The sequence below is a fragment of the Myodes glareolus genome, chromosome 26, assembly GCF_982192425.1.
Source record: "Myodes glareolus chromosome 26, mMyoGla1.1, whole genome shotgun sequence".
Classification (NCBI taxonomy): Eukaryota; Metazoa; Chordata; class Mammalia; order Rodentia; family Cricetidae; genus Myodes; species Myodes glareolus.
In genome coordinates, this window is record NC_142051.1 from 15263675 (window position 1) to 15385570 (window position 121896).

Consider the following 121896-nt stretch of genomic DNA (forward strand, 5'->3'; position numbering starts at 1 on the left):
ATGAGTTGATGTTTATCCATCCGCTACTTTCTATTTGTTATTTTACTTTGGCTTGCTAAATGTTCAACAAACTTACTCATCTGAATCCCAAAGTACAACTCTTATACTTTCTCCGAATTCTTGTCTGGACAGAACACTACTTGGGCCTAGAGTCCCAAGGCTGTAACCCCAGTTCTTGAACTGAAGCTAGATCATCATAAATTAAAGACCTACCTGGCCTATAGAGTGAACTTAAGGTTAACTCGAGCAACTTAGCAAGCCCTATCTCAAAAATAAATCAAAAAAGTAAAAAGAGGGTTTGGGGTATAGCTCAGTGTTAGCACATAGCATGTGCAAGGCCCTAGGTCCAACCTGGGGTACAGAGAAGGAAAAGAAGCAAAAAACAACAACAAAAAAAACAAAAAAAACATATAATTTCCCTTTCTCTATCATTTTGCATTATTTATATCTTTTATATATTTTATATATTTTGTATCCATCAATAAATTAGTTCTGGTTTAGTTCTTGTTTCTTTTGAGATAAGATATCACTGTGTAGTCTGAGCTAGCTTTGCAATAATTGGTCCTTCTCCCTCAACTTCTCAAGCACTGAGATAATAGATATGCACCACCATATACATGCTCCTGGTAATAGTCATTTTGACTTCTAAAATATTTATATTTTGATTCTTTTTGAGACAAAGTCTCACTATGATGTCCAGGATGGTCTTGAACTTGTCAGTTCAAATGACCCCTTTGCCTCAGGCTTCAGAATAGCTGGGCTTATAGTAATGAATGTTCATTTTAAATCCTGTTCTGGAGTTAAAAATATTCATGCACACAATAATAGTCTTGGTGCCATGAATCTTACTTTTTTAGAAATGAGGACCAGAACTGGCGCCTTATGAATGATAGGCAAGCCCTCTAGCAATAAACTACGTCTCCAACATCTGCATTGTACATAGCCTTATTTTTTGCGGTAATTTCATCCTTTCAAATGTTTCGGTGTTAGTTTTGTCTTTTTGTTTCAACTTGAAGAGCTTCCTCCCTGGCTCACCTAAGGCAGGGCTAGCAAGTAAGGAACTTCCAGAGCTTTTATTGAGAGTGTCTTTATCTCGTCATTTCTGAATGGCAGTTTTTTCAGGCACTGTATTAATTGGTTGACTTTTTTTTATTTCAGCATTTTGACTACATCATCCACCATTACCCAGCCTGCATCTCTCCTAAGTCATCGACTGGTCAGCTTTTTGGGTTCCACAATACATAACAAATCTTTTTATTGTTTTAAAAACCATCTAGTTGACGTCTTACAATTTGACTCTAAGGCATTTTGTTGAGGGTGTTTCTGCATTTTACTTAGGGATCTTTGGACTTTATTGACTTGGGTGTTTGTTTTCTTTTACAGACTTGGAAATTTTTGGTCATTTGTTACTGGCATTCTTCACTCTTTGCATTTTGACTTTCCTTTGAGTAATTTCATGTGACTAGCCTTCAACCTCAACGGTCACTTGTGCTGCTTATCAAGTGTGCTATTGAAACTATTTATGGATTTTTTTGTTTTTCAACCACAGGAAAAAAAATATATGGTTTCTATCATTGAACTAATTTTGTTCATGTACTGCTTTTCTGTTTTTAGTTTTCTGTGTTCTCTTGTAGTTCACTGATCTCAAAGAAGGTTTGTTTGTTTTTGTTGTTGTTGCTCTTTTGTTCTGTTTGTTTTTAGAGACGGGGCTTCTCTGCCAAACAGTCCTGGTCCTGGCTGTACTGGAGCTTGCTTTGTAGACCAGGCTGGCCTCGAACTCAGAGATTCACCTGCCTCTGTCTCCTGAGTGCTGGGATTGGTTTGGATTTTTTATCAGCAAGTTTATTGGTATCCATTTTCTACATTGTTTCTTACTTATTTCCTTGGTTCTTTTGATGGAATCATGTTTCCCTGATTATTAACGTTCTTTGTGACCCTGTGTTAGTATCTACCCCTGTCTAACAGACTGACTCTGGGAAGGCAAATCTCTCACTAGTTAGACTGTCCAGAGATTCTTAGGTCATCTAGAAAAGTCTGCTGGCAATTATGGTTTTGGAATCCTCAGGGGGATTGGCCCAAGAGACTACTAGGTCAACTTGCATTGATCTGGCATGAAACCATGGGGGCAGCCTGGTGCAGAAGTTCACTGGCATGGGCCTGGTGATAGAGAATACATTAGGACGCCTTGAGATTGTATCTATAGGGACCAGTTTGAAGCCTCTGTCTACTAAGACAAATCCAGAACGGTGGAAGGACTATTGTTTAGAATTTTAGTTAGGGTTACTATTGCTGTGATGGAACACCATGGTCAAAAGTAATTTGGGGAGGAAAGGCTTTATTTCCTTCACAATTTCATATAGCAGTTATCATCGTAAGCAGTGAGGACAGGAACTCAAGCATGACAGGAATCTGGAGGCAGGAGCTGATGCAGAGATCAAGCAGGAGTGCTGCTATTGGCTTGTTCAGCCTGTTTTCTTATAGACTCCAGGACCGCTACCCCATTTATTTTCTCACATTTCCTAGTGGATGGCAAGCCAAGATTATGGAAGAATCGAGCTCAGTTGTCTGGTAATGTTTAGTGTTGTCCTTCGCTTCTAAGGAAGCATGCTATTACTGAACTCTCTGAAAACAAGGAAAGGTATTGATCACAAGGAAGAAAGCAGAAGGGCAAACGAGATGAGCATTGCATGAAACCTCTAAGAGCCTTACTATCAGTCATAAAGAGCGTTTGTGACCCAATCGCTTCATAAATGCCCTTGTCTTTGTTTGTTTATGTTCTTGTGTATGTACCTGTCTGTGGGTGCACATGCATACGAATGCATGGGAAAAGCTAGAGGATAACCTTCAATGCCATTCCTCAGGTACCACTCACCTTTTGTTTGAGATAGAGTCTCTCACTGGCTTGGAACTCACCAGGCAACTTAGGCTGGCTGGTCAACGATCCCTAGGCTCCTAGCTATGTCTGCCTTCCTAGTGCTGGGATTACAAGTGTACACCACCACACTTGGTATTTTCCACATGGGTTCTGAGACTCAAATTTGGGTCCTCATGCTTGTAAGAAAAGCACTTTGCCAACTAAGCTATTCTTACTCCAGACTCTACTTAATACTATTACATAAGCAATTAAATTCCAACACTCAACTTGTGTATGTACACAACCAAGTCATAGACCATGAGTAATGTAAATTGTCCTTCCTATCCTTCTCAGTCCATCTCTTGCCCTGTGCTGCATCCATTCTTGAACCCTCGTGAAAGCAGTTTGGAATATGAATAGTTGATTAAACTAATGTTTCTGCGAGGAGACAAGAGCTGTAAACTCTTATTGTACCAACCTGCTGTCAATCTCCCATGATTTAAAAATTCCAATATCTCGCAACATAATTTTTATTTCATTTGTCAAATATTTGATTTTATTTACCGTAGGTGGCACTCCAAAGTAAAGATGACCATAATATTACTACCTGTCTCCAACCTCCTGCCACCAGGTTATAGGTTGGTTAGTAAGAAATGGTTCATCTTGCTGTTTTTTCAGAGAACCCACATTTAATTCCCCGTACCCACATGATGCTCACAACCATCTGTAACTACTAAAAGTGTGAGAAAATAAATGTTTGTTAAAGAATACTCAGACTCGGGGCTGGAGAGATGGCTCAGCGGTTAAGAGAATTGCCTGCTCTTCCAAAGGTCCTGAGTTCAATTCCCAGCAACCACATGGTGGCTCACAACCACCTGTATTAAGGTCTGGTGCCCTCTTCTGGCCTGCAGGCATACATGCAGCCAGAATATTGTATACATAATAAATAAATAAATATTTAAAAACAAAACAAAAAAAGAATACTCAGACTCAGATATTTTGTTACAGGGCATCCAACGCCTTCTTCTGGCCTTATATATATGAGCCTTTATATAAAATATATACATAGCTTTATTTTATATTTGATCTTGACACGAATCATGTCAGGCATGTCAAATATTTTCATCTCTATATTAAGTTGATTCAGAAAGCTTAGGGAATTTAAATGAAGCTTACAGACTTGCAGATTTTGAGACAGTAAACTTCAATGCTCATTTTTCTCTATCAAATGGATCACATAAAAACCAGATTTCATATTTACTCTGTAGTATCTTTAATTATAGATAAAATGTTTATAACACACAATTATTGCTTAGGTTTGAATGTTGTGTTTACTCCAAAATTCATGATGAAATTCAATTCCTAATGCCACAGCTTTAAGAGGAGAATAAGAGAGGTGATTCAGTCCTGAGGGATCTGCCCTTATGAATGAATGGGATTAGCACTTGTGAAAGTTCCGTCACTTTAGTAGGATTAAATAACACCTCAGGTTAGAAAAGCACACCTATGAATGTGTTCGTGACATTTCAAGAGACAATTGAATCATGAGGTCTCTGACCTGAGGAATGGATTAATCCCCTAATGGATGTATGGTATGATATAATCAAAAGGTAGGACAGACAGGAAAATGTAGCTAGTTAGAAGTATGTCACTGGTGGCATGCAATACACCTTGACCTAGCACAAATAAAAACTACATTTGAAAAGGGGGATGTGTGGTCAGGTGTGGTGGCAGTCCCTGTAATTCAGCACTAGGGATAGGGGGACAGAGGCAGCTGGATCTCTGAGTTCAAGGCTAGCTTGGTCTACAGAGGGCATTCTAGGACAGCAAGGACTACACACAAAGAAAGCCTGTCTCCAACCCACTCCCCTGAAAAGGTGTGTGTGTTCCATTAGATTCCAAAGAAATCCAAAATATCACTAGAAAATACTTTTTATATTAAAAAAGGTTGAGAGAATTGAGATAGTTTGTAGACCAATAAAACAAGAAAAAGAAAATGGCACAAATAGGAAAGGAAGAAGTTTATTTAAAGCATACTTATTTTCAGATGATATAATCCTGTATTTAAAAGACCTTAAAGGGCTAAAGAGATGGTTCACTTGCTGCTCTTCTAGAGGACTTGGGTTCAATTCCTAGTCCCCAGTGGTGATCACAGTTGTCTGTAACCTCAGTTGTAGGAGACTGATACCATCTTCCGGTCTCCATGAGCCCCAGGCATGCACATGGTACACAGACATACATGCAGGCAAAAATGCCTGTACAGATGACAAAATATAAATACATAGTGTAGGATCCAGTCATGACAAGCTCAATAGAGGCCCAAGTCTCAGTAGTTTACCGTAAGACAACACTTGGTTCCAAGAAAGACCACAAAATGAGACCACCCAGGCACCACCCAGGAACAGACCATCCAAAGGAAATTCCTAAAGTTCCAACCACTGCAGAAAGGATCACCTACCAGGACACACCCATTGCTTTTCACCAGGACACCCCTAGACAAATGTCAGCCAAACACGGGTCCTGAACCTTAGAAATCCCTCACCCCTACCATTGCTATTATAAAAACCCAACCCCAACTGAGCTCAGGGCTCTCTGATCACACCAATACACTGGACACACAGACAGTCCGAGTTTGCAAACTTGTATAAGAATAAAGGCTCTTTGTGTTTATATAAAGGACTCCTAGTTAGTTTTGGGGGGGCTCTGTGATCTGAGCACAGGAACAGAAGACCTCAGTCTTCACTAGAAAACTTCTTAGGTCTGATAAACACTTTCGGGAAAGTAGCAAGACTCAAAGCAACATTTAATGTGCACAGTAGCCTTTTTATACAACAATAATGAACTTGCTGAGAAAGAAATTAGAAAAAATTCCACTCTGAATAGCTTTAAAAAATACAGATTACCCAGGAATAACCACACCAGAGAGCGAAATACCTTTACAACGAAAACCTGAAGCCACTAGAAAGTAGAAAGAAATTACGACACTAAAAGATGGAAAGAAATCTCACACTCATGTATGAGCAGAATTAACAGAATGGTTACACTGGGCTGCTGAGATGTAAAAGATGAAAAGACACCTCACATTCATGTATTAGCAGAATTAACAGAATGGTTGGTTACACTCTGCTGAGATGTAAAGGTGTTTGCCATAGAAGCCTGGCAACCAAGTTTGGTCTGGAAACCCTTCTAAAGATGGAAGGAAAAAATGACTCCACAAAGTTCTCATCTGACTGCTATTTGTGCACAGTGACATGTGCATCCCACCAACAAGTTACAGTCAAGAAAAATAAGACTTTAAAAAGCCAATGGTGATTTTTACTAAAAGTGATCTATAGATTAAAGGCAATCCCTCATCAAAATTCCAATGACATTTTATACAGCTAGAAAATACAATTCTAAAGATCGTATGGAAGTAAAAAACTCAAATAGATAAGAGTAATTCTAAGCAGAAAGGATGATGCTGGAGGTACCACCATGTCTGACTTCAAACTAGCACAGAGTCAAAGTGACAGAGGTAGTGTGACACCGTCAGAAAGACACGCAGCGCGGTGGGATAGAACAAAAGACCCCAATGTGAACACACACTGCGACAGCCACCTAGATTTTGAGAAAGGTACCCAAAAGAAGCATAGAAAAAAGGCATTTCAACAAATGGTTCGGGGGAAATTGGGTATTCACATGTAGAAGAATGAAAATAGATTTATCTCTTGCAATTTACACAAAAAAATCAATTGAAAATGGATCAAAAACTGAAATACAAATGGAACCCTTGAGACGGGTAGAGAAAATATAGAAAAAAAACCCCCACCTCACTTCATGATAGAGACATACAGAAGGGCTTTCTACAAGAACACTAATGGTATATGGACTGACACTCAGAATTGATAGATGGGATTACATTATATCAAAGGTTCCTAAGGAAACAATCACCAGAGTGAAGAGAGACTACAGAAAGAAAAAATGTCTTTGCCAACTATGCAGCAGGAAGTTAGTATCTAGAATATATAAATAACTGAAAAAATAAATACACATAGAAATTCATCTTCCAGTCGATAATGCAAATTAAAAGTAATGTTAAAATTCTGTCTCAGTGAAGTCAGGTTGGCAAGAGGACTTCTGTTAATTCAAGATCAGCCTGGTTTATACCTACCCACAATAGTCCAGGAATAAACCTAACGAATATATCATAGAAACACAATATATTTATTCTCCATTCAGAGCAATGGTGGAAGAGTGGGTAACGGAATTCATGACAGTGAAAACAGAAAGGAGGACAATTTGGGGAGAGAAAGGGGGGCAGCAAGAGGGAATAGAGGATTAAGGGGAGGGTATGGAGGGGGAATGACCACAGACAAAGTATTAATGATATACTTATGAAAGTGTCATAAAGAAATTATTTTATGTCAACAGAAACTGAAAAGGGGATTAAGAACCATGTTTAACATTTATTTTCCCTCCAAAAATAACTCAAGCTGCTAAAATCAATAGAGTAGTTACTTTTTCTAGAATTCATATAAATTATAAAATAAGTTTTCTTTTGGAAAAAAAGATCATTTTACATACTAATCTTTTAGTAAAAATTAGTTTATTGTATTAGCATAGTTATTTAGCAGAAGGTCAGCAGTTATTTAGTAAAGAGTAGGACTAGAGCTTGGCAGTTCTATTGGAAGAATCATTGATCAGTAACAGTGAAAGCTTTGAAAAGGAAACAAGACACAAGGACATACGCTGCATGATTCTGTCATTCACAAGTAAGCAGAGCTGCCCGTGGTGGAAGGTTCATGGGGCAGGGCACTTTTACTTTCAGAGGATTATAAACTGGGAGGACACATGAGTAACATTTCCACTTGAGAATGCTCTGATTATTACACAAGTGTAAAATATATCAGAATTTACTGAACTAGGGTTGTACACTTCATATGTGACTTCCTCAAAGCAGCTTGGGCTACAGAATGGGACTTTGTGCCAACAAAACCAAACCCTCCCCCAAAACAAGAAGCAGGAGATGGTTCAGTGGGTGAGAGTACTGTCTGGGGACCTGAGCGGGGATCCTTTGTGCTCACTTAGAAAGCCAACTGCCGGCAACTCCAGCACTGGGGAGGGTTTGGGGGAGGAATAACTGGATCTAGTGCTGGCTCCCAAGAGCTGGAAACACACACACACACACACGCGCACACACACACACACACACACACACACACACACACAGAGAGAGAGAGAGAGAGAGAGAGAGAGAGAGAGAGAGAGAGAGAAAGGAGAGGAGAGTGGGAGGAAGAGAGAACTTCTTTAGAAAGTGAAAGTTTCAAGTCAGACAGATCTGATCAACTCAAGTTCCATCACCTTTAAGCCTTATATACTGGAAACCAAATCTACTCCATGGGGTTGTTGCTTAGATCAAGAGTTGGCACATGTAGTGCTTGAAAATTCAGCAGCGATTACCATTATCAGTGCTACTATTGGCAGAAAGGAGATGACAGGCATGGATAAAGGAGAAGAACTATATTTTAAATATAGGACTGGAAGTTTGTGGGCACTATGAACACATACTATTCTTGGTTTGTTGGCTAACAGTACATTGTCCTAACGAGCATTGCAGCTCCCACCCGTAATCCTAGCTCTAGGGAGGCTGAGATAGGAGGATCAGGATTTGAAGACCAGCCTGAACTTTCAAGTGAAACTGTCTTAAGATGAGAAAAAATATCATAGGTTCTTAAATCTAAGTTGTCTAAATCTGAATATAGTTGTCTAAATCTGAATCATAGGTTCTTGAATCTAAGTTGTCTAAATCTGAATATAAGTCACTAGGCATGTGACACTGCCCAATTTCTTTAATATTTAATATTTACTTCATATTAAGTTTTGCAAAAGGCTTGGAGAAAGAGGAAATATTGTGACTTTAGAACTAGTGCATTACTTTTCTATCTCTGTGATAAAACACTATGACCAAGGCATCTTACAGAAGAGAGAATTCCTTTTGGCTTACTGTTCCAGAGGGTCAGAATCTTTAATGGCAGGGTGAAGGCAGCAGGCAAGCATGTCAACTGGAGCGGATGCTGAGATCTCACATCTCTTTTTACTTTTATTTTTTTGAGATATGGTCTCACTGTATAGTTCTGGATGGCCTGGAACTGATAGAAATTTTGTCTCCTAAGTGCTAAGAGCAAAGGCTTGGATCATAATGCTCAGCAACAGTTCACATCTTGAAAGAGAGAGCAAATTGAAAGTTGCAGGAAAACTTTACTCTCAAAGCCCACCCCAGTGACATACTTCCTCTAGCAAGGCTGCAACTCCTAAACAGCACCAACAACTAGGGGACCAAATGCTCAAATGTCCAAGAGTATGGGGACATTTCTTATTCAAATCACTACAATCTGTCAGTTAAATAATTGTCTATTCACCAATGAGCTTAAATACCACCAATGAGTTTGCTCTCTGGTGAGACTTGCATCTTAGATAAGTTATTGTTATTATTTATGTCTTGATTTTAAAGTCATCTACTAGGGCCAGTGATGGAACTCAGTGAGAGTGTGCTTGCTTAGACCCTAGTCAGAGCTCTGGGTTACATCCCAGCACTATCAAAACAAGTAAAAGAATAGATGAACAAACGAATAATCTGGGGCTGAATGGAGCTAGTTAGGGTGCCCGGTCAGCATGCACAATGCTCTGCTTTTGTTCACCAGCACCAACCACACAAACCAGACCAGGCATGGTGGTATGTAGTGAGGAGCTGTGGGCAGGCCTGCTTTTCGCCTCACCCGGCTCCTGCACGGCTAGCTTAGTCCCAGAAATAACAACACACAAATTGTATTCATTTAAGCACTGCCTGGCCCATTATCTCTAGAGAGTTAGTTACTGGCTAACTCTCACATCTTGATTAACCCATTTCTAATAATCTGTATTGCATCACGAGGTCGTGGCTTACCGGGAGAGATTCAGCATGTCTGACCTGGCGGCTGGTTCCATGGCGTCTGGCTCATAGCCCTCTTCCCAGCATTTTTGTCTGTTTACTCTGCCTACCTAATTTTCTGTCCTATCAAAGGGCCAAGGCAGTCTCTTTATTGACCAATGAAACTAACACAATAGACAGATAACCCTCCTCCATCAGTGGTACATGCTGGGAATTTTAGCACTAGGGAGAGGGTGGCTGGAGGACCAGAAGTGCAAGATTATTCTTGGCTGCAGAAAAAATTCATGGGTATCCTGAAATACATGAGGTTCTGCCTCAAACAAACAAACCAAAGCATCACCTTGGAGAGAAAGGCCTTCCTAACCTACCTGAAGCAGATGGGTCCTGCAGCACATGTGATCTGGAGCTGGTGTGACAAATTAACACACAAGTGGTGGTTTCAATCAAATACTCTCTCACAGGTGTGTAGGCCACAACTCAAAACCGATGTATTAGCAGAGCCACACTCCCTTCAAAAGTTCTATGGAAGAATGCTCTCTTGCCTCTTCTGGCTTTGGGTGGTTGCTGGCAATTCTTGCTGATCCCTGGCTTAGGGATCATCCACCTAGTTTATGCCTCCATTTCCACAGTTTCTCCACTGTGGAACTATGCCTCTCCATTTTCATAATGATACCAGTTACCTTATTAGGACTACCTAGCCAATGACCTTGTTGTGATTTATTACATCTACAAAGAACTCATTTCCAGTATAGCCACATTACAAGGTTCTAGATGGACATGATTTAGGAATAGGAGGCAGAGGCAGGTGGAGCCCTGTGAGTTTCAGGTCAGTTCCAGGAAAGCTGACACTGTCACATAGAGAAACACTATCTCAAAAAGCGGGGGGACGGGGAGCTTTCGCCAATACGTTTAGAGTATTCCCTAAACATGTAATCTTATAATCATTCTAATCAAATATTAAGAAAATAAGTTTTCTTGGTAACACATGGATAGTTTTCATTTGCTTGTCTGTCTCTATCAACTAGATTTGAGAGTTCTTGAAGGTACAAAGCTACAGCATCTGCTATTTACCTAAGATGTAAAAATATATGAGAGACCCAATTCATTACTTTTAGATGGAAGAAACACGAATAGAAAATTCAATATAAACTGACAAAGGAGCCCACGGCTCCAAAACTTTTTGCTCCATTTTTAAGCCAATTTTTATTATGACCAGCAGCTGAGCAAAACAGATCAATTATAATATTTGAAAGTATCAACCAAGTATTCCAGCTATAATATAGGCTCTTAAAACCACATTTTAGGTCCTGTGATTTGTAAGTATTCCTTCAAAGATCAAATGGACAATTGGGTATGGAATTGGGGCAAGAAGCAAAGCAGGTACCATTCCCCACGCCTCACACCAAACATTCTCATTTGTTTTATGTAGTTGTCTGGGAAAAAGTAAACCATAAAACCAAGTAAACAATTTTTTTCTTAAAAATTTCATACAGGTATACAACAAAACATGGTCCTGTTTATCTCCACTTCATCTCCCGCTCCAACTCCAGGCCCCTTGTCTGTTTTCTGACAACCTACTCAGCCTAGTTGATGCTACCTGTTAAGTACACGGGTGAGGGGCTGTCCACTGCAGAATGGCAATCTTCTGGCTTTTGAAAATTTAAATTTCTACAAACCATGTCATTCACTGTTACAAATATATCAATTTGTCCTCGTGTTTGAATTCCAGCTACTTAAGTGGAATGATAGTGTTAAAACAGCACAGACTTCAAGTGACGCTGGCTATTGTGTATATGAGATGCTAGTAAGTGATTTTTCTTATTATCTCTTAGCAAAGCATGGTATATATTTTTTACTATTGTGAAAACTACATGTACAAATCGTGTAAAAGTATTTCATTCTCAGTAGGTGTCAAATACCACTTTCTCCCCCTCAAATAACGTATTATTTTAAAGGATGTTTTATATATAGTACCTTTTCCCTAAATTTGACAGCTTGTTGAACAAATTAAATCTTAGTAAACTTAAGGAGTTTGCTGGCATTTTGCTTTCTATACACACATAACAGAAGTTACTTTAACAAAGGTCTTTCTACAAATATAATTCAAAGAAATTATAAAATATATTTATACCGCAAAGAATATATATTGCCCATTTTGATTTACATATGACCTTTTAGAATTGGCACAGATTAAACAATGGGCAAGATGCCTGATAAACAGATGGGTATGAACACTCAGGTGCCAGAAGCCCATGACCATGGGCAACGCAGAATGTGAAAATAGCAAGATTTTGTTACTGGTCATCTGTTCCTACTAAAAGTTTATTAAAAATAGAAAACAGATTCTGAAATACATGATTATTCGTCTTCACCAAGGGTTTACAGATGTTCTATGTTCAGAGTCTGGGTAGCCTTTAAAGTCAGTCGCTACGCACTGGGTGCAGAGCATCCCCTTCCACCGGCTCGGCAAAGGGGTGTGGATGGAGCTCAGCGACAGAACACTTGTCCAGCATGCACAAGCCGGGAGCTTTCTCCCTTTGTCCTCAGCACTGAAAAAGTTACTCTAAGGAGTTGGATTACAGTAACTGTTCTGTCTTCTAGTTTCTTCTCTCTAGTTCAGTTCACAACTAAAACAGGCAGGGGTTTCCAAATAATGTCCTTGGTGCCAGGTTCCAAGCATATAGGGCTAGTTTTTGCCTCCTGGAAGGCTCTTCAACAGATTCTCAACGACTTAGTCTTTTTTCCTTCAGAGTAATCAATCACCCTATCACAGAGGATTTTCCTCTCCTTGTCTTTAGTGTTACAACATACCACATTCTCATTTCTACCTAGACACTGCATACGCTCTCTGCCTTACCATTTTCCTGGTAAGCAGGCACATCTAATGCACCCAAACTGTACTTACCACTCTTTTTCTGTTGCCTTAGCGTCTCCAGAACCTTTTCTGCTGCAATAGCTGCATGTGTTTGTTACACAGTACATTGCTAGAATGAAGATCATGGAAGTTCATTCAGTGACCTAATTTCTCAAGGTCAACAATACATTTCTAAGTACAAGAGAAGAACTTAGCTGTGTTGAAAACCGTCTTAGTCACTGCCCTCGTTGCTTTGAAGAGACATCAATACCAAGGCAGCTCTTACAAAGCAGAGCATTTAATCGGGAGCTTGTTTACACTTCCACAGATCTAGTCCATTTCACAATGTCGAGAGCACATATGCATGGCTCTGGAGCAGCAGCTGTGCGACACCAATGAGAGACAGAGAGAAAGGGGGAGGGGGAGAAAAAGAGAGAGGGAGAGAAAGAGGGAAGGAGGGAGGAGGGAGAAACTGGGTCTGACTTGGGCTTTGGAAAATCTCAAAGCCCACCCCCAGTGACACACATCCTTCAACAAGGTCACATTTAATCCTTTGTAATCTTTTGGAACAGTTCTCTCATGGATGACTAAGCATTCAAACAGATGAGTCTATGGGGGCATTTTTATTCAAACCACCCCAAAATATAAATTCTATATAATATAGAGATGCTTTACTACCTGTTTATTAATGTTATCTATTAGACTAAAAATTTATTTTACATCATTAGCTTAGTGTAAAACTTAGTCTAAAAGTTAATTCAGTTCTCTTCCTCCCCCAAGTTTTTAAAGTTTATCTGTGCTTCATAATATAAGTCCCACCACTGACTTCTCAGGAATCCACTGTGGGAGACGCTTCTTGAGGTTCAGTACCTGCTTCTCCTTTGCCTTCTAATAAACAATATCTGGATCTCATAACTGTGGTCAGCTTTCTGAACTGTTGCAAGTTATTTTAAAGAGGGAAGGGCTATAATTTGTCACAACAGATTAGATTGAAAGGTTTTTACTCAAATTGCACTTTTCATATTATAAAAATATGTTAATTATACAAGCTTGGTTAAGCACATTGCAATTTAACTGCCGAACTTATTAGTTCTAAAGTCATAAGCTTGTATGACAAATGTAAATTGTGTTTTTTAGTTACCTAATGATTTCTAACGCTAACAAAGCAATTCTTTGATATAACACTAGAATTCCTTCATTAAAACATAATTTCTTGTTAATGAGGCCAAAAGACTGTTCTTTCAAAACCATGAAAAGTTCAAGCCCTTAGACCAGCTATTTAAATCTTATTCCTTAAATAGAACCGATTAACTCACAGAGCTATGAGTTTTAAGGATATCACATAATAACTATAGCTGAATTCTACATGATTAGTGTGTAGTTTATGGATTGGGTAGACCCAGGGAAAATTATGGCATTCAAAATTTTAATCTATCAAATAGTGCAGTCATGGCTGATTTTAAAGTATTGCAGTAATATTTTAAAGTTTCTATTGTTCATCTTACATTGTGTAGATTATAGGTTAAAACTAAAAGGAAGCCCATAAGCTTTTCTTTTGGATCATTAAACTTAGTAGGTGTAAAAGCAAAATAATTTTGGTGTTATTGTAAAAACAAAACAACTTGGCCTTGAACCTTATCAAGGTTGATCCTACCTGACCAACTTTGTATCTAAAAACTGGTGGCTGCTACTTTGGCTACAGGGTTTTCCAAGTAATAGACTCCTAACCACCACAGACAAAGAAAGAATAGTAGAAAGACACTTATTTTCTTCAACAAGAAGGCCTACTAAATACATTTCAAACACAAAAATACTTTGAGTAGAGCATACTTTTGTGTGCTAAACTGTACACACACACACACACACACACACACACACACACACAGAGGGGGGGGACAGATGTGGTTTTGTGAACAGAGTGCAATAATGACTTTTTGTGAAAAGTCATTGGGCTAATTGATAAGGCCTGTTTCTTTGTCTTAGAAAATATGTGGTCAAATCTGAAAACAAGGTACGTGGAACTGTCAAATAATACAAAAAATACATTTCAGACAGTGTTGACTGGGTTTGAAAGGACTTCAAGGGGAATAACAGGCCATTTTTTTCATTTTTAAAAAGAAAATCAAACACATTAATTTCATATTAGTAAAGAAAATACGTAAAATACTTAAGCGACTAAAACAGTTATGGTCCTTTGCAGTAAAAGATGTTGTACCTACAGCTGGTGAGATGGATTAGCAGGTGAAGGCTCTTGCTGCCAGGCCCGAGGAACAGACTTTGATCCCTGGGACCCATATGATGAGAGAGTCAACTTCAGAAAGTTGTTCTGACCTTCACTGATATGCACAGCCTGTGTTTGCATGGTGTGTGTGCCCGCGTGCACACGTGCACACACACACACACACACACACACAGTAAATGCAAAAAAATTATACTTTACAAAAATTTACCTATTATTCAAAATGGTTTCAAAACTTAGAAAGTTAAGTAGAAATGAAAAGAAAATATAGCTGTATATTTATATTTATATGTATAAATATATTTATATTTATATGTATATTTATAGAAAATATAGTTGTAATTTTATGTGTGACTATTTCAAAACGTCATTCTTTTCAAAGATTAGTATTTGGGGACTGGAGAGATGGCTCAGTGTTGAAATCACTGGCTGTTCTTGAACAGTTTCCAGCACCCAAATAGTGGCTCACAACCAAAGCTCCAGTTCCTGGGAACCCAGTGCCTTCTTCTGGCTGCCATGGTACCCAAGGAAGGTGGTGCACATATAGATCCAGGCACTCACACACACATAAATAAAAATTAACATTTAAAAAAATTAAAAATTAGAACACTTTTAGTTAACTCTGCAGAACAAATAGGATATGCATATTAATAAGGGTTGTCTACATACAAATTGATAAAGTTAGCAATATCTGGAAGACAAAAAATAAAGAATAATTCTAATTTTATCAAATTTATAAAAGTTCATTTGAATCGATAAATCACTTTTGTTAACCTTACAATTTATAGCATGAAATAATGTGCCCCCAACCAATCTCAATTTACTATTTAACGCAACTTTAAGAATAGCTTTACTGTCTTGTATGGGGTCTCATGGCCATAATGGAGTTCTTAGGAAGCGGAGGCAGAAGACAATGTTTGAGACAGCAGGGACATGTAGTAGGCTCCAAGCTAGCCTGTGCAAGAGGAGAGATTTTGTCTCAAGCAACAATAACGATGACAATGATCATCACTTAAAAACCTATTTTTGTGTTGTGTGCCTGTAGTTTGTGTTCACTGTCCGCATGCAGGAACCTGGAGAGGTTACAAGAGAGTAGTAGATCCCTTGAAACAGGTATTAAATACTTCTGAGCTGCCATGTGGGAGCTGGGAACAGAACCGGGTCCTCTATATACGCAGCAATCTCACTTAACCACTGAGGCATCCCTCCTACTCCCATGTCTTTATTTTTTAATAAACATACAGTATATTTGCTGTGACTTAAACAGTCAAGTATAGTAAATATTGCTAACAATGTTAATTCCAGAAGCACTGTCTAATTTCCTTACTGCTCATGTAGTTCTTAGTAGTTATAATCTCTTTGTGTTTGTGTGCTGGCTAGTTTTTAAGTCAACTTGACATAAACTAGAAGAGGAAACACAATAGAGAAAATACCTCCATCACCTTGGACAGCAGGTTAGTTGATGATTGATGTGTGAGGGGTGGTAAGCCCCTGTGGATGATAACACCCCTGGGCAGAAGATCCTGGATTACAAGAGATAGAAGAGAAGCAGGTAGAGTATGCCATGAAGGACAAACCAGTAAAAAGCATTTTGTGCTCTCCCCTTCAGTTCCTGCCTCCAGGTTCCTGCCCTGACTTTCCTTCATGACGGGCCTCAATTGTAAGTTGAAATAAATCCTCTCTCTCCAAGTAGCCTTTGGCTATAATATTTATTACAGTAATAGAAACCCAACTAGGATAGTTTTGTGGTCTACTTTTACCTCTATAAAACAAGTCACAGCATAATACAGTTTATACAGGAAAATAAACTCTATTTTCCTGCTAGAGTGTAATCTCTGCATGGTCAAAGACCTGTGTGTTTTATTCAGTATTATATGGCAAGAGCCTAAAATAAAGCCTGTATTATAGGAATCTGTTGAATGAACAAGACTAAGAACTACCAAACAACTTCAATGAAGATATTAATGTTACACTATAATGTGCTATTTTTTGTAGAGTCAAATTTAACTGTAGTAATGTTCTTTAAGAGATACCAGATGACTCACCTGACATCTAAGCGTCATACGTATCAACATGCACTTGATTCTCTTAGACATTTAGCTCAAATGCTAACTCCTCAGAGTTTTCATTATCATTGTAAGATATACAAAATACAAAATCCTGAACACTCCCTAGCTCATTTCTTGCTTCTTTTGGTGAATACTATGTTAAAAATTTGTTTATTGTTTATATTCTTCTCAAAACAGGACTTTTACTCGCCTTCCTTATTGCCCCATTTCCTGTGCTTGTGTAAGTGCCTGGCACACAGTACAGATGTGTCAGCATGCATGCACTGGGAATTTGGACACACTCATGTTGTTCATCATACAACAGAATGGTCCAATTGTCTGTGTCCAGATCTGGAGCTGGAAAGCAATGACTTGCTTTATTCATTAACCAATAATACAAACGGGATAGTTCTTTATGTTACTGTAAGGTTGGTTTGATTTCACATGAACTAGATTTTATTGTACCAAATCAAAAAGATTAAATCCTAAATAATTCTCAAGTTTATTTGTGTGCCAGCACCTGCATGTTAGAGGAGGACCTTGGAAAAGTGGATTCTCTTTCCATGTGTTCAGGAGATCATGTTCAGGACACGCGGCTTGGTGGCAAGCCCCTTTACCAGCTGAGCCATCTCACTAGCCCTTACATTATACTCACACAGACTTTGGGTCAGCAAGAGGGTAAAGGTACTTCCTGCCACTGCCAAGCCTGGTGACCTGAGTTTTATCCCTAGGAGCCACATGATGAAAGGAGAGCATCAATTTCTGCATGCACATCATGGCACACACCCTTCTACATACACAATAAATCAGTACAATGTAACAAAACACAAGTTTTATATTTACTCATTGTTCTTTTCTGAGTGAAAATGTATTACTTTTATTTAACAAAAGTAAACTGATATAAATTCTGTTAAAAATTTAGCTAATGCTAAAACACAAATAGGGGATATTTTCAAATTTCACAACTTTGTGTATGTGAACTAAAAAACTTAGTTTTGAAAGCATATTCCAAATGAAATATATAACTCCAGTATACATATACATACTTGCCTGTTTACTCAAAAATTTTTACCTGTTGAGAATTTAAACAAAGACTTTCCTTCCACTTTCTATAATTGAAACTGAATTGAAATTTAAGTCCTGGCAATGCTGAAGCATGCACGGGCAGCCTATAGATGGCGGTTCTGTTAAACTTGTTCATATTGGGTTTCATGGTCTAAGTGGATAAGCATGACTAACCAGGTCTCTTCATCATTTTCCATAATACCAGGATATTATTATACCAAGCATCAATCAAACTGAATATTCACTTTTTTCATTGATGGTTCTTTAACTGATTTTTACGTAGATCCTAAGATTTTCAGTAAGTTAAGTTCTTAGAGAAGACATAAAGCTCCAGTCTTGTTCGCTTTAAAGCTTCACTCTCAGCTGACGTGCAAGCTCTTCTGACCCTCTACTTCCACCTACTCAGCCAGGGAGCATCCGAGTGACTTGGCAGCTGTGTGGGAGAAATCTGGCTTTCAGATATCTAATTCTTTAAGTCTAGTGCCCTTGGTGTTTGTGGTAGAAGGGAGAGAAAGTAGGCAAACATTTGCCCTTAACTAGGTGAGCATGCTATATTTACCAACTCTATATACTGATACTCTCTGAGTGTCAGCAGCTCTGTCTCTGAGGAGGTTTCTTTGATGGAGGCAGCATGGGCTTTGATTATGTAGTCTCATCCTATCGCAGCGACAATACATTCTGCTGAAAAGCAACCTGGGGAGGAAGTCTTATTTGGCTTACGTTTCCAGATCTTACTCAGTTCACCACTGAAGGAAGTCAGGGCACGATCTGAAGCTAAAACTATGACAAAATGCTGCTTACTGGCTCATACTCTTTTCTTACGCAGCCCAGGACCACCTGTCTAGGGATGGTACTGCCCACAGTGGGCAGGGCCCTCCTGCAAAATTAGTGACACAAGACAACTCTTCACAGATATACCCACAGATAAAGTCACAGGCCAGTTGGGTTTAGACAATATTTCAACCAAAGCTTTCCTCTCAGGTGACTGTAGGTGACATCAAGTTGACAAAGTTACGTAGGACAACTACTTTTTTAATGGTGTGATTCTGGAAGTTTACCTTTTGCAGTCTTATTGTATCAGCCTTCATACTGACAAAGCTCACCTGACCTGGAGTTCACACTACCCATGGCATGGTATGACAATCTCCATCATTGTTCTAGAGACAGATAGAGAGGCCACTTTCCTGTTGTCCTGGCTTCTTTGAAATTAATTTCCTTTTATTCACCTCCAGTTGTTCAACAAGTCCCTTCCCAAGGCAGTATCTAACAGAGAAATGTGTCTGTCTTTCCTACATTTAGGAAGGATCTTTACAAGCCTTTCAAACACCCTCTCCCACTTCAGCTGCATACTGGCAGAGGCTGGCCACCAAGCAGTACTGCTTCTCTCTTCTCCCTATGGTCTGTCACTTTTGACTAGACGTGGAGAGAGGTACATGTTTGGAGGTGGTGCTAGGGCTGGCTAACTTTACCTAATATTTAAATTTAGGATGTAACATGTCTGATACACTTTATACTCAGCTTAATGGTGCAATCGCAACTCTAAGGAAATGGGGAAACTTCCAGTCAGTATTATGGCATCCATTTATAAACAAATATTCAGCTCTAACTATACCATGGTGTTAATGCTAGCTTATTATCGTTCTTGGGGTTAAGAAAAAATAAACCCAAAAAACAAAATTCAACCCCTAAAGGATTAGAGAAATATCTCATCTAATCCTGTTCAAAATGTCTTTTGTGATACAATTCATACCCTGTATTATCATTAATCATAGAAAATCCTTAATCTTCATGTACAGGAACCCAGAACTTTCAAGTATACTGTTTTCATCAAATACAGATGGCTTATAGTTTTCAATAAAAATTAATACACTAAAGAATACACATATATATTAAAAATAAGAAACAGCTTTGCAACAAGACTAAACTAGTAGCTTATGAACCAGTGTACTGAGGGAGGGACTGAGGAACAGTTTAAGTCCTTCCTTTCCCTTCTCTACTGTAACCTCTGTTTCTACAGGGAACCAGACACTCACAAGTTCTTCAGGATAGAGTGGAATACGTATGCTATTCATTCACTGCAGAACAGAACCAACTCTCCCCTCTGTACCATACTACAGTTAAGAAGGCACTTTTGTTCTTCAAGTTTTTGCTTTTAGCAGGAAGAAGTGAGATTCCACCACACGGCTGCCCATTAGGTCCTCCAGTTGGTAGTCCTATGTTTTATGATCTCTTCTTATGTTTATTGAATAACAGGAACAGCTGCCAAGCTTGTGATTGATTAACCACCTCTCTGGGTTTTACACCCATCTCTTCCATAGGCTCTCTTTTGGTAATGCAACTGGACACGGTCTGAGTATCCCTCTCAAAGGTTCATGTGCTGGAAAATTCATTCTCCATATGGTGATGCTGGGAGGCTGGGAGGTCACTGCGAATGCTGCCCTCTATACTGCTATTTATACTACCACGATGTTAGCTGTCATAAAGTTCACCCTAGAGCTAGGCAAAGGCCTGTGCAATGCTCTTGGACATCCAGAACTGTGAGCTGAATAAACTAAGTATTACCCCGATTCAGGGACTCTTTGTCATAGCAACAGAAAACAGACCAGCACATGGATGCTTACAAAGAACCACTTCCCTGTTGTAAGCTGCTTTATTAAAGAGAAAAGGTTTGAGGATGTTTAAGGACCACCTTTGCCAGTCAACTGTGGCAGCTACAGAAAAATTTGTAACAGACGTTAACAGAAACTAATCCTTTACTAATACAGTGTTTTGTGAAATCCACTGGTTAATTCTAAGCAGTGCTTTTTAAAACACCTTAATTGTGGCCACAGGCTTTACTGCATATGAGCAGAGCTACCATAATGAAAATACAGAGTTATTTGGGTGTTGCTGCTAATATTCTAACTGTGATGTCTTTCAAAAGTGACAGGCTGGGAACTGGGCTCAGTGAGGAAGGGTGCTTGCTGTGAAAGCTTGAGGACCTCCATAAAAAGCCGGGTGTGGCCAGACATGAGAGCCTGTAGTCCCAGTGCTGGGGCTTGCTGACCAGACACCTTGGTCAAAGATGGTGAGCTCCAGGTTCAGGCAGGGACTCCATCTCCAGAGAATAAGGCAGACGGTGGCAGAATAGGACATTTGCCTCTTTCTCTGGCCTCTGCACACACACGTGAGCTCACAGATGAAAATGCACACACCATTCACCACCCAGTCCACTTTCCCCACAGTGATAGGTCTTTTAAAACCGTTAGGAGCTGTGGGTGAGATGTCAGCTCACAATCTGACACAAATATTAGGAAATCACAGGAGCAAAATCACATGACCACTAGCTGACACTGTAAGATCTAACCATTCAAGAATACACTTCACTTTCCTACTTGATATTTATTGTGCCAGTAGAAAATATAAAGCTAGCACACTTACATTTCTGTTGTTTATTTAATGACTATTTTTAGGGGTATTAACTTCATTGCACTTACCTTTCCTGATGTCTCATTACTGTTGTTTCTCTGTTTATAGTTAAGATTATATGTGACCTTTTACATAAAACCATTATACTGCCATTTTAACTATTATTTGTTGAATATTAGGTTATTTCCAAATCTATATATCCATGAAACATTTTCACAACTCAGATTCAGCCGTATTTTTGTTCCATTTTCACATAGCACAATGGAATCTGTGGAGGTTGACAATTTGCCCGAAAGTTATCAGTGAGCATGCTTCAGCTCAGGTTTTTAATATTTGCTTCCTAAATCTCTGGTGATATGCTAATGTATTCTTTAATATCTGTAATTTTTCACAAAACTTTATTTTTTGTATTTAAAGCCAGTAAGAGGCCAATTATGGATCACAAGGGAACCAACTATGTAAGTTAATAATTTCTATTGACTTTAATGCTCATGGTTCTGTGTTTCGAACTGGACAAAGCTACATGATGAAACTGATGTTGAATGATGGGTAATGGGTAAGTATTGTCACTCCTTGTGTCTGGATCAAAGGCTTAAAAAATGGGAAAACTGAGCAATCGCAGTAATATGGATATTCCAAATTTAAGTGACCCTTGCTGACTTAGTCCCCCTCACTTTTGTTTTCTTGAGATGGGGTCTCTACATAGCCCTGGCTGTCCTGGAGATCTCTGGGGAGATCAGGTTGTCCTGGAACTCACAGATCCATGTGCCTCTGCATCTGTATGCTGAGATTAAAGGTGTGCACCACCATGTCTAGTTGCTGTCTTAATTTTAATGATTAGGGTTCAGAAAATAATAAAAATTATTATGAACATAAAACATCCTTCCTTCTGCTTTGCCCAGCTCTGACTTAACATAAAATTAGCATGCACAGGAAGTGCTTGCATTATGGCATTTTACACCTCTTCATTGCTTTCTTTTCTGTGCAGCTTTTAATTTCCTGCAATTCAATTTTTCAATTCTTGCTGGTTTCTTCCTGTGTCATTGCAGTCCTTTTCAGAAAGCCCCTGCCTCTACATTCAAGTGTTTCCTCTAGCGGTTGAGGTCTTTGATCCACTTTGATTTTTGTACGGGTGAGAAATAGGAATCGAGTTTCCTTCTGTAATACATTGTCCCGCGCTACTGTCTCGCCAGCAAGAATGACGCAGGGCACGTAGGATCTTTCTGCAGAACAGCTTTTTAATGCATCTTGAGAGCGAGAGCATAAGCCAACATGGCGGAGACCCAGAGTGAGGCGAACCCAGCCCTTATATAGGAAACAGTCCCCGCCTCGGACGTGTCACTCTCAGATTGGTCAGCTGCCCATCATCCCAGATGACGCCTCGGGAGAGGCAGGGACTACAGCGTTGGAAATTTACCAACACATGCGCGTTATCCTGTTCACTGGGAACCGGATGTCAGCGCCATCTTGGAATGGCGAATGTGGTTGCGGTCCTCTACAATACATGAATATCCAGTTTTCAGCACCATTTTTTGAAGTAGCTACATCTTTTGCAATGAGTATTTTTGGTATCTCTGTTGAAAATCATGTGGTAGTTGCATTAATAGCAGAAGCTCAGAAAAACACATCTCTCTATCTTATAAATTACACAATGTCATTTATACACCTATGTGCAACAAATGTAATGTGCACATGTATGTTGTTCGGTCCGGGTCTCATGCCCATGGCACAGAGATCCGTACAATTTTCTGGGAGATAGGACAATGTTTTGTTCTAAGGAGGTGACTCTTGGTGGGTTTCTCAATAGCTTCAGAAGAGATGCTGCTGCTTCTGGGGAGGAGATAGACTAAAAAGGTTGTACTGGTTAATTATCAATAATGTTATCAATCATGTTCATATTTTGAAGCTTTCATAAAAATCCCTAAGGATTGGGTTCAGAGAGCTTCCAGATAGCTGAACATATGCAGGTTCCTAGAGTGTGGCACACCTGAAGAGGGTATAAATCTCCAGGTCTTTCCCTGCATCTCACCCTATGTATCTCTTCCATTTGATTATCTTAGGATCTTCCTTTATAAATTCATGAGTACAGGTAAAGTGTTTCCCTGAAGTCTGTGATAAACAGGAAATTAACTGAAGCTAAGGAAGGGGTTATGGAATCTTGACTTACAGCGTTTTAGTCAGGAAAGGAGGTGACAACTCCTGACTTGCAACTGGCATCTCAAGTGAAGAGCAGTCTGTGGAACAGGTCCTGACACATGGGATGTGATGCTCTCTTCAGGTACGTAAAGTCAAAACTGAACTAAGTTCATCAAAATAGAATGTCCTCACCACCCTTTTGGTGTTAACTACACAATGGGAGAGCAGTGATTATTTAAAACATTTGTATTGACTCTTGTCTGGCATTTACAGCAGTTCAAACTTCCACGGGCTCAGTCTGATTCCAGTTGCTAACAGCCATTTCTGCCCTCCTGTGTGCTATGGGCTGAACTGTACTACTACTCCTGACCACTCTAATCTCCCATACCTCAGAATATGGCTGTGGTGGAAATCAGTTTGTAAAGACGTAATTAAGGCCAAGTGAGGTCACATGGGTGGACATAATGCTCAGCACCTGGAGTCTTTGTAAGCGTTAGGACACAGCTAAGCAGAGGAAACCCATGTGCAGACACTGGAAGCATACAGGTACTTCCCAGTTGAGAGGACAGGTCCTCAACAGAAACCAACACTGTCAACATCATCTTTAATGGCTGACTACTTTTCATTCCATGGTGGTTGCTTAGTCAACAACGCAATACATACTGCAGCAATTGTACTGTTATACACATCCTTGTTTCCTTACGATGTTCTTTTAGAGGAGGACCTGAGTGAGGGCTCTGGGCTTTAATAGTCCACTCTAGAAACGTGCTGCCGGTTTATACTCTCAGCAGGGTAAGAAGCTGCTTCTCTGAACTGTCCTCTGCACGCCCATAAGGAATCTTTTAACAGCTAAAGACTAATGAGCTGCACATGTTGTCACGAGGCGGGACTTACCCTTAACCTTTTGTCATGTGACCACTCCTAGCTCACGATACTTCTGTGTATTTGAGATGAAGAAACTAAGTTCGGTAATATGTAAAAACCAAACAGACGACTAGTTACAATCTCTGCTTTAGACACAATACATAGTGTTCTGATTTGATGTGCAGTATGCTGCATCATTCATCCTGCTCCCCTTCCTTTCTGTAACGCAGGTTTCCTGGAGATGGAGGGCGGGTGATCTATCTTCATTACCAAGGTCCGGCTATCTCATTAGTTTAGTGCTGTATTTTCCTAGCTTGGATTTTACGAATTTTGCAATTACTCCTGTAGAAGGTAGTATTAGAGAATAAACTACCTTAGGGAGGGTTGCCAAGGGAAGTCTGCCAGAGACAGTGTAAAAAGGCTGACATTTTCTTCCATAGTCTAGGTTACCTTAAAACCTGTGGTAGTCATTCGGACTCAATGTCAAGCTCCAAATAGTGGTTTTAATAATAAAAAAATAAAGGTAACCAATCTTTCTTCACATAAAAAATGGAAAGGAATGCAGTGCAGATACCATGTTCTGACCCACAAAGTCCTGAGAGATCTTAGTTTCTACCTGTTTAAAGTTTTGCCAATTCTTAAAATGAAGGAACCTATATATGTCCTACCTTGGCAAGGAGAGTCCCAGGCTATCACTATTTCAGAGCAGAAACCACCGACAGGAGTACAGGGATGAAGAGAGGGCTGTTCTGGACGAGCATATGACAAGGACTACAGAGGGAATGGAGCACACTAACTGGTCAGTGAGTGCGGTCACGTGGCTACAAAGCAGGCTAGAAAAGTGCAGTCTCTACACCAGGCAACCTCGTGTCCACAGTTGTTACTCTGAAAAAGCGAAATTTGGGGGGTGGCAACTAACAGTCTGTGCTGAAGAGTGTGGTGTATGACAGAAAGGGGAGGCAAAACAAGTGAAAGGCCTTTTAGGTTTCATTCCACACACATACATACATACATACATACACATACACACATGCATATGAAAGCTATGGGGGGTTTTAAAACACAACTGAACAAAAAAAATTCAAACGTGGTTCTGCTGGTATCCAAGGACGGCTGACAGAGGTGTGCATACAGAGTAGGTACTGCTGTATTCTAGAAAGACCTGGCAGCTGACAAGGGCAGGAGTGAGCTGATGGGGAGTGAATTCAGAATGCATCTGTAGCGAGTTCACGGCACAGGCTGCTAAGGTGATTAGATTGAGGAGAATTTCCCATTCTCTGCCTAAGTAGGTACCAGTGGCAGGAACTTACAGAACTCAAGAGAGGAGCAAGCTGGGGAGTAAGAGGGGAGCCAGCCATTCTTTCTCAGACAGTTATATCTGAGATGTCCTCTTCATTCCTTGTCATGGCAAACACACCAGCATCGTATCTACTGCTTTTTTTTAAAGGAAGGCCTTTCCCTTCTACAAATATATACAAACTTATTCTTTCCTTAATAAAGCATTTTCCCCAAATCCAAGGGAAAACGTCTGTAAAAAAAATTGAACATATATTTTAAAAACACACAAACATATGCAGTGTGAGCTGTTTTCAAGTAAAAGTAACAATATTTTTAAACACCTTCACTACCAAAATTTAAAAAAGATCAGTAAATGGGTAAATATGATCATTATCAGCAATTACTACGAATCTTTTTTGTTGTTTTTGAGACAGGTGTTACAAGTATGTTGTCCAGGCTAGCTTCAAACTGAGGCTGACTCTCTTGTCTCAGTCTGCATAGTAATAGGATCACAGAGACATGTCATCAGGTCCGGTTTTGGTGATAACGCAGTTTGTTTGACAAGGTCTCACTTTATATATAGCCCTGGCTGGCCTGCAACTAGTTATATAGATCAGAGGTCAGCCTTTCTGTTTCCAAAGTGCTAGGCATAAAGAACTGTAAAAATTATGCCCATGGAAGAAGGTTTTGAAGCAACAGGACGATTTAAAATTTTTAATGCGTGCTTACATCATTATGTTGAGCCACCAACACAAACCTTTAATAAAATGCTAGGCCAATCAATACCTATCAAATAGATCTTACCAAGTTATAGATTCGACACATAGTATAGAAGTTAAAAGCATGGGCATTAGTCCTAAGCAAGTAGTGCTCTCAGGAGTAATAGGATCACCAAATTTCTTTCTAGCATCCCTATTCCGTGTACTTATTAATAAAATGTTCTTATCTTGCCCAGTGGAAAACTAATCATAATAAAACTCTCAGACCTTCCCCACTGTGTTTTTAAAGTTAATACAGGTAAGAAATGTGATGAATTAAAACATTTAATGTTACTTTATGTGACGATGCTATACTATATACTATATAGCCAGGTTATGGTGCTCTGTATCACATGCAATCTCACACACTCACACACACACACACACACACACACATACTACATATGCCTAGAGGTACAGTCAGTCCAGTCCGAGAACACACTACCTTATGGCAGTAGATGTTAACTTGAGAGGAAGAGAAAGGCAGGAAGGAACTGTTGGGGGAAGGGCCATACAGGACTGTGTCCTTCCTTCTTGAATTTTCTGAAGTAACAAAACAAAACACGAAATGGTGGAGTATTTAGTAAAATGAACAACCCAGCAAAATAACTCCCTTTTTCCTGATTACACCAGTACCTGTTGGCATAAAAAAATTTATATATCTGCAGATATATCAAAATACTTTACCTTCAAAACCATGACAAAGTTATACTTTATTTCACAGTAGGCTTTTATTTCTTCTTGTTCCTTGCCTCTAGCTTTCTAGGATAAATCGAAACTGGAGTGATTGATTGGGGGCAGGAAGAAGGAAATGTTATAAAACAAAAGCAGATATTTTATTTACTTCAAATAGTAATCCACATTCATAAAATCAATTACTCAAACAGGAATAACAATACATTTTGAAACTGAGAACTTCAAATCCCACAGAGGTGTTCAGCAAGTTTTAGTAACTATAAAACACGAAGTTTACGAATGTTCACAGCAATAAAGGAAGAGTACTATACGGCAAAGAAAACGAATTTCAGTTTCAGGGCAGTCCTGTTTTGAGGAGCAAAACGTTCTTTTCTCCAAGTTTTCACTACAGCCATAGTATTTCCAAGCAGTCTGGGCCAACTGGTCACTACGGTTGACCAAGGGCGTGCCGGGCGGGAACTAAATTAAGTACTATAAACATCGCTCGGTTAGATTAAGTACACCCGGCAGTGCTTTAAAAACATGCTTCCCTTACTTCCTCTCACCAGGTTTAGACCGAAACACGTCAAAACCAAAACAAAACAAAAAGCAAGCAGCAGAAAAAGGGGGGGGGGGGGGGGACGGACGAGTAGACGTCCGGGTTTCGGCGTCGGGGAACTCACTTCTCAGTAGGTGACGGCGACGTGCGGCGGGGGCACCGCAGGCTGCGGGAGGAGCCGAGCCCCGCGAACACCGTGCAGGCAAGGTAGTAACGTCCCCGGGGACTGACCGCAGGAGGTGCTCGGGGGCGGGGTGTCCGACAAAAACACAAACACAAACACGCTGCGCGTCCCCGGGTGGGCGGACCCACGCCGCCTCACCATTCCCCGCCCCTGCACCCGAGGCCGCGCTCGGACCCCAGGCCGCGGCTCCGGGCCGGCGTGGCGGCGGTGTGTCTCCGGGAGACGGTCGAGACCGCAGAGCTCCTCCCCCTCCCCCGCTCTCCGGAACCGGCGCCTGGCAGCGCCGCACCTCGGCCGGAGCCGGCGGAACCCTAGGGAAGGCTCCCGGGGAGCGCCGAGCTTCTCACCGTCGCCCGGAGTGCCGAGAAGCACCCCATCCATCCGGCGAGCATTGCTCGCCACCTTCTGCCGCCGCCTAGAGCGAAGTCGCAGCGACGGGGGTCACGGCGGGGGTCAGAGGGTAAAGGTCTTGCTCCCAGCAGCCTCCGCGGTGGATACGTCGCCATCTTGGATCCGCGGGACAAGAAAATTCATGCGGTGAGTTTTTGGCAAATTTTCGGAAGTCTGGCAGCGGGGCGCGCGGCGGGGGAGGCGGATTGAGGGCCCCCGCAAGGCGGGGGAAGGCCTCGGGGCTAGTCCGGTCGCGCCCGGGGTCCGCGGATAGCGTCCCGGCCCGCCGCTTCCCGTTGCTTTTGTCTCGGCTCCAATCGAGAGAGGGAGAGCGGAGCGGGCGGGGAGGGGGGTGGCGGCGCTGGAGGAGGGAGGGGGTGTGTGGCGGGGTGGACAGGACGTAAAGCGTCGCCGTGCTCGGGCCGCCACCGCCGCAGCAGCAGCTCCGGAGCCTCTAGGCCCGGTCCCGGTCGCCCGCCCTCCCGCCCGCCCGCGGCGGGGCTTTCCCCGCACTCGGCTCTCCCGGCTCCCGCCGGCGCGGAGCGGAGCGGTCCCCACCACCCTGCTGCTTCCTGGGGTGAACGAGAAGGCGGCAGCGCCGGGCAGCATCCGAGGAGCCCCGGCCGCCTTCGACGGCTCTGCCACGTTCCCAGCAGCTGCCGGTCCTTGACTCTTCCCCGTTCTTGCAGTACACGCGCAGCATCCGCCACTTGTGTGTTTTTGTTTGGGAACGATGGGGACATCGGACCGGCTAACGGGTCTCAGGAGCCTCCAGGCCCTGAGACACCGAAGGCCCCTGCAAGGTGGAGGGAGGAGGAGGAGAGCAACTCCGGTGCTGCTTCTGCCACCGTTCGCGGAGAAGGAAGCTTCCCTGGTGGTATAGAGACTTGAGTTCGGATGGTCCTGGGGCGGCGGAGGAACCCCGAGACACTTCTGTCTGTGAAGTTGCAAGCCCTGGTTTCTACTTCCGCCGGGGCCTCTCCTCTCTACCTTTTGCTGTCTTAGGTCTTAACATCAAAGTTTCATAAAAGAAATAAGTCGGGTTAAAAGAAACCTGGTAGTTCTTAATTGAGGTACTGTTTGTCTAGGAGAGTTTAGAACTCTTGTTATCTGTAGGCCCGTAGAAAAAGCTACTTGTAATTTTCTTTTGTAAAATGATTTCGAAGGTTTTGTCATTTGCATTTACTTTGAGCCCTTGTTAGTACGTTATTACTGCCAAAGAATTTCTCTGTACGGGTACCACTTTCTTGGAAATCCTAGGAGACATCTCCACTTTTCAACATCTGGAAAACCAAGTGCTTACAGTGTTTTTGCTTCATTTTCATAAAATTCTTGATCCAAGAATTCTCTTTCATCATCTGGACAGCTCCTAATAAAATACAGCAATACGATCCTTAGATTCTTGGCAAATGGTAGTAAGTATGATACTGACTTAACCAAATCTGTTCACAAGGGAAGGCAGGCATATTTAGTGTTCAAAACTGAATACATTTTCAATTCTTCTCCATAGTGAGAAATTTTAGAGCTAGGGAATTGTGTCCCTACTGATTTCTCTTCCCAAGGAAATAAGTGGGGGTAATTTATATGGAGAGAGTGGGATAGACATTTAAAAAAAAAAAGTGTATACTTTCATAAGAAGTTTATTTTGGGAATGCTTGATATATTTGACAACAAACTCTTTCCAAACATCACTGGATTTCTCTTTTGCAATTTTTTAAGATAATTTTATGCCAGATTGGAAGTGTTGTTTAAAAATCCAATACACTGAAATGACTGTCTACACCAAAATATTTGCTTGTGTTCAGATCTTATGTCGTTGATATGTTTCTTAATGGTTCAAAATCATTAATAAGGACTGTGTGCTGCACTCTCTTACTTAGTTTTTGTTGTTATCTTAAATCCAAAGGAAAAGTTCAAAATGCACAGAAGAGACAGTTTCTTCCACTTTTTACTTTGGCTGACTTTGCAAGATCCTTAATTAAAGTGGAACCTTTTCATATTTTTAAAGTGATTTTTTTTGTAAGTAGACCAGAAATAAAAAAAAATTTCACTTTTTTTTGCATTCCTGTTAATGCTTTATTAATACAGTCATTAAGGTGGTGAGTGTATTGTCAGAGCACTGTGGTTCTAATGATACAGTCTAGAGATATCTGTAACCTTATCAGATCCTAGAGACTGAGAGTCATGTGCACATTAACATAACAGTAAATATAACCTTTAAAAATTTAGTTCTCGAATGCTTGTGTGATGAAAAGTGAAGGAAATGGTGCCTGTGTGAGAGGTTTGTGTCCCGTTTATTTGAGAACTGTCTGATATGGAAAATGAAATAAACTCCAAATGTTATGCTCCCTAAAAGAAATAATTACTTCTATTTTCCCTATATAAGGGTAGGTACTTAATTTACTTTTTGGCTTCTCAGATATGCCCCAGGTTTATTTAAAACTTCAGAAGTAAATGTACTCTATTATTGGCAAATTAAGTACACTGGTAACCCTGCTCTGTATTTCTTAAGTAGATGCTGCTGATATTAGCGATACTTTAATGGACCATTATAGAAGTTTTTTCCCACTCCATGGGATAGTACAGTTATTTCCTTTTTTTATTGACAAATTTGCTTCATTAGAAAATTTGGCCTTTGTATGTAAGTAAACCTGATAGATAGTAATAATCAGCATAAGTAACTATAATTTTGTGCTCTTTTGAAGTGATAAGTTAGTAGTAGTATCTTTTGATTAAAATTTTAATTGTGAAATGAATGACGTAGTTCACTGGGTAAAGGCATTTGTCACCAAGCCTGATGACCTGAGTTTGATACCAGGGATCTGACGGTGGAACAAGAGAATCAACTCCCCCAAGTTGGCTTCAGTAGGTATCCACACAAATAACTACATATAATAAGAAACTTGAAAATTTTACTGTAGAGAGTTCATTTTGAGAGCACACATTTAAAAGCAGACTGTAGATCCTATGTGCTTGTTTGAGTGGATATTAGAGGAAAACTTACACGAACAGTGATAGTTTTAGGAAATAATACTTTCTTTTTAACTGTATACAGTGTCTGCCTGAGTATATACCTGCAGGCCTGAAGAGGGCACTAGATCTCATTATAGATGGTTGTGAGCAACCATTGTGGTTGCTGGGAATTGAACTCAGGACCTCTGGGACAGCAACCAGTGCTCTTAATCTGAACCATCGCTCCAGCCCCGGAAATGATACTCTTAAGTATGATTTTCTTACCTGGACGTCAAATAGTTTAAATTTTGTGTAGGTGTGTGAACTTGCATGTGTATAGTGTGCGTGTGAGTGCGAGTGTCTGCAGAGACTGCAGACTTCAGACCCCTGGAGCCTGAGATAGCTGTGACCCTCCTGACATGGAGCCTAGGAACTGAACTCAGGTTCTCCGGAAGGAGCAGCAAGTGCTCCTGCCTGCTGAGCCATTTCTGCAGCCCCTCTAGTGGATTTTGTAACCACAAAACAATAAGTCAAGGTCCCAGGCGCGCAGTTTCAGGGGCAGTTTCAGAATTAATAAGCTGTACTGTAGTTTGAGTGGTATTGTATATAGCAGTGGATCAGAAGACCTAGGTTATGATAGAAGTAGCTCTTGTTGATTCAGGTGACTGTCCTTCCTGACCAAGAATGATTTCTACCTTTGATATTTGGAAGAATTGACTTTATTGTAACATTTTCAACGTGGGAAAAAGCTGTGCTCAAGTTGATATTTATTGTAAAATAATTTACATTTGAAAAGAACTATAAGGGAAATTGGGGCTTAAGGATATAAAAATATTTTATAATTTTTACCTTGGATCAGTTTATTGAACTTTAAGTGGTATAGTATCTTTGTTTCTGTGTGGCGTTCTTTGATTTCTACTTTAAAATTTCAACTCTTAGGACAAATCATGCTAGTATAGCTTATTCATCACTATCAGGGATTTTTTTTTTTGTTTTAGAAATGGAATTCTTTATTTTTTTTGTTTGTTTTGTTTTGGGTTTTTGAGACAGGGTTTCTCTGTGTAGCCCAGACTATCTCTGTAGACCAGGCTGGCCTTGAACTCACAGAGATCTGCCAGCCTCTGTCTCCCGAGTGAGTGCCTGGCTTAGAAATAGAATTCTTACTCTGTTTTCTGACAGCTCTTTCTCTAAAATGAAGATGCAGATGCCTTGTGTGTAACTTATAAGGGAGGGATGCTGCTCCATTATGAAGTGATAAAACGGTTTACATCATCTGAACCTTGATATGGGTGCATGACTAATACAGTATGCAAATGGAGAACCAAACTGTTTAGAAAAGAACAGAACATTTTTTCTTTGCTAGACACTTAAATATTTTGTGTATGATTAAACTCAGGGTCTGGGTTCATTTAGATTGCGTGTTTTTGCCCCACTTCTGATGAAAATTTTACTTTTCATAAGCATGTGTTTGCGTGTTGGAAGGGTTAAGTGTCACTTCTCTGTTGCTTGGTAAACTTAGAACTCGTGTCATTTTCCTCATGAACTCCTTCTTGACTCCACAAGTCTTACCATTACTGAGTATGAGTATGCCACCATGAATCTTCATTTACCTTTCTTCTCTCTCCCACCGTAACGTCCACAGGTCTGAGTCCTAGCAGTATAGGACTCTTGTCTTGATTACATTTACATACCTGGTACTTTTCTGTATGTAGTATTTATCAGATTCTCAAGGAACATGCTTCAGGAAAAACAGTGGCTGGATTAGCGGTTGTCAGTGATTTGTTTACCAGGCTACAGGGCAAGAGCAACAACACTTTGGAAAGATGGGTAGATATCTCCTGTTTCCTCATTTCTTGCTTCTCTCTTTTGAGCCTTCCTTTTTATTCTTAATTTACTGCTTTACCTGTTAGAAAGTAGGTAACTAACTTCTTGAGAACTATCTGTAGGGTTTGTGTGGAATTTTGGAAAAAATGTTAGTACAATATTGATACTGTTGTATTGGTACAGTATTGATACTGAGCCGGTATTTGGTATTTCTAGCTGTACTTTGCATGGCCACAGGCATTTGTGGAAGGTATTATGTAGTATCCAGAAGGTAACTGTCTTTATAATACTTAGCCATGACCTACTAGATTTAAGCTGTTTGATGTTGGATTCTTTTTGTTTGTTTTTCTCCTACCTTTTCCTCTCTAATGCCTGACCCAAAGTTCCCTACAAAGGCAGAATTCTCTAGTCTTTGTTTAGATTTTGATATGCTGAGAATCAAACCCATAACCTTGGCATATACCGGTGAGCTACATTGATCATATAATTATTTAGTTTGAATATCATAGTTCTTAGAGAGGTTAGGTGAGATGCTTTAGTATATCTTTAAATCTGATTTTAAAAATAAATCTAGCAAATTTCAGCTACAATTGTTCCTCTTGACGAAATTACTGGTCACTCAAATTTTTAATATTTTATGTAGAAACAAATGTTAACATGCTGTATAGTTATTTTACTTTTCTAAAATCTGTAAAGGTATTTGTTTTACTTTTTTGATACTGGGTCTCACTGTGTAACCATGGTTGTTCTGCAGCTTGCTATGGGATTATAGGTGGGTACCCCTGTGCATTTCTGAGAGGCTAAAATTTGAGAACTAATTTAGCCTCTCAGGGTTTGAATGAGAGACCTTTAAAGATGAGAGCCAGCTTTTTTGTCCAATTTACAAATACTGAGAACAAGCAGGATAAACGATTCCTGGGCTGCATTTAATGGAAATGCTCATGCTTGACTTACAGAAATCTTTTCTTCCATTGTACTTAAGTATATGTCTTCAGAGACTTGAACTACTAAAGCTCCAAAGGGTGCATATTTTTAAAAAGAATTTGTTCTAGTATTGAGGATGCTCTCTCTTGTTTTTGCTTGATTGAAGCATATTAATGTGAAAATAGGTTTTCACTTGACTAGGTGTAGTGGTACACACCTTTAATCCCAGGAGAGGTAGGCAGATGTCCTGAGGCCAGCCTGGTTTGTGTAGCAAGTTCCAAATCAGCCAGGGTTATACATTGAGACCCTCACTCAAAGAGAAAAGAAAGAAAAAGAAAATAAGCCCCTACTCAATAAATTTCAGTGTGCCAAGGAATGATAAACAAGCTTGGTTGTATATTTGGGTGGTTTGGGTAGCATTGAATAGGCTCGCCATTTCCTCACCAAACATACTGGGAAGCCATTTTTCATTTATACATCAGATTTAGAAATACAGCTCCATTGTGTATAAGCATCTGGACAAAATGTAGTGACCGATTATGCAATAGTGTTTTGGGAGAGAAGCATTTGGTTTTGTGTCATAACTGCCACATGAGCTTTTATGTCTTTTTGCTTTGTTAATTATGATTTTCCTGCATACAGATTTTAGGTTTTTTTACTTTCATAGATCAGTAAAATTGTATGAAGTTTACCATGTCATTAAAAAGATCTAGTTTGTTTGGCATTATTGCCTTGTACTTTAAAAATACTTGTACAGTACATTCCCAGTGCTGTAGTTTTGTCACATTGATGTTAAAGTTAAAAATAGTTAAAATTTTAACATTGGCATTTATAGAAACAGAATAGTCAGCCTGTTTAGGTTAGTAGTAGAAATAGGGAATTACGAAGGTCTTTTTTTTTTTTATCAGTCTAGACTCAGTCTCATCTTTTATTTATTATTAGTATTACTCTAGAAAAAATATGGTTTAACAAGTTAAGAAGGTATAAGTGGATGGTTTGTTTCGTTTTTTTCTGGCCACCTTGTAAATGTAGGATATTTTATTCACTTGAGAGAGAAGTTTGAGAGAGTCAGCAGATTTCTGTTTCAAGCTGGATGCCCTGACAATATTCAGCAGCTACTTATGTTTTTAAAAATCATAAACATGCTTTGAGAAACACTGAACACCTATAAGTAATAATATTAAAATGAGAATAGGCAGAAATCAGTCTTTGATGACACATTTTATACATTTCCCTAATGCATAATCCCTAGAGATGATTTGCTGAGTAGAGGGGCCTTGAGCTCTGCCTTAACTTTGTAATCACAGAGTAGTGCTTTGAGGGTGTAGCTTTTACCAGTTTTTGTGTGAGTGAGCATATCTAGTGAGAAACTAAATAAGCTATAACCATTCTGATTTGCATTGTCTTAGGAGAAGTTCAAGGTGTATTCTTAGGCATGCCAGATAAAACCTTGAGGTCTACAGTAACCGGCTAACCATGCAGTTGAGTTAGCAGCCTCCAAAGTGTTCAGATTCAATATGAGATGGCCAGTGAGTGCGTGCGTGCGTGCGTGCGTTGCGGGGGGGGGGGAGTCATGTTTTCAAATAGATGCATATGTGTAAAGAATGGTGACTCATGTTTCAGGGGTTCTGTGAAATGCTCAAAGTGTTTGAGCATAGTTGAGAAGCACTGAACTTCATAATCACCTTGATTACTGCCAGTCCTTAGGTTTTGTGTTTTGAAGGAGTTAAGACTTTACCTTTGTTTCTGTAGATATAAAACTCATAGATTTTTTTTCCTTTTTAAAAGAAATAGTTTAGATAGAAATTGTTAAAATTTAAATTTTTTTTTCTGGATTGTCATTCCAGGTGTTCTCAACCAATTCTTAGTGATTTATTTGAGTGTTTGCTCAATGTTAGACATTATCAGTGCTGGGTGTATGTTAGGGATCTATGTAAGTATCTACCTATAAACTAATGTCCTGATTAATATCAGGAGAAATAAAATAAGTCATTTTAGGATGTTGAACTTGTGAAGGGAGCAGCACTTGACTGGCGTTGACTAAAATGAGATTACATAGCGTTGAGAGAGGGCCTTGGTTTGTGGGGTATCATTTGAACAGGAAGTATAAGAGGAGAAAGCTATGCAAGAATATGGGGGAAAGATAATACAAGAGGGAAGAGTAGAATGCCTTGAGGTGGATCAAGTTTTACATGCTTTGAAGAAAACAACATATTTCATGATCAATACTAGCTTTTTGCATAAACAAGGTGCACTCTAACCAGTAAAGAGTGGTTAAGATATGATCCTGTCTCTTAATGGATGTAAGAGTAAATCCTGTAAGCTTTAGTAAGTTTTAGCAGGCCATGTGGTGATTGGATTGTTTTTCATTAAGAGGCTTTGAAAATGTTTTCTAGATCTGACAGAATTGGGGTCTGTCTGTATTGTAGAAAGTTATATTGGAGAACAAATATAAAATGACCTGATTTGCATCTCCTTAGAATAATGAAAGCATGCATAGGATTTTGGTTTTGTGGTAAGTGGTCATTGGCATTCCTAAGAATTTGGTGGTGTTTTCGTTAATCAGGCCCTCTTGTGTAGTGTAGTTCAGTAACTGTTACAGTGTGGCCCATACTATTATGTTTGTACCGAGTCATTTTTCATGATTTAAGTTTTTGTGGTGCATTCTTCAGTAACATTGTAGGGTAGAGAGAACAGCCTTGTTAATTAAGTTGTTTCAGAAAAATGATGTTTGTCTAGGGTGAGTTGGCCTTCAGAAAATGGAAGAGAATGACAAGGTGATCATAGGGCTTAAAGGTTTCTGGGATCACATACAGGTTAATTAAGGAGGTGATGTAGCCATCACATAAGAGGTCTTTTCTTTTTTTAAATCTTTAATATTGGAACTGTGGAGTCACTAGCCAAATTTTTAATATCTTTCCCCATCCCTTCTAAAATAGCCAGATATCTGTTTCTGGCAGTTTTAGATTCTACATTTGACAATTAAAATCTCAAAGTCCATGGTGTAATTGTCAGTATTGAAGGATTAGATTATCTCTGTTGGACAAATTAAGCATTTTGTGTTAATGTTAGCAAGGTTTTGTTAAAGATTTTTAAACTTGGTAGTTTTTATCTTTTGGAGAATTTGCTTATGATACATTTAAGCCAAAGCTTTAATTCAAATTTTTTATGTAAATGGAGAGAACATACTAAGTTTGGGGGAACAAAATTTGAATGTTCTTATTTGACAGCATTTTAAGTGGGTTTTCAAAAATCTTTAGGACAACTCATCCTGAGTTAAAGTCACTACTCTGACTCAAGTATTGTATTGCTCAGACTCTTCAAATTTCACTTTTGTAATTTTTTAAGTGAATTACCTCATAGAATGAGAAAAGGACTGGAAGGTCTTGTGCTATGGTTGTCTATTTTTGAAAATACTTGTTACATTGAAGATATTTCTGAAGCAGGTAAGAACTAGCTACAATTCAGAATGTAACTCTGTATCAAGTCCTGAAGTGTAAACAAATAGAATACAGTCTTACTTTTATGGTTTTTACATGTTGTTTTCCTACTAAGAATTTTGTTTTGGTGAAGCTGGCTGAAGTAGGATGTGTAGCTTGTGAGGAAACATCATTAACTTCAGTATTGTTCTCTCAGAGGCACTGCACAGTGCACAGCATGTAGTAGACCTGGAAACATGTCTTGTCGGAGGGCAGTGGACGAGCCATGGGGGAAGGCTCTGAATGAGAATAAAGTACAACAGTTATGTATGAAAATCCCACAATGAAATTCATCACTAAAAAATAATAATGAAGAACAACAACAAAGGAATATTAGCGCACCGAGAAAGGGTTCCCTGATTATTGTTGGTATGGATAGATCTAAGGGGTCAGGAGACAATACATACATATCCATTTTAAGTGAAGAAATAAAATTTGGAAAGATTCCACACTTAGAAGACAGGAATCTAGCCTTGGCTCTGTGAGTTTTGTTAACTATGTGCTGGGCAGATCAGTTTGTATTAGGAAGCCTCAGTTTGACAGTAGTGTATTGCTGGTGGCTGCTGTGAAAGGAAGGGAATTTGGTTAGCGTAAGCATTTTGAGAGTAAGGTGATAAGGATGAGTTGTACTGAGAGTTTTCTTTAAAGATGTGTGAGTGATGTGATGCTGTTGTATTCACTTGCAGCTTTGCTGTTTATGAACTTTATCTAAATGTCTGGCCTATGGACTTTGGGAGGGAATTTGAAGATTAGCAAGGCCCAGCTATTTAGCAGTGACTATCTTAGTAAGCCACTTAACTGTGTTGTGTGTTTCTGCATGCTAAAGTACTGGTACTTCGTATGTAATGGTGTTTGACGTAAGCCTTCTTTCATCTTGAGAAGTACACATTCTGAGTATTCTTTGGGTTATTCCATTTTTTTGTAACTGTATTTGTGTACCTTATTATTGGCCATGGATGTTTTCTTGTGCTCGCTTTTTTTTTCCTTTAAAAAGTTTTCAGTGGTTTGAAAGCATTATATACAGCACTGTATACATTTCTTGTCTGAATAACTTCATCTGAATAACTGATACTGAGTTTTATTTTTCAATCTTGAGAATTTCTTTTGGGTGCTGAGAGCTTTGGAGTATTAAAAATAAATACCATATAAGGAAAAGAGAATAGTACCAAATAGCTTCAGTGGAGAGTGAATCACAGAATCTGGAGAATGGTGGCTGTGAGTTGAAAAAAAGGGCAATGAATCCTTTTATGTTGTTTGTCCTGATGAAATCTAGTTATTTTACATGCTTGTTAGGGTTTCTGATTTTTTCATATTACATTGTTATAAAAAGAAATACTAAAACTTTAGAAACTGGAATCTCAGCAGATTTTTTTTTTTGCCTAAAAAGACAGAATTTAAAATAAAAGACATCTAAAAGTTATTTATAAGCTATATTTGTAAAACATAAAAAGTATACTTTTACCTGTAAATCCTGGTCAAGATGGACCTTTTGATAATTTTGATAGTTTCACTAAGGAAAACCAGGAACTACAGGGTGCCTTAGCATCATGTATTTGTTTATATCTGCCCAGTTTAGTCTAAGATTACTGAGTGCATTTTTTAAAAAAAAAAAAAAAGCTGAAAAGATTTTTTGTTTAATTCATGGGCATTAACTAGAGAATTAATTTTTTGGATATTTTTTTGTCCCACAGTATATTATTAAGGCATTTATTTTTAATTGTATATGCCAGCCTAGGACAAGTAATGTCTATGTTAAAATGTCAAGGCACTATAGAAAGTGGAGTGACTATACTAGTATGTTTGCTTTTCTGGCTACCTTCAGTGCTGTTTTAAAAATTGTATCTTTCCTGATAAATTTAAGATGATTCAGGAAAATAACAAATCTCTTAACTTCTAGCTTTCATGTTAATCATTTGAACTGTTTTATGCCAATTTAGAGTTCTCTGGTTTACTTTTAAGGATAAGTCGGTAAGATATATATCTCCTAAGTTTAGATTTTGTGGGCAAATGTGTATCATTGCAGCAATGTGAATTGATACTATTATGTATTGTTTCTTAAAATTTTTACATGCTATAAATAAACTGAGGTCTATGCTAAAGAAGGCACACTGTAAAAGATAATCCTGGCAATATTAGGAAAAGAGGAAAATTGAAATCACTGCAAGTGTACAATGTAGATGAGTGTGCTGTGTTGTGGGACAAGCATTGTTTGTTACCACCAAATGTGAATGGGTACTACAGTCTTTTTTCCTGCCTGGTTAAGTAATACAGGGTTATGTAGGCAATTTGGAGGATTAAGGAATGTATTTCAGAAGAAGGGGAAACACCTTCCAGAGATACCCAGTGCTGCCCTTTTTTGAAAGATACATTTTTTTTTGAAATGGTGTTAGAAATTACCAGAAAAGCAAAAATGCAAATACATCATTTTTGTAGAGAAATTTGGATCTTCGAAACTTAATAAACACAGCAAAAACTCTTTAAGATCATGAGCGCTTTCTAATGTTGTGTAATACTTCGCCTAATCATGAGTCCTTTTTGGGTGGGGGACCGGGTTTAGAGACGGGGTTTCTCTGTGTAACTCTCCTGGCTGGCCTGGAACTCACTCTGTAGACCAGCTTGACCTCAAACTCACTGTGATCTGCCTGCCTCTTCCTCCCGAGTGCTGGGATTGAAGACATGCAGAGGCACCACCCACCCAATCTTGATTCTTAATGGGCAAAACACAACTGACTTGATGGGTTTTTAAATTACCTAACATTTAGTTTTACTTTTCACTTTTATAACTGGTGAAAATTCCGTTTCAGTCTTCCTTGAGTATTTGAGCATTTATTTAGAAAGCCTTCCTGTAATGTATATGTGAGCATGAACTGGAGAGCTAGAGTAGCTCTAATTCTTAAGTACAACTGACTTTAGTCTACTTAATTTTCAAATTCTAAAGATCCTTCCCGTAGAATTCAGAGGAATAAAGTATGTGTAACATTTAGCATGCATACCCTGTAGTGTGTGAGTGTGTGCTTTAAACCTTAAGAATAGATTATAACTAGCGAACAGTTCTCTTAAATAAATCTCTTTTCCCCTTAGCTCTCACTTGTTCAGTGCATATACTTTCATCTTTCTGCTGGGATTTGGAAGTGCTTGCTATTTTATAGTTTGGAATACTTAAACATAGACTTGAGCAATTAAGCCTCTTGTATTGGAAAAACCTAAAATCAAAATATTCTCTAAAATTTGAAAAAAAACTTTTTTTTAGCATTATGTAAGCATTCAAAAATTTTCAGATTTTAGAGAATTTCAGGTTTTGGATTTCTTTTCATTAGAGATTTTTAACATGCAATTAGTCATTGCTTTCACATTTTTGCTTCTCCGTGTACCTCTGCGTCATGGGTTTAGGGACCAAGTCTGCTTAGCCTAGTGTAGGTGTTTGCACTGCTGGGGTCAAATCGAGGGCTTTCCACATGCTAGCAGGCACTCTGCTGTGGAGCCGCACACCACAGCCCACATCAGTCTTGTGTGCTAATGTGTGTTTGAAACCTCAGAAGGGCCCAAAAGGAGTTTGTTGACTGTATGAAAGATGTTTTAACAAAGCTTTTAATATCTTCCTTAAGATTTTTTCCCTTTACATCAGTTTTATCAATTTATATCATACTGTGTGTGAATTGTCTACTGAATATGGTTGTATAAAATTGCTCTAAATTTAAATTGTGAATGATAATTTTTAGATTCATATTTTTTAATTTTCTGAAAAATTTTAAAATTTTATAGTCTGTTAAGAAAACTATTTCTTTTTCTGTTTGGGTTCTTCATTCTCATCGATAAGAATAAAGACAAAGCTATAATACTAGGCTATAGTCGTAGCCCTGGTACCCTGCTGAGCATCATTCAGTGGTTCAGGAGAGGGAGCTAAATATTTAATATCGCACAATGTATGTGTGAAGTTTTATGCAGTAATACTGTTCAAGATTGGTCAGGTGATTTTAACTGGGCAAACAGTGTTGAAGTTTCAAGAGAACTTTCCTTTTTTAAAAAAAATATTTATTTATTTATTTATTATGTATACAATATTCTGTCTACATGTATGCTTACAGGCCAGAAGAGGGCATCAGACCTCATTACAGATGGTTGTGAGTCACCATGTGGTTGCTGGGAATTGAACTCAGGACCTTTGGAAGAGCAGGCTATGCTCTTAACCTCTGAGCCATCTCTCCAGCCCTCAAGAGAACTTTCAAATAATGTGCTTTATCAACGATTAATGCAAAATGTTGGGAAGATACTAGACACTAAAATCAGAACCTGTTTGGTTACTAAGCTTAGAGTGTTTGGAAGGCGTAAAAGTAGTTTGATATCTGGTTGTATTTGAGTTGAGTGGCTTGCTTTGTAAGGGTAGGTCAAAATAAGTGAGTTTTAATTACTATTGCGTAGTTTATGCTTTTAGTTCATTTGATAAATATCACTAACTTAAGTGTCAGGCACTGTTCCAAGAGAATATACATGTGATAGCATATACTGTAACAGTTGGTGATCAGGTGATAGAGACAAAAAAGTCAGAGGTGTAAGTGTGCGGGGGGGGGGGGGGGGACGGGACATATGGATAATAGAAAGACCTGTTGGTGTGTCTCTCCTTAGAGTGAGTGAATGGGTAAACAAGCTTGTGTTTGTCCAAGGGAAAGGTCTTTTGGGAAGGTGCAGCAACACAGAACAGATAACCCGGCTACAGGAGTATACTAGATGTCTTATTTAAAAAATTGCAAGACTGTTCCTGAAATGTAGTGGGAAAGGAAGGCAGTGATGAAGTAGTACTGGGAAAAGAAAGGACTAGTGCATTGAGGACGGGCTTGTAAATGCTCTAAGGACTATCTGTCTGTTTTATTGTTGTAGTCTTAGGCTAGTATGTTTTGATTACATGCTACAAGCTTGAAACAGGAAATGAAACTTCCAACTTTGCTCTTTTTCGAATTGTTTTGATCAATATATGTCCCTTGAGTTTTCATTTGACTCTTACTTAGGATTAACTTGTTTAGTTTTGCCAAGAAGCCAACAGGAATTTTTAATAATGAATTTGTTTAATTTGTAGATCATTAAAATATATTGCCACTTTTCTTCAGATCTTTGAACATGAGTGACTTTATTTATATAGTTCTTTAAATTTTTTTCCATAAGTTTTTTGCAGCTTTCAGAGTACAAATTTTGTGCATTAAACTTAAGTTCTTTAATCTCTTTGCTTGGGAAATGGAATTGCTTTCTTAACATCTTTTTTGGGTTTTTCATTATTACTGCATGGAAATACAATTCTTACATATTGATTTATATACCTTGTACTGTGTCATTGAACTTTCTCATTTAACCATTTGATAAGATACAGTAAAGATTATTAAAATCCAAACTACTGTGAAACTGCTGTAAAATCATTAATCTAGTGACTGACTGCCTTAGGATTTTCCCTAGAGCCAGTAATGTGGTCTGCAGCTAGAGGCAATATCACCTCCTCTCCTGTCTGAACACTTGCTATTTCATTGTTGCCTAGTGGTTCTGTCTAGTGGCAAGAGTAGACAACCTTGTTTTGGTCCTGATCTTAGAAGGAAATACTGACTATTTCACCGTTCATTATGCTTCTGACAGTGCTCTTTTGTAAAACCACAACTTGGAAGACTTGCATTATGTTTGTTTGTTTGTTTGTGTGGGCACACGTGTACCTTGGGGCCCAAATGCAGATTAGAGAACAGTTTACAGGAGTCTGTTCTCCTACCACGGAGGTCCTAGGGATCAAATTTTTTATGTTGCTGGATTTCCTTTCCTCATTTTGTTAGTTACATTAGTTGCATTTCTTATGATGTTTTTGGTGGTCTTAACTGGTTACTACTGACCACAGGAATGATTTAAGAAGTATTCTGGGTGGTTATTTGTTTTGGATTAGTTTGTGAAGTGATACTGATTTTTTTTTTCTTCTAAATATTTGAGAATTTCATCACTCAAGTCTCCTGGTCATGCACCTTTTTTCCCTGTTGAAACTTTTCTATTCATGCAGTCTCTTTGCTTGTTATGGGTCTTGTTTCAATTGTTTTATTTCTCCTGTCAATTTTGATAGCCTGATGTCTTAGGAATTTGTTCATTTTCTCTAGTTTCATAGTTTGCTACATGAACCTGTTATTTTTTATCCTTCTCTTAATGTAATTATATTATTATTATGATCTATCTCTTTATGCCAGTTTCATTTTTCCTTTTTTTTGTTAGCTTAAAGTTTGTTAGTTTAGGTTATTTCCCCCATATCCAACCTTAAGATTTCTTTGTTTCTTATTCTATCATTTTTATTTTTCTCTGTTTGGTATAGTTTTTTTTTCTAGTTTCTTGAGGTAGAAATTTAGGTAGTTAATTGATTGGAAATTGATGCCCCCTTTTTCTCTCACCTTCTTCTTTCCTAACCCCCTTCTTTCTCCCTCCCTTTGTTTCCTGCCTTTCTTTTCCTCTTCCACATGTCCATGCTAGTCGAATTCTGTACCACTGAACTATATACGGCCCTAGCCTTCGGATATCTTTTCAAAAATATAGGCATTTACAACCAAAAAATTTCCTTCAAACGTCACTTTATTTATATCATCTAAATTTTGGAATCTTGTGCTTTTTATTCCTTCAAAAAAATGTTGAGTTTTGTTTTCTGCCCTCTTGTCCTTTTACAAGTTAGTATTTTGAAGGGTGTTGTTTAACTTGCACAGATTTGTGGAATTTTTGCAAATTTCCTGTTATTTTAATTTCATTCCACTACTCTTGTGTAGCCTATTTTATGATTTTATTCTTTTTCAATTTAAGACTTATTTATGATCCAGTCTGAAATTGTCCTGAAGAGCGCATGTTTTGCCGTTTGTTGGTTGTTTTATAGATGTTTGTCAGCTCTAGCTGTTTCGTGTCATTGTTAGTCTCTGGTTGGCTTGGTAATTTTGTTGTCTAAGTTATTGTATACATTTTTTGAAATGGATTATTAATATTGCCCGGATTCTGTTGTTGAGTTGGCTGTTTCTTGTTTTTTTGTTTGGTCATGTTTTATTTAATTTATTTTGAGGGTTTTATCTTAGGTTTGCTTATCTTAGTCATATGCACACATAACTATTGCAATGAACAGATTTTTCAAGATTAGCCCAATCTTTTAACTTTAATTATATTTTTGTTTTGTTTTTTGAGATAGAGTTTTTCTGTGTAGCAACCCTGACTGTCCTGGAACTTGCTTTGTAGACCATGTTGACCTCAAACTCACAGAGATCCACCACACTTGACAATACTATATATTTTTTAAAAGGTTGTTTTTTCTGGTAATAAATAGTCCAGCCCCCCCAACTTTCTTAAAGTTGCCATTAATATATGTATTTTTCTTCTCTGTTTCTCAGGGTGGAGTGAGATGGAATGGGATAGAGTATTGTTATGATATGGGACCTTCAGATTCAGAATCTACCCAGTTGCTGGGATTACAGAAATGCACCTACTTAATTTCTTTAGTAACTATCACGGTATTCGTTGCCTAGGTTTTACTATGTACATCTTATCAGAATTATTTTCACACTTGCACAAACTTAATTATAATCAGATAATATTATACTCCAATAATATTCTGTCTGATCTATTGTTGTCATGCCTGTTGATAGGTATATATTTTAAATATGTCATCCTATATTTTTCTGCTCACCTTTGTTTCTAGTGAGAAGTTGCTAATCTTTCTGCCCATCGTATGTGGCATACCACTTTTCTTTTTCTATTTTAATGAATTTCTATTTGTTGTTGCCTTAAATATATCTTACTGTGTTGCTTCTGGACATTACTCTTGTTGTTTATCCTACTTGTAAGTAATTGAGTTTCTTGGACTTTTAGATAATGCTTTTTGTTAAATTTGAAGTTTTTAGCCATTATTTCCTCAAATACTTTTCTGTTCCTCTGCTTTCTACATATCTGGGTTCTCTTAATTGTGTCATATATTCCTGAGGTTCTTCTATAGTTCTTAGTTCTGTTCTTGGGGCTACACAGTCTTTAGTTTTGTAGCTGTTAAATTCTCTTTTCTCTAGGCTACTTTATTTGGTATTTATTCAATTTTTGTTTGCTCAGTTCAAGTTTACTAGTGTGCCCCTTTGTGAAGTTTTCATGAATTTTGCTTATCAACTCTTTATCCCCCCCCCACACGTCCTGTGTTTAGTTGGGTATTTGTATATTTTTTTGCTGGTACTGGGGATTGGTTCTAGGGCTTCACACATGATCAGCAACTCCATTAAATAAGGAACTAAATAACTGTAACCTTTTTCTTTTATATTGAAGCAGTGTTTCAATCAATTGCCAAGGGTGACGACCATGAACTCATTGTCTAGTCTAGAAAGTCTTGAATCTATTACCAAAGAAAAAAAAGAAAGAAAAGAAAGAAACTTTTCTTTGTAATAGCCTAGAGACCACTACAGAAAGCTACAGAAAGGAGTCCAGTCCCAATGGATACATCTAAAACTCGTTCTACCTAAGGTTTCTGGAACATTGTAGAATAGGGGAAGGATTGTAGGAGCCATAGGAGCAGGGAGTTTGCTGTGAGACTGTGTCTTCTAGCAATGTTAAAGCTACACCCATAACATTTCACCAGGGTGACTGAACAAGGGTTACAATAGTAGGCATGCCAAAGTGGTTGGCAGGAAAGCCCATGAGGTCTCAACCCTGCACCAAGAACTGCAGGCTACTAAGAATGCTGAGAGTGAAATAGTCTTCTCCAGGAAGACCACATTAATTGTTTCCAATACCAGTGGTCAGCCCTGAAAACATGCACGTGAGTAACAGTATAGAAACTGAGCAGATTGCATTTAGGAAAATAGACATATGTATATATACATACACATATATGCACAAAGTAGCAATGAAAGAAGAGGCCATGAATTTGAAAGAGCAAAGAGAGGTGTATGGGAATGTTTGGAGGAATGAAAGTGAAGGGGCAAATGTTGTAAATATAATGTGACAAAAGAAAAGAAAAATGAGGAATCTTTTTCCATCCAAAACCAAATAAAACTGGGATCAGAAGTCTCCCACTTGGCTTGGTTAAAATCTTTTTAAAATGATGGGCTATTGTTATTGTTCCTAATTTTAAGTCTTTAATGCTTCCCTTAAACAACTGATTATTTGGAAGTCTGTTAATTCTGATGCTGTGGGCTGCGCTTTACCCTGTGTATTTACCCCGTGTGTGGAGGGCCGACATTTAGTGCACTGCAGTATCTGTACACACTGATCCACTCTTTCTGAACTTAATGCTGGTTCAGTGGCTTCTCTTTGCTGTTTTAATGAATTTTTATATGCTTTGCATTGGGAAGTATTTGATGTCGTACTCTGGAGGATGAAGCCTTAAAGGTGTAGATGTAGTTATCCTAAGATGACAATGATTTCTTAACAGTGTGTCTTTCACTTTTAGTTCTCTCAGATTGTCTTGGTATGACACTCAGGTATCCATTTTCACTAGTTGCTGCTAATTATGCTGTTGCATTTGATAGTCCTCAGAATGTATATCTTGTCTGTTTATACTGTCTAGACTGGGCCCCTGAAGGGGCTCTTTTACCCCCTTCTCGCCTTTGATGTTCATTTAGAACCCAATAAGGCTCTTCCTAGTTGTCTTCCCCTGTTTTCATTGGTAAACCAATTGCTGTTTCGAGGGGAGTTTCTAGAAACTTTCATGTTCTAGAATCTGGGCCTATTTGGCTTATATATGCGAAACCTCTGTGATAGGAATGGGATGGGTTGAAGGCAGAGAGTGTATAGAGTCAAGCCTCTTTGTATTTATCAAGGCCATTTGTATTTATCAAAGCTGGTGAAGAGGCAGGTATAAGAAATTTTGTTGTCTCTCCTGGGGAAGTACTGTACCCAGGACAAGGGAGAGTGAGCCCTTTTCCCTTGATTTTCGTCTACCTAGAGTAGATCTTTCATGGTCAACTTAGCTTGCAGAGGGAGGGAAGTCAAGGTACATACATACTAAGAGTCTGACTGTTGTTATTGAGGCCTAGTGGATTATCTGAAGTATGGCTGTTTTTGTTTTGTTTTGCTATACCTTAGAACAGTCCCGAGATAACTATTTTTTTCTTTTAAGATTTTTTTTCTAGTAATTTTTTTCATTAATTCAGATTTAAATATAAAGTGAAGCTGTTTTTTCAGAATGGCTTGTAGGCATTTTGTTGAATTTTATTTGCAGACATTTTGTTGAATTTTTTGTGTATATAATCCAGAGGAACATTTGTATTTGAATTTTTCATCATTTAATGCATTTGGGTTTGGTGTAAGAGTGATGGAAATGAAGTATTGCCTCCTGGTTTCTTTTCTGGACTAGGTTATGTCCAACTGATGGTGGCTGTTCCTCATATGCAGTTACCCTTGTTCTAGCAGAGCACAGCTGCTCAGGTTTTTATCAGAGTGGGTTTGGGTGGCCTCAGAGTCACATTCATCTAAATTTCCATCTGTGAGAGTTGTCCCTCTATTTCTTATTCTTTTCATGCCTGGGGGCTCAGTACTCACCTGTGTATTTCTTATTTTTTGATGCCTGGGGCTCAGTAATTACGCGTTTTCTGCATTCCTGAAAGTGATAGTTCTGGTTTATTAGTCTGCTTAAAGTGCATTGTTTTAGTCATTTTGTTTCTACTTAAAGCTCTTGGTACTTTTTCTTCATAGGGTCTTCCTTCCTTCCTTCCTTCCTTCCTTCCTTCCTTCCTTCCTTCCTTCCTTCCTTCCGTGCACTCCCCCCTCTTCGTTTTTTCCCCTTTTACTTGCTTTGGATTCATTTTACCTTCTTAGTAGTTTTGGAAGGTATAATCTTCGGTGGTTGGCTCGATCTGTCTTTTAAATATAAACACTTAAAATTATAAATTTCCATTAAGTAATAGTTTATTTGTATATCACAATTTTTGTGTTTTTAATTCTTGATCTGTTTATTCTGTCTTTCATTGTACTTATCCTCTATGTTCCTAAGTATATTTATTTGTCTGGTCTTTCAGAGATTGCTCTAGGAGTTACAGTATATACACTTTGCTTTTGCAAATTTGTTTACTAAAACTATAGATTCATCAGAAGACATCTTTCATATGAATTCAATTTTCAATTTATATCATTTTTAAAAATGACATATATAATAGTGTGACCAGAATTTCTGGGCTCCCCCATCCCCCCACCCCTGGCTTCCTGGTCCTTGTGATCACCACGGAGAGAAGATGGTACATACAAACATAGTAAAGGGAGCAAACGCCAAAGGGTCAGAGGGGTCATTGTCCCATGTACATTTTAGGTAGCCCACATACTGTTTTTCACGTCTGTAGTACAAACAACTTTCCCCCAGGAACTTTGTTCAGCCCACGTGATTCACAGGCCTGTTTGCATTTGTTTTTATCAGAAAGCCTCCAGCAGTAAGAAATCTTAAAAGGTTTTGCTAGCTATCTGATGACCTTTAGGGAAGTTCAGAATGTCACTTTTCCTTAGGTCAGAGATGTGACTCAGATTGTAGTCTGAGTAGTCCTGAGAGAGAGCTCTGCAGTTCAGGCCTTGTTTTTACCAGCTGCTGACCTCTAACTACCCACTTGACACCTGATAAACTAGTTTGTTTTTAAAGAACATGTCATCCTGGCTGTTGGTTTAGTTGAGTGGTAGAACACTTGTTATGCTCATAGTCTTGATAAAATCCTCAGCACGCGCCCCAAAGTATTTTTTTTTAATTATAGTGTTCTTTCAATATTAATCTGTCTTGTTTCTGTGGTGATGGGCTTCTCTCTCTGTCTGATTTCTGTTTATGTGACCTGTTATAACTGAGAGGTTGGAGTATTGAAATAATCAAATGTAAACTTGGTTGTGTTCCACTTTCAAGGTTACTATTTACGTCAGCTTGAATCTCGATTAGTTACATATAAGACTGTATGTCTGGGGCTCAGTTGGTGAGGTGCTTAAGGACCTGAATTTCGTTAAAACCCACGGTAAGAACAGCCAGGTGTCTTGATGAGGTTTGTAATATCAGTGCTGAGAAGTTAGAGACAGGTGCATCAGCCAGCCTAGCCTGCCTCCGGAGTTCTAGGCTACAGATCTAGTCCCTCCTAAAGAGGGAGGTGCATTATCTTGTGCTTTCTTTTAGCCAGGTCACATCAAAGATTTAGTCTGAATTTTGAGGCAGAAATCTTTGGTCCTATTATACCTGGCTGCCACTAATTAACTGTATGTATAAGACTCCCCCAAATTGTCATTTCTTTTTTAAATCTTTAAAACAAGATATTTAAATGAAATGTACTCTCTTGTTTTTTTTTCTCTCCAGATTTCTTATTCTAATCTAGAGATTTAAAACCTTTTGGTTTCATGAATGGCTTTTGCTTGAAACATGTACACTCTTTCTCAAAATAATACTTCTTGTGTACAAAATTAAATGCTTCTGAAAGTACCAAGTATGTTAGAATATCGGTTTTAAAAATAATGATTGAATATTCAGTTTCATGCTTATTAACACAGAGTATAATGCTACATAGTAATGTTTAGACTGATAACGGCATAAATGATATTTGAGGCAAATGAAATGACTGTAGAAATATCTAGTGATATTTCTACTGAAAAAAATTAGTGGTGACAAAAATCACAGGCTCAGACAGATAGTAGAGCTATGGACTTGTTACTTGTATTTTCATTTAAGTAAATACTACATTTCAGTCAGTGGGTTAGTAAAATGAAGGTGTAATTTTCTTTTTTGTCTTCTTTGGTAACACGGTCACTTTGTTGGATTATATTGATTATTCTTAAATGATATGGGGAAATTAGAAGATAGGAACAGTCAGTATTCCTGAGGTCAAAAGGACATTGGGGAGCCAACCAGGAAGACAGCTGTCAGAATATTGACAGAAGTGGAAAGAGTCTACTCTTTAATACCTTGACCGTTTCATCTTTAAACTGAATTGGATTTGGAAAACTTCAAAGGTATGATTCATCGAAAGTCTAGTCATCCCAAAAGGTCTAGTCTTACATGAAAATGTCAAGGGGAATAGAGACTTGTATTTTAAAAGGGTGTTTTCATGCAGTTGGAGTCAGTAAAGCATTCAGTGTATTTTGTGGTTCATTAATTCAGTAAAGTATTTATTTTGTGTGTCTGTTTTAGGCACTGAAGATAAGAGTGATAAGCATCATAGACAAAGAGCCTCTGTTTGAGGACTTAGATACTAAGGGTTGGCAGACAATTGTGAACAAAATTCAGACAGTTGGGTGGTTTGTGAAGACAGAAATGTCAGTGTTAAGGTGCTTGGCATTGAAAATCTGAGGTGAAGTCATCGGAAAACAGCAACAAGCGCAGTGACACTAAGTTGAAAACTGACTTGAAGAAGGTCGGGACAAGGATGGTGCGGCCTCATCCTGCTCCACCTTTTCCCTCATCCTTCTTCTTTTCTTCTCTTTTTTTTCCTTCTTTCTTCCTCCACATGTCATTATCACTTCTACCTGCACTCTTAATCCTCCTTCCCCTCATGCTCAGTTCAAATGACCTCTGTACTGTTAGAGATTAATACTCATGTTATTTATTTTTAACAGTTGCTTTTCTTTGAACTGATCGCCCCAGTTGTAAGAGTACCTACTCAGTTCTTAGTTTTCTTCTAATTCACTTGTGCCGTGCAGTTTGTTTAAATGTAAAGCAGCTCTATGTCTTAGGGAGGCGACAGAGGCTCTTCTGTCCTTTAGTGTTTTCCATTCCCATCCTCTTTACAAGCATGAGGCTCAGAAAGTGTTGATAGTGTTATTTAAGTTCAGTAGGACCTCCTTGTTGTATTGCATTTTATTTGACCATTAGTCAGAGACAGTTTGAGTATCTTGCATTGCTTTGCCTGTTAAACACATAAATCTGGGTGTTGAGCAACCAAATATTTGTGATAGAATTATTTATAGTCAGATTAAAAGAAGGATATCAGGAAAGCTACCACTATAGAGATACAAAATCTAAAGTTATGAACATTAAATTATGATGACCAGAGAATAAATTAATTTAAAGGGAATATTGTTGGTTAACTTTTTTTGTCAGTAAAAGAAACTTTCCATTTTATATTAATAATTGACCTTTGAAATCTGAATTATTAAAATATTCAGAAAATATTTGTAGTTATTTTGGCAGTTTTGCCAGACTAATTGTGATATGCTCCTACTAAAATTCAGGAGTTTCTTTTTGTCTGTTGGCGTTTTTTGTATATACTACTAGCTATCAACTCAGGTTTTGGAAACATTTATCCCTGTAATCAAACTATAAATTAGTGACAGCAAGGAAACTTGGCTTTTTAATACAAAGTTCTTGATATATATACACCATGCTAGTTGTCCGTGGTGAGTTCTGTCAAGTTGACAAAAATAAGTCCCCTGGGAGATGGACCTCAGCACATTTGTGAAGCACCATATGGGTACTGGAAATCAAGCTAGAATCCTCTAGAAGAGCAGCCAGTGCTTTTAACCACTGAGCCATCTCTCTAGCCTCGTCTGAGCACACTCAGGACAGATTGTCTTAATTATTATGTTAATTGAGGTGGGAGACCAATCAACTGTGGGTGACAATTTCCTCTAGTGATAATTTTGGGCTGTGTAAGAATAGAAAGCAGCTGGATTTTAATTCCAGCACTTGGGAGGCAGAGGCTGGCAGGTATCTGAGTTTCAGGATAGCCTGGGCTGTTAAAAAGAGAAACCCCGTCTTGGAAAACCCCAAACAAGAACATCAACAAAACAAACAAAAAGATCAGAGAAAGAGCTGAGCAGTAGTAGCATGCATGCCTTCCAGTTCACTCTCTAGTGGATGAATGTGACCAGTTCTCGGAAGCCCCAGCCACTGTGGTTTCCCTGCCAAGATGAACTGCGGCCTAGACTTGTAAGCAGACAACCTTTTCTCCTTCAGGTTCCATTTGTCAGGTTCTTACCCTAAGGGAGTGAAAGCTGGCCCTAGACTCGCTTTGTCATCAAGCATGGCCTTTCATTCTGTCTTGTCTCATCTTCCTGAATACTGGGGTGCTTGTGCCACTGTGCTTGACATACAAACATTTTTGGAGCCTATTAAGGAAAACACTGTTACTAGCATAGTTCCGTAATTTCACAAACTTTAGGTTTTTAATTGCCTGTAGCTCTTCATCTGTGGGTGGGCTCTATGTCATTTCTCCCGTCCATGTTAACATGTCAAGTCAGCTAGTGGTGCCGTAGTTCAGTCTTTAAGCAGCCCTATCTTTGAGATTCCAAGGATGAACCTCTCCTGTCATAGCTAGAAGATGCAGTCCTCATCCTCTGGCTCTCTCCTTCTTTCCTTTATGTTTTCCTAGCCTTATATAGGATTGTGCAGGCTCTGTATATCTATCCTTTGCCTCTGGACGTCCCACAGCTAATTGTTTCCAGCATTTGGTTAGTTGTGTTTCAGTCTTGGGTGGGGGATAACTTGTTTGGTGACAGGTGAGAGCTGCACTTACCTATGGGTATGAAGCCAAGCATTTAGAATATAGTTACGTATGTTTTATTTGTCTAAATGCATTTACTTTGGCTATTATTTGGTTTCAGTGAAACTGGTCAGATCTTTTGCTTGGTTCTAATTAATAGCTAATCCAGAATATATTTTCACTGAATTAAAAAAGCAAACAACAATAACAAAACCAACATTAGCTAACTGGTTCAACTAATTAACCTCATTACATGCAACTTTTAACTTTTGAGTGTATAGTGATGATTGAATTACAGATATTTTAGCTACTGCCTCCAAACTTCCAATTATTTGAAATATTATTGAGCACTGTAGTAGGAGAAAAAGTAGTATTGGGAAAATCATCTATCAGTGTCTACTTTTCTGAGTCACTTTAACAATTTTGTGAATTAAGGCCAGTGAAGAAAATTTTATTTGTTTAACTTTACATTTTTGCTTTTCCAGCATATCATATTATTGGCATAATTAAGTGTCTTTTTCAGTTTTGCATTTATGTTTGTAATTTTCTTTGTTTGGGCTTTATGTGGTTTGAGAATCATGGTGTGTTGCTTTTGTTTTCATTTTGTGGAATAATTTGAGAAGTATTAGCATTAAAAATTCTTAGAAAGTCTGGTAGAATTCTGTGCCAAAACTATCTTGCCCTTGGATGTTTTTCATTGAGAGACTTATAATGCCTGCTTCTCTTTGACTAGAAGCTATAGGTCTGTTTACATCGCTTAGCTGACTTTGATCTAACTTTGGTAAGGGGTATTGAGATAGTTATTCATTTATTTTCTGATTTGATTATCCATTTATTTCTAATAGTTATTCATTTATTTTCTGATTAAAGTATGTTCTTATGATTATTTGTATTTTTTCAAAGATTTATTTATTTATTATATATGCAAGTTCTACCTGCATGTTTGTCTGCAGGCCAGAAGAGGGCACCAGGTCTCATTACAGATGGTTGTGAACCACCATGTGATTGCTGGAAATTGAACTCAGGATCTCTGGAAGAGCAGCCAGTGCTTTTAACCGCTGAGCCATCTCTTCAGTCCTGGTGTCTGTTGTTAAGTCCTCCTTTTCATGTCTAGTTTTGTTAATTTGGAGATATATATATCTATATATATCTATATATATTTCATCCCTGGGTTTGTTGTTAAGTTATTAGTATGAGAGCTCTTCAGTTTTTTCTTTTCTTTCTCCCTCCCTTCCTTTCTCTTTTCCTCTCTTCCTCCCTCTCCTTTCCTTCCTTCCTTCCATCTTAGTGTGCTGTAAACTTGCCTCTTAGAACTGCCTTTATAGTGTCCCATAAGCTTGGGTATTTGTGTATTCATTTTCATTCAATTCAAGAAAGTCTTTAATTTTTTTCCTAATTTTTGCGTGACCAGTAATTTATTCCGTAGTGCCTTGTTCAGTGTCCATGGGTTTGTAAGCTTTCTGTTGTTTCTGTTGATTTAGTTGGTGTTGGTCAAGTAGGATGCAGGGTGATATTTCAGTTTTTCTGTGTCTGTTGAGACTTGTGTGGTAAATTTTGGAGAAAGTTCCATGAGGTGAGAAGAAAGTGAAATCATTTTGTGTGAAATGTTCTGAAAATATTTGTTAGGTTCATTTAGTTTATAATATTAGTTAACTTCAAGCATTTCTGTTTAGTTTTTATCTGGATGACCTGTTTATTAGTGAGAGTGGGATATTGAGATACCTACTATTGGTGTGTAAGGATCAATGTGTGATATAGACTGTAGTAATGTTTCTTGTATGAACTTGTTGCCCTTGTTTGGTGCAGAGATGTTAAGATTTACAATGTCCTCTTGGCAGATTTTTCATTTGATGAGTATGTAGTGTTCTACCCTGTGCCTTTTGATTAGTTTTGGTTTGAAGTCAGTTTTGTCAGATAGTAAAGCTTGCTTCTTAGATCTATTTGTTTGGAATTTTTTTTTCCCCAACCTTTTACCCAGAGGCGATGTCTGCCATTGATGTTAGTGTGTTTCTTGAATGCAGCAGAGGAATGAGTGAATCATGTTTACACATCTGTTTTGTTAGTTTGTGGCCCCCCCTCGTTTGGGGGGAGAATTGATGTTGAGAGATACCTTATTGGCAGTGATTGTTGATTCCTGTTTGTTGTTGTTGAAGTGGTGATGTGTTCATGAGTGTGTGCATTTCCCTCTTGATTTTGATTTGTCTGGGATTATTTACTCCCTGGGTGTGTGGTTAATTTTTTTTTTTAATATTGGAATGCCTTTATTTTCTTCATCTATTGTAATTGAAAGTTTTGCTGGGTATAGTAGTCAGTTGGCAGCTGTGGTCTTTGACAGTTTGTAGAACATCCTTCTAGATGTTAGAATTCATTGAGAAGTGTTAAGTCTGCCTTTTTATGTTACCTTTTCAAAACCATTACAGCTTTTAATAGTTTTTCTGTGTTCTGTAAGTTTAGTGTTTTCTTTTTTTAAGAATTTTAGGATTTTCTTTTCTGTTCTTGTACTTTGATACCTATGTCCTTTAGATTAGGGAGATTTTCTTCTGTGATTCTTGTGAAAATATTTTCTCTCTTTTTTTTTTCCACCTGGGTTTCTTCTCTTTCCTGTATTCCTATTACTCTTTGACTTGGTCTTTTCATAATGTCCCATATACCTTGGATGTTTTGTGCCTGAATTTCTACTTTCAGTTCCTAAACTGTTTTGTTTTCTTTCACTGTTTGTGCTTTTGTAGATTTGTTTAGAGGATTTATTCATTTCCTCTTTAAGAACCTCTATCTCATTCATAAAGGCTGTTTTAAGTAAATTCTTTGTCTCGTGCTCAGCTATGCTGAAATACTCAGGGCTTGCTGTGATGTTGTTGCTGGGCTCTAGTGGAGGCATTTTGTCCTGTCTGTTACTGTTTTTACATTGGTATCTAGGCATCTTGATTTGGAAGGTTGTAATTCTGGGTATTGATATCTGGTCTTGTCTGTCTGGTAGGTGGTTTCTGTTGTCCTCTAGGTTTTAGGAGAATGTGTTGACTGTGTGTTTTCAGGTATTTTTATGGGATGCTGCTAGGTGTGGCCTCTGGGGGTTCCAGGTAAAATGTGTTTCTAGGTATTGAAGCTGACAGGAATGGGCTAGGGGGTGAGGAGGAGATTGAGAGGGTCACAGGAAGGAGGAAAGCAAGGTGTTCATCAGGATGTGCTTAGTCCCCTGGGAATGAAGAGAGTGTGAGGAGAAGCCACAGCAGGTCTACTGCCGAGCTGGGGTGAGAATGGAGGGAGAGGTGAAGGTAGGGGCCTGCAGGTTTCCAGGAAATGCCTATTGGGGTTTGGGGCTGGAATAAAGCATTGGTCCTGTCGTGGTCATGGAAGTTTGGAGGGAAGACCTGAGTGGTCCCCTGGAGATGGGCATGGGTGGAGTTACTCTCACCTGATTTGCATTGCTCTTAATGAGAAGAACTCCCCACGCTTTAGGAGTCTTTAATACTTTCTCTGCAATTTTATTTAGAAATACTACGATGATTTACTGTTACTCGCTCTGGAAACTTTTGAACTTGACTCTGAGTTTATAAGTCTTTCTTTTCAAGCTTAAAAAAGATGATTTTATCTTTCTTATTCTTCCTGCAGCAGTAGTTAATGTTAGCCTGCTGGTACGGACTTAGTGGATGATTCATAGTGCACACAGTTTACTCTCCCTTCAGTTCTGGTGTTTTTCTGGTTCCTTTTCTCACTGGGCTTAATTTTGGTTTTGTTTTTTTTTTCCCCCTCTGTGTCTTCAAGTTCATCAAACTTATCTTTGTTGCAAATAATCCGCTACTTACCCAATTGTATTTTCCTTTACATTTGACTTTTTAGAAAATCGTACTGAGCCTTAAACTTGTAAACTCTGATCATAAACTCAGTGGTGTTCCATGTGATTATATCCTAGCTTTCCCCAAAGGTATGTATTTACATAATTGCAGTCCATATTGATACCAGAAATTGTCATAATTCGTTTGTTGACCTAGCTTGGGTTTTACCAGTTGTATGTATGTAGTCAGTTTTTGGTGTGTTTTTATCATTTAATGATAATCTGTCACCAGATCATCCAAGAAAAAGGGATGAAAATTGTAACTATAAAGAAATTTGTTTGTGCTGACAAACCTTGTTTGATTGTCACCCTGATTGCTTCAAGAATCCTAGGAGGTTGGTAAAGTATAGCTTCCTCCTATCTTTGAGAACCATGTGATATCATTTCCTGAGATGATCAGTTTATTAAGGTTCTTCCATAGCTGTTAATCCACTGGTGGATCCAAGGTGAATAGTGAGAGGGGAGGGGAAACTGTTTGGAGGAAGCAGTAGCCCTCACGGGAGCCAGTCTTCCGAGTGTGTGTCTTGCTCTGGCCTTCCTACTTTTTGACAGAGTCTGCTTTACCACTCCTCATCAGTCCTGCTGGACTGTGATACTGTGAGTTTCTGTCAAGTATTTGTACTCCTGCCAGGCAAACCTTGCATTATCATGAAAGTCTAGAACATACTTAATGATACCTGCTTTAACATCTTTGCCTAGTAATTCCACCATTTATCCACTTGCTGAATTTTCTTTCATTTCTATATTTCAACTTTTTATGAGTTCCTGCTTTTGGTAAGTGTTACATCCTTACTGTTGGATTCTTTTTTGCAAGTACGTCGGGTTGGTTTATGTTCTGTGGTTGGGATTGTTTGCGGGTGCAGTTCTGCTACTTAGAAATCAAGCTAGTCTTTTCTGAGCTTGGTTTGGGGCTTTCTTAAGGTCCTCCACAGTCTTTTTCTAAAGCTTCTTTTATTTGCTAGCTGAGGCTTTTCTTCATTACCTTCTCTGCTCTGGTTGCCTGAACATGAGCTTTGAGGATTGCTTTCACTACTCATAAGTTTTCAGAATACTTTTCTGTAGACATTTTCATATTCAGATACAAATCATTACTCAGCTTAAACCTTAATGGGAATTATCTGTTCAGTTCATTGGAGTTCTTCATTTCTGTAGCCTTCTGTCTGTTTGCTCTGCTAATCTTCGTTACCTTGTTTCTTTCCTCTTTGTGACTTGGAACTTGTTTGGACTGTTAAGAACCTTGAACTCTGATTGGCTTCCACTCTGCCATCCTGTCATTCTCAGAGTCCTTCCTACAATGGTCTGGGAGTGCTCACTTCATTTGTTCTGCTTCCTTAATATCCTGAAATGACTGGTGCTTATATAGCAGAACTAGTTTCATACAGTTTTCTTGGATGAATAAAGCTAGTTTCTCTTTTTCTCTTTCATGGAACATAGCTCTGCTTAATAGAAAATTTCATTGTATTTTGGGAAAAAACATAGTTTTGTAACTTAACTATTTGTAGGACTTTGTGGGAAAACTGTGTATAAACGTGTTTTGGGGGAAAATGACTTGCTTATTCCTGATTGCTCTTTTTCTTCTTTCCACAGACAACCTTAGATACATTATGTAATGTCCCCCTTCATTTATTGCACCTCATTTCGTTCTCCTGATGTGAATTATCACCGCATTGCATTATTCTTTGTTTTATTTAATGTAACATAGGGTGAAGGTAGTGGTGACGGATGCTTATTTTTCATACTTGGCTCAGAAGAATATAAAAAGTACCTTTAATTTTTTTCTCCTTTTGTTTATTAAGAGATAATGCTCCTTTAATAGAAGATATTAGTCTTCCTGGTTAGAATCTTGAAATGAATATAGAAGAAAGCAAAAAGTAAATAAAATTTCCCTTCATACTAAAATCTGTCATGATGAAATGTTAATTTTTATTATTAAATTATTAGTACATAAAATTTTACTCCTAATATCTTTTTTGTATAATTAGTATGTGCTGTTAAAGTTGTGTGGCATTAAGGTATTAAATATTACCTTGTTATTTTTAGATTTAAATGTATCTCTTCATAAAATTTATATAATATGAAAGTGTACTAAGTGGAATTTTACACAATATATTCAAAGAGGAAGAAATTCTAATTCTATAACATAGTCACTCAAACTTTAGACTATTGTCCGCTGAATTCAGTTGGCATGAATACATTAAGGTAGATCCTATCAAAGAACTTTATTAATACTATTATACCCTAATATTAAAACAAGATTGCCATTTAGGAGCTATATGATTAATTTATCAATTTATTCGTTTATTTTGGTGGCTGGCAATCCAAATATGTGTCATATTATTGTTATGGGACATCAGTTTGCTTGGTAGTTTCTCCTTTAAAATACCCCAGTTCCTGATTCAGAAATATAGCACCATGGTAGAGTGCTTACCTGGCATTTGCAAGACTCTGTTGTTCAATCTCAAGCGTGACATGAATTAAATGATAAATGTAAGCAGTTTAAATGATAGCATTTATAGCAGTAACTATATAATGAGTTTTAAAAACTTCGTATTATTCTAAAAACACATACAAAGTTTCTAGTGAACATTTACACTTTTGCATAGAGTTGGGCATCTTGAAGTATTTAAGTCCAGCATATCCTGTGTATGATTGGCAAAACTGAGTAAAACATAGGTTCTGCAACCTCACCATTTTTTTTTTTTATGTAGGCAGTAGGAGCTAGGAGATTGATTTTATTTTATCAGTTCTTTGTAGAACATTGTTCAATAATGTTAGTTTTCATTTAAAAATTATCCTCTTAACAAATTGTGTTTTAGAGGTTATGGATACATATTTAAACCTTTGTATTTGCCCTTTTTAATAATACTAATTTGGGTTTGTTGTTTTTAAATTATGGGTCTTGGGAAATGGCTCATAGTTACAAGTGCGTACTGCTCTTTCAGAGGACTTGGATTTGGTTCTTAGCACCCACATCACATGGCTCAGAACTACCTGTAACTCCTGCTCCAGGGGACCCAGCACCCTCTTCTGGCCTCTTGGGCACTGTTCCCATGAACACAAACCTATACGCAGACATATGTATACGCAGACATATGTATATGCACATCTATAATTTAAAACTATATAAAAATGCAAAGACTGTGTGTGTGGTGTTAGTGTATGTGTGTATAATAGAATTGGTGTGTGGATACGGAAGGTGTCCTTTCTCAGTTGGAGTTGCCCTCTCACTGAACCTGAAGCACATTGATTAGGATATGCTAGTTAGCAGGCCAGTGAGCTTCAGGGATCTGCCTGTCTGCCCCTCCTTCACCCCAGATTGGTACAGGGTTCTCCGGATGGAAACAGTCCTGATGCTGGCAAGGCACTTTGTCCACGGAGTCATGTCCCTAGTCCTCACCTTATTTATGGATTATAGATTAACTGTTTTTATTATCTCGGCCTACTGTACATTTCATATGATAGTAAATACAAGTTTCTTTAAATTTGAATGCAAAATCATAATGGATAGTAACATTATTAGTTCAGTAACTATATATACTACTTTCTAAGTAGTATATAAGAGTAAATGTTTTACATGACTAAAGCTACTTGTCCTGAAAATGTATCATATGCATATCTTTGGACTTTGGATTTCATTCTATTTTTAAAATAATATTTGTGATAATTCTTACATCAGTTTCAATTTCTTTTTTAAATCTGACATGTAGAGTGTATACCCAGGTTAAGAGCTGAGTCTCATTAACTCCTCTTCCATGCCAAAGAGTGAACTCTGTTGCAGTGTGTATAGAATAGGGGGACTGAAAGGCAGGCATTTGTTCTTCATCACTGGAGTTGACGTTGATAGAACATTGGAGTGGATTTTTAACCTAACAGTTGTCTTAAAAATATGATGTGTTTACATTTTACAATGTGACAATAAGCTTTGTGGGTGATATGAGTCAATGTATAAATACCTTACATTACTAACATTGAAATATAGGCATTGGAACATCTAGTTAAATAACAGAATCGGAATTAACTGAATATTCGTAGAATAACCAGAGATCATTTAGGACCTAAAAAATGTTAGGGGTTAGTTGGTTTTTTTTTTTTTCTTTTCCATCATCTTTGTTTTCTCTTTTAAGTTTCTTCCTTGTGTGTAATGTATGATGATTGGCATAATAATGGGAGTAGGTGTGAGCGGAAATTTTTATATTGGACAGTCTCTACTTCAGATTCTAGTGCTCAGTCGCCTCCTTTAAATATTCACAAGGAAAGGGGGGCTAGATGTAAGACAGCTACTTTTGGTTCTCTTTGCATTTTGTATATTAAGTTGAATGTTTTTGTTAATGTTATATGTATTTACATGTTAGTAATTTTGATGGCTTTTGGATAATTCCACTCTAGAGGGAGAACTGGTGGGCGGTCCTTCCTGTGACACGACCCTTGAGTGACAGTTCTATTTGATTGCCTCCAGTACTGTGAGGAAAGGACACGACTCTATGGTGAGGACTGATGGACATACATTATCTGAGAAAAGAAACTACCAGGTAAGACTTTTTTCCTTCCCCTTTCTGTATTTGTCATATGACTACTTGAACTGTGTTCATCTAATATTTAACTGGAACTAGCTGATTACAGTAAATACACCTCCTGAAAAATTTGTTGTAAGTTTGAAAATTATATAATAAAATTGACGGCTGAAATAACTGAACATTTTCCAAAGTAAAGCATGTTTATAATGTATATTTAGTACCAGAACAAGTTTTTCTGACATAAATGCCAAGATTTAGGACTATTTGATCTATAGTATATGATTTTATGACTGAATTCAAAAACAGTAGTTGATAAAGTACTATTTGTATGCATGATTCTGAAAGAATGAAATGTAAGCTAGGGGTTATATTTTGTATACTAGAGTGTTAGTGAAATGTAGACAGCATTGGGAAAGTTGTAGAAAAAATACAAATGAAATCTAGGAATGTATGATGACCCAGATCCTGTTTTATTTGTCACTAATTTGCTGCTCTTACAACATCATATTCTCGTTTCCTTACTGATTTAACACTTCCATCCTTCATATAATTATGCCGGGATGCTGAAAAGATAATGGACTTGTAATATTGCTGTTCATCCTGCTCTTTCAAAGAAGGCGAAATTTAAAGATAGTGTTATTGAACTGATTTGTTTTTTTTAAAGAATAGTGTTTTGAGTTAAGTTTTAAATGGAAACTTGTTTTATTTTTTCCGATAGTGGATCCAGTATGAAATGTGAAGTATTGTTAAATACTGAGTAAAGTTCATGTAGAGTGAGCTGTTCGGTGTCCTGTACAGATACGTATCCACAGCCCTTGGCTCCGCCTCAGCTCAGGAGTCAGTGGATAAACGGGCTTTGGACAGCCACTCACTCTCGCATCAGTCATTTGTTTCAGGAAACTAATTCTTTGTTCCCTGCTTTGAGTCAGGTGAACGCTGGAGAAGGCTGAAAGTGAGTTTTTATTGTATGTGTCAGCAAAGAGCCTTTGATTAAAAGCCTTGGCTTCTGATTTGGAGCACTACCTCCAGTAAAAGAACGCTTCTGTATCTAACCTAGAGTTTTCACCTAACTTGAGAGGTGAAGATTGTGGCCCGATTGTTACTATGTTAATAAACAGAGTGAGCTGAGACTACTCTGAGTCAGGTCTTCCATGGCCTCCTTTTCTGATTTGTCCTCCTAGACCTTACTAGACTTTGCTAATTATTTGTACTTGTATGTAGCTAGTTCATCCTGCCTTGAAACCACCTTCAACAGTGTGGAAGATTTTGATTGGTCACACTTGTTGGACTTTTCTGTCCCGCGCTACGGTCTCGCCAGCAAGAACGACGCGGGGCACTTAGGATATTTCTGCAGTAAAGCTTTAATGCCTCTTGAGAGGGAGAGCACCAGCTTACATGGCGGAGACCCCGAATGAGGGGAACCCAGCCCTTATAAAGGAAACAGTCCTCGCTTCTGACATGTCACTCTTGGATAGGTCCACTGCCCATTATCCCAGATGATGCCTCGGGAATAGGCAGGGACACAGCGGTAGAGAGTTACAAAGCACATGCACTGGAATTAAAGGCTTGTGCTACATCACCTTAAACTCACAGAGATCTGCTTGTCTCTGCCTCCCAGGCATTGGGACCAAAGGCGTATACTACCACGCCTTGAGGTCACAAAGGTCAATCTGCCTCTGCCGCCCAGGCATCAGGACTAAAGGCGTGTGCCGCCACACCTTGGGGTCACAGAGGTCAATCTCTACCTTTGTTCCTAAAAACAATGGAGAATGTGGTCCGGCCCTCCACACTTTTCATCTTTTGTTAGGTTTTGTTAAATTACATGAAGAATAGTGTAATTATGTAGCATTGAGGTGCTTACTTCCTCTTTGCAAAGTGAATATAGAACTTTTGATTTTACACCTTACAGCTGATTTGCGTCGTGGAACCATATTCATATAAAATTCCAGAATTTATACTTATAAAAGGAATAAAGCAAATTATATTTTGCACATGAAAACATTCCTTATTTCTTCCTATACTATTCTAAAAGTACTTTATTCCACATAATTTGCAAATAATACAAGTTTTTAAGCTTGCCTAGAAAATGTATTCTTAGACTTTTGCCAGCTGGATATATTTTCCTGTTTGCCTTTTATTGCTATACAGTGTTGTCCAGTGTACATTGAAACGACTTTAGAAATAGCTGTGTAAGTCTGATTTGTAAAATTCTTTTGTTTTGAATCCTCCCTGGAAAGAACCTATGCATGGAAGCATGGTTTTGTATCTAGCACCAGGATGGATTTATTAAGATCTTATTGGGCAATCACAAAACATTGAATCACCAAAGTAAACGTTGTTGTTTTAGTCGCCCTTAGAAGTTTGTGTGGTCTACATGGAACCACATTGGAGCTTATGCATCTTTACTTTATAGAAATTTTGTTGTTTTCATTGTTAAAGTAGACTTTTTGTGTTTGTATAACTTTTCATTTATTTGAGAGTTTTTGGTTTTGGAATTTGTTTGATTCTTTAAGCATCCTGATAATAGCCCAGTATTTGAGATTAACAAGACTATTTCTCTAATTCTCATTTCCATATAGTCCTTATAATGACTTTCAGATACATGTGTGTTAAAGTACTGATTTTTGTAGTAGTATCTACTTTGTATGTTTGGTCAATAAACCCAGTTAGGTATTTAAATATAGTACATGAAGTTTGTTTGCATAAATAAATTAGTTTAGGAAAGCAGCTTATTTAAATGGTTCATAGTTCATTGATTTTAGAAGGATTATCAAGCTTTCATAAGAAAATAAAGATTATGTCAGTTTTTAAAATCTTTTTTTTGTACAATTTTACCTTGTATAATTTACACTAATTTCACCATAGCTATGGGCATACACAAGTCTAAATCATCTTAATGACTGTTTTGACTCGCCAGTGGCTTTCTCTCATAGTCAAGCTCTCAGTGTGCCATCCAGTTGACTTTTCCTCCATGATTTTTATTCCCTCAGCACCTCTTGCCCAATTGCCTTTGCTGGGTTTGTCTATTTAGTAATTAAAATCTGCTTTAACTCACCTTGTGCCTTGTGCTCCAGGCTTTAATTATTTGGATCTCTCATGGATTGGTAGCCTTTATTCATGATTCAGTAATTTGATTTCCATTTTTCTAGAAGCTGTCCTGTCCTATAATTTTTTTACTATGCTCTCAAATTTTATGTGCTTGTAGATTAGTGTTCACCTTAGCACAGAACAGCCATCTGTTTTCCTTAAGTTACCTGTATATGTTCACTGTTCAGTTCTGTAGACAGTAGAAACAAATGGCTACGTAAACTCATTTAAATTAAATGATATTAACGTTTTAGTTTACCGGCCATGCAAGCCACATTTTAAATACTAAAAATAGACATCTGCTGGTGGCTGCTGTACTGAAGTTTGCATATTAGGTTGTTTTTATCACTGTATAAAAGTGTAAGGCAGTTCTTCTGTATGTAATAATGCTTTTTGAACACTGGAACCGTATCTGTTTATTTTGGTGCTGCCGGTACTTAAGCCTGGCACCTGTTATAGAGATGTTCAGCATATTGCTTGAGTAAAGTTAGAGTGAAAAACTGAAAGGAAAAAATGAGGAAATATGCTAGATATCAGCTAGTGGCAGTTCCAAGAGTTTTACTATGAATAATAGAACCTTCTTTCATTTATCTGTTAGCAATAAAAATAATTTGTCCCACATAAAATTGTGGAAGTAAAACACAAAGTCCAATGTGAAAGTTCACCTTCATAGCTTTTTCCTTAGTGCTGTGCTGTGTGGTCTTTGTTAGGACAAAAGTGCAAATGTGAAGTTTGCTGCTCTTCAGGGCTTTGTGTTTTTAACAAGTATGTATTTTCAGCTTGCTCATTATACTTATGGAGATATTGCCATATCTCATTTTTTGCTTTTTATGTTTCATAAGTAATCATTAGTTTGAGTTTGGTGTTTCATTCTTTTTTATATGTATTTTTATTATGTATATAGTTTTTGTATGTTTTGACATTATGCCTTAAATTCCATTGTTTTGTGTTGGAAAAATGAACTTTCAGCCTACCTAAAGCCCCAGACACGTTCCCAAATTAAACTCTTAACCCTTGACAGTGTAATATAAAGTACAAGTTAACGTAATTATTAAATCCATAAATGGTTAGATAGGTGTATTTCTACTTGGTAAGTTTTAGGTATCGCTATATACAGATTAACATTTTGTGCTCCAACAAAATGTAAGTATAACTAAGACATGGAATGAATTTCTAGATTAGGGTCTCTCTGTGTAGCCCTGTAGCCCTAGCTGTCCTGGAACTTGCCCTTTAGACCAGTTGCTCAAACTCATAGAGATCCTCCTGCCTCTGCCTCCCAAGTGCTGGGGATTAAAGGTGTGTGCCACCATGCCTGGTGAAAGTACCCCTTTTCATTTTTATAATTCAGCATTTAAAGTTAATTGATGATGTCTTAGAGTCTTAATTGTGCCAGTTAGCTTGTACAGGGTACCTTCTAATGTGTTACTACTAATGTCTGTGCATCTTCAAATATGTAAAATATGAAAAATAGACAAGAAATATAGAGAACACTTGATAGAATAAAATATGTGGGAATTGTTTTTAAATGAGTACTTAATAGTTGAAACTTGTCAGTAGACCTAGTGGGTAGAGTAATGATGGTAGTCGTTGTTACTATTTGGTATAGAATAAAGGTAAGCAGATGGAAAAAAATTAATTAAAAAAAGACTAAATCTAGTGAACTGGGTCGCAGTTTTCTTTTTGCTCTTGAAAATTTTGACAACAAAGGGCCCTAACTATTGTCCCTAGACAGAGATGCAAAGCAATAGAGTAGGCTAAAAACTCGAAATGATGACTTTCTATATTTGGTTCTTTTGCATGGTACAGCTGCTGACAGAAGTGGTGCAGAATAATAGTCATAGTAATAGTAATAGTATAGCAGTGTAGTATGTGCCACAGTCAGAGTTTCAGCAGCCGAAGTCACTTGGAGTTTATAAAATTTTAAAAGTAAAGCTTGGTATTTTATTTGACCTTCTGTCTCCTCTTTTCCATGTTTCTGTGGCCAACTAATACCAGGTTAAATGAGCTCCCAAGTTTCTCAGTGGTTGGCTCACTGTTAGATTATCTAGCCTTCCTTTGTGTTACATGCAAACATTTTTCTTCTGAAGTCATAAAATGACATCAAGGTTTGTTTTCTTTAATTATTCTTACTGTGTTTGTTTCTGTGTTCCTGTTTCATGTGTGCACATGTATAAAACCACGTGGTGGAAGTCGGAGGATGACTTGTTGGAGTTGGTTTTTTAACTCAGGCCTTGTAGCAAGTGTCTCTACCCCCTGAGCCATCTCAGCTGCCCCATGATATTTGTTTTCTGAAGAACTTGTTTCCTTGGAATAAAACTCATAGTTTATGCATACCCAGTGTCTTGGGGTGTAGTATGTGTGTGTTTTATAAACTTACCCTAGAATCAAAAAATTCTGCTAAGTGAATCTGTTAGGCCTAATGTCTTACAGTGGTAGTTTAAATGGTGTCAGATACTGTTGTTTTCCAAAGATTTAAAAGTGTCTGGTGGCATACCTTGTATTTATTTTGGGACTGTATGCTCCTTTTGGGAATTTAGGCCCTAGCCTTTACATGAAAAATACTGTTTCTACAGAGAGAAAAAAAAATAGCTATTTGCCTCAACTGTGAATATGGAAGGTATTCATTATTAAATTTGAAATTACTCATCCAAATATTGGTGTGAGCCATATAAAATAATAGGAGCAAGAAGAGTTGTCTCTGCTAGCATCAGTGACTGCAGCTTCATTTGTTTTTAGAGTTTTCTGAGTTCCCATATTAAAACAAAACAACTATATAGCCAAATCAAAATCCATTGGCATGCCTATAATAAAATTGAGAAGATGATATCCTTGGGAGCCCCAGTTTATCTGTTTTTGTAGTTAAAAAGACATAGAACAATTCAGTGTTGATCAGTCACTGAATAGAAACACTCAGTATTCAGCAGATGTTTTTTGGTTAGTATGATTCACTAGTTGGAAATCAAAGTAGTTTTTGCTAAATTCTATGATGACTGTAAGAGATCCTGTTACCTCCTGTGAGAGGAATGTCCAAGTACTCTCAACCTCTAAAGAATGCAGTCAGATGCCGGGTAATGGTGGCGCATGCTTTTAATCCCAGCACTCGGAGGCTCGGAGGCAGAGGCAGGCGGATCTCTGTGAGTTCGAGGCTAGCCAGGTCTACAAGAGCTAGTTCCAGGACAGGCTTCAAAGCTACAGAGAAGCCCTGTCTCAAAAAAAAAAAAAAAAAAAAAAAAAAGGAGTTAGAATGGTGCAGTGTGTGACAGCAAACATTGGAAAGAGGGTAGGGTCCAGGCGAAAATGGGAGGGAGAACAGAGCCAGGGGGGTACCCCAGAAAACAAGCTTGGATATTCATCCAAACATAGGATGAAAATAATAAAAGAGGGGACTGTATGAAGCTATGGAAGCTATTTAATAAACTATTATTCCTAATTTCTTGAATTGTCAACTCCCAAGTGGTCTTTGAAGATTATGTTTGAGAGTATACCAATTTTGAGTTTCATCCATACGATCAGTATTTGTTGGTCATTCGATAATGTCACAATCCATTGAGATTGTATTTGAGATATGTTTCCCTATTGAGATTAAAGATTTTAAATTCTGCCTTTCCTGTTTAAGTTTAAATCTATCTGAAATAAATCATAAAGTATGAGTTAGGAGTCCACTATTCTCTGTACTGTCAGTCCTGCCCTGGCTTTCTGTCCCCGTTACCTGTTACTTCTGTCTTCTGATAAGTTTGTCCATGGCTGTACAGTGCTGTTCCGTTTTCACACTGTCATAGCTTTATGTTTGGTATTTATCTGTTAACCTTGATCTTTTGACACACTTTTGATATTTTAAATACTTGAAACTAAGAAAATCCCCCGAGTTTGAGTGGAATTATATTGACTTTGTTTTTGGTTGGAGAGGATGATCCTTTTATAGTTTTCTACCCATCTGTGAATTCATGTGTTGGAATATTTTTAGGTCAATTTCTTAACCTTTTAAACAGACCTTTAAATTCACTCATATTTACTCCTAACCACTTTGATCTGTGGTTATAAATGGTACATTAAAGGAGTATATTATATAGGTGTTAGTATTAAAATAGCTAATTTTTTTCAAGTTGAGTTTTATACCCATCACTGTTGCAGAACTTTTATTCTTATACTCAGTAGTTTTTGTATTTTCCTACCAAGAATCATTTAAAAGCTAGTTTTATTTTGTGCCTGGTTTGTCTAAGTTGATGAGTATTTCTGGTAAGCTTCTGAAAAGAAATTGTTGAGGAGTTGTAATCTTTCTCTTATTACTCACTTTACGGGTAAAGCTTTAGATTGTCGCCATTAAATGGGATGTTGGCGTGGTGATTATTTTATGTAGATAACGTGTGGGTGAGGTAAAGAAATGGTTGCAGAGATAATTGCATTCTGTTTCCTGCTCCCCTTACTCCTCTTTCTCCTGTGCTGTCCTTTCATAAATTGTCTTTGCTGTCTTTGATGCAAGTTATCACTGTAGCCCAGCTGGCCTCAAATTTGCATCAAGTTTTTCTTGTTCCTTTCTGTTGATTTCTCCTGAAATCCCTTTTTGTGACTGGAGAATGTAGTTACTGTGATACGAATTATTTATTTATGTGCTTAAGATGTTTTGGAGTGCTCTGTTTTCCTGTTTCCTTTCCATGTTCAGCAGTATATTTAATTATGGAAATGTTTGTCTGTATATTCCCACCTGAGAATACTCTTGGACTGTGGTTAAAACAGTAAGTAGAGACTGGTTGAATAGATGGGCATTTCCTAGAGCTTTTTTGTGATTCAGTGGTCTGTTGTATTTCCATACATCCATGTTTGTTTTCTGAGTGTAACTGAAATTTCACTTCCTACATCTTACATCTCTGTTACATACTTTATTAGTGATTGCTGGGGGATGGGGTAATCATGGTTTTCTGCTGTTCAATATCACTCATACTTTGATGACTTTTTTTCTATTTTTCTTCAGTTTCTACTCTTTTTCTCTTTTTTCCTTCTTCCTCCCCCATTTCACCTCTTCGTTTTCTTCTTGTTTTTGTTTGGGGTATCATTTTCTTCATACTAAAAGGTTTTCCAAAGGGTTTTCTTCTAAATACTTATCTGGTGGTGATGAATTCTATTAGGATCCCCGTGTTTGAGTATGTTGTTTTTTTTTCTTTTATTTTTAAAATCTACTTTTGCTCAGTAAGAAATTGAAAATTGGTAGTTTGTCTTTTAGAGTTTAAAAAAATAGTATGCTAGCCAGGCCTGGTAGCGTAGACCTGTAATCCCGGGGCGTGGGACTGGAGCAGGCAGATGGAGAGTGTCAGGTACCTCTGCTGGCACAGCCGGTCTGCCAGTCAGACAATGTAAACATGGTGTGCTACTATTTTCTGACTTATTTCTTCTGTGATTGTTAGCTTTAGTTGTTTCTGTGTATCTTTCTTTGTCTGCTACTAAAGAATAAGACTTTTTGTCTTATTATGATAAATCTTTTTTGTTTGCTTTTTTGTATTTTATCTTTTCAAGACAAGATTTCTCTGCATAACAGCCCTGGCTGCCCTGGAACTCAACTCTGTAGACCTTAGTAAGGCTTTGAACTTCACAATGATAATCTTAAATATATGCTTTTGATTATGGCATCATTTTCTTCAAGTGCTTGGAAGTTGTTATGTTCATTTATAGTTTTTATCAAATTGTCATTTGTTTTGGGGGGGCGGTTGTTGTTGGTTTGGTCCTTCAAATGTTTTCTGTGCTTTGTTCCATGGGACTCAATTACATATATGTAAATTGCCCTTAGTCTCTCCCTTCATTTACTGATTCACTTCTCTAGTTTTTTTCTTTTTCTCCTCTCATATTTTGTTAAATGAGTCTCTGACCCGCGGTGTCTCCATGTTCTGATTAGCATGCTGATTTCTTCTCTACCTCCTTTTGATTATACTTAGCATTATACTAGCAGTATACTTAGCATTGATTATCCTGTCATTGTCCTTGTCCACTAGTTCTGCCGTCTGTGTCATTTTAATCACTAGGATGTTTCTCTTGGTTATCGTACTTTTCCCTATATGTTTTATCTACTCTTTATTTTACTGCTCCTTTGCATAATTTTTTGTTCTTGGTAGTTTTATTTTGTTGTCTTATGTATTATTTAGTATTTGTGTTAAAATTCTTGAGGTTTCCTGGGGGTGGAGTTAAATTATTTAGAAATCATTTGATCTTTATGAGAATTTTCTCTTGTCTCTGCCTCTGTCTGCCCATTTTCCTTTTGAAAAAATTTCATTAAAGAGAAACAGTAGCTTTTAGGTAGGGCTAATTTTTTTCAACTACTAAGCTAGTGTTTTCCTGAGTACTTTACTCATCCCTTGAATCACAGTGTTTTTCTGCTATGGCTTCTGGGAACAATAATGATGTATATTTATTTCAGTGGAGCCTTTAGGATCAGTTTCTTGGTTCTTCTCGGGTGGTTCACTCCCCATACCATTTAGGGCACCTTTCCATTCTTGCTGGTCAGTACTGCACTAAAGCCTTTGGGCCCCTCTAGTTCTCCTGAGCTGTTTCCCTGTGCAGCTTCTTCCTGCCTAGCTTTCGGTTGGCTTCCTTTATGACGCTGACTGAGCTCTGATACTCAGATCTGTGGGCTCTGCCCACCAGGCTCCCTGTTCCTCTGTTACACTGGCAAACTTGCATAGTCAGTCAGTCAGGAAAGGCCGTTATTGGGCTCCGTACCTGAGAGTTATTGTTAATATGTTTCCCTCTTTTTTTTTTTTACTCTAGACAGGGTCTTCTGTATGGCTCAAGCAGGCCTTGAATTACCAATCCATTTGCTTCTGTATTTTATCCATTTTTAAAGTGTGAGAAGAGATTCTTACTACTAGTCCATCTTGGTTCGAACAGTTTTAAGGTTTTCTTCTCTGAAATGATAAATGAGTTGAGAAGATAGATGAATCATTCTAAATAGTGAGACTAGATTTACATGCAGCCTAGATGGTTTCTGTTGCAAAAGACACTGTATAATGTGCAACACAGAGCTATCACAGCAGGACTTACAAAAGATCATTTAGAAAGAAATATACAGATCGGTAAATAAATTCCGAGTTGTCATCCATTCCTTTGAATTCACTCCTTCCTTCCATTTTTTTTCCAGTATATGATAGGACCATAAACAATTGTCATTCATTCTCCTACTTGAAGTTACAATTTTTAATGAAAACCTGATACTTTCTCAAAAAAAAAAATGTAAAGACCATATGCGGGACACTATGTGGTGTGTTAAGTTTTAAAACCTTTCTGCCGGGATAAAAGTACTGTGCTAATTCTCTAAAAATGTGATGGGTAGAAGAAGAACCTCCCATTCTTATCTTCTGATATCATGTTGGGCTGATTATGTGCAGTCATTGACAAGTTCACATTTAATAGTGTGATCTTCTGAAGATTTACCTTGTAAAAGTACTCAATTTAACAAATAAAGAAGGAGCGAGAGAAAAGCAAATTGCCGTAGAACAGCGGAGCAGTAAGTGCTGCAGCAGTGTCTGGACGCGCGCTCATTAAATGTTGTCATCGTTATGTTGTTACTTCTGTAGACCCTAAATCTTTGATGATAAAAGCTAAAGAACTATGCCTGTCTTCCTGTCTGTCCCAAATAAGATTGCAGTTTGCTTTTTAATCATGCCTCAGGGTTTGTTTGCTTTCAGTACAAAGCAACCATCATATGCAAATAAATCACTTATTTATTTATCAATGTAATAACTTCTCTGGCTCATTCAACATAAAAACATCATTATTTTAAAGGGCAGAAGTAGGAAAACTCAAGGGTGTACCAACTTAACCAAGTTAAAGGCTAGAACCTCATAGAATAAATATAGCATCATATTCACTCGTACTGGAAATACATGAAGTACATGTAATGAACTAGAGAAAGGCAGAACATTTTTTTGGTGACACCGCATTCAAATGCATAATTTCCGTCTGGTTATGAAAAACATCTAAACCAAAATTGAGACATTCTCCAGTGTATATGATATGACATCGATGTCACAAAAGACAGAAGGACTGGGTAAAGTCTCCAATTGAAAAAAAAGTGTAAGTAGACAGAAATGATTGGACAGCTGAAATGAGAGAAGCTAGGTGTATCTGGACGAATACCGTATCTGGAGGACCTAGCAAGAACCAAGATCTTTAAACTGGTCACATACCTGATGTATGTGAGGAACAGCAAGGGGCCAGAGTAGCAGGAACACAGTAAGAGAGGAGGACAGTGGTAGAAAGGAAATATTGCTAGCACAGGATAGGCTATAATGGAATGCATTTATCTCTAAATCACTTAGTGTTTAAATTATTAAACAAGTACTCACATCTATGAATGTGAGTAGGGACTAGGAGGTGAGGTATAGTTCAGGTGAAAGCACTTGCCTACCATTGCAAGACCTTGATCTCAGTTCCTATCTCTGCCTTTTCCCAAGAGAATAAATTAAATATTTGATAGAATAACCTCATCCTCCGTCACAGTGACCCTCCTACCTAAAGTGTGTGCCACCTCACTCCCTTAAAAATCTTTTAAAATTTTATCATTTGATTTGATTGAAGTGAATCTCCTATGGACAGGTCCTTATTTGTTGTTGTCTTTGTTTTTTTTCAACATAGAACACTTGAATTAATCTCTTCCCAAGAAATACTTAAACCAAAAGTTCTCTCATTTTAAACAGTTCACTGGTCCATTGTAGGAGTTACAGCTGTAAAATCCAGCTTCCCTTCTGTTGATTGACGTTAGCATGATGAGAGTGTAGCGTTAGAGTGTGTAAGGAGTGGAAAGGTAACATGTTTGAACATAGTTTTCTAGTTCATGAAGGCCAGGTAAGCCCTATCCTCGCATATTCTGGGACAGTGTGCAAGATGCCTCAGAGCTTTGCCCTTTTTGGTTGTTTTAATTAGCATTTTGAAGCAGTCTGAAAGTGATTCTGGGGTTGGGTGATATGAAGAGATAAACAGGAGTCGTAATGTTGAAACTGGACATTCAGATCTTTATAGCATGATTTCCTTATTTTTCAAAGAGCAGAAGAATCCCACCGTTTATCATGTTCTGGTTGGACTCCTTTCTTATCGTTTGCTGGAGTTTGAACTTCAGAGCTATGGTGTCAACCCTGCTGTAATATCTCAGGGGAGCTCCTAGTGTGGGGCTGGTGCCATGGCTCACCCTCCAACCTTTCCTTCTTCACTTCAGCCTCCAGCTCTGAGCTTTCCAATCCCCAGAGTAGCAAATGTTGAAAGAAGTTGCACAGGTGAGTATATGGTGGGGAAAGCTGGGGTTTAACATTGTATTATCATCTATATTTTGAGGGTGGATGGGGCCATCTTGCCAGTGAGTCATTTTGTTAGTTTAGAAATGTTTTTTTGTGTGTTTTCTTCATAACGCTATTTTGTAAATTATTAGGTAAAAGTCTAGTGTAAAGAAAACACAAGTTCAGAAATAAAGCTAAGAAAAAAGGCAAATCCAAAGACCACAATTTTTGCCCTGAGTATGAAGAGGTGGCGGGTTTTAAGCTTTCATTAGCTTTAAGTGTGCTTTCTTCTTCCCTGAGATGGTAAGCAGGTAACGGGAGAAATTCGAGCATGCTTCCTCTAAAGTGTGACAGGAGGGCTGGGACATTCTGCCCTCTGGGTTTGCCAATAGCAAAATAAGTAGTATGCAGTTAGAGCATGCTATCTACACACAGTTCAGCCAGTGCTTTTGAGCTTTCTGTTCCCTGTCATTCGCACAATGAGGTGCATAGACTCTTGAGCATACAGCAAGACATCTGAGGTGAAACCCAGGAAAAACAGATTCTTGATGCCACCTAGTATAGGTGACATTTTTCCAGTATCTGTGAGTCATAGATTACTGGAATACAAAGTATTTTGTTGGCGTTACAGACTCCCAAGTGTAAATTTTTTAGTAGTTTGTCTCTTTCCTGAGTTCTAAAGCTTTAGCTTTCTGAGTGCCTTGTAGAGATACATATCCCTCAGCAGCGTGTCAGACCGTCTGCCCCCAGTCCTTCTGAGAAACGCCTTCAACTACTCGCAGCGGGACGTTTCTTTGTTGTTTAGAGGGATTGTTTTGTATCCTGAGCTTCGGAGTTTCTCTGCTGTTAACTTGTCCTTCCATGGATATTTTATAATTTTATACTCTGTATTTAAGGAGGAAGTACTGCTCAAATTTGGGATCTCCTGCATGGGTTCTCAATTCAGTTTCTTACAGTGTTAAACTTGATTCTTCAGTGCATAGATGATCCACTAACAATATATGTATCTTTAGTAATAGTAACTTTGTGGTTTTTAAATTCAAAAATACACGTTTCTTTCCTTTTGTAGATTAGCATTATTAGATAATTAGAGCTGTGATTTTATAATGGTATATTTTTATAATGGTATATTTTTCTTTTAAAGTATTTTATGTTTCACAAGTTAGATTTAGACCTATAAGGCTTTTACTGATAACTAGAAATGAAAAAGAAATTAAAACCCACAAAATCAGTTTATTCAAATAAACAAAACACTTTACCAAGATCAAACCACCTCTTAGGAGGAGGCACAATGGTGAGTGCTTTCCAGCGCATACACAATTGGGAGGAACACATTCATTCTATGGTGTGTCTGTGTGGAGATGCCGTGTTGGAACTGTTAAGACATGTATTCTCCAATATGGTAGGCACAGGTGTGTGCCAGGGCCCTGGGTTTTCAACAAAGCACATTACCATCCAGTCTCCTGTGCATCCTTCCCCTGTCATTTGTTTAGCCTATCGTTGCTTATTTATTGAACATTTTACATTTACTAAAAATATGGCATGTCTTGCTTTGATTTCTAGGCTATTAATTTGTATCTGAAATTCTAACTTATTTTTGGCTGAAATTTGGGAGGAATCTTAGGAATTAAATAATATTAGAACTATTTGTAATAATTGGAAATTAAAGTAGCTAATTGAAAATTCAACATGTTGCTAAACAAAAATTTCTTTGACTATAATATTGTTCAGCGGGGTATTTCATGTAGTTTTAGTGTCTAGAATTTAGGCACTCTTATCATAGTAAGACTTAATCTAGCAGACTCCTCATGAATAGTTCCAGAGCTAGTTGAGTACTTCTTTGTAAAGTCAGATAAATATCACCATTTGTTGTGGTTTTCACCCCTTCCCGCTACTTTGGCAGACAAGAGAGAACTTTTATGTTTGTGGAGTATATTGAACTGAAAGGGCAAGTTAAGTTAAATTCCATATTAGCAACCAGAGTAACTTGCCAACATGCTCATTAAACACTAAGGGACAGATTTGCCATTCTCTCAGGCCCTGTATGCATTAACACGTTTAGCTTTTACTTGATAATGCAATGCCAATGTAAACTCCATAGCTAGGAGAAAGCAATTGGTGCCCATGAAACAGTGAAACGTGCTAAGACCAGCCTGGGGTGTGGGTGCTGGCTGTGGTGCTTTCTGTTTGTCTTGCAGTTTTTGTTATTTTCTGCTTATTTGTTTGTTTGTTTCCAGACAAGGCCTCTCTTTATAGGTTTGGTGTGCTATAAACTCTTGGGCCCAAGCTGTCCTGCCTCAGCCTGTCCTTCCTTGCTGGCACTGTAGGAACAAGCCATAGATACCTTTTAATTACCATTGTGAGCTAACTGATTTTATGCTGGGTACGAGCATCAGCATGTTGTTATGGAAACCCCATACTGCTACCTAGAATCTCCAAGAAAGGGATGCCATCGTAGATTTATTCCACTTTCTAGATGTGTCTTATATATTTATCATACAACATTTGAATCATTAGCTTCATAACAAAAGTTAGAGTTTGGTTACAGTAAAATTTACTCTCTAGAAATTTCACATTTGGAATATGGAAAATTGGTATATATTAATTTTTGTGTTTTTTTTTTTCTACTTGAAGTTTCCCCTGAGTAATTTTTCACCCCCCGCCCCCAGTCCCACAGTGCTGGGAATCAGTCAGACCCAAGGCTTTGCTGATCATCAGTCCTACAACTGAACGCCAGCCTCAGCCCAGTGGTTGATCTATTTTGCCTTTTTTTGTCAGAGTCAGGCCTCCTTACTTTGCCTCCTGAAGTTGGGGGCACACCACTGCACGCAGCAGCAGTTACTCTGCAGTTAACACAGTGATGTTTGTTCAAACATTTTTACTCTTAAAATTAATCTAAGTTTCTTTAAAATAGGTATGATCAGTGTTGAAGAGACCGTTGTCTTCTACAGTGACCTTTCAGATATAATAAACTTGGTTGTGGTATCTCGCACTTTCTCTGTTGTTAATTACAAAATAAGGACTGCCCTTCCTATTGATGATGTTGATGCTTACTCTTACACCCTTTACATTTTATGAAGAAAACACACAGTAAAATATAAATTGTAATTATGTTTGAATGTGGGTCACCATAGTGTGTAAAAAGGAAACCTAATTAGTTTAGGATCAGAGCCTATCTATGTACTTATCAGATACTTACATCTTATATGTACTTATCAGTGAGCAAGTGACCTTGCTTGAGTTTTCCCAGATACAAAATAAGGGATACTAATTGTTTGTTAGCTTCATAGTATTATAATGATGGCACCTTGTTTGTTTGAAACAGGACCTCGCTATGTAGCTGCAGCTGTCCAGGAACTTACCATATAGACCAGGCTGGCCCTTCAAACGCAGAGATCTGTCTGACTTTTGTGTCTGCTTCCAGAAAGCTGAGATTAAAGGTGTGCAGCACCTGACTTTGCCTGATACAGGGTGATAAAAGTATCATTTTACAATTACAGTTGTGATAAATTGCTTTCTCTCACTGATTAAGAATTGGCATTAAAATTTCAAAGAAGACAGTGAGCCATAGCATTGTAGAGACAGCAGCTTGTACAAAGGTGCTGAGGTGGAAAGGAATTGGAGCAACTGAAAGTGTTTCAGTAATTAAATGGTGGAAGGAAGGATTTTGTGAGGAGAGGTCAGGGAGATGTATAACATGGAGCTTTTAAGCTTATCTATCTGGGCAGGTGGTTGAAGGAGTTTGATCAGCAGATCCATGAACATAAACTGTCTATTAAATTGTGTGGATGGAGGAAAGTAGATTTGAGGAGCTTGAAGAACAGGCTGGTAAATACTTCTGTGGATGCTATTGGACTGCCTGTGCTCGTAGTGACTGGAGGTAATGTCGAGACTTTCAGTTAGTATTTAGAGCTTGATTAGCTCGGGCTAGTTGTTGAGATCACGTGGATTTCAGTAAGTGTAAGAGTGGCTTACTTTCCTCAAGCTCTAGAGGTTGGTACTCCGTTCCTTTGTTGTGCTCTTGCCCCGTTAGTTTAGCACTGAAGGGCCTGCTTTTCTCACCTACTATTGCTTCCATAGCCTGTTCTGTTAGCTGTGTAGAAAGGGTTTTGTTTCATTTGGGTGGGTTGGGGAATTTTTTTTGTGGGGTGGGGGAGGTGATGTTGTTTTTGATACAAAAACTTCATGTAGCCAAAACTGGCCTTAATTAATTCCAGAGCTTTCTACTTCTACCTCCTGGTATTGGAATTATTGTTTGCCAAAACACCCGGATGTACTGAATGTTCCATTGTTTCTAGGTTTTTCTCACTGTTGAGCCTTTAGTAGATGTGTTTTGTCTTGGTCCAAAGTTGTGCTTCTCCCACTTTTGTTTGTATGATCAAAGTTTTGTCTGCACTCACTTTTCCTTAGACAGATTAAATGATTTTGTATTTGAATTTGCAGATTTATTCACAAATTTATCTTTAATCAGATTGTCAGCTTGTTCAAGACTAGAGCTTTTATTCAAGCTTTGTCATCATTCAACACAACTTTTCTTGGGGTTCATGTAGTAAGCCTCTAGAACATAAACTAAGATTCATGTCAGGAGGAATAAAAGCTGAGGGAAAGCAGCGCTTGCTGGCTGTGTGGAGCAAGTGGAAAAGAACATGAGTTAGCACATCAGTTTAAGTCTGTTCTTGTTGAGGAAGTTATACTTCGGGAGTAGAAGTGCTTGGCGGCGCTTAAACATGCTGCTAGAACCTTCCATTGTGATGTGAGAAAGGTTTTTGAAATCATTGTTCAAAATTATTTATTACTAGGTAAGGTTTCCTTTCGTGGAAAGGATGTTTCAGGGCTGAGCTCTGTGCCCAGCCCAGCATTCGCTAGCATGCTAGTTCTCCAGGCAGGTTGGTCCCTGGGGATCTCAGTGAAAGACGTGCTGTGTGTTAGTATTACTCTTCCTTGGGTGTATACATAGCTAATGTGTCCTACTTTTTCTCTTTGCCTGTCCTTGCTTATTGTTCTGTAAAAATCCATGTGCATGTTTCCTAATTAAATTTATAAAGTACTCTAGTTTATTTCCCTTATTTAGAAACCTTAAAGCCTTGCCCAGTTTCTCCATCACAGCCATCCTTAGACATCTTCTCTGAAATTGTTGGTTAGATTGTCTAAACTTGAGAGTTTTGAAATTTGTTTTGTAATTATTCAGACTTAGTGAACTTGGCTTTGAATTGGTGTACTTAAATGCCAAGAATATCGCAGGAATTTGTGTTGTTTTTGTGCCTTTAAGTCATAAAATAATACGATTAGAAATCCAAGCCAGCTTAATATACTTCATTCTGCCCCAGCATAGTTCTGTACTACTTTGTGAGATAAAATTCTTTTTGAAAAATGAGATTGGTAGAGAATATTAGTATAAGCTAACCTTTCTGTGTGTTTAAAAAAGTATATAACTTCCTCTGGAGTCAAAAGAATGATGAAAATATTTTAATTAAATGTTCCCCCATGAAAAATATTACTTTTGATATGTAACATTATTCCTAGAGTAATGTTTATGCTTCTGTTCTTATGATCTGGTATAAGAATCAAGAGTCAATCAATTTATAATGCAAGTCCCTAATCAAAGAATGTAACAATCCTTATTTTTGATTGAAAGAGGGAATGTTACTTAATTTTACATTTAATTTAAATTTAAAAAAATATTTTTGCTGGATGGTGGTGGTGCACACCTTTAATCCCAGCACTCGGGAGGCGGAGGCAGGCAGATCTCCGTGAGTTCGAGGCCAGCCTGGTCTACAAGAGCTAGTTCCAGGATAGGCACCAAAAACTACAGAGAAACCCTGTCTTGAAAAATCCAAAAAAAAAAAAACCCCAAAAAACAATTTTTAAAAAAAATTATTTACAAAATTGACTTTCATTTATATGAGATAGCTAGGAATTTCATTATAATACTGACATACTTTCTTGTTGGTAGAATGTGATTTCTAGATTCTCTTTTATTTTTTGCAGGAAGAGAATGTAAATAACTTTCTTTTCAATGCCACACTCACCCACCCATCCTTATCTGCTCTTGTTCAGAGCTTGTCCTTTATCCAGCCACTTCACTCACCAGATCTGCTACCTTTGTAGTCTTAACCCATCACCCTTCTTCACCACTTTCCTAACTCTTCTTCCTGCTTCCGTCCTACATAGACCATTCTTTCACAGCATAACTTAGAATCATTTCGAAACATACATGGTAAATTAATGTCACTCTTTGAACTTCCCCCAGTTAACACTAACTCTTGATTTTTTTTTTTTTAAATATCTCACATGAGTAAAACCCAAAGGCCTACAGGCCTACAAAGTTCTATTTGATGTATAGCTCCTGGGGTATCTTGGACTTCAGTTCTCACACTCACCATTGAATGCAGTCTATGATAAATCCCTCATACCCCTGAGGGATTTGTCTCTTAATTTAAGGGTTTTTTTCTACAGCTATTCTCCTGCTGCTACTTTTATTTTTATTCCTTGTTTTCTTTCCATTTTTACTATCCCTACTCATTCCAAAACAGCTTTCTACCCTGGTCCCTCATTATGTATAGAACAAAGGCTCATTCTTTAACAATAATCTAACTTTAAGGAAAAGTAATAATATCTTTCTCCTCTTTCTATCTTGCCATGGATCAGAAGTATATTATTCCTGTACCTAACCCTGTCGGGATTCCCCTTGGGGAGCAGAGACTGTTATTATTTTGTTGTTATTGAAGTCATGTCAGAATGATTCGTATTCTCATTAATATGTATTTTCTCCACCTCTTCCCTTCTCCCTCTTGCCCCACTTCCCTCCCTCTATGTACAACCCCCACACTCAGTGAGAAAATACAGTTGAGGATACATTTCATTTGCATGGTATTAAACATGGTGACTTATTCTATATAATTAATTTCAGTTTCTGGATTTTAGGAATCTAGAATTGGTTTTAATCATAATGTTATGTAAATATTTTCAAGGAAAAGTTTACTTTATCATTTTGAGTTCATTTGTGTATGTAAATTTAATGGGACCTAAATATTTAACTATGTATGATATACATGCTTTTGTCCATGTTTATTCTTTCTTAGAATTAGAGCTCATTAGCAAAGGTCCTATAAATAGAATTAGGTGCATTCTTAATGTCTGCAAAACAAATAAAAATTCTAATGTACTGGATCAAAATGTTTGTAACTCTTCATTTTCTGAAATTAAACCCAGGAAAGGATGGGTTTTTTGTCCTTATATTAGAGAATGTTTAGAAAGTATTTAGGAGCTTGGTGGGTAGGCATGTGTGGTTCTTCTCTAAGATTATTTAGTTCTTGTTTGAAGGAACAGCCATAGACACAAGTAAGTAAGACATTAAAGTTGACGTGAGTATACTTAGAACAGTGCAGCTATGTTATTCAAGTCTCTCTAAATCTCTGGTGTTGTTGACATTTCAGTTTACTCTAAGCTTCAGAATATTGGCAGGAGCGAGGAGACATAATGGCCTTAAATGACTCATTGGCCAGACTAAGTGACACATTCTCTTAATCCCAGAGCTCTGAGGTAGAAAGATGAGGAATTCAAGGCCGATCTGGGCTACATAGTAAGAACCTATTTAAAAAAAAAAAACAAAAAAACAAAAAACTTCTTGTTGGCAAGCTGATGGTTTTATAAACTTAAAAATTAGCACAGGTTTTTACTAGTTTTGCTGTAAAGTTATAATTGTTAATGTTTTTTATAAAAACTTTAAAACCAAAGAATAAGCAGTAAATAAAATATTGTAAATGTATACTATCATGTTAAGTTAATCCTTTTATATATGTAGATAGTTGTGACTTAGCATAAAATTTTAGAATGCCTTTCCCACGATGAATAAAAAATGCTCTTAAACAAACAATATTGAAAGTGAATATGTCTTGACAGACACTAATGTTTGTAATATGTGTGAAGATTTAAAACTTAAAAAACTGTTTTTGGAAAATTTATATTTTGAGCTATGAGGTTTTTTTTTTTCTCCCAAGAATAAGTGATTTAGTTTCATAAAAGTTAACAGAATTGTTTTCTTCTTGCTCTTAGGGCCTGGGTGGGAGCTGATACCATGTAGTCAGATTTGCATCTTTCTCACGAGTCCCATCACTCTTAGTGACTCTGTCTCAGGATCATAGTAGTACTCATTTTGTTTCCATACGGGTGAAATAAAGCTGGACTTTTCCAAAATACTATTCTTGATGAAAGTAATATTTTTGTTTAGGTGACAAACAGCATGTTTGGTGCTTCAAGAAAGAAGTTTGTAGAGGGGGTGGACAGCGACTACCATGATGAGAACATGTACTACAGCCAGTCTTCTATGTTCCCACATCGGTCAGAGAAAGATGTAAGTTATCAGTTACACTGTGTTTCCTCAGCATCCTGTGCCTGTTTCTAGATCCCTGAAGAGGAGCATGTGAACTCTAGGGATTGTCTGTGCTTTAGTGACCGTGCTGAGCATAGTTGTAAGCCCCTTGGGACACAAAGATAAAAGCCCTGTCTTGTAATGGGAAACATTAGTGTCCTGTGATGGTTAAGCCGAGATTAGATAATGTTGTTAGAGGAAGTTCTCAGAGACCTGGCCTAAATAATGTTACTTTGAAGAAATCTGGGGTTTTTGTTTCATAGGAAGTATTTTTTTATAATAAAGCAAGTGCACATACAAAGATAAGTGAACACATTCGTACAGATTTCAAGGTACATAAAATAGCAAGTTTCAATAGACTGTCCTTACTGTGTAATCTTATGACTGTAATTCTAGCCCGCAAGTAAAAAAAGTCTCTCCTCGGCTACAGACAGTACAGTTGAAAGTCTTTGCCACTGTGTAGGTTATATACTAGAGAGATCTGCGCTTTGGAAGGCCAATAGCTCAGTAATCCATTCCACATGAAAGGTAACAGATTTGTAGGATATTTTAAAATAAGTTTATTTGTTCAGATCATTTTAATCTGGTTTGTATATTATACCTTTTAGTCAAGTCAGTTAATATTCTGATCCTCTGTATCTGTTCAGCTTCTTCTTTCTTTTTAACAGTTTATGGATTTGCTACTCCCTAATTTACTTACCAGTGCTCTCGGTTCTGAGTCTATAACTGTAACGTGTCCGCGTTTTTATTTAAAGCCTAGGCTCACATTAGGACTTGGTTATCCATATTCCCATATCACCATTTTTATTTGAAAATTTTGTTGTTTTAGCAACAAATCATCAGTTTTCCCTCCAAGTTACATGTGCTCTGGCTTTATTGTTAGTGTGCCATTTAAAACCTTATGAAGTAATGTCACCTAGTTTTTTAATGTTTCTTAACTGAGAAGATATTTGCTGTTTGATGTGAATTATGTTGAATTATTACTTACACTTGAATGATTTAAGTGTTGATTTTCTAGATTAAAAATTAGGAGTGGAGCTCAGCAGTAAAGCAGTTGCCTCATATGAGCAAAGCCTTGGATTCCATCACTAGTGTTGCAGAAAGTTTGGGTGTGATATTTGATAGTTTGACTGTGGATATACAGTGAAAGCCGAGTATGGTAGGGAAATGGGATAAATCTGCTGATGATGGGTTTAGTTGAGATCATGTGAAGATTTAAACAGAAATCCAAAATTGAGCTTATGTAGACAATGAATAACAGAAATGTCTGCCAGAGTTAGAGAGATGCTCACAGTTAGGAGCATTGAGAGGCCCTGCTCCTACTCCTAGCAATTCCTAACAGTCTTAACACTTGGTCCAGGAAGTCTAGTGCTCTCTTTTGCCTGTGATGTACAGACATACATGCAGGCAAGACCATAAAATACATATAAAAATAACTTTAAAATACAAGAAATGTGTATCTTCTAAGATCACTACTATGATTTTAAATCAGGATTAGTATAGCCACGTCACCCATGGGCTCACAGTATAGAAGTGACAGAATATTTCCCTTCATGAAACTTTTGGCACTAAATTAAGAAGTAATAAAATAGGCAGATGAGGAACTTGAACTCAAAAGCAATACAAATAAGTCTGTGTCCTGACTGCTTGCTACCAAGAATGTCTCAAAGTCTTTATTTCCTTGCCTGTACAATGGTGATAACAATATAACAGGCACTGAAGATTGCTGCTATTTCTGATACTGCAGACAGTACAGGCAGACTATGTAAGTTTTAAAAGTATAGATACATAGATCAGAAAAGCTCAAATCATGTTAGGACTAATTTACTGTTAGGACTTTAATTTTATACTTCAGATATTTTCTTAAATTCTTAGAATGATTCAAGTTTCTGAAACATGGTGACATCTTCCATCGGAACGTGTGTAAAAACTTTTATTGTCATTAGCATTCTTTGTGCCTTTAAGAATACCAGCTCATAAGTCTTGGCAAATAAACCAAAGAAGTTCATTGTTTTGATGTATGTTACCTTGTTCATCACTCTGACAGATGCCTAAGGAGAACTAATGTAAGGTAGGGGGTTTATTCTACCCAGAGTTCAAGGGGATGCATTCTTTCCTGGCAGGGAGGGTGTAGCAGTAGGAGCCAGTGGGTGAGGGTAGGGGCTGGCAGCTAATCACAGCAATCCACAACCAGGTAGTAGGCAAAGTGAACAGGAAGTGGGACCTGGTTATAAGACTTGAAGGCCTGCTCCTAATAACTCACTTCCTCTAGCAAGGCTCCCACACAATGCCTTCATTTGAGGACCAAGGGCTCAAATACATGAGCCTTTGACAGACAATTCACTTCAGACCAAAACAATGTACATATATTAAAGTGTTTCTAAATGTTAGTGCATAGATTTACACAGTGATGTGTCTTTCCCACATGGCTGCTGACCTTCTGTAGTTCCTGTAATGCTTGTGTCTGTGATCTCACATGCTTCAGCACTGATGTGGTTGAGTTCTTCTTCTACAAGGATCTTCTCAAAATTTCCTCTTTATGGTTTTTATATTACAAAGGTATTTACCATTTTTCTTAAAAATGATTCCTCAAATTTTCTCTTTAAAAATAAATACTACACAAAACAAAAATTGTACATATTAAAGGATTACCATGTAATCTTTTAATATATGTTTACATTGTGTAATGTTTAAATCAGGTTAAATTGTGTCTGCAAACAATTTCCAATATTTTGTGGCTTTTTGTTTCTTTCATGTGTGTTGAAGATTGAACACAGTGCCTTGTACATGCAAGACAAGTGCTCTACCTCTGGGCCACATCCCTAGCCCAAGGAATTTTTTTTAATGTTTTCTGGTTTGGGTATATTTAGAACATTCCCTAGGACTTTCCTATTCTATCTCATAACTTGATTTATAACTTATGCCCGTTAGGAACATACTCTGGCTTATGGTGGCAGATACCGTTTGGGCTCTATGGTATTATACACTTATATTTATGCTATAGATCATGGGTCAGAGAACCTTTTTTCTTAAAAAGCAGGTAGTAACTTGGCTGTGTAGACTGAGATACAGAATGAAGGATGCTCCATAACCATAATTTAAAAATTGCTGTCAGTCATGCACTCTGTAAAACTTAGCAGTGTGCTGGATTTTGCTCATAGATGGTAATTTGCTTATCTCCGAGTTTTAGAATATTTACTAATGGCCAAGTGAGATGATCCCCTTAATATATAAAAGTTTGCAGTGCTCCCGAGCATGTTTTTAAAATCCTACTGAGTCTCTATTAAGACTACAACAGTTTGAGTTGCTTTGACTTCATAGAGTGTTTTAACATCTTGGATAGTCTTCTGCATCCCTTTTTATGAAAGCGTATTCATTAGTGTGCAGCAGTACTAATTCTAGTACCAATATTCACCTCCTTTCAAAAGGATTACTGGGAATGTAGCTCAGTAGCGGAATATTGCTCTTTCGGGGTTTTGGGAGGTGGGTGGTGGCAGGAGGTCGTTTTTGGCGGGAGTGTATTTATGTGTTTACTTGTGGAGGCCAGCGGTCAACTCCAGTCATTCTTCCTCAGGAGCCATCACCTTGTTTTTTGAGAGTCTCTCACTGAGACCTGGATTTAAAGATTAGGCAGGGCTGGCTAGCCAGCAAACCTCAGGGTTCCTCCACCACAACACTGGGATTGTATTACATGGGGGTGCCTGCTTTTCACATGCGTGCTGGCACCTTTACCGACTGACTGTCTGGTACTAAAGATGGCTTTATCATTGACATTGTCCATAAAGTGTTTTTAATCACTTTGGTGACTGAATGTGAGTTGTAGAAAATCTAATATGAACTTAAACTTCAGCTACATGATTTACACGTTGTGTCCTAGGGCAAAATAAGCCTTCTCTGTGCATCTCAGTTTCTCATGTGGAACACAGGTGCAGTAGTATGTAACTGGCCCATGGTCTCTTAAATTCTCTGCATTTTAAAGATCTATAGTATCAGGGCCATGGAAATGATTCAACTGGTAAAGTGCCTGCTGCCCACACATGGGCTGATGACCTGAGTTTGGACACACATGGTGGACAGAGAGAACTAACCTCCTACAAATGGTAAACCTCCGTTTGAGAGCTCTGGGATGTATGCAGGCACACATGTATACATATGCACACAAAATAAGCAATAAAGATGAAAATTTTAAAACTTTATTAGAAAAACGCATAGCGTTTATCAGTGCCTGCAAGTGCCTGGTTATTGTTTAAGCCACTGGAATTTAAACTTAGCAGGGGCAAGAATTTTGTCCCTCTTGTTAGAGCCATCCTCTTAGAATCTGTAGTAGTTAGAAAATATATGCTCTGTTTTCATTTAAGAGAAGGGGAGTAGATACTGTTGAAAATTACATTTATTGACACATAGATTGTTAAAAATCTTTAAAAGTATCTTTCACATTTTAATAGAGATATGGGCTGGGTGCGTATGTCAGGTTTTTTGGTTTCTTTGTTTTTAAAGATAGGGTCATTGTGTGCCTCTGGTTGGTTTGGAACTCACTGTGTAAGTATAAATAAAGCAAAGTATATTCCAAAATAGTTGGAATTAATTGTCAGGTAATTTCTAGAATTTTAAAAGATAGAATAGCAATTGTATTATCTTCAAACAATATTTTAATGTCAAAATATAAAATGATGGGAAAATGACATCTATGAAGCATCCAGTTTCACTATCTACAAAATAATTATAAAATGTTTAATCATCAGATTAACATATGGATTAAGTATTTCTTAATCCAGAATACTCCAGGCTAGAAGTACCTAAAATCCCAAATACCCCAACAAGTTCTAAAACTTTCTTTAGACTGGTAATTTTTTTTAGATTTTTCAACTTTTGGGTTGTTTTTGGGGGGGGGGAGCTTGAATTTAGAATTTCGAATTACTGATAATCTCTTGGTGTGTGTTTATACACGCATGCACACGTATGTGGTTTTAAAAGTAAGTTTGAGGATTGAAAAATGCTGTTTTGAGAGATGATTTGGGTGACTATGTGGAAGTGCCCTTGCTATACAGATTTGGTGTTGGTGCATCTAGAGCCTTTCCAGTGGGAACATTGCTAGAACCACTTCTGTGTCTTTCTATAACTTTGCACTTTAGCACTGTCCAGGGATATATTCTCATTCTCTCTCTCTCTCTCTCTCTCTCTCTCTCTCTCTCTCTCTCTCTCTCTCTCTCTCTCTCTCATGCGCACACACACACACACACACACCATCCTTTTTTCTTTTCAGTAAAAGCATTTTCATCCTTGGTGTGTAGTATTGAAAATTCATTATTTTACCATTTTAAAGGTTATATATGTAAATTTGTTTTACCGTATCTGGTTCATAAGCTGTCAAGTTTTGTGATTTTTTTTTAAACAGTTTTATTTTTGTCTTCTACTTTCTCCTGTTCCCTTTCTCTTTTTTTCCTTTTAGTAGTATTGCCTCTTCTTAGTCTTTGTTTCCTTTGTTTCTGTTTGATTTCATTGGTATCATTTCTTTTAAACCATTGATTATTAATTTTAAATATTTCTTTAAGTCTATGCATATACATGCATGAATATACTTTCTCTCCTTCTTTGTGTAGATAAGATACAGTCAAAAGCTAACAGTTTTTTACTCAAAGGAAGTAGAGATAGTACCACCATTCTTTTAAGTAAATTGGACCATAGTATAATTTTAAATTTATTTATTTTTAATACTTGTTAGAGAAATTTTATTTTAAAATTTTAATTCCACCACCAGATTTTGTTTAATGTTTTGTAAGTTAGGTTTAATGATAGCAGATGTATGTACTGACGAGAGTGGACACAAGAAGTCATCGTCATTAGAAAGCATAGAGGAGACGAAGGACTTAATGCTGGAGATAGTTACTGGTCACAGATGTCACTGTATCTATTGTTAATGAAAATACCTTTTAAGATGTAGTTCTGGAGCTTTCCACCTTGGGAGATGAATGGAAGAGGGGCTGGACTGAGGTCGGCCTGGCTTGCATAGTGGCATCCCGTTGCAAGCCAACAACCAAAGTTCTAATGGATTGACACCATTAGGAACAGGTAAAGGGGCCATTTAAGAACTTAGAATAAATAACTAAGGCGATTAATATTCTTTGAGTTGCTTCTACAAGTTTTTATTATGTTGTTTGGCTTCAGTGTAGAGTCTTGAGAGATGAGTGTTGCATAGTGTATTTTTGAACTGGGAACATGGTAAACCAGAATGACGATAGTGTCATCATACTACAGATAACATTTTCTCTTTTTCCACGTTTTACCGGTCTTTGAGTCTGTGAAACTGGGGTATTTCTACTTACTCTACATTGTGCAGCGTAATCTGTTTCTTGGTCTAAGGTTTTATGTATTTTCTGAGAAATTCATTTTTTATGATTAGCTTTTAGCACTTAAAATACATAAATTTTTTGTGATCTTTTAATGATAGTTGGTACTTTGCCAGGGTACATTTCTAATTTTCATTAAGCTGCTATGTTCTTGAAATGCACTGTTTAATAACTTGAGTATTTTCAGTGTAGAAAGTGATGTTTAACGTCACACACTATGGCGAGTCGTTTGCCCCCCAACCCTGGTTTTGAGAATCTCACTGCATCCCTACATTTATTTTGAGCCTTTCTCACTTACTCCTCCTTCAGTGCTCAACCCAGCATGCATGTAATTTAATTGCATATTTCTGGCCTTTGTGAGAAAGCACACTAAAATGTCTGTTCTTTGGCATTAAGTATTCAGTAAGCATGTATTTTTAGAAGAATATCATTTTAAGGTGTGCATTTGAAGATATTTATGTTCATTGTAAGTTGTATAGTTATATTGGCCAATGTCTTATATATTTAATCTTCAAGAACAATTTCATTCTCAGTTTTATAGCTAATAATGGTGACAAAAGTCATGATTCTTAACTATCTTATATAAATCTTTTGTCACCAACTGTAGGTTTATTAAAAATTATACATCTTGTTCAATTTTTCATACAACTTGGAAATAACTTTTAATATGTCTATTAAATATTTATAGTTAATATGGTAGCAGTAGTGATTGTAGGTCCCTAACAAAAGAATTTGATCATGTTTCGACCTATTTGATTGATAAAGGTTATATAATTTTAATGTTAATTGTCTAGAATACACAGCCTGGATGTAAGAAAGAATATGTGTGTTGCACATGCACACACACACACACACACACACGAGTTGCTGCCTCTTTAGGAAATTAATTCTGTTGTAGCTGTTGCTATTTAGAGTGGTGTATAATCACCCCTCTCTGCAGGGTCTCATGTGCCTTGGCTAATAACACCCATCATGTGTAGTTTGTAAACTTTAGAGTCAGTGCAGCATGTCTCTGCCTAAGTGTTTAGTTTTCCTCCTCTGGAACTACAGGACTTCCTTGTTCTCTGTGGCTCTCCTCTCAGCAGCCCCTTTTCTCTATGCTCCAGCTGCACCAAGATAAAGCAGTGACTCCTGAAGCTGTAATACCTTGTTTACAGTTCCCTGTTTACTCTGCTTTGCCATCTCACCAGTTCCATCCAGTTCTTCATTAATTTCCTTCCTAAAGCACATAGTTTGTTCTTGCCATTTCCTTGCTTAATATTCTTTTTTTTCTTATTGTTATAGTTGGCAGCCATCTTGTTTGACATTACAGAAGGCCCTTTGGGCTCTTGCCCCCAGCATTCTATTTCCCATTTTGATACTCTTCAGTAGGGCTAAGTGTCATCTCCTTTCCTAACCACTTACATAATCACCACTGTTTCTTACCATGCTATCTGATTATGACATTAATCTTGCATTAACTGTATGTTGTTGGCTTAAGAGATGCCTCTTCATCCAGTGTTAACACCCTACAGAAATTGACTGATTTCCTCATCTTTGGGCAGAGTGGTCTTTTTTCAATGATGTTCTACTTTTGTGTTAGCATTTGCTGTACCGCCTTGGAATATAATTGCATGATTTTTTTCTTTTTTCCCACTAATTTATACATTTATTGATGTCATGGCCCATGTTTTGTTTAATTAAAATGTTTCCATGGTTGTATAAAATGGAATATTGAAACATTGGCTTACATGTCTTCAATTATTCTACCTGAATATCTATTTTATAAATGGCACTCCTGCGTTTCTGTCTGTAGGAAATAAAAAAAGAAACAGCATGATTTATGAATGTAACATGCCTTTAAATTTATATTCTTCTGGGTGGTGGTAGAACACACCTTTTTAATTCAGCACTCAAGAGGCAAAGATAGGCAGATTTCTGTGAGTTCGAGACCAGCGTGATCTAAAGCAGATGCCAGAACAGCAAAGATTGTTACACAGAGAAACCTTGTCTCAATAAACCATCCTCCCTCCAAAAAAAAAAGTATATTCTTCTAGGAAAATACAACGTTCTAGTAAATTCAGGTGCATTCATTGTACAGCAAATACGAAGAAGTTCACATCATCCAATAAGAAACCATATAAATCAGATACTAATATCTGTGGTTTGGTTTGTATTTTTTACTTGTCTTTTGATGATGTTTTCTCTCTACTTTATATAGCTGTGTAAATATAAAAATCAACATGTATTTTTATAAAGAACAAAATTTTCTATTTTGGTAATAGTTTGAATTTAGATTTTGTTTTAATGTATACTCTAAGCTCAGTGTCACATAAATCTATAAAGTTGATTGAGATTCTAGCTTTATGTTTTCATTAGTAGGCTAGCTTTTTCTAAGTGAAAAAATGGTGTTGCTTACATTACTTTAAAAACTCACAGCACTAATTATTTCTGTTTGCACAGTTTGGTTTCATCTGGTTATGGTAGTCAAATGTAAGAAATGTGGGATGTGGGTTGAGTCTTAACGTTTGTCGTATGAAGTATAGACTTGTAACTACAATGCTCTGTCTTCCTTTATGCTCTAATCTAATTAATTTGTTTCTAGATGCTGGCATCACCATCTACATCAGGTCAGCTGTCTCAATTTGGGGCAAGTTTATACGGGCAACAAAGTAAGAATTTTGTACTTATTCTGGGATACTTTATATTTAAGGAAAAATATAAAGAACAGCCAATTCTACTGTTGTGAGTTTACTATAGGGCTTAGCAGAAGATAGTTAATTTTTAAAATTATATTTTACTTGTGTAGGAAACCTCATTATGTCGGGCCTTACTAATTCTAAATTGTTATTTCTTGGACATGTTACAATTTACTTTGACATCGTGTATATCTATATGTTCTTTTACAGTTTCTTGAAAATTTTCTAAATAGTTTAAAGCAGTCATTTTTATGTTTCATTTAGAGAAAGTTGAAGGTTTTTGCCTTTGGTTGGTTTTGTTTATTGTTTAATTTGTTTAGATTTGGGCCTATTTATTGCTGTAAGCCCATTTAGCAACAGTTTGAGAAATAATTTTCATTTAGTAGAAAAAGTAGAAAAGTACTAATTTATTTATTTTGGTTTTGTTTTTTCCTGATTATAACACCTAAATTTTTACTTATAGTTGAGGGTCTTTTCATTCTGTAAGGTTTTATTTTACAAAGTGCTATAATACTTTTTACAGCGCTTAGCACAGTGCCTGGCGCATAGTAAGCGCTCAATAAATGTTAGTTATTACATCACATAAAATTTTATGAAACTCAAAATCATAAAACTTTTTTTCAAATTAAATTTCCAAAATGTCACATACTAATAAGATTTTATCATCTTTGTTAGTGTTTAAAAATTGACTTATTTCTTATTGCTGCTGTCAGTGGGAGCTGTGATAAAGTGTTCTAAGTTACCAGCAAACTGTAGAGGGTAGTATCTGATCACTGTCGTAATCAGTTTCAAGTCAAAAGTAGTTTGATTTGGAACTTGCCCTGTAGGAGGAGAACCAAAGTTTCGACAAGTGTCAAAACCATTTGTCAAACCACTTTTTCACCCTGTTGACCAATGTCAAAGTTGGGGGAATGTGGCGAATTTTGTATAGATGAGCATTATTTCCATCCTTTTTTTTTTTTTTGGTCTTTTATGGTTTTCTTTTGCTCTGCAACAGTTTGCTAATGCAGAATTAGTAAATACAAATTTCATACTTAAACAAGAACATATTTTAAAGTCGCCTATGAAAAGGGGGAGTTTTTTTTTTTTAATCTACAATATTATAGCTCGTAGTAAACATGTTCCTGTTAGCTTATGTGTGGTGTGACTTTTACCCTGTTGGGAAGCCTGCCTGAGGAAATGCCTAGCTGTTTAAAGCTTTCTTCTGTTTCAGGGCAGCAACTGCATAGGCCTATTTGCTTTTTAAAGCCCATAGTTTATGATAGTAGAAAGAAGATATAAAATGGAGACAAGATATGTTTGGGAAAGTGAAGTTATTTCACAGTGGTGATTGCAACCAGCTGTCTAGACCTCAGAGCTCTTTTAACCTGCAGATGTGACGTTGCTTTGGGGATGGACTCTGTTTGGAAGGTAGTGATGTCCTTGGCATGACAGATATTTACTGACTCCAGCTTTCTTTAATTTTCTTTGTTTGGTGTGAAGGACATACAAAGATTGGTGATCAAGCAAATCTATTTTTCCTAGAAAAATATTTTTCTAATTTTTGAAAAAGCTATTTATGATGAACTTTTTTTGTTGAACTTGGATTTATAAAGTGGTTCTATTTAGTAAAGTTGGTGAAGCAGCATTTTGAATATTTTAAACTGACATTTTAGAAAAAAGCCTACTGAGCAATGAATATTAGGATAACTGTTTTAGCTCAGCGTGCAGCTGTTTCCCAGGGTTCGCATGTGGAATTTACAGTTAGTGACAAAAGACAGCCTAGTTGCCAGTTCCTTTTATAAGAGACCCCAGGGGACCAAATACATCATTTAAGTAGTAGGTAGTCTGAAAACACATGGTGAAACGAGAACACAAGCTACATTGTGAGACTTAAGGGGGTCAAAGTTTCCTTGTATTTGTTAAAATGTGAGGAGCTGACTGTAGTGAAGGATAGAGAAATAAAGAATTAATAGGGGACTGGATTAGAAATATTCTTGTGGCATTTAATGTAGTTATACACTGAGAGTGATAGAACCTAAAAATTGTTTTCTCACCTCAGTCTATTAAGTACTGCCATTAACTCTTCTTATTTGTAGTTTACAAGGTTCATTAGTGATTTGTGCTGTTCAAATGGAAGCTCTCTCTGGGGTTTTGTTGTTATTTGTGTATGTGTCTGCGGTTTTGAGATAGAGTCTTGCTCTGCAGCCATTCTAGTCAGGAGCTCAGGTCCTCCTGCCTGTGCCTTTCACGGACTGGGATTTCTGAGGCTTTATGTTTAGGTTTTGTTGCTGGACATAGAGTCTAGGCCTTGCACATGCTATACTCACAACTTTTTGTTTAGTCTTGATTTTACTTTTTGCTTAGTCTTGATTTTTTTTTAAGTTAGAGATAGTGGAAGTGAGGAAGGAAATTTTTCTGTTTCATTGCAAAAACTTAGTGAAATTAAATATCAGGATGAGGACCCTCTTGGGATGAACACAAGAGTACTTGGATGTACGCTTTGTCAGATTGGGCTGGAAACAATTGTGTGATAAGCATATGAGGTATCCAGAAAATACTGGATTAGAGGATTTTATGATTTCAGGATCTAGAATAAAATGATCATATCTAAATATACAACTTCACCTGAGGGTTCGTGTAGGTTTTGCTCAGCAGTTGATAACTATAACAGCCAGAAAACATATAGTGTTCAAGTTGCATGATGTTCTCTACTTGTCTTCTAAGTGTGTGCATAAGATTTGAGTCAGTTTTACAGCCTTCCTGTCTCTGGGCTCTGTAAAACTGTGTACTGATTGAAATGGGCTAGATCTTCATTGTATTGAAATGAAGTAGTTCCATAGTTGGAACATAAGTATTTACTATCTTGGGAGTGGAGAAACAGGAAATATTATCTAGTGCCTCCCAAAGTGTGTAGTATGTATAGGCAGTTAGTTAACTAACTGTCCTGATGCTGTATTATAGACATAGTTGTCTGGATTCTGAAAGGTCTCAGGCCATTATTTGAGAAAGAAATAAATCTTTCTAGGATTTCAGCTCCTGGTTTGTGAGTGGTGGCATAGTGTATCTAATTCTTTGACAACTCGTGTATAAACACAGTATACTTTGTAGACCGAGAGAGCACAGTTGACCTGGTTTAAAACTGATGATATTGACATTGTTAAATACAGAATAGTAACCTGCAGTTGCTTTAGGAATTGAGTTTAACATGCTTGTTGGGTGACTAATACACATAGCATGTCATTCTAGGTACCAGAGATGTATATGGATGATATCACTCTCCCTTAACGCTGTCTGTGTAGGACCACTGCTATGGTGGGAGCTGCTGCAGTTCCTTATTGTGTATTAATTGTCTTTGTGTTATTAGTATTTCGTTTTGTGGAAAGCACTCAGTAAGTACTTCCTGAATTTATAACAAGGAAGATAAGTAGATCTTATCTTACAAGTAGATAATAGTATAAGCCCTTAGATAGGTCTAGAATGAAACAGTGTAGGGAATAGCAAACTTTCTGGCTGTTAATTGGTTTCAGCTAATAGTAAGTAAATCTTTCCTTTTGTGTAGAATATACCTCAAAATTTTTCATAACTTTCCAAATTATAGATCAAAGTTGTATCATAACTTTTTTTTCCCCTTATGTCTGTTTTCCGGTGAAAACTGTCGCTTTATTAGATTGTCTCATTTTTCTTCACCTTTAAGATTGTTTACTCCTTCAGCTGTCGTGGGCACAGTAAAAATATGGGGGAACACTAGTAATTCAGTATTTCCTGTACATGACTCTTCCCAACTCCATGAAGTGTTAAGGAACTTGCATGGTCATATAGATGACAAGTGATGGAGCCAGAATTCGGCTTCTTTATAAGAGTGGTGCTCTGAATATGAGCTAAGAAGAGAGTTTTTGAAACCTGAAAGCTAATGTCATGACCCAGTGAATCATTTGCATAGAAATTACTAGTGTTGAATCTGCAGATACCAAGAATCTACTGAACTGAATGTATTTACTGAGTACAACTCTGAATGTGGTTATATTCCAAGATCTAATCAAGACTATAACAAATAGTAAAGTCGCTACCTTTCACAGTACTTTAATGGGAAGAAACAGAATAAACACACAGGCAAAGGAACTACCACAGTCCTAGTAATGAGTAGCACAAAACTCAGACGAGCTAATGAGATGAGTGAGGGATTCATGCTTTACTTGAATTGAGGAAAAAGACTGCTCTGTCTCTCAGGAATTAAAATGTAATATGGACACCTGACTGTGAGGATGATAGTCCCTAAAATGAGTGATATTGAGGGGTCTTTTTGGGTACAGGAAGCATGGAAAATCTATTAAATCATTTAATGACAGGAGAGTGAGAAAATCAGTTTGCTGGATGAGAAGAGAGCAGTGAGAGAGTGGGTATCTCGGATTATAGGAAGACTGGTAAAAATTCACTAAAGAATTCAGAGAGGACTGGAGACATGGCTCAGAGATGACAAGCACTGGCTACTTTTAGAGGACCCTCCAGGTTTGCTTCCCATCGCCCATATGACACATTAAAACTGTAACTGTGATTCCAGAGGATCTTACGTCCTCTTCTGCCTCCTCGGAAACCAGGCACACAAGTGGCTAAACATCCATACACATGAAAAAGCAAAATTTAAGAAATAAAGAAGCCAGCCCACGTTGATGGCTCAGTGTGTAACGGTAACTGCTGCCAAGCCTTTTGACATGAGAACTTTACCTGATGGAAATAAAAACAGATTACAAGTTGCCCTTTGACCTCTACACACATGTGCTTATACTTGCACACAAAATAAATAAATGTAAAATAAAAAATAGTAATTTAAATATATTCTAAATGTAGTACAAAGGTTTTATGGTGCCGTTTCACTTTGAACCATCACTTAGCTGTGTAGAAGATGGACTGAATGGGGAAGGAGTAAGAGGCAAGACTCTAGAAACTAGGAATTTGGCTAGTGGCTGAGAAGTCGGCAGATTTGGGATATTTTGGAAATAAAGTTTATACAACTTACTATATACAGTTTGAGAAGAGAAAATTAGCGTTTTTATAATGTTTGAGACCTGTATCATTTTGTGAATGGGTTCCACAATCTACACTGGAAACTTAGATTGAAGAAGAATACCAAGTTTACCTTGGCAAATGAGTGTCACAGCTCCATGGGAAATGGTTCTGAGAAGCTCCTGTTGGCTAGTACTCTCTGTGGTCCGCAGCAGCTTCTTGTAGCTAGTTTTAAAACCAGTGTGTTCCATCCATATTTCTCATCTGGTATCTCCTTAGTTTGGGTAAGGCAAGTTCTTCTTCAGGTCTATAATTTTTCTTCTTCCTTTTTCCTCCCCCTTGTTTCCTAGACTCCTGAATATCAGGGATTGTAGGCAGCACAATTACATTGCTCACCTGTCTTCATTTTCATACAGCTTGTCTTCTCTCAGACTTAATTGTCATGCTATCTGTAGCCACCTGATTTTGCAACACTCCTGCCACCATCTTGTCTACCTATTTAAATCGTGATCATTATTACATGCATGTAGTCTCCAGGAGACCTTTTCTAATCCCATGCCTACTGAGTTACAGTACATATATTCAAACACCGGGACTGACTTAATACTTCGATCTGTATATGTGTTATGTATCCCTGTAGTATGCAAGAGAAGGGAAGGCATTCTTAGTGAGTGAACAGTGTGAATAGTGAAGTTACAGGGACAGATTGGAAGAGAAGGGGGGAGTTGAAGAATGGTTGTTAATCATGCAGAGTATCTAAGCAGTAAAATGTTAGAAAACCTTTCTAACATGGGGTCATGGCAGAATTTTAAAGACTAAGTTATGGTTGTACTTAATACTATAGAACAGTGGTTCCAGAAACACTGTCCCTTCTAAAAAGACTGGGAAGGTTTAGGGTAGAGATTATACCGGTAACCCCTGAACTCCCCAAAGTTAAAGTAAGCTACAGTTTCTAAAGAAGAAACAGCGGTCAACAATAACCAGAAGACATACAAGTAATGTCAGTTGTGAGAGGAATCACAAACTGGATTGATGTCTTTCTGATTTGTTGCTTGTGATTTTTTTTAAACATTAGTTTTATTTATGTATATGTTTGTGTGCCTGTAAGTTTATGTGCACCAACATGTGTGAGCCTATGGAGACCAGAGAACATTGGATCTATTGGAATTAGAATTCTAGATGGTTGTAAGGCTTCTAATTGTGGGTGCTGAGAACCCAACTTAGGTCCTTTCTGAGATCAGTATGTCATCTAGCCCTAAGCCATTGCTCCAGCTCGGCTGCTGTGTTGCTAAGAAAGCATTAATGGCTGGTTTTAGCTCTTCATGTGTAACCTGGCAGATCTCAGAAGTTGTTGGGTTTTTTTTTTCCTGTTTGTAAATCTTTGGATTTTATTAAGGAAATAGCAGAATGAAATAACTTTACCTTGAAATAATTATCTGCAGCGTAGGTTGTAGGTAAAGAATCATGGAGATCGAGCTCTACTTTGCACTGTGTCTATTGTTAGTTTGGGCATGACACAGAACTTTTCCGGAAGTCTAGACACCTGGGTATAATGAAAGACTGATTGTTCAGGGCTTCACTCAGGTGCCAGGATTCGGTACTATAGCTGAACTTTCCCCTAGGTTATTAATATCTCTAGCAAAGGGACTTCTGTGGATGGAACAGTTTGCTCTAAGTACCTAAGGTCCTGGTTGTGAAGCTGCTCTTTTAACAGAAATCATTCGTGGAATGATTTACATTTTTTTTCTTTAGTTAAAAAAACTTTGTGTACATTTTGTATTAGGCCACGTGTGTTCCATGACGCTCATGTTGGGGGCAACTTTGAAAAGTTAGTTGTATTTTTTTCTACCACTTGGGTCCTAGAGATAGAACTTGGCTTCAGGCTTGGGGACATCTTTACCGACTAGGCCTGTCACCAATGCTTAGGATGCTTAAATCACTTTTTCTTACGGTTTTAGGAAAAAGAATCCTTGAAGAATTTAATTCATTATTTGTTTAGCATCTCTTGCCAAATAAAAGGTAGAACTCTATTTAAAATATGTACCCAGAATCTTCCTGAAAGAAGAGTTGATTCAGCACCATAACCTTTTCAATTGACATTTGTCTTTTTATTCTTTGTGTGTAAAAATAGGGGTAGAAGAATATCTTCCTTATAAAATTCTTTAGTAAAAAAAAAAAAAAAGAAGTGGTAAAGTTTGTTAGGTCACTGACTTCATTATCACCTCCCAGATCCTCATTCGCTAGCTCCTACACTCTTCCTTGTGTTTTCGCCTTTTGAAGTTCTTTTATGCCATCAGCAACATCACTTGAGGTTTTTCTTTCACATGCTCTATTCTTGCCCTGATTTGTGGAGATGACTTTGTGTTATTATTTATAAGTAGAAGAATAAATTTTCTCCCCTCTGTTTGTACCTATCCAGTTCGTCTTAGTTTGACTCAAGTATCTCCAATGTAAAAATAATGTATTTTGTCTCCTAAAAACAAATCCCTGTATGCTTTTATTGAGTGTTTTTTATTGTTTTAAAGAACTTCTGTTTTTAAGTTAAACTTCAGATAACTAGCAAATATTTAAGAATTGGTAATAACAGTTCATAGTATATATTCTTTTCATCTTTTGTAAATATTTCAACAAAATGAATGTGTTGGATTTATTAGCTGTGTTTAACCAAGATGGAGGCTAACATTGAAGTATATTTTCTTCAGATTGTCTTCCTTAACCACTAATTATAAATTAACTGGAATTGGTCAGTGTTTAATTAAAATAAAAAGCATTACTTATTCTTGTTTTCTTGGCCAGAATTTTCTGCCAGTATTCAAATTATGTACAATATTTAAAATAGTTCTAAAATTAGAAATTTTTTTCCATACAGAACAGACAGAAAAATACATATACGGAAAGTTACTTTAAAGCAAAGAAGTCTTTTGTAGGACCTACTGATTTCTTTGAAGAGGCCAAAAGGATAGTAAATTTTGCAGGACATATGAATTCCAGTGTAAGAATAATGAAAAGGAAAGGAGAATGGACAAATATTAAAAAGAAGGAGACTAGAGTGGGAGAGGAGAGACGAGATAGGAGATTTAGGATTGGTGGATGCAAAGATGATTGGTAGATATCCCACAGGTAGAAACACATCCAAAAGGAGGCTGAAAGAAAAAAAAATAGATGAAATGTGTTATAGGACACTCACATTGTGAACTCCATTGTTTCCACCTGACATGGTACTACCGTTCAAGAACACTGGAGTTAAAGAGATCGACCGAACTCTAGTCCTAGTTCTCTGTGTTGTTGCCTTGGAGAAGTCAGTTAACTCATCCAAGATCAGATTTCTTACCTGTAAGATGTAGACAGAGTAGGTGAGATAGGTGATCTTTAAGATCTAAAGTGTATAACTTCGGCAGTGAGTAACTGGACATTTTCATCTAGAGCTGACATTAAGACACTCTCACTTTAAGAGAGCCCCTGAGTTCAGGAACCTTTTCTGTCTTACCCTCTGCTGTTTCCCTGACAGATTGTTTAGTATTTGCCACACGGTAGCTGCCCAAGAAATGTGTGTGACGAAAATTGTCATTTGATAGTTTATTGTAGAGCCGGTCACAGGACCTATAGGAGAACTGCACGGTTGAGGGCGGGAAAACACGGTTTCTTCTGGAGGAATCTTGAGTAGGCTGACTTTTAATCTCTTTTCTTCCTTATTTTGTCCCAGACTTAGAGAAAATGATAATAGGCTGCAGCATTATCAATGCCACCACAACAGGGTCTAGACACAAATAGAGTGGCAAGCCAGTGGACACTCCAGGTCAGTTCCCTTCCAAGGGGCTTGGAGAGATTCTGAGAGTTTCAAGTAGCTGTTAGTGGAGTCCCTGAGAATAATGTTGTTCCAAAAGACACATTTTGCAGAGGTGTTTAAGAAAGAGTGTGGTATATGTAGTGCACTATGTGAAAGGCATAGACTCAGACTCTTCAGAGCTTTGAAATGCTTAGACCCAAAACTGAAACAGTAAGGAAAAATAGCGTCTTAAATCCCTAACACTAAAGTCATTATTTTCTGGTCAGCCTTTTTTCTTTATTTAGCTTCAGTTTGAAATAAGTTTGATTGACCAGTGTATCAATATTCAACCAGCTGAAAAGAAAACCCTGAAAGCACTCAGGTGAGAAAGATGGAGGAAAGAGGAGGCATTCATAGACAGATAGGATGGCAACACACATGATCCTGTATGCCTTTGAGGAAGATGAACATGCATAGAATATTAACTCTCCATTCTGAATCTCAAAATAATTTATATTTTATACCATCTGAAAATAATAATGTGTCAAGCATGTAAAAAGTAAGTTTGTCCAATTTGATTAATATTTTTGAATTTTATGTCTGAATTGCAAATCTCAGTAGTCTTAAAAAGTATGCCCAGGCAACATGTCAGTTCCTGCATCTGGCCCCAGATGTGCTAGAGAAATACAGGAGCCTTATAGGTTGAATAAATCTTTTTGAATCACTTCAATTTTTAAAATCATACCTATATCAAATTGATTTTTTAGCAATTGCAAAATATTATGTATTGGGTTTGTAAAAATTGCAATGTTAAGAAGTATGTATTAAATAGACTTTCTCTAAAGTGGATTTGCAAAGAATAATATAAGATTTAAGATACTGTGACAAAGTGGGAATGATTGTCTTTTCCCTCTCTTTTGTTGGGGGGTTGTCTTTTTGATACAGGGTTTCTCTGTAGCTTTGGGGCCTGTCTTGGAACTAGCTCTTATAGACCAGGCTAGCCTCGAACTCAAAGAGATCCCCCTGTCTCTGCCTCCCAAGTGCTGGGATTAAAGGTGTGCGCTACCACCGCCCAGCTATGAGTGTCTTTTCTATGTACATTAATTGTAAATTAAAACAAAACACAAGATACCAGAACTTCTTAAAGGCATATTTGAATGTACCAGTTTCACAAATGTGCCCTTAATGAACTTGAGAATAGTTTGTATTATGTAACATCTCATTTGTTATAATTATTAACATAGCTTATCATAAGATAGTAATATGGAAAGAATACAAAAAGATAATCAAAATACTAAATTTTAGACTAGAACTTTTGTTGAAAATCAGAGTCCGTTCGCAGTGAGTTGAATATTAGATCATTTTAAAGTGTTCTAGATTGCCAACTCCAGAAGATGGATACCAATTTCATTCCTGATGGCAATGAATTTCCTTCTTCTGAATTTTCTTATTAGGTGCATTAGGCCTTCCAATGAGGGGGATGAGCAACAATACCCCTCAGTTAAATCGCAGCTTATCACAAGGCACTCAGTTACCGAGCCACGTCACGCCAACAACAGGGGTACCAACAATGTCACTTCACACGCCTCCATCTCCAAGCAGGTATTTATTAATGGACCAGAATACTTTCAGAATGTATTTTGTAGAGTAAGCAAGCTTTTAATTTTTTAATGCGGTAATTAATTACTTGATTTTCTGGTTCAGTGCCTTTCACTAAGAAAACAGTTCTGATGCTCATTTGATGTCATTTCAAAGTAATAAATGCAGTGTAGCGCTTTGATCTTGAAGCTGTGTGCTAGTTGTCATCTGAATGGATCAAGGTTTAATCACCTCCTGGGGAACTTTTGCAAAAGCTGTCTACCTCTTCCTCAATTATGTTCAATTTAAAATGACTCCCCAGATAGCTGTATTCTTCGCTTGCCCCCTCTCCACACCTCTATTGCTTACTTAGAGTGAAATAAAACAGATAACATAGATTATATGTATTATTAATATCAAGAGAATAAGATGACAGGAATTTTGAATGGAATTATTTTAAATATATGTGAAAAGCATTTATAATTTTTATCATAGTTGTCCCAATAGTTCTCATCTAAGATGGCACCTTTTTTAGTTCCACTATAAGAGTAGGAATGCAACTGGAATGTGTAATTGAAATTCTAGGGGTTAAAGCAATTGATTATTTATAGAGAATTTTAATGAGTGATTGTAGAGAGCTTATTTAGTATAATGGACTTCTTTTTCAGGGGTATTTTGCCTATGAATCCTAGGAATATGATGAACCACTCCCAGGTTGGTCAGGGCATTGGAATTCCTAGCAGGACAAATAGCATGAGCAGTTCAGGGTTAGGTAGCCCCAACAGAAGCTCGCCAAGCATAATATGTATGCCAAAGCAGCAGCCTTCTCGACAGCCTTTTACTGTGAACAGGTAAGATGTTTATTGATACTGCATATAATTGTCTTTGGGGGGTATCCTCAGGTTTGCCTTTTCACATCTAGCCCTTTGTTTCTAAGTTGTGGCTCTTGTCTCACAGGTGTGTTTATCGTCTATTTGTGAGCTAAGATGTGTTTCCCATCACAATCCTTAACCCTTTCTAAACTCAGAACATGTTCTTAGAAAGATGTTACTCTTTTACAAAGCACATTAATTCTTTCTGTTGATGGTAGTATTAGAAAGGGAATGTTCATGGGTTGTCACTAGGCAAATCTTTATTGTTTATTCCATTCATTATTAAGTAAAGTTTATGTGCTTGGGTGCTAAGAGTTCTGGGTTTACGAACATGACTGGAGGAAAATGTGCTTGATTTTTACTGCCGTGCGTTAGTTATGCATCGCTTAGATACCTCCTGTGCCAAAGTACTTTGGTTGCTCACTAACAAAAGACTATTTCCAAACAATGCTCTTTTAAATTTTGTGTCTAGAATTTGAAAACAAAACAAAACAAAAAAAAACCCTGGGATTTCCCCTTCTATTTCTTGCTATCTATTTCATGTTTTGTACAAATAAGAACATGATTCATTTTGCTGATATGTTTACGTGGTTTGGGTAGCGTTAGAGTTATATCTTAAATGTAAGACTTTCTTGCAAAAGAACATGTAAGTTTGAATCTCCTATCATACTATGTTTATACTTAATTTTTACGAAAAACTATAGAGTGAAAGAAAGAACCTTCATTTAGTTGTTGCTCCCACATCCATCTTAGTCGGTTTCTTCTCTCCGCTGTCAAAGCTGCACTAAAATGGGTGCTAGCACACTTCCTCTTCAAGGTTAGCCCATAATCTTCAGTTAGTCTGTGTAGGACCTACATATCTTAAGTTTTTAATAAATTATTTGCAGTGTGGTTTTACAGCTCTTATCTTTTGATAGATTCTTAACTGTATTGCTTGAACTTTATTACATCTTTCTGCATTCTTGTTCAATGAATATATTTTTAGATTTAAAGTTTTACTTTTATTTTTCACATTTTAATTATTCAGAAAATACTTTGCGTAAAAAGTGTCACTGCAGTAAAGGTCTCCCTCCCTGCTTCTATGTGCTACTGATCCTCACATGAAATGGCTTCACTCGGTTCTGAATCCGTGGTTGAGGTTCTATATAACCAGCAGCTCTAGCGTAATGGGATGGGGGGATGTTTATTTTGACTCATCTACTCTGCCCTGGAATATTGGACCACTAACTGCAGAGCTCATCAAAAGGTGGCTGGTGCTACAGATTTAGGCAGAGCCGTTAGAGCTGTCACCTTCACATGCTTAGGGGTGCTTTCACCGGCATACAGACCTACCAGATCATTGAGCAGTTTCTGTGTACAGTTGTCATTAATAATTCTTATTAACATTCTTAATTATCTGGCCTTTTTCTAAGTACAGTTTCCTCTTTTTTTTTTGTTTCATTGTTTTGTCCTACTTAGGTTTATACAAAAAGAAAGAGGGGCTTATTTGTAATTATTTGCAGAAATTGTGCTGTACATTAAAATTGGGAGTGCTATAGAAAATTTTTTCTGTTAGGTACATGAAAACTAGGCTATATATAGATGAAATGATGTGTTTTAGAACACTGAATTCAGTGTTTGAAAAAAGTACCTGGTCAGTTTAATTCAGGTCAAATGAAAGGGTCAATAAGACATGAACTCATGGAAATGAGTAGTTGGGAAATACAGAGGTTGTGAAGAGAAGACTTAATACTGAAAAGCAAGCTTTACCATTCAGAGAAGAGAAGGCAAGTGTTCAGGTGGGGTGAGGGAGGGATCCTAAACCTCACTGCATTTTGAGAAGGGTGAATTTCTCCAGGAAGATAGCGCACTAAGGTCATAAAATGGTACCCTAAATCTTTGTTTTTCAACATTCATAAGTAAGTTTCTTTTTTGTTTTTAAAATTAAATTTGGTTCTTTCTTGTTCATTGAAGAGTTTCAGAGAAAATTTTAAATAAAAATGAAGATTAAGCTCTCAAATTAGCATTGGTTTTGAAATATTGTTATTTTATATGAGGAGACCAAAAGTATATACTTTTGTTTTTTTTCATCTCTAAGTTAGTGTTCTTACTGTATATCTAAAATTATTTTCTATGTACCCAGTATGTCTGGATTTGGAATGAACAGGAATCAGGCATTTGGAATGAATAACTCCTTATCAAGTAACATTTTTAATGGAACAGGTAAGCTTATTCTGGAGCTAGTACCCTACTAAAAGTACAGTAGAGTTCTGAAATACAGTAGTTTAACATACTGTTCTCTAAACACTAACAGGATTTGACTGTTTTAAATAGTTGAATTGAATTTAGTGAGAAACTGCCAGGGATAGATAGGAATCAGCTAAGCGGTAGAGAGCACTGTCAGCGTTTCCCCCAACCTGGTCTTGTAATGTAGTATTTTGTGTCATAACATCAATTTTTTTTAATATGTAAAGAGTAAATACTAATTTAGTCTATATTTTGCCTCAGAATCTTGGTTTGTTTGGTTTTTTCTTCTTCAGAACTCTTCTTTTTCTTGGCCCTGTCCCTGAGAACAAGAGTGGGTGGCAGGATGTTCTGATCATAGAGGCTCAGGTTGAAAGGAGTCTGCTTTAGGGGCCATTTTAAAATAGCTTTAATACAGACTTTCACATTAACCCTTACACGTTTTGATTCAGTATTATTTAAGATTGAGCTACCTGCAAACTAATTTGATTTTTGGCACAAACTAAAGTCTGTTGGGTCCTTTTCCCAGCTGCTCAGACAGAAGGTCGCTCTGGAGTGGTGGTGCTGGTCTTTGCCCCGCCCTCTGTCAGTGAGAAAGTAAGGGGTGTTGCCGTGACTGGAGGGGCACATAAACAGGTTACTGTGTGGAACATGGCGGAAAGAATAGCCTGTGAGGTAGAACATGCACTGACACGAGAAGAGACTTGACAGGAAGCCTCCATTTGTGGTAGCTCTAAGCTTTTGACTTCTGAGTGTTGAGGTGGTTTGTTGAACAGCTGAAGTGGACCAGCCAAGGTTAAAACCATTGAAAAGAATGGAAGCTTTTAAGCATTTGAATTTTATAGTTTTCTGGAGTGATTTTAAGGTATACTAACTTTGTATTATACCTCAATAAAGTGTATTAAAGTACACACTTTCATACTTAATGTGAAATCATTATGAAAGGTTACTTTTCAACAAAATGATGTTTTATTTTGCTGCTATGAAGTTCAGAATTTTTAAATTCTTAGGTTTTGTTTGCTTTCAAGTCTTTTCCTAAGTTTACATTTGGGAAATTATAAATTACTGGTTAAATTACATTCTCACCTAATACATGACAATTTTTAATTGGCCATTGGAAGACTTAAGAATGTGTGTTAAAAGTTAATTTTTACTTGGAGAAAAACTAGAATTAATCATAATTTGAGAGATATTACTTTACAAATTAAAACAGTAAAGATTTTCATTTCTTTTGCTTTACCCATATTGTACTTTTAATGAAAAATTCACAAATGTTTTTTAATAATTTGTGTGCCATAGTTTATCTTTACCTTTCCCCTTGAGGTTTTAAATGATCACCTTGGTGTGTTAATAAAAGTCTCTTTTTTTTAAATCAGTTAATCTTAGGATAGATAATAGTTGATTCTTATATTTGTAATATTTTGAGAAAGATCAAAATTAATTGGAAAATGGCCCCAAAACTATACATGCTTATAAAACAAGGAGAAACCTAGATTAAAGAAAAATTATAGTACAGGGTAAAAAATTAGGTAGAAAATTAAGTAATTTAAAATTCGAATGCAAGGTTAAGAACGCTGAAAATTGAGAGAAAAACGGTTAAAATAGGGAAATTCAGTTAAATGTTTGTTTCTAATGGTAGCAATCTAATGCAAAAGGAATAAATTCTCTATTCAGTATATTTATTGAGCGCCTACTGTGTATCAACAGGTAATATAAATTAGGTTTTGGTCATTCCTATATTCCCCACCTGCTCCTGAGTCATAGGAACAGTCCATCCTTGCCTGTAGCTAACATATACATACATGTGTACACATTTTTATCTCAAACTAATAGTGTACAAAAAGAAGTATTGGGTTTTCTATCTTCTGTTTGCCTCAGAGTCTGTCTGGACATTTGTCCGGAAAGGTAATGTCATCATCATACTTACTGTTGAATCTCGGAGTGACCCAGATACAGTCCCATCCATCCAGTTTTAATGAAAAAAAGCAGTTATATCGTAACAGTTTAATTCTTGTTCCCTAATAAGCTGTAAGTTTTTATTGTCTCTTCTATTGGGGGAGATAACGTGTAACCCCACTCTTTATCTCTTAAATCTCTAGAATTGGGTATGGTAAGGTGCTGGCTGCGTACTGCTTTCCTCAGTTATTAGAAAATTCAGTGACACAAGTCAGTCCTGTGAACCTATCACACCACTCTGCATTATTAAGGAAAAAGACATCTGTTGATTTAAATTATATTTTGGTTTTTATAATCTCATTTTAAATATTTGTAGAATCAGTAATGACTATTCTTTCTTACCATTTAGATGGCAGTGAAAATGTGACAGGATTGGACCTTTCAGATTTCCCAGCATTAGCAGACCGAAATAGAAGGGAAGGAAGTGGTAACCCTACCCCATTAATAAACCCCTTGGCCGGAAGAGCACCTTACGGTAATCAAGATTTTTAGCAATGGCCAATTGAAGGTTATAGCCATATGTATACACACATACATGTCTCTGTGTTGGCCATATGTGTTTATTATGTATTTATGTTGTCAAATCAGGCTAGTGTTATTTTGTCAAAATTCATATTTGAAAGCTTTCCCCGCATATATCCACAATAACATGGTTCATTGGTAAAAGTTTGTACTATAACCTAAATGCTTGACTTCATTGGTATTCAGAAGTTATTTTTTCTGTTTTCCATGTTTTGATTTGCTATATATAAGTGATTATTTTTGTGGTTGGGCTTTTGTTAGTTGACCCTACAGTTTTCAGAGACTATATTCCTGGTGATTAACAGTGACTGTGCATTGAGGTGTTTCTCCAGTCACTGTTGACACGGGCTGGATAATTCTCTTCAGAAAACAGGTGGTGTGAGAACATAGACTATGTAGTACCGTTCTAGCTTTAGCCTAGCGCATGCCAGCACCGTCCATTGTGACACACCTTCCTGGACATTAGCAGATGTCCTCTTGAAAAGACTGTGATCCCTTTCCTGAACCAGTGCTTAAGATTTTTAGTGTTATAGATTCTTGACCATCATTAATATTCCTAATTATTCTTTTTTACAGTCGCTAGTAGGATGAGAATTTGGCTGTAGTAGAGCTGAAAAACCATGTTAGGGGAGAATCGTCTGCAATAAGATCTAGACATAACAATTTAGACATTTCTATGACATTGTTTCTAGGGTGTGAGACCTGATAAAGAACAATAGTAAGACAGTAATTAGATGAGTTAATTTGTCAGTTATTTTAAAAATAGAACTCATATTTTCTCTATTATTCAAGGATTTCAATTTCTATACTAACTGAATATGAATAAAAATAATGTGTAGAGGGAAAGCTTTATATTTTAAAGTTTCCAAATCTGTTTTCCCAAAATAACGAAGTGTGACCTGCCCTGGGAGTTGAGTACCTGACTACTTGAGTCTCAGTTCAGATGCTAATGTTCTTAACCTTTCCTCATAGGTCCTTTTTCCATCCCTTTAAACATTCCCGTTGCTCTCCTTGGACCATCTCTAGTTTCTCCATTTCCTTCTTGAATTGTGGAGCCCCAAACTGGATTTTGTTCTCCAATAAGGGCCCGACTAATGACAAGCATAGTGGGAAGATTATTTCCCAGTTCTTGCATGTTTTACATCTGTAACATGGAGTCCAAGAAAATGAGAAATAAAGTGGAATTGTTTTATAATTGGTTGCAATTTGCTCACTCTGTAAGTCACTTTTAAGTAGAATACTGACATTTTTAAAAAATTTTATTGTGTTCATTTTTATTTGACAGCTAACGTGTTTATGACATCTAGTCAGATATTTAAAGCTAGCTGTAAGCCAACATTTTGGCTAATATTATCAATATCAGATCCTATCTTAAGCACATATAGAACATTAGAGTAGAATTGCAGGATAACCACTTATTTTTTTATATTGCTTTATATGTTGATTTTTTTCAGCAGTAAATCAAAATTTCATTCTTTATTATTATCCTGAATACTAATTTTTGAATTATTGTTTTACATGCTTTAAGAAAAAACTTGGTATATTATCATGAACAAAGTTAACTTTTTATGTAATTTGCATGACAATATTATGGATCCAATTACAATTTTCTGGATTATTTTCATTACATAGTTGGAATGGTAACAAAACCTGCAAATGAGCAATCCCAGGACTTCTCAATACACAATGAAGACTTTCCAGCATTACCTGGTTCCAGCTATAAAGATCCAACGTCAAGTAATGACGACAGCAAATCTGTAAGTACCAGAGATTCATGTATGTGATTGTAGTGTTCTCCCTGTAGACTGGTCTTCCATTAACAGTTACTTACTAGATACTGCTTCGGAACTATTGATTTTGAACACTGTAATAATCTAACTTCTGAAGAATGTGGAAAGCTTTGTAACTAGAAGATAGCCTATTTTTTTCCTATTTCATATAGGTTTGCAAATTTCTGTTGAACTTGTCAGTTAATTTAGACTTTTATTGTAGTCCCTGTCAGCTGGATCCCATGAAGTTTGATAATATAGACTTCTAAGGAGCTGTGTTTTTCTTGAGTAAGTTTTCTCCTTGAAGAATCTTTATACACATTTTTATACCTGTGTTGATTCAGCCGACTCAGCTTCTTCCTGATTTAACAAGGGTGTTGATTTCTTCTACCATTCACTGCAAGTAGCTTTTTTTTTGTATGTGTGATGGGGTATTGATGAGCGAAACTGTAAAGAGGATTGTTGGGTAAGAATGGACATCTGTGACTTAAGAAGTGTGCACATTCCTAGTTTTCCTCAGAGGCTGTCTGGTAATGTCTCAAATGCTGTAGTTTGTGTAAATCATCTCTTGTATATATAAGTGTTGACTGTAACTAAAGTGTGTGTCCCCAAAGTATAAAAACTCCAAGAAAGGTTTCCCCCATCCCCTGTGATCTATGATCTGAGATTAAAAAAATAATAATAAAAAAACCATTTTTCTCTAGCTGTCTTGTCTTTTAAATAGTCATGTATAGACACAGTATTTATTTGGTTATCATGAGGCAGTTAGGGGAACAGAATATTTGAGTAGAAAACAGGTAATTACTACCTTTTTGAATATAATAGTGAATAGCTAGCATGATGTTGATAAGTTTAAACTTGCATAATTAGCACATTTTAATGTCACACTTTTTTTCTATACTAGAATTTGAATACATCGGGGAAGACGACTTCAAGTACAGATGGACCCAAATTCCCTGGAGATAAAAGTTCAACAACACAAAACAATAATCAGCAGAAAAAGGGGATCCAGGTGTTACCTGATGGTGGGACTCCTTAAATATGTCAGAGATATTTTAAAGTACATTTTCTCTATTTTCCCTAATAGGAAATAAAAATAACTGTTTTTCTTAACCAGGTCGAGTTACTAACATTCCTCAAGGGATGGTGACGGACCAATTTGGAATGATTGGCCTGTTAACATTTATCAGGGCAGCAGAGACAGACCCAGGAATGGTACATCTTGCTTTAGGAAGTGACTTAACAACATTAGGCCTCAATCTGAACTCTCCTGAGTAAGTGTTTTTTTTTCCTTCCATATTTGTAAATAAACTTCTAGCATTTAGTAGGTCGTCATAAAGTTACCTATTTCTTTTTAAAAACAATAATCGAGGCAGCATTGTAGCCATTTTAATATATCCCTTGCTGCCCTGGACAGCCTCAACCTTGGTTAATTTCATCATCACATTCTGTTATCTGCTTTTGCCTGCTTAACTCTTGGGGTCATTCCTTCTATTATTAGCCCCTACTCTCCTAGAAATACTGTTCTATAAGAATCTATCTACAAGGAGTTTGGGCCCACCCCAAGCCACATCCTTATCTATTGCATCAGTCTTTCATTGTTAGGAACTATAGCCTCTTCATAAGGTTAACTTTTGCCCTGCTTTAACCATCACTATTTCCCTCTTCTCTCGTGGTGCTGTGACTTGTTGTTTAGTCATTTGATTCTATTGGGATTTTTCATCCATTTATTCTTCTACCTTCCTTGGTATTCTTACCTCTTCCACTTTCTTCTCACCATTAAATTTTATGGTCAGTCATAATATCTGATTTATGTGACTCTTGATTGTTTTGCCCTTCTCTCAGTTGTTTTCCTCTTCCCATTATTCTTGTTCTGTCTGCTTGTTTCATTCTTGATCCATCTGCTGGATGGACTATGGAAGAACGACAGTTTCATCGTCTTCTCTTGCTTCACACTCGTGCTCTAGAACTTCAAAGTGAGTTCTTAACTTTGCAGGCATACTCAAACCTGATATGCATAGTCCATTTAGAACTTTTTGTTTGCTTTTGACTGTTTGTTCTGTTTTTTGCTGCTGTTACATCCCATTTGACTATTTTGTGTTTCAGCAAGCAATTAGTATCTTTTCTCCAGTCCTTAACTCTCAAATAATGTCCTGGCTAAATTTCTACTTTATGGAGAAGAATGGAAGCAAATGGAAGAGGGCATCCACCTGGTCCTACCCCAATCTTAATCTGACACACCTGTGCCAGAGTATTTGGTCCCTGCTTCCTATTTAAAACTTTCTGAAAACTCATGAGTTGAATCTTAACTTCTTCTGCTCTCTCTGGTGCTAGTATCTCGAGCTAGGTTATAGAAATGTAGGGTAAGCACTCTACCCCAAAACGGTCTTGCTGGTGTAACTTAGGGTGGCTCTTTAAGTCCTTCTGCTTCTGACTAAGTAATATTGCAGGCACTTGTATTTCCATCTAACTCACAACACTTCTGTTTTGCCATTTCTAGTCACATGGAGAAAAACTTATTTTTCCATTAGTATCAATCAAAATACTTTTATCTTGATTCAACCTCCTGAATTACTGTCACATTGTTAATTTATTTTTTGAAGCAAACATCTCAAATGAATCATTTTAACTTTTCTAATTTGTCTTCTCTCATTCTATTAAACCCATTTTAGTTAGGATTCTGCTCCCACCACTCCGCTAAACTCTGTTCCACAAGTAAATCAAGTAGACTATGAGATGCTCTTTCTCTTAATCTTGAAGGTGTTCTTCTCATCCCTCTCAATTTCCCATGCTGGTGACACTGCCTGTCCTTTGAATTAGTCCTCTTTATTTATTCCGTGATGATCTTGTCCAGTCTTGTGCTCTGAAGGACCATGTAGATTGAACATTCCAGACTTCTCTCCTGAACTTGAGACTTTAAGGTGCCATTACCAGTTAAATACCTCTTAAATGATCTGGTTCCAGCCTACACTGTCTGTGCTTTTCAGTCTCGGTCATACTTGGAGACACCTAGCATTATCTTAGTTCTCTCCTTCCTTCAAGCTTAGGTGCAGTCCTCTCAGATACGGAATGGAATCACATTTTCACTACAGTGCTGCCCCTCTGGCTTGTTGCCTGGATGCTTTGTCAGTGGATCACCAAGGAGGGAGCCTTGGTTTTCCTTCTCTCCTTTCTGTATGTACAGCTTTATGTTGCACTCAAGATAATCCTTCTGAATAGGCTGTTCCTATGCTCAACACCACCTGCAGGTTTGTTGTTCTATTTAAGAACTAACTCCCTGTAGAGCAGCCCTCCCCTGTTCACCTTGTTCTTTCTTTCTCCCTACTTTACCTCGGCCGCTCTTTCCTTTGCTCCTCGTTGTGGTTTCCGTAGTCTTCTTATTCTGCGTCTCATGTCCGGATGTGTCTGTCTTAATTTTTCTCATATTTCCCTTGCCTGGCACAATGTTTGCCAGATAATAACCTGTGATTATCTTTATCATATTCTTTTTATTTGTTTAAATCTAGACTAGACAAATCTTACTTAAATTGACCACCTCACTTAATTATACAACAGTTTCCCTACTTTCGAGCCCTCCCTGAATAAATTATTTATTATGCTAATTATTGCCCGCATCCAATCCACCATATACTTAAGTCAAAAGTAAGTTTTATGTCAGCAGTGTTTGTTCACTTCCTCTGTTCAGAGTACCTAGGTGTTCCAGGTGTATGTAATAGGTATGCACAGAAATAAATACCTGGTGAGTCTTGTGCCTAATGCTTACACATTTGGATAAGGTATACATGGAAAGTAATTAAATTGGAGAACGATGTATAAATGAATTAAAAGCACTGCTAATTATAGCTAATTGAAAGTAGGACATTTAAATCGTGTACCTAAGTGTATTATAATGTTCTGTGCTCTGTATCCTGTTAGTAGAGTGCTAAAGGAAGCAGCCCTTTTTCATTTTTCTGCTATGAAGTTGTAGGAAACTCCAGAAAGGGAGCCAGGAACAATGCTCAGTTTTTATTTGAAGTCTTTTTTTTTTAAACTTATTTTACCAAAACTAAGTTGTAAATATATTTTACTACTTTATTCTTTAAAGTGGCTTTTTTTTTTTTTTACCTCTTGTTCAGAAATCTCTACCCCAAATTTGCATCACCCTGGGCATCTTCGCCTTGTCGGCCTCAGGACATAGGTAGGAGGATCTATTTATGTTTAGAATCTTTTAAAAAACGTTTTCTAAGAATCGGTTAATAAGAATGTTTTTTTGTTATACAGACTTCCATGTTCCGTCTGAATATTTAACGAACATTCACATTAGGGATAAGGTGAGTGTGAGTGTAGCATACTGTTCTTAGTGTGGATTTATCTCCTTTCCTGGTACCATTTTCAGGCCAGACAGCATGGTAGTCTAGTAGCAGTCTTTGGGATATGCTTTTGTATGCTCATTCAGTTATGTATAACAATTCTGGTTTGTTGTTAACAATACTAATGTTTTGGGACTTGCTTTTAAAACCAAACAGTCTTAGGACTGATATTTTCTGCAGTTATTAATTGTAACCATAGTAACCATAGTTGATGACAATAAACTGACTTGGGAAGTTTGTTCCTTATTCTCTTGACTCTCGTTTTATGCTTAAGGAAGCTTTTACTTCTTTACAAACTTACCCAGATAAACCACAAACCCTTCTGAAGTTAGCCTCTTCACACTGTCTGTGCCCCACCAGAACAGTAGTCCTGAGGCTACAGTTGCCTAAGTGTTCCAGAATCTTAGTACAGTGTGAGAAATGCTGGAGAATGTCCTACATCCACATCTGCCTCCAGAACATAGTAGGGGAGACTGCATTGGGGTGAAGCAGAGAAGCCAAACGACCAGGTGGATCCTTTGTTTTGGGGTGCGTGAGGTTAGCGTGAGGTTTTGAGCTGCGGCACTTATGAAGTTTATAGTTTTGTAGGCTGTTTCTACCTTGTAGGGAAATGTGAGAACGCTACCCTTTAGCCGTCCCTTCACACAGAATAGAGTACCGTCTTTATGGTTTTTGTACTTACCATCTGTTACTGCTGGAAATCTCAGAATGGTTTGCGAATCACTGCGTATAGATTCAGCATTTACAGGTCTGTGTAGCTGGCACTCCATGGGATACTTATAAATATTCTCATTCTTTTGAGTTAGGATTAGGGTTCATTAAGTAACTTTATTCATTTAGATGAAGAAATGCTAGAAAACTGACTCCCTGGCAGCATAATTACGAAATGACAGTTGTCTGCACTAAGTAAAGATTTCTGTTTATCCTTCCGATTTTTATTTTAGTAGCAACAATTAAATTTTACATTTGGTTTACAGTTTATAACAATCTTTTTGTCTTTCATAGCTGGCTGCAATCAAGCTTGGCCGATACGGAGAAGACCTCCTCTTCTATCTCTATTACATGAACGGAGGAGATGTGTTACAACTCCTAGCTGCAGTAGAGCTGTATGTGCAGCATAGCTTACCACTCTCTCTCCTAGCGTATCTTGGATGTTCTGAAGGTGTATGAAATGATGATGGTTACAACTTTTTGTTTTCATTGAAAATTCTCCTCCCTGCCATATTGAAGTTGTTGGCAGGGATGTTGTTCAGTGGTGGAGTGCTTGCCTAGCACCCTCAGACTTTAGTCATTCCCTGGACCACCAGGGGAACAACAGAATTATAAAGGAGAGATTTGGGATTATTTTTATATTTAGTAAAATGAATTTTGTTTACATTGAAAGCGGATTACAGCTGTATAATCACTGTAACCTAAAAAGAATTTTAGACTTAATGCCAACTCTATGAAGTGACACACTTAGTGAATTGAAGTTTTTGAATGAGTTTGGTTGTGATTCTTGAAGAACCACAGATGTTTATGATGAATAGACACAGAATCTTGTTATTTAATATGTGTCATTTGATTATTAAATAGACAAGACCCTGCATGCCTGTGCCTCTATGCTGATACTGAATTGTCAGGTTTAAAATTTCTCAGTTGAGAGAATTTACTTTTTGCTTTTTTCACTATTTTCCTCTCATTTTTGTAAATTAGGATTAACACCTATTCCTTTTAATCTAGTCATAAATAAATGTATCAAATCACTCATATATCTGTATTTGACTTTTGTGTCATGTCATCTGTGTTTGTGAGCTACCAAACTGTTTGTAGGAAAGCATGTATTTACATGGAAGTCCATCATCAGGGATGTCGCTACCCAGCTTCTAAGCGCTATAGATCATCACTTGGGTTCTGATGATATCCTCTTAGAGATTTTGACAGTTTATGATTTAAAGTTAAAAATTAAACTTTACGAAATGGCTATTCTATTGTCATCACGACTGTAAAGTTTTGTGAAGTTAAGTAATCTATTCAAATTGGCTTTTTACTTAATAACTTACGTACTAGTGCAAGTCACCAGGCTGTTATTTTAGTGTGCTTCAATTTCAATTTCTGTCATTTATTCAGTATATTTTATCTTTCTTTGGTCTGCCCAAGTTTTATTATATCACTCATAACTTTTAAATTATTTTGTCTACATAAAGTTTATTCAACTTAATTAAATTATTTGTACTAAAGAATGTGCTTTTGGAGCAAAAGAAGTTATCTTACTGTAGTTGAGTAACTATACTTAATAGTAGAGCCAGATAAAGATGCTTCCATATGTATATACCTTAGATAACTTTTCTGAGAAAAGGTTGACCACATGTATAAATGTTTAACATGGGTCATAGGAAAAATTAACTATCTTTCTCTTTTAAAAATTGAAGTTTTAACCGTGATTGGAGATACCACAAAGAAGAACGAGTGTGGATTACCAGAGCACCAGGCATGGAGCCCACAATGAAAACCAATACATATGAGAGGGGAACATATTACTTCTTTGACTGTCTGAACTGGAGGAAAGTAGCTAAGGTATATTTTTTCCATGTGCAAAATGTATGAATATTTATAGTCATTAAAACTTCCTTTGCTTGTTAATATGTAAAAATATGTCTGTTCCAATAATGTGTCAGATGTTTGCCATGCCTTATAGAAGTCTCCAGAAACAACTCATTTCACTAATAGAAAATTTATTAAATTTGGTAAGAGATTTTTATGATTTGGAGTAAGACTTGTTAACATTTGAAATATTTTTATGACTGCCACATTATTTACAATCCCTGTCACATATTTTCATTTTATTGTTATACTTTACACCTGTGTGGCATTTGATCTAAAAGCAGTTTGTTAAAGGTTCTGCACACTTTTCAGGGAAGGTGGCAGGGTGTTTTATTTGCAGATCATCTAATGCAGGAGAATTGCGAACACTCACCATTGGTTGTTCCTATGAATGAACACTGGGGGTAATAGCCTGTAAGGAAAGGTTTATTTTGTTCTATTTTGATTTTATAACTTTGCTTTACAAAGTCATCTTGTCAAAGAAAATTTCCCCTTTTGCATTTTGTAAATTTCTGTGCGAGTAGATATTTAATGCTGGTGTGAGGTAGCTGGTGTTTTACTCAGTCAGCTTAATGGTAAATATAACCCACACTTAGTTTCAGAGAACTCCCAACTCTATGTCTTTGAATATACTTTCTGTCAGTGATTCTTAGTGCTACAAAAGCTAAACAGAAGAATAGTATTTCTGACAAATTAGTTCTTTGGACAATATTTTAGTTGTTGCTTTGGGGTGATTTTTTTCAATGTAATAAATTGATAGAATGTTTTACATTTTAAGATAGTTTGAAGTGTTATCAGATATAAACCATAGAAAAGTTTGGACTTTTATAATTTTTTATAACACGTAAAGAAATTTAAAAATGTGAATCCAATAGAAAATACAGAAGAGACGAAAAATTATTATAGTTTTTGTTTTTCGGTGCCTCAGTGCTAAATATGATTAATGCTTAGTCCTTAGATTATGTCGGTCATTTCAACAGCTATAGTTAATGAAAGTATTGTCTTAGTTTCAAAGACTATGTTCTTTACTTACCATTTTAGTTAAATAGAGGTATTTAAATTAGTACATTTTAAAATAGGAGTGTTTTTTTCTCCTTAAACAGTATAACAGAAATACAGAATTTAACTTCCATTTCTGCTTTGACCTTGTTTTTTTTTTTTTTTTTTTCAAAATGGATGTCATGAAGATTGAATGAAATTCTATGCTTACACATCCATACCCTGCATACAGGGTTTCCTTTTGGCATATGGTGGATGTATGTGTTAGTAGTTCTGATACTTTTATCATTGTTGGAGGTTACTGCTATTCTTCCAAACATGAAGATTTTCCTGTTGATTGTTTCTTGGTTAAATTGTGATTCTCCAGTTTTAGCTTGTATGAGAATTACCTGGGGAACTGGTTAAACAAATTGCAGAGCCTCCCTCCACTGTGCGCGCTCTAGTCAGACCTGTGGGTGGGGCCTAAGAATGAATACTTACTCCCAAGTTATTCCAGAGAGCATGCTGTATCTGGTCCAAGGCCATGCTATCAGAGAGACAAGGTGTTTGGAGGAGAACCGAAGCTTTTTACATTCATTTTGAAGCTTTATGCTCAATAATTTGAATTCTAAATCCACATGCAAAAATCAATGCACTTAAGCAATACATAGCGATATAATTATAGCTAAAATTTGGATTGTTTGTTAGGAAATCAAGTGAGAAAGAATAGTTTTTGAGAACTATCTTCCCTTCATAATGTGAGATATTCATAAATATTAATATGAGAGCTTTTTATTTCCTCAGAAACAATTCCCAGTTTAGGTCAGTGTTATTTTAAAGAAAATGTTTGCTATATCAAATATAAGATCATTTATGACATATACTTGTTAAGTGATTTTGCTAAGTTTTACCTGTTTCCTAACGTGGCTGAACAACTGTTTTCGCTTCTTAAGAATATTAGTGAAAGGCTGGAGAGATGGCTCAGCGGTTAAGAGCACTGACTGCTCTTCCAGAGGTCCTGAGTTCAATTCCCAGCAACCACATCGTGGCTCACAGCCATCTGTAATGAGATCTGGTGCCCTCATCTGGCCAGCAAGCATACAGACAGACAGAACACTGTATACATAATAAATAAATAAATTTAAAAAAAAAACTTAAAAAAAAGAATATTAGTGAAGTAGGAAAATAAACTCTGAGTAGTAGTTAGTATCTAAGTTATTTCCTAAGAAATCTCTCTAAATAATATGTTAGCTCCTTACATTGATACTTTTCAAAATTCTTCCATCGTGATGGGAGGCAATAAGAACTGTTGGTTCCTACCAGGTATTAATGAGCAGTTTGTGAAAATAGGTTATGGTGAAGTATAGTTTACAGTGGCTATTTCCAGATGTGCTCAGACTTTTCCATAAGATTGCTTAGTATTAAGACATTTTAGTGATTCTGTTAAGAGACTTCATAAAACTATAGAATGTTCATAAATGTGATATTGTCACATCAGCCACGGGGCTTGCAAAGTGCCAGAGTTTGCAGAATAGTAAGATAAATACCACGTAACTTCATCTTATTTGTAAGGATGTATGCATAGTGTGGTAATAATGTGGCACTCTGTCTGTAAGCACTAAACAAATGGAGTGTGCTCTGTGGACCTTCTTGGCATGGGCCTTTGAAATCTCAGCGCCCACTCCCAGTGACACACTTCCTCCAATAAGGCCACATCATTGACATGTAAAAGAAACGCTATAGATATTGAAGTTAGATGTAGTTAAAGAGCGAAGAGGTAAGAGTGACGCAAGGTTCAGCTATTTTAAGAAGAATAAAAATGTGGAAAACAGATAAAAGATTATTGCTGGAAGACAGTATTTGATCCATAGTATTTCTAGTTAGTGTGTAAATATTTTTTAAATATTAAAGTATTTATGCTTCCTATGTTCAAGCTGGTCTCTTTTTATAATATTAATAGGATATAATATTGATGAGGTTAAACTCTTTAAATACTAATAAAGCATATCTTGCCAGTATGGATGGGTAAAATGTAACTTAGAGCTTGTCATTGTCAAAATTGCAGGTAAGCTTTTTATACTAAGTATATTTAGATGTAGATGCATTTTCATTTCAAAGAATAACTAGGAAAATTGTGCTAATGTGAATGTGGGTACTCAACTTCTGTGGGCATGGGCAGCTCTGCCACTTGTCAGAGTTTAAGGGTGGTGACTGCCATTTGCTCCTTCCTGCTGGTGGGCAGATAGCCAACATTTGTGAGGACGCTTGATGTTTTCAGAGTTATTTTGGGAGTTTAATGAAATAAATTTGTTTTGAATCTTGGATGAAAAACACACAAACCCCTCATGTGTTACATTAGGAAAGACAGACCTTGCTAAATTTGGATCCTCGTCTTCAGTACAATAAAATACCAATTTACCCAAGATACATACAAAGACTACAATAAAAAATGACCTCTGTCTTTAGTTTTGGTTCATGGCAGGTTGTCAGTTATATGTGTGTTGATGTGTTTGGTGTCGAAAAGCTTGATCACTGTTACCTGAGGTCTTGTTTTAACTAAATAATGCAAATCTCATTTAATTAACAGTGAAAGCAATCATCATAGGGTCAGTTTGATACCAGACACAATAGGATAAGTTTACCAATGGTTGCTAAGGGTACCTGTTTAATCCTCAGGAGATAATGTATGTTGAGGTTTAATAACTTGAGAGAGATTTTAAAATAATTTGTGGCAGTTAGATTCAAGCTATAGAATGAGTAATTTTAGAGCCTCTCCAAAAAAAAGATTTGTTTTCTTAAGTATGCAGTTATATTTGCATCTCTAGTGAATTCTTAAATTTTAAAACTTTTGAAGCCAGGTCTTGTAACCCCAGTATTCAGGAGGCTGTGGTGGGCGTGATTGTGAGTTTGTAGCCTCCTTGGGCTATGTGGGGAGTTTCAAAGCCAGCCTAAACTGGCAAGACCTTGTCTCAAAAACAAAAGGGGGGGGGAGGGAGGGAGAGAGAGAGGGAGAGAGAGAGAAGGGCTAGCAAGATGACTCTGGGTATAGGTACTTGCCGACGGGCCAGAGACCTGAGCTGACCTACACAACGGAAGTAGAAAACCAACTTCTGCACGCGCCATCTCTGTGCACTGTGATGTGTGTTTGCCCCTTATCCACAAATAAATATTAAAAATAAAAATACCATAATATATTTGGACAGTTTGGTTAAAATCAGTAATCAGTTAGGTTTCCGATAATCATACACCAAAACTATCATCTAGCTTTAAATCGCCATTAAATTATATTTTATGACATTTATGAAATGAGAGTTCTAGAGGTATGTGTTTTTAGCTCTTTGTTTTCCTGAGATTTTAATGAGGTTAAAGAATAACTGCTTAAAAAATTATCATCAAGGTAAATTGAAAAGTGTCTCATTTTAAGCATTAACAAACTATTAGGGTTTTTGTTTTGTTTTGTACTTCATTGAAATAGGCTTTATTTAAACATCCTATAATTTTCAGTTTTTGCAAGAGAGCTATAATAATTTCCTTTTTTGTTTTAATTACAAACTTGCACAGAATTTTTATGAGTCCACATTCATAAATGAACTGCCTTTATATTCAGAAGGTCGATACTCACGTACAGTAGACAGTAGCACAGGGCACTGCTGTCCTTCAGACTGCTTTACTTAAGAGGGCAAAGATGTAGTGGGCCTGTGTCTCTGTGTTCATCTTATGTGGAATTATTATTTTTTTTTAGTGTGGAATTATTTTTTGTTCTTATACTAAATATATCTTGACCAAAAAAAATTTATATATATATGAGAGTTACTTGGCTCAGCAAGTAAAAGTTCTTGCCAAGGAGACTGATGGCCTACCTGAGTTTGGTTCTCAGAACCCTCATGTAAGTGGGAGACCTACGTCTCACAAGTTGTCCTCTGACCCTCACTCATGCGCGTGCTCTCTTTCTCTCTCTCTCTCTCTCTCTCTCTCTGTCTCTCTCTCTCTCTCTCTCTCTCAGATACACATACACAAACACACACTAAATAATGCTTTTATTATTAAAAGAGGCTTATGAAATAATTTAAATTCTCAAGTTTTGATTTTTTTTTTATAGGAGTTCCATCTGGAATATGACAAATTAGAAGAACGGCCTCACCTGCCATCCACCTTCAACTACAACCCTGCTCAGCAAGCCTTCTAAAGACTTCCCTCTCCTGGGGTATGGCTGTCTCAGCACAGTACTCGACAGATCCGCAGAACTGATGTGGCTCAGGCAACCTGGTTTTAATTCCTTGAGGATCTGGCAATTGGCTTACGTAAAGGGTCACCATTTGAGGTCCTGCCTTACCAATTATGTGCTGCCCAACAACTAAATTTGTAATTTGTTTTCTCTAGTTTGAGCAGGGTCTGAATTTTTTCGTTTATTTTCTTTTTGCCAGCAGACAGACTTGGGTCTATAAAGACAAGCAAGTACACTGACAGAAGTTACCATTTAGTTTCTTAAATGTAAAAAAGAAAACCCACAAAAGACTCGACAAATTAGACCACAAAATTTGCATTGTTCATTGTAGCACTATTGGTAATAAAATAACAAATGTTTGTGCATTTTTATGTGAAGATCCTTCTCGTATTTCATTTGGAAAGATGAGCAAGGGCTGCTTCTTTCATTTACTTCCCCTTCTGTTTCCGAAAGGCAGTTTCGCCAGGCTTAATGCAAGAATATGACTGTAGAAGAAAGAGATTGCCACGGTCTCTGGATGGTTTCCAGGGCTGTGTTGTTACTGAGCTTCATCTTTCCAGAATGAGCAAAACACTGTCCAGTCTTTGTTACGATTTTGTAATAAATGTGTACATTTTTTTTAAATTTTGGACATCACATGAATAAAGGTATGTATGTACGAATGTGTATATATTATATATATGACATCTATTTTGGAAAATGTTTGCCCTGCTGTACCTCATTTTTAGGAGGTGTGCATGGATGCAATATATGAAAATGGGACATTCTGGAACTGCTGGTCAGGGGACTTTGTCGCCCTGTGCACTAAAGGGCCAGATTTTCAGCAGCCAAGGACATCCATACCCAAGTGAATGTGATGGGACTTCAAGACGTGAACTGAGACAATTCACTCTGGCTGTTTGAACAGCAGCGTTTCATAGGAAGAGAAAAAGATCAATCTTGTATTTTCTGACCACATAAAGGCTTCTTCTCTTTGTAATAAAGTAGAAAAGCTCTCCTCACTGCAGTGTTGACTTTGATTTGAAAGTGTCAGACTTCTTCAACATGGAAAACACTGATAAAAACCTGAAGTTTCACAAATACACTGAATGGTGTGACTAAATTTAGATTTTTTTTTCAGCTATCAATAAATAGGTTAATGGATCCACAGTGGGCCCTTTTCCTTGTTGGTTTTAAATGCATCCTCTGCATTAACCATAGGTGAAAAATTGAATGG

At 37.3% G+C, this 121896-nt stretch overlaps 1 protein-coding gene across 8 annotated transcripts; it reads left to right on the forward strand.

Annotated features, from left to right (window-relative positions):
- The first annotated feature begins 28226 nt into the window (after positions 1–28226).
- On the forward strand, positions 28227–121681 carry Cnot2 (CCR4-NOT transcription complex subunit 2). 8 transcript variants are annotated; one of them, XM_048418560.3, is made up of 16 exons: positions 28227–28366; positions 61012–61154; positions 81711–81833; positions 90783–90849; positions 101080–101227; positions 101872–102054; positions 104198–104277; positions 106604–106729; positions 108409–108533; positions 109450–109570; positions 109663–109819; positions 112661–112722; positions 112806–112855; positions 113900–114000; positions 115306–115450; positions 120555–121681. In XM_048418560.3, the coding sequence occupies exons 2-16, from the start codon at positions 61107–61109 to the stop codon at positions 120639–120641; spliced, it is 1623 nt and encodes a 540-aa protein (XP_048274517.1). In that variant the 5' UTR covers positions 28227–28366; positions 61012–61106; the 3' UTR covers positions 120642–121681. The 8 variants fall into 8 exon arrangements, with proteins under 8 accessions (XP_048274517.1, XP_085539469.1, XP_048274519.1 ...); XM_048418562.3 differs by having other exon boundaries at positions 28232–28366; positions 61082–61154; XM_048418561.3 differs by lacking the exon at positions 28227–28366 and adding an exon at positions 73423–73480 and having other exon boundaries at positions 61013–61154.
- Positions 121682–121896: the final 215 nt, after the last annotated feature.

Excerpts from the sequence above, each read along its gene's own strand:
- Cnot2 (XM_048418562.3), top strand. Across the intron at positions 101,228-101,871 it reads ACGCCTCCATCTCCAAGCAG|GGGTATTTTGCCTATGAATC; the intron begins GTATTTATTAAT and ends CTTCTTTTTCAG. Across the intron at positions 108,534-109,449 it reads GTAATGACGACAGCAAATCT|AATTTGAATACATCGGGGAA; the intron begins GTAAGTACCAGA and ends TTTCTATACTAG.